This window comes from Gymnogyps californianus, chromosome 21 (genome assembly GCF_018139145.2).
Source record: "Gymnogyps californianus isolate 813 chromosome 21, ASM1813914v2, whole genome shotgun sequence".
Taxonomy (NCBI): Eukaryota; Metazoa; Chordata; class Aves; order Accipitriformes; family Cathartidae; genus Gymnogyps; species Gymnogyps californianus.
The window spans coordinates 6,714,178-6,858,356 of NC_059491.1; the positions used below are offsets into that span (position 1 = coordinate 6,714,178).

The following is a 144,179-nucleotide window of genomic DNA, read 5'->3' on the forward strand; positions in this document are numbered from 1 at the left end:
AAGATTCGAGACATGCTGAAAGTTAGTATATGGGAATATTTATTTTACTGTTTTTCTAAAGACAATAAGCCAATATTGCCTGTTGTTTCTTTGCATTAGCATTGACTGTTTTCATCCGACTCTCCTAGTGATCTTCAATACACAGAACACAATTATAGCACCATAATTTTTATCCATAGCTAACAAATTCCTTTGGCACCTATCACTTTCAAAAGTAAAGAAAAGCCCTGTGGAAGGTGTTGCATTTCCCATCCACAACCCTCTTTACATCACTGTATCACTGCTTACATTTAGACTTGCTTTGCTCCTTTACAGCGCAAAGTGTTGTGGGGTCTTAATGACAGCTCTGACTCACATTCACTGAGCAAAACAACCTAGCCATATTTTAGGGTTTTCTTTTTTGTTTGTTTTTCATCTTTAAAACAGATAAAACCTCTCGCACAAGTCTGCCCCACTCTTCTGCAGAGGTTACCTCCTCCACAACTGTCAGCAGAAAGGAAACAAATTTATGCTTCTGCTGCTGTGCTTCAGAGTCTGATGTCCTAGCACTGCAGGACTTCAAGTTACAGAAACTGAGGGAGAAAGTCACGTACTTCCTCCACTTGGCTCTGTGGCACACTAGTATAGTTAGTTCACATGTGAGCACTGATTAAAACACACCACACTCCTAAAGAGATGTAAGTCAGTAGATTATTACTTGCCCAAGACAAGGGAAGACTCAGAAAAGGATTAATATAAATCATTGCTCCCCAAGTCCTGCTCCAGTCCCAGTTCCTGTCTAACAACCGTTATTGGTGAGAAAAACGATCTGTTACAGATGTTAGTAGAGTGTTAATCTAGTCTTGCATAAATGCCATGCAATGCTGATGCACAGAAACACATACAAGAAAAACTAGTCTTGTACAGACCATTGTACAGCTATACTATTAATAGTTACATATGAACAGGAAAAATCCTCTGTCTCTGTAGGGCGATATTAGCACACTGAGGCCAGCAAGCCTGTGGGGAGAGATAAGTGCTAGAGTACAGCTAGGATGTCACTTGAGGACACAAGCTGAGAGAGACTTAGACATGCAGGAAAATTCAGACAGTATTTACTGCAGAATTAAATAACCTGTCCTAAAACTATTTCAGTATCCCTAAATGAACATTCACTACCACACTTGCTCAGATAAACATGGGGGCTCACTTTGAAATGAAAAAACCATCAGTTCACTGCTGGAAATAACAGGAAAAATGTCCTTAGTGTTGTTCCTTAAATATTTTTTAAGGACAGTTTGCAGAAGGGAGGGAACTCCCTGAACACCTCGCTCTGCCTAAATACCCTTTCCCTCTTTGCTAAATAAAAGTCTTCTGAAAGCCACAACAGCTCCTGTAACTTTAAACCTGGGCTGAGATCATAATTTTAGTACTGACCAAACAGAGTGCAGAGGGCGGGCCTGGCTCTTCTTTGAGGACCACCTTAGGCATGCTCCCACCCCTTGGCTAAAGAAAATAATGCCGACTCCACTCAGTTTTCTTTAGCTGTATAGTTATCATCTGGGAAAACCTTCCCCCTTTAGACTACAGTAAAGGAATATTTGGAATACCAAAGTATTTTTTCCAGCGATTTCTTTTTGCGATCTCAATTTTCCCCTGCCTCTAAAAAAAAAATCAACCAGAATTTGAATCCATCTGGTCTCAGGATTGGAAAGCTATTCTCTAAGCAGATCAAAGATGTTTATCAAAGTTCAATTCTTCATCTTCATTCTAGGGAGCGTGCCTTTCATAGCACTTGCTGAAGAAGGTAAGAAGAAACTTTGGTTAAAATTATTTCCAGTCATTTCCTGTAATTTAACAGTGTGTGTGCTTACTCATAGGCAATATAGTCGCTCTGTCCTGTTTATAAAACTTCTTTTGAATTCTTAAGCTACTACTGGGCATCTGCTATGGCTGTAATCAGGAAAGACAGACATCAAAAGTTTTCAGATGGGCTCAGTTTTGCTCTATTAGAAAAGAATTTTCTGTGTGTGTCTGTGTAAAGAACAGTACAAGCAGTCAGGGAAGGCATTACATCAACAGCCCTCGGAAATGTCTTCAGTTTCTCTGTAATATATGCAAAGGAGACTGCAAGCAATAATTTAGTTGTAACTGACATTTAGGTGGTGAAACTCTCTATGAAAGTAACTTACAAATCTTTGCATTCAAGAGTTTAGCTTGTGTACTCAGAGGCATTATAACACCTTAGAATTTGGGCCTTACGCAGGGTTTTGCTAATACTAGCTTAGCCATAAGCAATATATACAAGTGAGGGAAGCTAAACCAGGAAGAATTATTACCTAAGACAGATTTGAAATGTGTTACATATCTACTCAGAAAAGTTTATTTGGCAAACTATTTCTTTTGAATTTTATAAGAAAAATACAATATACACTTCTGGGTAAAACAGATGTTTAAGTCTTTGTACAGCTAGAGGAGAAGAGCGGTATTTATTAACAGTAAATCAGAATTACCCTGAGCAGTACTCGATTCCAGGAACATCACATTCAAATTCAGTCTTTCTGTGTAGTATTTGACTCATTATGAATGAATTGGCCATCAGGCAATGTGCCTGATGTGTGATGTATGCACAAACAGAAAGTATGCCTGTAGCAGTGAAATACAGCTACTGTTGCTGCGGAACATGTTCCAAGTACTAGTGCTCTGAAAACAATAACCTGAAACTCAACTCAGTCATCTTCCAAAGCGTAAGTCTACTTGTCTGACTGGGATTTGGGGACCCTAACTGAAACATATGACCTGATTTTGGCCTGGTGATGATCAATATCATTCTACTGGAAGTAATAGAGCTATATCAATATACAGTATGTGTGCATGTTGGCTTGAAACTTCTAATGGGAATTCCTGGTGTTCTGTATGTCAGAATATGAGGCTGAAAGTTTGGAGTTATCCTTCAAAGTTTCACAGAAAATCTAAAATCAACAGATACTAGGCAAGACACAAATACTGCCTTCTAGGCTCACACAGCTGGCTTATACTTAAAAAGCATCAATATTAAATGTACCAAAGTTTAAAGCCATTAGAAATGAGGCAAACACACCACCATGTTATAGAATTACCTTAAGCAGTTTCTAGGATATCAGAATTAAAGGGAAAAAGGTCTTTCATCTTCAGGCTTTTGGGGAATTTTTAAACATATTTTCTCTCAACTCAGAGAAGAAGTCCAGCAACAATCAGGTTGAAACCCTACTAGCCAGAAAAACATTAAAATATTTCCTGCTTGCAAGATTCTACCTCTGTTTTATTACCAATATAGTTTGCATTGAACTCCACAGTTGGATCTAGAACATGATTTACAGTATTTAAGGCTTTCTGTGTCTGTTTAGGCTTTATGACTTTTTCTTCACATGGAGCCAGTCATTTAGGACATCTTCCAAAGGATACACTAGACTCCAGATATAAAACAAGCAAGTCCCAAATATTTAGCATGTGTATCACTGCTGTTTACTGATAACCATCAGCAGTTACAAGTTAGAACAGACTTAAAGTGACAATACCACCTTCGGCAATCTGTGCCTGCACTGATAGTGAAGATAGGAGAATTTTTTTGGCTTGTATAGTACTAGGTGGAGTGGGTATATTCCGATACCTGAACCTCTGGGGTAGACAATTTGGCCTGAGGGTTTTAGAGGGGAAAAAAGTCTCCTCATCAGATTCTGATACCTCTTAACCCTGATCAGGCCATAAATAAATCTGCAGCTACCCTTTTGTTGTATTTGGGCACTCCATTTTATGGATTGAGACTGAATCAAAAAAAGCAGGTTTGTTTTGATCAGGAAGCGTATTTCCAAAAGAATTATTATTGGTTCCAAATTCCTCCTTGAATTGCCAAATAAATTGAATTCAGCTGTTGATCCTAGTTTTAGACATAGCATTTTTCCCCTTCCAGGTAGTGATCCACAATTTGAGTAGTTTCATTAGTATCTGCTGTCTTTGAGTTGCTGCAACTTTACAAAAAAGCCAGAAGCACAGAAACCATTTCAGGACAACTGTGAACCGGAAACGTGACTGAAAAATAGCAGTTACCACTGACCCAATAACAGGACTACCAGCCAACCTATGAACAACACTTCAGTGAAAACCTATGAATCCTAAGGGAGAAGTCAGAAATGCTTAAACATTCTTTGTTCACAGAGAACATGCCAATTACATCTAACATCAGTAAGTTAAAAATGAATGAAGTTTTCTGTTAAAGTTTCCTGGGTTTGTGCTACTCTTAAGAAGTATATTTGGTCCCAAAGTCAGCAACGTGGTTTCCAAAAGAAAGGATAAAGGCTCCTTTAATTGGGTCACATAAAGCAAGACATAACCAAGCTGTAAAAGCATAAAATACTATACTGATGTGGAGGAGGAGGAGAAGAGAATTAACTTATAATTCACTTCACTCTTCATATGTGAGCTTCCAAATAAAATTAATGGCAGAAATCAGAAGGAAAACCTAGTAACAAATCTTACATCACTGTCTACTTAAAACACATTCACACATGCTCTGTCTGTGTTACCCGTTCGTGGTTTAAATCCTGATGGGAACAGCCAAGTATTTTGTCTTTCTTGCAACCAAGGACGGCCCTGAGCACTCTATGCAAACTGATGAATTTTCAGGCTAAAGAATTTCCTATCGAATGGTTAGCAGATACATTCTTGTCCTTCTGTGATCCTGATCAGCATATAAAAACCTCAGGCAAATCTTTGCACACAGGATCAGACCAAATGAGTTGAAATGGAAGTTGGCCTAATTTTTTTCTGGGCACAGCATTAATCAAACAATTAAAAGCACAAGCGTTCAAATGAGTGCTTTACAGAGGCACCACATTTCCTAATTTGAAACCTTTCCCATGGTGCAAGTATCATTGCAGAGAAGAAGATTACTCTATTGGCTGTCACATAACATGAACAAAAATTAACATGGTTGGTTAACAAGTTACCACACGTCACTTGAGCTGTATCAACTGTCCACGTGCCTGATCTTACCTAGAGGCAAATACTAGATTATACCTCCTTACGCAAGTCTCAAAATTAAACAGGTTTATACTCAGTCATGTTACTTTACATTTGTTTTGGACTAAAAGCAAGCACATGGAGAGGATAATTCAGATGAAAAGTGTTTATACAGTAAGAAAGGAAATTGAAGTTTAGTCAACCATGAAAGACTAAAAAGTTTCCTATGTTTTTCAAAATCATAAAAAACAGAATTGACAAAAATCACAAGAAAGGATATTTTCAAAAGCATCTTGATTTACCCAAACTCTGTTGCCAGTTCAGTGGCAAAACTAAACAATAAAGTCAGGCTACTCTAAACTCTTCTGAAAATCAAATTCTGTAACTGCTGGTAGTAAATAAAATGTACAACCAAAATGTTGAGTCACATGACTGTTAAGGGAGCCAGTTTTCTACTAAATAAGCATGACAAAACCTTTCACCTTGCATCTGGCTGCATCATGAGTGATGAGTGCACTTGCGCATGTGTCCCCGTATATGCCTCTTGTAAATTACATTAGCATGATATGAATCTAGCTCTACATGTCCAATACCAAAAACTGAATTATCACAAAAAAAGAAAAACATCTTACTGGATCTCTGTTAGCAGGTCTGCAAATTAGTGAGTCTGTATTTTGCAGTGTCTTGGTAACAAGACCAGCAGAGAACAGATAAAATTTCCTTTCTCCTCTTCATTGGGAAAGCAGAGAGGCTTGCTCGTCTGTATCTCAAAAGTTAGTTTTTGAATCTGTGTAACTTTACAAGCAAAGAAGACAGTCATATTTAAAAGCTTACAAGTGGACCTTTCATTAACTCAGGCTGCACAGTGAAAACTGGAAACAGAGAGGCTAGATTCTCAGCTCCTGTAATTCAACAGTTTCTACTCAACCCATGCATTTACCCCGGATCCAGTACTTGTAAATCACCTGCAAAAATAAGCAGCTGAGAACCCAGAGAGCTTTTTAATAGATAACAAAAAACCAGTAAAGGAAGGATAGCCCACAGCATGCAGGCTGTTGGGCTCTGACAGAAGCATGCAGTGTTTCCTCCTTGTGTCATTTGAGGCAAGCCATACATACATGCTTACCACAGAAATGACTACTGTTGGCCCAGCTCTAACATATGGTCTGTCTCAGTTGCACGTTTGTTTTGTTGGTTTGTTTGCTTTTTGTCTGGATGCGGTCAGGGACTACAGGATGGAACCCAAATGCTGCCAGGTCCTACTATTCAGTGCATCCCAGATCATGCTGCAGACAGGCAGCCTCTAAAAGGGCCTCCTCCAATTTGTGTGTGCACGTACCATACCCTCAGTTTGAATTAATGCTGCAGCAAAGCTCACATAGCTGTGTGGTGCACAACTCGCTACACAGCATTTCAGAAAAAGATGTAGGATTGGGAGTATAGGTATGCTGGGATGTTCTAAAGAGAAACAAATGAGAAAAATAAGAGACAAATTTACTATTGATTTCCAACTCACTGTCTCAGAAGCTTGGCCAAAGACTCTCAAAGGAAAGAGAAACTGATGCTGAGCACATTCTCATGTTGCTTTATGACTTCCTCATGTTTTTCCATCTTTGTATTTGTTGATTACAAACACTACAACATGCAGCATAAATTGCATCAGAATAATCCTTTGTAAGGGCGCAATTCCATTGTGTACACCATTTCAGGTGAACACATACTCTCTTAGGAGGACTTGAGTAGTATATGAGATGCTGCTAAATCTGTAAAGGGGACAGACTTAATGCCAAATGCATATTAAAATGTTTTTATGACTATGAAACCCATCCAAATATTAGCTAATATGTTATTTAGTTAGTATGAAAGTCAGACTAAACATATTTGAATGGATTTTGCTTACTGTGTGGCAATAAAAAGCAGCTAGCCAAAAATCATTGTGGGAACAAAATTAAAGCCTAACCAGTTTCCAGTTATAGTGTTTAGCATGCGTATTTCAAACAAATGAGTTAAGAAATGATCATGCAAACAGTTCTGCTGGCAGATACAAGGGGTTATTAACCTTCATCAAGGCAGCTGTGAAAGGGCATATGGCTACAGCCTCAGAGTTTTGGGAAGGAAGTGATTCAGGGAAACAATTAGTTTATTACTGTATTAGAGGTCATTTCTTAATTCCTTTCATCTTCATTTACATATCCCAATATTTGTACACAGATTGTCTGCTTTCTGCCGCACACCCCATAAAATTTGCTGATCCATTACACGAAATTTTGTACTTTTCTCTTTGTCTTAGCTCCAACGCTCATTCCTTGTCAGCCATGCAGTGGCTGTAATGCTGCAGTTTTAGGTGCCGCTTACAGAACGATGCAAAAGAGACTTACACCTTGATCACAACTCCAGTCTTGTTGCCCCAATCAAACCTTTACTGCTCAGAGAAAACAGAAATTTCTAGTAAGACTGCAAGCAGTTGCCACAGGGTCATGGGGCAGCAAATATCAATACGAATGTGGTTTTATCCCACATTCATGGGACAGCAACTCTGAGGTCAGTGTACTTACTAGACAAGAAATCAGAGATTGACACAGCAACGTTATTAAAAGCATAAACCTTTAGAAGACTCATCTCTAGTTCTGCAAGGAATATTTTAAAGGAATATCCCATAATGGAGTTAAGTAGTCTCTTCCTTCTTAAAGCCCACAGCTCTGTGGCTGGTTTTATCATGCATAAGAGAAAGCTTAGTAAGTTACCACCTTTTCCTCTTGTGGCTTTGTTTCATAACTTTGGTTGTGGGTCATATGCATATAGCAAGCACTTGAAGAGCAGTTATTTTTCTCTCTATCTGCCCAGTTAAAATGTATTTTGTTTTGCTTTTCTGTGGGTATCCTATATATGGGCAATGTAAAATATTGTAACATTCAGAACACATGTGATTTACTTCAGAAGCAGCCCAGTGGTTCTTTGCCACTTGGCACTGTAGATTTAAACTCTGGCTTTGTTCCTTTGGCTAAGCCAGCAGCAGCAATAGAAACCATCTGTAGTAGGGTGTGGTGACCAAAGGAAATGTTTCTGACAATTCAGCAAAACATTGTCATCATGAGCTACATGGAATACCTGAACAAAGTCAGTCATACTCTAAATGAGTCTGAGCTAAATCCTTCCTTGTGCATCATGACCATTTTTTCAACTGGCAGATACTTTCCAAAGTTCACTGTATTTTGTCATCTAGCTTCCTTCATTATATGAAACAAAGCTGTCAGTCTTTGTATAATGAAATGGCAGTAAGCCCTTCAGGATTTAGACAGACAGCACATACTGTCTTCTGAACCACGAAAAGTCTAGACACTTAAACATATGCCAGGGCATTTCTTTATCATGGCATGATATATTACTCCCACTTCCAGAAAGAATTAACAGAAAAAGAAAGTGCCAATGCTGTGGCCCCAAACAGGCTAAGGATACTGCAAGTGGCATGAATTTTGCAGGAGCCACAGGTACAAATGAGAATTTCATTTCTCATTAAGAAACTTCCTTGCCTTTCTAAAGTCTGAAAATTTTAACTGTCCAAAGGCTCAAAATCCAGAAGGCAAAACCCAGAATCCACTGTATTATATTCTTCAAAACCTCAAATTTTCAAAGCCCCAAAAATTTTGTAGCCTGGATTTGGCAGTGTTGAACCATTTCACACACACAAAAAAGGACACCTATATGCTTTTTTTAAAATACCCAAAAAAGCTTAAGCAATTATAGAAAAATAATGGAAAACTACTTTCCGAGAAAAATAAGCTGATGAGGTAGGTTTTGGACCTGACTGTGGAATACATTTAAATTGAGGATGAAGCCAAATAACAGACAAAATTGTATTTGAAAACTACAGAGCTGCTGAGACATCACGTATTCGAAAGGCAGATACCTTATCAAATCATACATTTTTGTTAAACTTCCACCACCATGAATAAAAGTTTCCACTGAACTACAACTGAACAAGATTCCAATAATGAGCTACTGACTTGAAGACTCACTTTGCGCACAATCAAATTAAGGTCTGTGAGTGAAGAATGCTTCCTCAGAAAGAGAATTCCTGTATCAGGACATAAATGCTGAGTAAAATATGGCCAAAACTGGATGGCTAACACACATGTACATACACAGTCCTTCAAAACACCACTTGGTCTGTAACCATTCAGGAAGCACATACTGAAAAAAAAATAAAAAAAAAAAAAATCAGTCAACTCTAGATAGGTAGCTCAGTAATATCTCAAACAGAAGCGTAGTATCTCCCAAGTGACCAGTCCCACTGAATTCTGTGCCTTGCTTTTCTAGAGAAGCATTCCACTAAGCACCTATCTAGCACAGCTGGATAGGATAAAATATGATATTGATAAGATACAGATAAAAATAAACTTGAATTTTAAGAACAAAGCTTTCGACAGTTAACCTGCTAGTTAATTTTTTTAGCTGTTATAAATACCTGAAGCTGCTTTTCTTTTTTTTTTTTTTTAAATAGGAGCAGAGGGGCAATAACCAATAAAGATTATTTCAGCTCTTGCTAGAGGGAATCCTTTAGGGTTAGCAATTTTTACCTACTGGTCTCTTATCGCAGAGATGGAAACTCATTCTGTTTTGAGGTCTTCCTATTTCAAGGACTAAGCTAAAATACAGGCTTACAACTGCCTTTGCCCACTAGTGTCTGGGTTTATTCAAACTGCTGGGAAAGAAACAAGATCCTACAACATTTTTCATCTTCAAAAGTATCTTTGTTGGTTTTGGAGATACCTGAAAGAAATGCTAATGAACAACAGTTTTACAACTCACTCTCCTTTCCAACACAACCACTGTGCTTTGAAAACACCCCTAAGAGGTTTTTCTAGTAAAGTGTCACTCCGTGCATAACAATGAGTAGTGAGCTCATCTTCCCCTAAGTGGGTCATGGGATGCTTAACCATGGGATGTTTTCAAAGCATTATTAAACTTTTAAAGACATCACATTTTCTCCTGGTGTGAGAAGTTGCAGCCCAATAGCAGCTGGGGACTTTGAACTGAAATGCACCCAGCTGGAACTCTGGCAGAAAGAGATGCAATGATTAATTCACATCTGCAGCAATGTATAGCTGCAAACAGAAGACGCCATAGTGCTAGTCGGAGACAATCATAGCACTGTGAGGCACTGTTTTTATTTACAGCCTCCTCTAAGATATATTAAGGACATATGCAGAAGCACTACTTAACTCTATGGCTCTTGCTACATTTGGCCCACGTCAGATGGAACCAACAAATGACTAAAGCACATATACCCTTACATCCCATTTACATTCTCTTTGATGTCAGCGGTATATACACCTTGTACTGGGTACAGGGAAAGAAGTTTCAAGTCCAATAGTTTCTCTCAATTTCATTTAAATTTTTACTTTATTATGACTTTCTCTGACAGAGTTGTCTAGTATCAAATATTCCTTCTTACAAATGCAGTACACTGATGACAAGTTACCTCCCAGTCTTTCTTTTGGTAATAGTTCAGTAGTGTCTGCTTAACTACCACCTAGACCACCTCCACTGTCTGCCCAGAAAAACAAACCTGGAAATATAGTCCAGGGACTATTCTCCAGCAAATACAGGACTTCAGCTTGAGCACAGTATTATGCAGATTGGATAGGGCTGGGACAAGACCTTCACATTGATAGAAATCAGTTTGATCTGTGAGCTTTAGGAAGTTAATAGGAGAGCCATATTATTCTAGTTTCCCTTTACAGTTAAGGAAAGGCAGCACTATCAAGGATGACCCAGATCTCAGGTAAACTGAATTTCTAGAAGTATTTATCTTTCCCTACAGACTATAAAAGAAGATAAGGGCAAGCAGACACCTTATTTAGGCACCTTTATTAAGAACCTAAAATTAGGCAAGATTAATCTGGGCCACCTCCTTTTGTCAATCACTGTACGCAGAGGGCAAATGCACTGAAATAGATTCTCTACATGTCACTCATTGCCAAGAATCTGCAATAACTTTATCACACATGGAATAATTATTTCATGTTTCTTTGTGACATTCACTAATTCTCTCCACCTTTGTTCTGTGACACTGTTTCCTTTCCTGCCTTCACTATCAGGTAATTCTTCAGGGCTGAAAGCTACTGCCACACCAAAAGTATAAGCAACTTCTCCAAATAAGCTGCTTGTTGTTAACATACAAAACTTATTCCACTTTCTGCTTGGGGTTTGTCCTCTGGTAATTGGTCTTCTCCATCTGTGCTTATTTTGCAACTAGTGAATAAAGGATGTTTTTTCAGTTCCCACTGGGATTACAAGATAAACTGATCCATACACAATTCATGTTGTTGAGCTCTATTGCCATTTCTTTCTTTACGCTTAACATTTACATAGCATAATCCCAATATTGTACTTTAAAGACATTACTTTATAAGCAAAAAGTAAGTATTATAAAGTAGTGCCATATCTTAAAATGCCCTGATATTTAGAAGGTGGCTAAATCAACACACCTAAAAGTCAAGCCCCCTTTATGCTATCTCAAGAGAAAATTTTCAAGGCTGCTCACCTGGGCTATTTCAATCAAAAATGACCAAAACATTATTTTTACCATCTAACTTAGAAATATGATTTACCCTGGCCTATTCTAGTCTTTCCATGGATTATAAGGTGATTTTTGGGAGACTGGCTGGCTTCATTAGCCACTATATTAGGCCTCGTGTTGGCATAATATGAATATACTTTCTTCATCTGTTAGTGCCTAAAGTACTAGTTGCACACCCTTTTGGCTCTTAAATAGAAAGTGTATCTGTATTCAGGCTTATAAAAGTATAAAAATATAAAAATCTATTTACTTGAGTAAACATGGAATTAGAAATCTAAGTTTAGATCAGTGTTTAGTCTCTTGGCGATGGGACAAAGCTCTCAGTCTTACATTGCTAGAGATGGATGAAAAATTTTTAGTTTGGTTCAAAAATGAGTTTTGAAAGCAAGGAAAAATATTTGCAAGTTTCCAGTAGAATTCAGATGAGAGTTTCAAGCAAAAACAGATTTTTTTTTTTCCCCAGTGTCAAATCATTCATCCTCTCTATGAAAAATTTCTTTTAAAGTGCCAGTGCATTTTTTTTTACTCATTTCAAAATTAAATATTTGCTTTTTCATTTGAAATAACATTTTTATTTTAAAAGAGGCAGTTAAGAAATGAACAAAAGTTAAATGTAACTCACAACTAAAGAAAAATAATTTCCAAGTGATATATGCGCAGCTGATCCAAAGTGATTCTATCCTTTTTTCAGTTTTGACTGATAGCAAGCAAAATGCCCATTCTTTCTAATTTCAGTCACGGAACAAAAGTTCTGTTTACTTGCCTGTATATCGTACACAACACAAGTAGGGTGCATTTAGGAGTAAAGTCTTCATAAGAAATAGTCTTACTATGTGGAACTAGTCTAACAATTCAGAGATAGTCTGACTTCAAACACAGAGGAGATGCGAATGTTTTTAGGTCACTAAAAAACAGGTGAAATTAGTAGAAACAGTGCTAAGACTTAACAAAACAAACAGGTCATGAATATTTCTCTTACATAAAATATTCAAGTGGTACAGTAAACCCCTGTTTTTACATAACTCATGTGAATAGCTGCCTCCTCCCTGAAGAGATCACTACACAGCACTACCAATCCACCACTTACTATTTACCAAATTACAGAGGTATCAAACTATCCTGCAAAGGAAAAAAGGATTAGGTATTCTTTGTGCATAATTAACCTATTGGCAGCTAACAATTGTTAGCTTACATACATCATAGGCAAATGATGTGTGAGCATCCAGGATCTTCTCCAACCCCCCTAAAAATTCTCTGCTTTTTGAAGAGAATGAACATGGCTCTCATTCACATAACCTTCAGCTATCATTGCAACGTTTCGTAGCAATAACTCAGTATTATGCTGAAAAAGTATAAACTGGATTTGAAAGTGTTTGGACAAACTTTTGCTCTGAATGCTGAAATAAATAGAAGTTAGATGCAAAATTTGAATCCAGGAAAGAACTTTTCAGAAGTTTCAGGTTCTTTTGCCTGAAGTTTTTGCTCAGGACAATGTCTATTATTAGCTCTTTGCTTAAATTTAAACACTGGTATCTGGAGTTAGCAGAACTCTTACGCCCCAAGCAACATTAACATGATACTGTGGGTGCTCATAGTTTTATGAATCAGCAAGAAACTTAATCAAATTATACTTATGTTTTCAACATTTTCTTGATACCGCCAGTTATCTTCACATATCCATATCTTTTGTGTTCTACCTTGTTCCATCTCATTTTTCCTACTGATGAAGTCTGGCTGTATTTGTAAAGAGCATTGTGTGGGCCAAAATTTAAATGTCCATTATACCAAAGAGCACAGATGACATATATAGGTCTAGAATAAAAAGGGAGACCTTACATTGTTACCTAAAAAATTCAAATTATGGCAAGTAGGGTTTGCAACTTTAGAAAAATCTCTGAATAGATTTGTGTAGGAATATTTTCTAAACTATAGCTATACCCATAAACATTAATGGCAGTTCTAAAAATAAAGGCTGCAGCTGGGACTGAGCTGAACAATGGGAGAAAGCTCTTACTGTTTTAGAAAATGAAAGATGCTTGAAGTAATTTATCCAAATACATAAGCTAATGCTTAACTTGAAATCTGGAGTAGTCGCATCCACCCAGGGGAGGGGAGGAGGGAATCTTTTCTTAAAAAAGAAATCTTTTCTTGGACAAAGTGTTAAATAACCAGTACATTTCAAGGTTGTGCCAGGGTTAAGTGATGTGTACACCAGCTCTTTGTCCTACAGCTTTGAACAAGAGTATAGCAGAATTCAAAGTTAATCCAAATATTTTTGCAAATCTAAGTGGGCAGGGAGATGGAACACTACATAGATCTCATGTTTAACAAAATTTACATGTCAAAGCAGCCAGAACATGTGACTACCAAGTAAAATCCTAACTCATTTTCTAAAATTTTATTCAGCAAGCTCAGTTCTAGAAGGAGAAGAAAGTGCAACAATTGATTTCAGAGACAGAAATGACACAGAATTTGAAGAATTACCAACCCTGGTGAGTATCATTCTAAATAAAGGTTCCTTTAGGTTACCCTGATTTCATATTCCTGGTATTGTCTTGTGGCTTAGATTTTGAATAATCATGATAAATTATAAAGAATAACCTTGAGTTCTAACATAAAAAAAGATCTAACACCAATGCTTTTGCTTTGCAAGCAATCAGGTTGAAGGTGACAGTTGAAAACATTTTTGGCAGTTCTGTGCTGCAAAAAGCATTCATAACCTGCTTATTCACTGCCATTTGCCTCTTCTAATTCAGTATCTCTCCATTAGCTTCAGAGAAACCAAACTGACAGACTACTGTAAAAAAACCCAAACAACAAAAAAAGGCAGATCTGCAATATTCTGCAGTCCTCTCCTACACCTTTTGTAGTCCTGCTGAGAGGTCACCCAATCTAGAAAGCCTCTAGGTGGGAAAACAAATCAGCATACTTCGGGTTTTTGGGGGTTTTTTTGGTCACTGTACACAAGTCCAAGATGACAGGTGAAAGCTAAAAAAGCATCCACAGGGCACCTTACAGACCAAGAAATTTAAATGCTTTTCATACACATAGACTGAATGTAATGAGGTTTTTCTTTTCCCTCTTTTCCCCCCCCCCAATTCTTGTAGTTGCCCACAAGACTACACAATATAACAAATCTCTTGCAGTTTGGACAACTAATGACCACAGAAAGTGCATTTGCCCCAGCTGAAGACAGTGGTAATTCTACCAGTTATGAAGTTAACACAGAAAACATTGATGGTAAAAAATCTTTCATTTCTATTTTATCATATTAAAATTCTACTGCCATCTACTAAACAATATCTGGAAAATTCAAATACCAAGTTTAAGGTGCTCTCAAAGGTAGCATTGCTGATTTTTGAAAGGGAAAAGAATTCCGAAATTACTCCGTAATAATCACTCCACATCCTAACTTCGTAACAGATGTGCACTGACAAAAGGAATGAGTAGCTATAGCATTTTGTTCACCAGTGCACTGCCAGTTCTACCCCAAGGCAGGCAATAACTCTCTGAAGCCTTCACTTTCTTTTCAGATGATTAGTATGAAAATGAAACAGCTCTCCAGAAAAGGTTTTTTTTTTTTTTTTAATTATTTTGGACCAACTCAAAGATCCTCAGATGCAGAAAACATAACTGTTACAACCTGGCTGCCCTCTCGATTTTTGCCAAGTTGTCTGCCTTAGCTTCCCTGGAGGGACACAAATTACTGTCATGCACATACCAAGCAAATTGCACCCATGTCCATACAGTAGTCAATGAGCAACAGATTGGTGCAAAAGGTTGATAAAGTGCATTCTGACCTGTTTATGTTACGCCTGCTTAGCTGTCTTCCAGACAGCTTGCTGAGTACCTATGCTTTCGTGCCCGATTGTGTACAGAAGAATGTATGGGCACAAATAAATGGGCACATGCTCTATATGGCTTTTGGACCAGGATTGCTCTCAGCGGTTCACTCTTGTTCATACCAGTAAGAAGTAAGAGAACACAAGCTTTATCACATACTTTCTGCTCTGATATTCCAGTCCTGCAACAGTATCAATGACTGGTTGTAAGTTTAATGAATCTCACTTTAAAGTGGTCAGATGAGCCGTTATGAGAAGAGATGTCTCTGTTTCCAGACCAACTTTGATAACTAAATGCAAATTTAGCACAGTGTCTAGCTAAATGAAGAATGGTTTCTCTGATTTATGGGAATAGTAGTAGCTGTTGTCAACAGATGCTCAGAGTGCGCTTTACCTCAAGTACAAACTCAAAACTCAGATCAGATATTGGAAGTCTGTGAGGCTCACAAGTATGTCAGATTCACCTACCAGAATACATTAGTGATAACCTTAATTCACATGAATGGCAGTCTGTCAATCACATTTCAAGTCAGTTTGTTTTTAGCATATAGGCTTTGCTTTGAAACAGATAGTCAAATCAAATCTGGTGGTAGTTGTATTTCTACGAAGTCCTGTAGTATGTATATTTTTTCCTACTTCTCCCCTAAGTAGCCTAAGCCAATTACACCTCTGGTCAACAGCTATGAGCAAACACTTTTCTTTCTTTGGTTAGCTTCTTTTTGAAGCTTCCATGTTCTGCAGCAGTTTCATATCCCTCAATAAATCAGACACATTTGTTTAAAAATTGTACATGCTTTTACCTCCTTTCTCAGCCTGCTTGTCTCTGCTAAGAGTGTAAACCTCTTGTCTTGGCTTACCATTAAATAGAAGCAGTGTTTAGCTGATTTGAATTTTAGATAGAATTCTCAGACTTTTCCTAAAGGATATGCTAAAGATTTGGGATGGCATATTTCTAGTGAATTAAAAGTAGCATTTGTGTTTCATCTGTTTCTGATGGGGACGCTGCTACAAATTCAATTCCAGAATTAGAAGTGTACTAAACAGATTTTGCACAATCTTCCACACACAAAAAAACTACTTGAGGAACTTTTAAATTGACAAAAAGCCGTAATAAATAGACAAAGAATAGTTCAGCAAATGCACTGAGAGCAAGGCAAAATTTTATAAGCACAAGTCAGTCTCAGACAACTAAAATCTGATTTCTGTCTTATTATAATTATTTTATACCAAGTATATCCTTATTGATCTTAACATGATCACACTTAAGTTTCACTAGTATGTATTAGATCACAACCAGTCCCTTAGATTTTAATTTCTTCCTGTTACTTCAGAGAGCTCTTTGCACTCATTCTCTCAAGCTTTTCATTTGCTTAGTCCTTGTCAAAAGAACAACCTATTACACAGCCCTCAAACCACTGTGCTACAGTTGATAAAAGTTTTCCTTGAATATGGCATTATAAATTGGGATGCAAAACTCCGTACAAAGCAGAGTGAGTAATTAAGTAATTATTCTCTTTCTGGCTTTACAGGTGGACTGAGTGGGGAACCAGAGAAAACTGAAAAAGGTATTAAACAGAAGAATTGCTTATAAAGGCAAGGGAGAACTTAACTGCCAGGCAATACCCTTCTAGAAGCCACTAGCTATGCCCATGCTATTCTTAAATAGAAGTTTCAGGAGTCATGACCTGCTCCCTGGTCTGCCTCTTCTGGTTCACCTGATTACTGTCTCCATAGCCATATCTATATGGAGCCCTCCAGCCCAAAGGGACATTTGCAGGCCTGCAGGCTACAAATAAGCCTGCTGAACTCACCAAACCTACTTCAGAGTTCACAAGATACAAGGAAATTTTCCCCAAGGAGTGGGATGCAGCAGAACAGTGTCAGTTCTATCAGCAGCCTCTTATCAATGATCTCCATGAGAAACATGCTAACATTCCCAATTTCCTCTTCTAGGTGGTCTGGAAACAATTGCACTGGTTGGAATAATTATTGGAATCATAGTTGCAGTTGGAATCCTTGCAGGAATAATAATCGCTGTTGTAAGGAAGATGTCAGGCAGGTACTCGTAAGTAAATTGCTAATCAGGCTTTTCAGACAAGCATCATCCTCTGAGCAACATCACAGGAACTGCTTTGGAAAATTCTAATGCTTCTATTTTGACAAAATAACCTATTTTCATGCTATACAGTGCCTATTGATTCAGCAAGAGCTGCCAATGTGATGTGGGCAATCTAAACCCCCTCATGTGCTTCAGAAAAATTTGCCAGATGTAACAGCATGCATGCTGTTATAATATTCATCAGGTGCATGGGTTTTGGATTACTCTACCGCACAGAGGTAAAATTCACTACAAAGTATTACAGGACCAACTTCTAGAAGTGCTGGATAACACGTGAACATTGACAAGTCATCTTATCTTATTCCTCTGGACATTTGTGGAAGCTGCTTTAGTACCAACGAGATTCATTGGTGCCATGCAAATCTAAAGTGCTTTACAAACTCCAAAGTAGTAAGAAAACCACACTACATTTAACAAATACTATTCACCCAGCATTAGGAGAAAGCAAAATATGAACTGGGAAGAGAAATAACGTGACAGGAAAGACAAGGAGAGGGAAGAAAAAAGATCACATAACTTACATTTGGGTGACTACGAACAACAATAAAACGTCTGTGTTTTTTGTTTTACAGGCCCTGAAAATAGTTGAAACAAGCAACCATGCCATTCTACGCCAGAAAATACAAGTGCTTCTTATTTTATAAGAATTAAAGACTATTCCTGTATTGGTGTGAGAAGATGATCCATGGAAAATATGGTCAAAGAATTCCAGATCTATGGGGATCCCACACAACTCTAAGAACTCCCCCGCCTGCCCTTCCCCTCCCCTCCCCCATACTACAGAGTATGGAACATTTCATAGGATTTTTACTAACCAGGCATTTACTAGAAGAAAGAAAAAGATTATGCAGTAAGAAAAAAAACCCAGCAGCAATGAGATTTACATCTGAAATGTGATTTGCAGGTAATATACGCTAGCTTGATTTTTAAATGCTACCAAAGATTATTTCACATTACATTTTATGCATTTCTTGAAAAAACATATCCAGACTCTTTTAAGTGGTTTTGGCTGGTTGAGTGCTTGTGGCATGTTTATCCACCAAATGATGTATCAAAAGGAGGAATTAGCTTCAGAGAGAACCAATTATTTGCAAATTTAGAAAACACTAGATATTGGAAGCTAAAAATCTTTCCACTATTGATACAGATTTTCTGCTCTTGATACTTATGTTATTATGTGGCAAAATATGGTAGGCCCAGCTGGAACTGACCTACCAACTGAAAGCTTGCTCATCTGACTGTTGCACCAGGACTTTCCTGTCTTCTCTTGTTGCAGAGACATGCAGGGATTGAAATACACATCCTAAATTAAAGGGTGCTTGGAAAATACCCAATTTTGATGGGTCACTTTAACCAGTTACTCAGCACGTTTTAGAGCCAACATGTAGAAGCTTTTGAATTAGTGTATACCTTTTCTTTTCTTTATAACTGTCTCACTTTCTAACTGTATATTTGGCTTGTTTGGTAACACGTGTACAACACTAGATCAGAATACGTTAATGAGGTATAATGCATCTTTGGAGCCTACAGCTTTTCTGCAGCGTTTTTAGTGCAGCAGTACCTGAATGCACAGAGTTCAGAACAAAGGCTTTGTATGTCAAGTGGCTGCAATGCATCATGTTTTCTAAATTTTAAGGCACTTAAGTGTTTGGTGTAAAAATCAGGATAATCCATATGGTCAATAATTGCTAAACATGTCAACTTATCTATATTTGCTTTTCTGTTCCTTTCATGTGCCATGAACTATCATATCAATCCAGCTTTGGAAATAAAAATTATAATGTAAATTGTCTTATTTTACAATAATTGCTCTTTATTTTCTTTAAAAAAACTTGTTTTAAACTTCCCTCATTTTTCCTAAATTATTTTGCTACTTGTCTTGTCAGTGCAGTGTCTACAACCAACTCATTTGACACTGATAAATGAAATTATCATCAAAACTAAACATGTGAGAAAAAAAATAATTTAGTAAGTCTTTTTGGTGCAGTTCTTAAGCTCATGTAATGGGGCACTCAGTCTGTGATGACCGATGAGTAGTAAGCTCATCTTCAGACTGGTCTATGCTGAGATGAACTGCAGACTAGATCCAAAGGCTGTGATTTCTAGATACGGGTGCTTTTTTTGTCCCATCTATAAAAAGAAACTAGTTTTCTGAAGTCTAAATTTAGACTTCTTGTCAGTCTCAGAAGGAAAGCATATTTGGATACAAGGTTTTGGTTTGTAGCTCGCTGTCAGTAAATACAGTTGTCTCCAAATTGCTTAGCTTATACTCCTAGTAATACTTTACCTGGAACAGTCATTCTCTTCCTTACCAAAGGAAGATTCTAAACTACAGTTTTCCCACAGGAATGACTTTCCCCTTGAATAACTGTTCCCATCACATTACAAGCCGTATCCACAGGTAGGCAATTTATAATGAAATTGAAATATATCTTAACTTGTATGCCTTGTTTTGAGAGTCTGCTCTGATAAAACACAATCAAGGTTGTTATATGTAGAGTGAAATTATTGAGTATGTATGCACCCACACAAGGATGCAACTAACATTAAGGAATTTGCCATGTGTTTGGATTTAAGTACTAATCCCATGCAGTGCAACTTCAGATACCAGAGCATATGCATCCCAGAATTTGTCCACAGTAGTACAATACCATGGAATAATACATTCACATCGCCTCCAGCATAATCTCATTTGGTTTACTTCTGCTTACACTCAAAAGCTGCATAAAACTAAAGTAAGGGAAAAATGAAGATACCACTGTACAAAGTCATGTATGCACTAAATGAAAAGCTATAACAAGTTTAAGCCTAGTGTGTATCTTAATTCAGTTCTTTACTAATGCTAAGTTGGTATTGGGCATTTTTAAAGTACAAAATCCAAGGCCCAAAAGTGGGCTTGAAGTAGGCTGCAAAGTTTTCGCTACCCTTTTCTAAAGCCATGGGACCTCAATTTAACTTATTTTTTTAAAGGCCTCTTAAGTTAAGTGTCAGCAAATTTTTTTACCTATGACTCATTGCATTCTGCAGCATGTCTCATGTAACAAAGTCATGCAGTTAGGGTAAACTTTCATTTCTGAAAGTTCTGGTATATTAAATCAGTTATCTCTCAAGAAAGCAAGTCTGCAGTCTCTTATAGATGAGCACATGAGGTCCCATCCCTGACATACAATTCACACAAACCTTAATACACTTTCCAGTTCCTGTGACTCAGTTCCATTGAAGACATTTGTCTTGGCTAGAAAGAGTTTAACTTTTTACACCAGCATCCTTTGCCCCTGTACCTTTAGGTTACAATACTTAAAGGGGGCCAGATTACTTCAGGTAGTTTGTTTCCAAGTGTCCATACATCCCACTGGTTTTTGAAAGAATTATGACCCAGGTTCATGCATGACTGTTCTATTTGCTTGTGTGACTTGTACAAATTAGCTAAAAATGCATGTAAACTCATTTGAAAGCAGGAAGACTACAGCTTTTTCTTATTGTGGCAACGTAAAAGAATAGTAATTTCTGTTACTCTAGATTTAAAAATTTCTTGTCTGTACTGGAAACTACCCTGTAAGATGCACTTGATGTCTGACCAAATGCATGCCATATGGAATTATGAATTATTCCACCATTGTAGGGAATAGCACAGATGTCACCAGTTTCTTCTGCACCAGCTCAGTTGCTGCTAACTTGCAAATACCACAAAATGAGAAAACCATTCCTATGCCTGTTCTGAATATTGGTTAAGCCAGAAGTAACAAGACCCTGTTTGAAAAATGCATAGCATTAGAGCAGACAACCTTTTAGGGAAGTTCTGAGTTTTCCTGGATTGTGTACAGAACACCAGTTGAACAGCCTGCGTTCTGCTCAAGTAAATTGTGCTTTGTTCCTACTCCAGAATCTCTCACTAAGAGCCATTTTAACTTCATATACCAACTATCTAAGTTTTCTGGTCTTAACTATGTCTTTATATTCTGCCCTCTAGTTTAAAGAAAGTTTTATCAATCTTAGGTGAAATCAACCCCTAACCAAGTGGCCCATGCTTCACTGAAACATAATTTGAGGGGCTTCAGCACTGGAGACTCAGTATTTAATATTGTGCTGTACTAAATCTGAACCTGCAAAATGTGAAGACATTAATTTCCTTCTGATTATCAGCTGGAGTACAGGATACTCAGTATATGGCTAAAGACCTCCATTATTCTGTCAACATGAGGAAACAGCAACTGCTGCTACACTGATACATTTAATATTCTGAGGATTCAAACTGCCTTGCTGCCTAGAAATCTCAAGTGTAGAACCTTCCATTCAGCTTCAAGCAAACCTCAAGAAACAACAGCTTCTTCATGAAAATCTTTGTCGTATTTGCTATGTATTTATATGCTACTGAAGAATTCTTAATTTAATTCCCTTTTGTAACTTCACGATACAAACATTCTAGAAATACAGACTAAAAATCCATGCAGAGGTCTATCTTTCATATGCAAACTACTGCAGTGTTCTGTGACTGAGCTTTCATTGACTTGTATTATCTAGCTTCCCATTACTAGTTCAGGACTTCCAAAGGTAGGTTGAACACAAGCTACGTGTTTTTTGGTACAATTTATGTGGAAGATGGGATCTTTTCTGCTTTGCAAGAAGTCAAACAGCACATGGTCCTAGGGCAAATACTTCTGTAAGCTGAAATGAATGATCAGTATACATGCTTGCAGAATCAAGGCCCAAGGTCAGGAGACTTCCTACGCATGAGAACACATCAGGAAACAACAGCTCCATACTTTCACCAGCTGGCCAGGTTTGATTTTTATTCACCGGGAACAACATTCAATATATCAACACTTGCTTTTAACTTAAAGTCCTTACTCCTGATCACATTCATTCCTTTACAGTTAGTAACAGTTACATTCCCTTTTGCAGCTTGGCTTTGAGTCATGAATGTGGCTCTCCCTAACAGACAAGCAGGCACCAGGCTTCCTGTGAGAACGCCAGATGTCACTAAAAAAATATCATAAACATAGTTGTCCCCCTTGTGTTTGTGTCTGTGGGGAAGATATACAGCAGCAGTATACTATGAAAGCAATGACTTGATGCATCAATATTTATAGTGCTTCTAGGCATCAGTACAGCAATTCTTACAAGAGTTCATCTAGGGCATGCTTTTACTATAAGAACAGAAAATGTCAGAAGAATGAATTCAATAAAACTAGCAATAATTAAGTGTGAACTAGAAGAATTATGGAGATCTCCAGTTACTCCTATAAATTTAAGTGTTCATTTATAGTTAAATACCAATTAAAACATGCAACAATTGCTTTTAAATGTAAATACTCACTATTTTAAGAGCACCTGCAGTATGCTATTGCAAGTATCTTAGCCACATATTATTTCATTAAAAAGTACGTACAACCTGCACATTAACACTTTCCATAAAGTTCTCAAACTCAAAAGCACTGATGTATCATTCACATGAGGATGGCAAGTACTACCTCCAGTTCAGGAGAATATGATACACAGATTAAGTGACTTGCCAAGGGTTGTAACCACAGGTAAGCCAAAAGCCACCAACCCATGAATCTTTAAACATTAGTCCTGTCACAGCTTCCTATTAGTTCAAATGAAGTGATGTTGCATTATTTTTTATGGTAACATGATCCTTTATGTTCTTTAATATAAGATGGCAACAAAGGACACAGGGAAAAAAAGCAACTTACTGAATCTACCAAGAACCCTCAGGTCAGAAGTATGCTCTGATAGTTTTTGATGAAAAACCATTCCATCTAAAAATAATTTCTCCTCCACCATCTGAAGTTTTGCAGTGTAGATGCTACTGAACTACTGCAATTTAAAGCTTAAGTCATAACTGGCCTACACCATGCCTGAAGACATTGTTATGGCTATTTATACTCATCTGCTTAACTAGATGAAGTATCAGATTAACCATACCCATCCTTTTCCAGACAGCTTTTTTAACCTGCAGTATTAATCATACTGAAGTTCTCAGCATCTAGTTTTGTTAGACAACTACTGATAGATACAGAAGGTAATAGTGGATATGCAACTTGACACTAGGTGCCATAATGAGAAGTTTGAATTAGTGCTTTGTACATTTTTCACAGCTGCAGCACGGAGGCTTTTACGTATAAATAAACCCAGCATCACACTAGCCATGTGTCTTTGTCCAGGCCTTGTGGATTTAGGCATCGGACCAAACCCACAGCTCCCCCTGCTCTGCAACAAACAGACTGCAACACAAAGATCCCCATTCAATCATGTAGCTTGTTAGGCTCTTCCAGGCTGGAGAAGTCAGATTTTCAGACTCTGGTAAATGCTAAGTTGGCAAGTGTCTTAGCAGGCAAGGAGCGCTGCACATTTCATGCATTTTTAAGGTTGTATTCTGTTTCCAGAAAGCAGTTGACAAGGATGACTGATTTTGAGAGCTCAAAACCAAACAGCACCATCCACAAAAAAGTGGAAAATGGAAGAAGCAGGGAAAGCAGAGAATGGCAAAACATTGTCTTCGCTAAAATTTAATTTTCATTCACATTTCCAGATCAAGCTAAAATGAAACAATGGACTTGCCCACCTGTGGGGGCTATTTCAGATGTTAAGTCTCATCAGTATTCAGATAAACTTGCATCAGGGGAAAAAAATTCTTACAAATGTTTTGTTCTGACAGATTAGAAACAAAAAACATTTGTCCAGGCTCAGGCATGAAGGGGCTGCTCTAGGTCACCAATCTGACCTTTTCCTGGTCTACGCTTCAGGTTTAGAATCATAGTTCTAAAGTGTTCTCTGGGATCTCACAGCACAAGTACAAGGATAAGGAACCACTCAATTCATCCTGGGCTGCTCTTGCAGTATTAGAGTGTTCTACTGCATAGAAATAGAACATCCTTATTTTTATGTGCAATCAGGACCCCAGGAATCACCAAGCATTAAGCCCTGAAGTTCACTTAAATGCATTTGGATATAGATGAACTGTTCTTTTCCACAATTGCTCTTAAAACCTTCTGAAATAGGTTCTTCAAAGGATAAAGGCGGCACTCCCTTACATTAAACCACTACAAGTTTTATCCAAGTTGAAATTAAGAAACAAGTTTTACTGATAAAGGAATACTGACTGGGACAGAAGGGTAGAAAAGAGTTGCTCTTCAAAGTACTCAAAGTCAGATCCTCCCTCTACAGCAAGTCTGCTGAATCAATAAGTGTACGCATACAGATTCTCCCCAAAAGAATCATTTGATTTTAAGCTTACTTTTTCCTTAACAGTCTAGAAATTCAAGACTTACTTCAAATCAAGCTCATTAATTTGGTTTAATGAGAACGTAGCTTTCAAAAAAAAATAGGCTTTTGAAAGATTTCTACAGTCCACCACACCTTCTAGCAAACTGTACCAATACTTAACTATATTGTCAGAAAGGTTCGACTTCTCCAAATATGAGTTACTGAGCCACGTGCTGGTTCTCTTAGAGTTGTATTCATTAGCAAACTTCCCTCAATATAGTAACTATAGTCCATTAGGAAGTCAGGTGGCTTTGATGATTTCTGCTGAGTATTTTCTGGATTTTGACACGAAGTGCAGACCACAATCAAATGTATTCTTCCTGTAATATGCCTCATGATGCAAATCAGTAACAGCTTTTTGTGCTTAATTATATAAAATCCCAGGATGCACCGCTCCACAAATGAAAACCTGCTTTTTCGTCAATAAAGACCAAGTTCACAGCAAATATTTTTGCACCTCTCCCCTCCCCGTTGCTAAATCTACCTTAGCAAAATTAAAAGGGAAAGAAGGATTTTTTCATGGCTCATCTTTCTGAAAGCATCACTAATTATAATGCAGTTCTATCAAGTAAACGTGAATCTTTTGTGCTCTGCATCTAATTTAGAACTTGACTATTTTTCTTCTGAAATGGTACAGCAACACTGGTATAAACCAGGTTTAGTCTTCCTAACAGAAGGTAATCTAGCAAGAGGCTGCAGTAGCAGAAAGTAATTGCAACCTTATCTTCCAATAGGAAAGAGAGCACAGTAAGAGTGATACTGATGCAATGCAGCAACAATTCCAATAAAACCTGGGCAAAAACAGAAGCTCCCTCTGGTTTTTGAGGGGAAAAATGGTAGAAAGAATCTGTGCTATTCTTCAGAGAACCCCTCATTCTTCTTTCTCTTATGCAGAACAGGAAGCAACCGATGTTTTAAGAAGATTGCTTTCTCTATACTACATAAGCCCTTTAACTAATTTTTCCTACAATAAGACTGCCATCTGGTAACAACTTAAAGGCAATACTGACCAGCAACTGAGTTAAATCATTGACTAGAAGTGGATGAACCCAAATCCTTATTAAAACACTTCCTCCTTCCCTCTGGAAGGACTAAACATTTTCTAACAAGGCACTTGTAAATGTACTGATGTTTGTCTTAGGAAATTAGTACTGTATGTCTCATTTGAGGTAGGAAGCAACTCCATTTCCTGCTTTTATCAACCATGTTATCCTCAAATAACACATTCCTTTAAAGTCCTGTGGACGTTTTGCCTCATGACATTTTTGATTCATCCTATGCAGGAAACAGGGAAGGAATTAGCAGGTTCAGCAGGTGTACTCAAGGGAAAAGAGATGGGAATGTCAGCTCTTCCTCATTTCCTGTCTACCATTTTGCAAAAACACACAGGAGTTGAATAAGCAGTAATAACTGAGCATAGCATAACACATACTAGCTTCCTTCTTGAGGGAATGTCCTCTCCTGTGCACTTAACACTGATGCTATTAGCTGAGAAATAAGGGATAGCCATTCGCAGAACTGTCCGTGTTTTCCTGCCTACACCCATACAAACTGTTTATACCAAGAGAATTAAGAAAAGTCCACTTCTCACAACTTAGACATAGCTTTAGAAATTGGTGGTACAAGAGGTTTTGACCCAAACCCCAGCCCATAAAGGTAAGTTCTATAATAAAATACAGCTTACTTTAACAGGCAGCCTTTGCTTTATTAGTAAAGTAGTGAAAGAATTTACATAGTATAAGTTGCTGCATCAAGTTACCTCTGTGAACCAGAGCGGGACTTAGTCTGAGGAAACTACTTCTGGCACTAAGATCTGTCTCTTTCTAAGAGACAAAATATTAATGAGATTATGAAACCATACATTGCTATTAACCACAACTCACAGGGAGGCAAACCCTGCCACCTGTTCATTTAAACCTAGAAGTGCTGAACTTAAGAAATCTTTAACTCAATTATGAAGTTACTTCTTGAAAACAGTCTTCCTGATGGATTTTTCTAGCTCATTTTGTCATGATTAATAATTAGCTTACTCCCACAATAAGCACGCTTGATTGACTGAGTGGAAAGTTATAGCAGTATCTGAGAAGGTAAAGCATGCTTGCATTTCATGCAGAAAACTGAGCAAAAACCACAAGAATGACTTAAGGTTTGATACACCTGACAAGAAGCAATGTATAAAGAAATACACAAGCAGAATACTAAAATGAAAGACTCCTCACTGCAGGCTAATGCAGATGCACCATGACGGCACACTCAGTAAACTGTATCCTAGCACCAGCTAGTGGTAAGAATTACTGAAGGCATTTTTACAAGAAAAATCAACATGTTCATAATAGAAAAGCTTCAGATTATTATATATTGCCTCCTAGCCATCAAGCCTGATTTTATTTTTAAAATACTTCCAACAAAACCAAAGTTACATATCGGTTTCACAGAGTATGTCTACACCATCTATACAGCACTTCCAAGTGTTTTTCATTAATCCAGTTGCTAGAAGGTGGAAGAAGCAGTAGTACAGACAACAACCAGATGCTTTCTCCATACTCAGTGCTATTTCATCCTCAGAGCCAGCTTGTCACTACACAAGTAGTAGGTAGCCAAAAGAAGAGTTAAACACTACTCTTACCATGCTTTCCCTTCCACAGAGTATTGTCAACATCTTCTCTCAACATATTTCTTGTGTTTAAGTGAGTGTAAGTGATTAATTCAGCTAAGAAACTTGTGGTCATCCATTTTCTGGACCCAATCCTGTAGTGTGTGAACCAGTTTACAGAGGCAGTCCTAAAACATCTGTTCTAGTTTGCAATGGATACCACCCAATCTCAGCTGATAAATTTAAATTTATCTAAATTTAAATGGACCTTATCTTTATCTCTGTGTGTCAGTTGGTGTAATTGACACAGATGAATTTTAGCCAGTTAGTAGGAGTAATACTCAGGCAACGGCTAGTAAGTCCTATGTAACTTACCTGATGGACTAAATACCTCAGCAGCTGTCAAGTTCTGGAGAGGGCAATGTTCAAGTGAAGCATGTCTGTTCAAACTTGGACAGAAGTCATCCGTTCTGTAAAATGGAGAAAATAAAGTCTTGGGTTCCACAGCCTGTGATCAAGAGGTAGTGAACTGACTTCACTAACTTGACACCATTACCCTGCCCCATCAGATATCCTGGCTACCTTTTTGCTAAAGTCAGTCATATGGGAATTGTGGGAAGGCCACTGGAGCATGCATATGGAAGCCAAATATCTAAGACTAACTAGGTATGACTCCATCCTCAATTCCATGAAGTGGTCCTAAAAAGGAACCTTTCCATAGCTAGACAAGAATGGCAAGCAAACCATGAGACATTTCCAAGTAGTGTAAAAATTGGTAAGCTTGGATACTGCTTTCAGTTGTGAAAAATTAGATTTTTATAACAAAACCTGCTACTGGTGCAAAGATGACTCAGGCTGTAGAAAGCAGCAATGAAAATAAGGACTGTGAAGGACCTTGAGGCTAAGTTAGAAAGGATCACCTAAACCAAAAGGAAGTGAAAGAAGCAGGAATACTTAAGTGACTGAGTTTTAAGAGTCTCATTCCCAGGACATTTAAAGTACAAGTTACCTAAATATCTTAGTAGTTCAGCCAATTCTTTATCTGTCAAAAATGCTCTTTTAGAAAAAAACAGTAATATTACTTAAATTCAGAGCTATTAAGTAACCAGTAACCCTAGCCATTCAACTCTATCAGTCTTTCCCAGAGAAATTATTAGTTTAAGCCATAACATGCAGCACATTGTCTCCTATGTTTATAAAGACAAACTAGAATAGCACAGAAAGTTTTGATAATAAAGACCTTGTTCCAATTAACAACAGAAGAATTGGCCATATTGGTATCACTTGGGTCTAGCTAGTTTCAAGGCTACTTCAGACCCTCCGATAAGAAAAAATCTTTTCTAGAAATATTTGTTCCTGCCATGGCTCACTAAGACTTCTACACACAAGAAGTTCCCTGTCTCTAACCACGCAAGAGCCACCTTTTCAGTCACCCTGTGAATATATTCAGTCAGACATCCAGATTTACAAAAATGTTTTTGCTAGTATTTGTCTCTACTGCATGCTGATATTATGTACCTGTGTGTGCTTAAGCACACCCAGGTAACCTGAAACATCAGTTCATGATTTTAGAGAGCACAATAGCAGCAATATTGATATTTTCAGAATATAAAAAAATTTAAGTGTTCAGAACTTGAATCAACTAAAGATTTGTAGGCTTCTCTGACCACTAGAAATAGTGTAAACTAAGTGCAAGTCCACTGGAACACCACCAGGTGGTATATATTCTCAACGCAAATGCAGGGAAAATAAAGATGACTTGTACACACATAGCCAGATCTACCTAAATTTCAAGCACAAAAAAGTGACTACACGACATAGCCAACAAAAGCAAAAACTTCCAGGGAAAGAAAATTGAGAAGTATATCTGGCAATAAACAGTGGCAAGAGAGGAACAAAGACCAGTGCAGACTATGCCAAAACTAGACAGCTTGTTCCTGTCCAGTGTGATTGAACAATAGGTTCTGGAAAAACAGTATTAACAGTCACAGATGCACCCCAATACAAGAGAAGAATACTACAAGGAAGTGACTGAGTTCTAGAACAAGAGCATTTGAGACGAGGTTGATATTGGAAGTTGTATTTTTATTGTAAGAACAGATGTTTCCATCATGTTCCCTTCACAATTAGCCAAAACATGTCACCTGCCTTTTCAATGCTGCCAGTCTGTTGCCTCACTGGTTCTGGATGCCTCTGAAAACAAGGAGTGATTGGCCTGCTATAGCATTTCTCACTCTGAGAAGGTAGCACATTGCAGTAAGCTTCGTAGAGACATTTATAATTTAAATGAGCAGCTTGAGAGCCCTAGGATTCATACATGGAAGACTTCTACATCAAGAGTGACATGCTAAAATATTTACAAGTAATGTGAGTTTCTAGTACTTAATGACTCCAAACTAGCAATATTAATCCCAGACCAGAGATAAAACAGTATTTTGCTCCTCTACATCCTTTTTCACCTTTTGCAAATAAGCATACAATGACACTCATAAACTAGAAAGCCCTTTAACCACATAAGAAACTCCATTTGTGTCAGTACTTTGGTTATCACAGTTGAGATAAACACTAATTATTTCCAGAAAGAAATGTAGCTTTGAATTTTGACAAAGATTCTGTCCTGTTGGAGCCTACCATACCTTTAAAAACATACTGTCCATACTACACAGATATAGTAAGGCCTTAGAGCAAAATAGGAGTGAGTCTCACCCAAGTTTTCCCTTTGGTGGTGTTTTGTTTCAAGTAAAGTATTGAAATAGCACCTAACATTCTATCTGTGAAAAGCAGCAGTTATTAATGAAAGAAATCAATACATTTTTAATCAGAAGGACACGTGTCAGACTCAACTACCTCACAGAGCTCTTGCATTTCTTTAAAAGAAAGGGCATTCAATACCAGCATCTTTCTGGTCCACCTTTCACTTGTAAAAGCTATATATTAACTGAATCACAGCAGCACAGGAAAGTGTAAATTATTTGGAACTTGGATAATCAACAAGAAAACAGGGAAAGACATACTTGATTACAGGATTATGGGTCTCACTACATTAGAAGTGTATGGAAAAAATTGTACTGAAGGTACAGAGGTGTTTTACTCACACTCAAAGAATGCAGACTAAATATATAGAACCTGGTTAAGTGACAGCTAGTTGGAAAACAATAGCGTCTATTAACACTTGAGCAAAGCACATCTACTTAGAGTAAGAGTGATGGGATAAATAAAAAATACACAGGCTGGGAAACTACCAGCGAGGCTCCTAAGGTAGAATAATTGGAATCCCTGTAGTTCAATATATGTAATACTGAGCTGAGAAATCATGCCTTACGCCTCAAGTTTCTCCAAATCTTTAAGTCTACTTTCACAGATAAAGGGAAAGTTTGTGTTTGTGGATATCACATTGCTCCCTATTCTTGTGTCTCAAAAAGGCAGCAGAAGTTTGTGAAGATGATCATAGAATATAATCCATTACAAGTCACTGCATGAACAATACAAGGATTCTACAAAGCAATTTTACTGCCTCTTGCCTACCGTCTTTTGGTTTAATGCGTCCCAGTGACACCTAAAGAGATCAGTATTACTACTAGACAGCTTCACAACAACACTCAAGTTATTTCAAGCAATTCCAAAAGCAAAGTGTGTATTTTCGAAGTGATTTATTATCACACAAAACTAACACATTATTTTTCAAGGATACCCTTATAACAGATTCACCAAGCATTTGACATAGATACTGTTATATTTGCAGTGTGGATTCTTTGCATCCCTTGTGTGTTCATCTGTTCTATTCTGTACAGCAGAAGTTCCTGTACTAACTTGGTCAGGTTAGTACTTACTATTACACCCACAAGCTAGTATTCATCATAGGCATTCTCATCTTTACCCTAAGGAGATCTAGAGCATAGATAATTGGCTTGTTGTCATATATATTTTTATCATTAATTCATGATTGTGATGCAGAGGCTGAGTTGCGGGCAGACAGACTCAGTGCAGTATTTTGCAAGCTTTTGATAAGATTTCTAGCATGCAGAAGTACACTACCTCTTTCCTCTCACTTTTCTTTCAAGCTTTATCTTTTCTTCATATTACTTCTGTCATCCTGAATTTTGGAAAGAAAAAGAACCTGCTGTAAGACACATAGAAATGCTATACTATGCAATACTAAATGAGAACCTTTTACTATATACATAGTAGTGATGCTTACAGTTTAGACGGAAGATTTTTGGTCAGAAGTGATTTCTTTAATGCACTGAGTATCCTTTTATTCTTTGAAAGGTCTTGGGGGATGTTTCAAACTAAAAATTACAAATATCAAACCTAGAAGAGACTGTGCACCCATTTGTATAAGAATGGAAATAAACAGGATACAGGTACAACAGCATATTTACTACTAAATAGCTGACACAGTTGAGCAAATGGCTTAGGAATACCTATGGGAAGACCAGGACTACATACAGGTCATTCTGATAATAATACTACAACTGTTAGTTACCAAAACTACTGATAAACTGACAGCACCAGACAAGGTTTTTTTCTACTTTTTGCAGTCATACACATAATATGCTTACGACAGCTACATTTCATACAGATACTGAAAGAATATTACCGTTTTCTACTCTGAGGATTTTGACTGAAAAAAATGAACTAATACTTCTTTAAAACACCTACAAGCGTGAGTTCCTTAGTTTGCAGATAAAATAACAAATGCAAATCAATCTAAAAGCTTATCCTGTCTTAGAGAGTGATTAGCAAACTCCTCTATGTTTAGATTCTTTGGTTTTACCTACTCTCTTATAGTTAGTCTTATTAACTAACAGACTTAAAAATAAAAATTAGAGTAACATAGTTTGTCTCAGCATTCAAAATTCTTCCAACATTTATAACATGAACCTTCCAAGAAACTATGAACTTTAACAAGAACATTTTAAAGTATTAGCTTTTGTTATCATAAAACTATAACCTTGTATTAGTAGCGGTTACATACACAAAAGCAAACAGTTGAAATGAGCTACCTGAGAAAAGACTGTTTCTACTTAGTTCAGAGCTCCAGCTTTTCAAGAGTCCCTTCTCCACCTACAATATAATAGAGTACAACAAAAAAATAGTTAGTAGAATAAGTAGTAAGTGTTAAAAGCAACAGTTAGGTAGTCTTCATAAATGATTATACAGCTATAAATAGTTTCATATTGGCTTAGCATTATATTTCTACACAATAAGAAATAATGTTTTTGAACAAGTTGAAACAATTTAAGGTTTAAAAACTATCCATTAAAAAGCTGTTCAAGAATAAGCATTTAATACTAAAACATATCAAAAAATCTTTTTAAAATCTTCAATTAAGCCAAGTATAAACCAAGCAAATAATCTCAGCTATACAACATTCCTACTCTATCACTACAAAAAACAAAGCAAAATCTAGAAGAAAATAAAAAATACAGGAAACAAAAGACAACAAGCCTCACTGAAAATAAACTCACCTTTACGCTCTAGCCCTCAGCCTAAAATTATTGTGGTCTTCCATGACTTTTAAAGTGACATCCACCAATCAGTAGCAGGGTGAGTCTTCAAATTAAGCCTCTGAAGAGCTAGTGCAGCCTTGACCAGGAAGGAACAAAGAAGTAGTATCAGTATTTGATCAAAAGCCTTTACTCCTTTCAATCTTAAACAACTGAGTAGACATTACTATTATAGTAATGAAGCTATAAAAACAAACTAAAATGAATAAACTCAAAGTAAGTGTTAAAAATATCAATGTTTTGTAGTTAGTGCTACAAGTTTGTGGGTTAGCTTGTTGATACCTATCCTGTCTGGCTTACAATCTCAATAACAATACCTCTAGAATACAGGAAAAAAAGTTAAAGTAATAAGATGGCAATAGGCTAATTTATTTTTTAAAAGGGGTGTGTTTTGAGCTTTTTTGAACTTCTTCTAGAGCTGTATGTTGAGGAAAGTCATAATTTGTATTATTTGTGATACTTTTGGGAAACCTTATACTTAATAACCTTGAAGGTAGAAAGGTTCGTACTCTAGCTGATATGGTATGTATTTTATTCTATGTTTTTGTTTTCTCTGTTATAGTTATAAGGCTCTAACGTGTCAAATGGGAGCCTTGGTTTTTCTTAAAATAATCCCAAAACTTACACAGATGTAATTAGTCTAGCTTACTTATAAAATTAAATGTTAATACAGCTAAATTAGAATTAAATTAATTTAGCCTAATAAGTTCAAGTAGTTTAAACATATTTATATGAGGATTTGTTACTACTGCAATCAGAGGTTTCAAAACTGATTTTGGTATTTTTGGGTGACTTGCTTGGCTACTAGCTAAGGAAACCTTCCAGCTTCATGGAATGGGACTCCTCTATCCTGGTACTGTATGAGTACTTTGTGTGTCCAGGCTTATTGACAGTTTTAATGTTACTCCTTGATGTACATGCACAATGAATGTGAAAACAAAACAATCAAAGAAGTGTAAAACATTTCTGAACTTTAGACCTCCAATCTGTAACTGTATTAATGCCTCCCACCTTTAAGTCAGGGGGTTTTCCTCTGGAAAAATGGCAAATTCTTCATATTTCCATGTAAAAAATAGTCCTAGCCCAGGAGGATTATATCTCTTTGACAGTATTATGAATACAAAACTCAAGTGAGAGAAAAATTATTTTGCTTTTGAAATTAAAGAAAGGGAGACACAGTTACACCCTGCAATACAAATACAAACATCTCCCAGGAGGTGCCTACGGGCTGCTTTTCCTCTCAGGTACTTGCTCAGAAATTACAGTGAAAAAAAGGGGATTTACACGGGGCAGCACAATAGATGTGCAGCAAAAATGGGTCTCACCCTGTCAGAGAAGAAACCGCCCGCGCCTCCTCAGGGGGTGAGGATCTTTCCATACATCACCTCCAGTTACTCAAATAATTTCCCCTCAGCCGCTTTTTTTTTTTCCTTTTCAGTCAGAAGCGAGAAAACCACCTCCCTGCGGAGCTGCATTACTACAAAAAGAAGAAAAACGGACCAAAAAAAAAAAAAAAGAAATAGGGAAAGAGAACCTGCTCTTCTCCACAGCTCATTGTCTGGGATGAGGGTGGTGGCTGGAGGCCGCGGTGCGGAGGCCGACTCCAGCAGGTGGGATGAGCTGAGGCGGTCTCGGGGAAATGCTGGGGGGGGGGGAAACACTGGGGGTAAAACGGGTGTGGGGAGGTGGGGGGCGGCCGCGGGGCGGCCCCGCTCCGGAGGGGGTCCCGCGGCGGGGGGACCTGCCCGCTGGCCTCCCCCCAACGTCACTTCCGAGGCTGGAGACAAAATGGCGCCCGGATGGTGCCGGAGCTGAGGCCGCTCCGCGCCGCTCCGAGCCGGGCCGCAGGCGGCGGCAGCGGCGCAGGTGAGAGGGAGGCGGCGGGGCCCGTCGTGCTGCCCGCGGGCGCCGCCGCGCCGGAGGGCGGGACGGGGCGTGGGGGCGGTGGGCAGAGCCAGCGGCGCAGCGCCGGGGGCGCGGCTGGGAGGGGGCCCGGCGCCGGAGGAGGGGACCGCGGCGGCGGCGGCCCGGCCCGCGGAGGAGCCTCCTTCGGGGGGGTGGAGCCGCCCTGGGGGGGGCCCGGAGGATGGTGGCAGCCGTGGCCGCAGGGTGGGCGTGCGGGCAGCGGCTGCAGGTGCGAGGAGCGAATGTGGAACTTGTGCCCTGCGGGAGAGCCTTAGGGAGAGAGGGGGTCCAGGCAGTGAAAGGAAGGGCGAGGGAGGAGGATGGCGGCAGAGGCCGTTTGGCACAAGGTACCTCATCCCCTGGCCTGCTTTTTCAGGTTTTTTTTTTTTTTTTCCTTGAAAATGCTGCCTCGGAGGTGTCAGCTGGCGAAGCAGAGCTCTATAACTGCTGCCAGTGTGACGTTGCGAGACAACTGTTGTCTTCCAAATAGTTTGTAATACACAGTCTTCAAAAGTTTTTGGCAATTCACACGCCTTAAAGCTCGCTGCAGATCAAGTGTCTGCCAAGCTGGCTGAGCAGGGGCTTGGAGAAATTAATTTCAGAATTGGTTTCCTCACTGGAAATGTCCTTCCTAGGACATGTCACATAAGTCAGAGATTTCTCCATGATGGTGCAGTGGTACTGTGGGGAGGAATGTTTGGAGCGAGAGAGAAAATTCGCATGTGAGGCATTTAGGACAGATCAAGAGTAGTATCTTCAAGTACATTTTGTATTTGAAGCCAGAGCAGCATGCGGAGCCTTGCTGATAACTATCTCATGAGCAGGTAGCGGAAGTCTTCAGTAAAGCTTCTAGTGGTTTCAAATTCATATGAAGCTGCAAAGTTTCCATTTTGAAATAATAAAGAAAACTTTAAATTGTTTTCAACTGTTGAAGAAGGAAGGGAAGGTGATGTGGTTGCACCTGCTGTCTAATCATTCAGTGGCAAGAGAAATATTTTTCATATTTTACATTTGAGTAATCAACAGTGGACAGCTCTTGAAAACAACAGGACTGCTTGCATTTCTGATGCGACTCCAGTTTGCTGTTCCCAGTCTATGCTCTTGACTTTGGGCATGTTGTTTGGATGCAAAGTCTTTTTCAGTTTATTTACACATACTGAGTAGATCAGGAGAACTGGAGTTGTACAGCAGTGTGGTATGTAATTGTTATGTTGTTATCTCTTGACACTTGCCACATTTTAATAAAAATGATGTGCATGTTAAGAATGCAGGTATGCTTTCAGGTATAGATGTGAATTCAGGTATAGACAGAGAGACCTCCAGCTCTTCCAACTGTTGAAATGCGTGATGGTGAATCAGTGACAGCATTGGCACTCTTCAGATAGAGAACTGCATCATTGATAGATGAGGAGAGTGACTTTTAAGAAACAAAAGAACTATTGGATTTCTAGAGACAGCAACGAGAACCATGTCAGTACCTGTTGGTTTTCAAGCATATAGCTCCCAGGATTTGCTAGGGACACTTTGCTAGAAGTGTCTCAACAGCCTGTGTGCCCATGGCATAGATCATAAAAATGAGGCCATGTTTCACTTATAGTGAAACCCTAGTTATGTTAAATAGAAGGCAAATCATCACTTTGGATAAAATATCTTGGGTAGAAATGCCATGATGAGTATGGTGTTTGGAGATTCCTGAATTGATGCCTGTTTAGTTGTAAGTATGGGGATCTGAAGAACAGCCTTCTTCCAGAGTAGCATGGAGGATGCGGGAAGGATGTTGAAGTACTTATGTACATTTGTATAACCCATACTTATTTTTCTACATGAATATTTGCTTGAAAATGGAAGGGAAGTAAAGCAGAAAGTCAAAGCAAACTACTATTTTTCTGTAAAAACTAAAATGGCTCTTGAAGTCCATCCTCTAGTGCAGTGATGTCCCCATTTCACTGTTTTACATAAGAGCCTTGATCTTTAGTGGTAAACAAGTAATAGTATATAAAAAGGACATATGAATAATGTTGCTTACTAGGTGGCTGTCTGTTGAAAACAGAAGTTCAGAGAGATTTAGAGATGACCAGTGTGGTAATGTATTTCTGTATCAGTGGTATCCAGTTGGTAGTTTATTTGCAGTGTGCCTGCAAGACCTTCGAATGAGGATCTCAAACCGGGGGGGGAATTAGTCTATGGCTTATAGCAGTAGCACAGTACCTTGGTCATCATGAGTCATTTGCTTACTGGTGGAGATTGGAGACTGCTACTTGTATGTTTTTTATCAGGGATTTATAAACAGCTGGAGTTCATAAACTCATGTGTGTTGAATATCTGCATTGGCATACCTTTTTAAAGTATTGCTATATATTTGCTGTTGGACTTGTTAGCATGTGAAAGGGCAGATATGATCCTGATACTTAATGACTCCCACCCAGTGAAGTAATTTCTTTTAGCAATGTGTTTTTTCTCTGATTGTATTCTTAGCTGAAAAATGTTTCCTCTCTGCCTCTGTATAAAACATGCCTGTAGACAAAAGTGGGAGGCTGAGTCTTGTATTGTAAAAAGAAATGACTGAAACGGGCTTCTTCACGTAGTAGTAAATGAGCAATGTACTTGTCTGAGAAAATTTTCATTTGAATTTACTGTCTTTGCAAGAGCAGTTAAAAGTGTACTTATGTCTGAAGATTGGAATGGTATTTCTGTATATTTGCAGTTGTTAGAGACGTTATTTTCTGTTGACTTCTCTTGACTAGTTGCTGTTTAATTAATAAACTCAGGTTTTATTTTTTTTCTCAGTGATTTCTTGGCTTATTTTCTTGGTTATCTGAATAAACCTTTCTAAGGTATAACAGTTTATTTGGTTACATGGCAGTAAGCAAAGCCTTTTTTCTTAATGGGCAATAGGTAATAGATTTTAGTCTTCAGAAAATCATTGTTTGCCCTTTTTTTTCTCTGTTCTTATTCTGGCAGTCTTGAATAACTGAAAATGTCTTTGCAATTAAGTGCCCATAGATAGTGCTTCTTGTTTCTATCAAATACATATTTTAATCTTTCAGAGTTAACATGAACTTAAATATTTTTTTTGCAAGCTTTCATCTTATACATTGAAAATCTGTGGATTAGAGTGTTTCAGTGTTCAATTCAAAAAATGTACATGTCCTAATGTTAAAAAAAAAAAAAAAAATCATGTGCTGCAGCTAAAAACTAAAACAAAGAAAAAGAGCCCTGCAGTATCCCAGCCTGAACCCCTGGTCATTAGGAAAGCAGACTGTTGAGACTTTCAAGTTTTGTTCCTGGTTCTGTAATGAACATGTTTTTACCAGAGCAGTGACGTAATGCATGTCCCTTTTTCAGCTTCCAAAATAGGATTGATACTCTTATGTCTGGTTTTTCCTTTCTCTGAATTGGAAGCAACATTCTCTTTCAAAGTGCTTTTTGATTCTGGGATTTTTAAAAAAACCCCCATGTACAGAAATGATAAATATGGCTTATAAAATCAGAAGATAGACTATTTAGTAAAACCTAAGAATGCTTACTTAGAAGTACCATCTGATTTAGTTTGAAAAAGATGATCTGTAATGTTGGTTTTGTATAAAATGACTTGCTCTTGTTTGCAAACTTTATTCCCAGCAAGTTATTTTTTTTGTAAGGGAATATTTAAAATCCTTAAGCGTAGAATTCAGAAATAAGGTCAAAATATTTTTTGTTTCAAGTGTTTTGTTTGAGTGACCACAGTGTTTCCTTAAGTACAATGCCTTGTATATTCTTATCTAAATATAATTTGTTGCCTAACAATGAGCCTTTCTAAATACACTTTTCTGAAACTCTGAGATTATATGATGCAGTAGATCTTCTTTCTCTTGTGTTTGTTTCCCAGATGCTTTAATGTCTTGAGAAAGTACATAGTATTTTTGTACTCATGAGATACAGTAGTAGGTGGTGGTTTGAAATAAATATGACTTGGCAATGTTTTCTGGAAATTAATTTAAAAAATTCAGGTTACTGTACTGGTAAGCATGCTTCATTTTTGGCATAGAACCTTTACCTTTTCTTAGGGACTTCAGTGAATCTTCAAAGTTGACTGTGGTAGATGTTATTAACAGTATTCAGGTCTTTGACTGATAGATGCAGGTATATGTTGCTGTTGAGTTTGGAGGAAAGGCTGAATCAAAATAGTTGTTACCTCTATTTGTTGGAGCTGCTGACATGACTTTTTCAAAGTACTAACATGGTTGTAGACTATTGCTGACTTTAAAACTGATTTAATGTGGTCATCATCACTTCTTTGAACTTAATAGATCACAATTCCCCTGATAACAAATCAGAGCAGTATCATTTTCTTTGGGGCTTTCCTGGAAAATCTTTCATTGGACTTGACTGTTTGTGTAGCTAAAAAGTCGTTAGCATATGAAGTGAAAGCTTGTTTCTGCTTGCAGTGGCAAGAGTAAATACGTTGTTGGTAGTCATTGATCATACGGGGAACTAATATTTGTGCAGCAGTTGTAGAATTTGTTTCATATTTTCTTGTTTTTGTTGAACTTTGTGTACTAGAAGTTAAAACCCAAATTTAGTGTTACAGATACTTTCTCTTCTGTTCTTATGTCATGTTTCACTTTAGGTAGAAGGAAAACTAGTGACTGTACATAAGTCTGTATGTAGTCTTTTTTTTTTTTCCAGTGCAATTAATCTTGCTTTCCACATAGTTGAGTTCATTGTTAACAAAATAGGTAACATGGAGGAAGGAAAAAGTGGCGAAATATTTTCAGGCATTTTCTCAGTTAGAGAGCTCATACATGTAACTTGTCAGAACTGCAGGTATGAAATTTTAAGATGAAGTGTGTGTTTTAAATTAATAGCTTTATAAATACTTGTTGAAGCTTTTGGTTTACTGTAGCTTAATTTCTCATCTAATTGTATTTCATGGTCAACTGGTTCCTCTGGTAACTTGTAGCTGAAATGGTATAGAGTAGCTCAGTCTGTTAGGAATCTACCTAAACTGTGTTATGTGGATGTTTAAATACATCAGTATGTGAAGATTTGTCGTCTTCTCCTGAGAAATACCATTGAGACGTTTGGATATAACCAGTTCTATAAAAGCTGAATAAAGCATTTATAAAATCTGTAAAAATACCAGGCTTATTTTTTGTTTTGAAAACTCTTTGAAAACAATATCAATTTTAAGCAAAATAATGTTGAATTAGTATATGAAATACAAGAAAAGTGTATTCTTACTGCTCAAATGAAACAAAGTAAAAAAAAAAAGCTTTTGTTTTTCAAATTTTTGACTAATTTATTTAACAACTCGGGTAAGAAGGCTCAGCTTAGAGGAAATTTTCAGCTTGACAAGAATTTCCTTTAGCATTGAGCCCTTCAACCCATCACTTAATTGGTATTTACTTGTCTCTCAAATTCTTTATGTTTAGCGGCTCAGTAGTGATGGTGTTGAATGTTTGCTTCTGTAAGACAGTGCTTTAAATCCTTATTGTCTTTACATATCTAGAGTTCTGGGTTAAATGCCTTCCTCTTTTATTCAGTGTTGAAAGTGACGTATATACTTCATATGACTGTCACTCACCACAGTGTAACATATGTGCACTTCTTACAGTAGATTTTCTAAATCACTTTCCAGAACCATGATAGAAAACGGTTATGTGAACAGTTAAGCCCTTGTCATTGAGGGACTGATAATCTTTAGTGAGAGGGAGGAGAAAAGGTAGAAATAGGCAGCTGGAGACAATAACCACTTAAACTCGTATGCTACAGCCAGAGTAGCTCACCAGGCTGTGCTCTAAAATCATGTCAATAAAAGGTTCTTGCTTTTGTTGTCTTTTCGTGAGTAATCGTTTTTTGTTTTGTAGCCAAGTGTAGAAAAACAAGACATTTGTTACTAAAAGTAAGTTGTTTTTCACACTAGGAAATGTTTTGATGCCTCTCTTGCTATCCAGAATATTTCATTTATAAATTGACATTGTGTGGGTATTGTCCCAATGAACAATGAATAGGAGCACTGGATTTTTCTCTGTTATTCAGGCTTCATCTCAAGTACAGAAGTTTATACTGAGTCCAGTTTTTGCTTTTTCTTTAATCAGCATTTCCATGTGCTAAGGTGACTTTCAGCAGGTGACAGGCAGTCTATGGATCAAATTTCAGAAACCATTTGCCTAAAGCATTTGTGTAAAAATGTCTGAAATAGAAATCATATTTGTCAGGAGGGAAAACGAGTTAAGATATCAAGGCTGAGGGAAGTAAAGGGTATGTGGAAGATGTGTGAGAAACAACGGTGTGCTAATGCATGAGAAACTTAGAGCTGAAGGGACGTTATTGTCATGGCAAGATTTAACAATCTCAGGAGTGACCGTAACTAGTAATGAAACCTGTGGAGCATTCCCTACTTGTTCGGTAGTTTCTTGGTGTTGGCTATGTTCTTCGTCAGTGTTAGAGAAAATTTTAGAAAATCAAATGCTTGGGATCTATCATTTGTAGGAATTGATTTGTAATTGACAGATATACTGAAATAAGTTAGAAGGTTGTAATAGTACATTCCAAAAGGAATGCTTTTCTTCCGATTTTTAAAAGCTGTTCAGATGGAGCTCCTTATCCCGTAACTGGTCTTATGCTGGCAAACTGTAAATCCCACAGAACCAGTTGCAAAACTGGAACCGAAATACAGATGTTTCAGCTCTTTGTCTAAATGCTCATGTAGTATGGAAATATCAGGACAAAAGGAGTTATTCCTGGAAGAGCTGTATACAACAGAAATACCCTTTTCAAGGAAGTTTTTCCTTTTCTTATGAATCTCTTCAGCAATGCAACATTTGTATGACGCTTGGCAGTATTTTCACTGTTATGCAGCATTAAGAATTCTTACCAAGAATTCTGTGCAAAGATGTGAAGGAATATATGAAATTTGTTTGGAGTGTATTTTGCTTGAATGTATTTTAAATTAAATGTTGGTATTTATACAAAGTACTTAGTAAAAAATCAGTTAATCATTATTATAATAAGAAAACTAAAGACAGGGAAGAAATAGCAGTACTTGAGTAAAGTGCTTTAAGGGATTAGGTACCAGTTAACCTCCAAAAAAGGGTGTTGTTCATTTATTGAAAATTCTGTATGACACCAGGAAGGATAGTGTTTCCGGCGTAACTTGCAATAATGCTTTTTTGTATGTATTAAAAAAAAAAAAGAAAGGAAGTGAATTGATGTAGTAGAGTCTTAGATACAGCATCGTTCTGATTAGTTTTGTCTTAAGTCATGAGTTTGCACATTTGATGTCTACTTGAACTAGTAATTTTTGTTGGAAACCTTTTGAAATCTCAAGCTTCTGTTAAACAAGAATGCCAAATGCATTAGTGTAATAAAATACCTTAATAAAAGGCTCCATTTTAACGAAGAATTTCCTGTTTCTAATGTGGGAGAGTGGAGACTCAAATGCATGCATTTTGTTATTTGAAAACCACTTAAGGTCTTTCATAATGCTTTGATATTAAATTCTAAAGAGATCTGACTCCTAAAGTTCTTAAAAGTACTCAATCTTGAACAAGCTAACTTGTTTTTAAAAACAAATGAAACAATCCTGCTTGAGCACATTTCTGTTGCATCATCATTTAAAACTGGGAGAAAGATTAATGATAGATAGCCATCTTGAGATTATTCATATATGTTTGAGCTATAATAACACAACTATAGCTTGGAGCAGATTTTTATATAAAGCAATATGCTCCTTTGTGACAAATGCTTTAGGAAGAGAAGCTACATGTCTGTGTGTACTTTCAATTCAATGTAAATTGGTAGGTAGGTACGTGTTACAATTGTCTGTTTTTCTTTTTAGGGCTCATGTAATCAAAGGAGTTTCTTTGTTGTGTGTATCTTTTCAGAACACAACAGGAATTCAAAATGAATCAGGTGAGTGTAAATGTAAGACTTTATCAAAATACTTAGATGTTAAAACAGTTAATTATTAGTAAGAAAAGTAAATAATCCACTGAAAAATAAATGTCCTTTAAAATCTTCAGTGTCATTACATTTCATAATCCTCCTTTCCACAATGTGTATCCTTGTGAGATTTATTTTATTTCATGGATTTAAATTCTGTGTGTGAATTCCCTTTAGCAGCATGTAAGTTATTGCTGCTGGCACCTCTTATAAGAACACCTCTCCAGAAAAATCTATTTCATCCCGAGGCTTTTGGTAATAATTCAGCTCCTTATAAAAGTGGCTTGAAAACTGAAGGTTTCCATTTTTTTTAACCTTTTTTAACCACTTTACCATTTCAAATGTGCAGTGAACAATTTGTCACAGAAATTGATTGATCAGGAAGTTTCACACTTTTCTGGAACCCTAAGCATTTCCCCTAGAATCAAGTGAAAAGACTGGGAAAGCACGTTTCGTTTGTGGTGCAGTACTCTACTATATAGATGCAAGAAGATCCTGACTGGAGGGTGTTGTTTTAATCAGTGCCAAGTGTACATGATTTTATTTTGCATTTGTCTATCCAAATAGGGATTACACATCTGTCTATCACGCACAATTGTATTACTTAAAGATACTTCTAGAAAAAGTACACGATGCCTTAAATTTTTCTCATAAGTACTTCTCTCTTTGGATGATCTTACGAAGTTCCTTTGGCATGGGAATGTGAGCATAGGATATTACACTGAAGGAATGCTGGTTTTAATTTGCTAAAAAAGTTGGCTTTGACCAGAAGCTTCCTTAGCCAGAAACAACCACAGTACACAGTCATGTAAAATGCTTTGTATACTTTTTTTATTGATGCCTGTATCTAATGCGTGCTTTTATTGCCCTTTATGCCTTTATTTGATCAGCAGCAGCATTGAATACAGTTAGCACTTTGCTGAAGTATGTTCTCACTGAAGTTATAGAAGTATATACATAATACAAGTAATTACAGTGTGAAATGGATTGGTGGGATGTTTCTGGTTGCTTTTTTCCTCTGATTTAAAGTAAACAATCTTCAATATGTATGTGCGTATTTAAACAGTAAAAGGCAAAATATAATCTCTATCAGAGCCTTGAAATAGGTATTGTAAAAATACATATTTGTATTATGTGTATACACAAATATAAATTGTCACATATATAATACAAATAACATTGGCATTAGCACACTTCTAAGCATCAGTAGTCTAGTTTGGGGTAGCTAGGTTAACTATTGCTTCACCATTTCTTTCTATTGAGATTTGAAATTTTTTCACCTGCAAGGTTTGTTTTGAGTGCACTCAGTGGCCTGAAGCGAACAGCCTATTGCTCTGTCTGCTGGAGTAATAATCCAGCTTTATTAGTTGTTCTGATAAGCTTTGGATTCTGCTAAAATTCTGAAAGCTGTAGATCCTAATCTTTAATTGTTACCATTGGCTGTTTCCTTCCCATTTGTGTGTCTGTGTCCCCTTGTGTCCTGTCTGTCGTTGTGTCACCCCACCCCCGAGCTGTTTCTAGAATTAAGTAAGATTTCTGTGCTGTATCAAAACAAAGTCTTCATCTTTCTTATTGGGACTGCTGATATTGTTTATGCAGTGCTGTGATGTATGTCATCTTACAGTTAAATAATGAGATGACCCTGCTTCTGGGAATATTTACAAGAGCTTAGAGTCCTTCTTGGTGTTTCTGGCTTTCACATTTAGTTTCCTAAGTGTACAGAGCTCATATGGCTTTTTATTGTTCAATTACCATTCATATTAAGTGTGTATTTAGCATCAACCCTGTGGTGTTTTTTCTTGCAGTGCCCTTGTCATTTCATTCACTGTTGACAAGTTGTAGTGCCAGGTCTGTATAAGAAATGTTTTTGCCTGATGCCAAACATCTTTCAAGTGTTCTGTTCTCATATTTCTTTCATTCTGCTTATCTCTGCTTTTGGTGTGACTTTAGCGACCCTGAAACTAATTGGGCTATTGTTAATTTGGTTTATATGAAAAGACGGCTAGTTTTGTTGTTTATCCCATAGAAATCTTGAAGTAGTGAAGGAAAACCTTCTCATAAATACTTTGATATGGCCTCCTTGTATTGAGGAGAAGAAGGATTAAAAAAACAGCCGTTGTTGGAAATAATATTTTTGGGTTTCTTGGAAGATTGCTGTCTCAGGATAGACCGTATGCATTCTCTATCTGTTTTAAAAAGAGATCTTCCTTTAATAGGTAAACTACTTCTTCAGAATATGCTGAATAATTTATTAAAAAAAAAAAACCAAGCAGACATGGGGTTTTGATTGGTAGCATTTACTGCATCTCAGACTGCATTAAGATAGGGTAGGAAGAAGGTTGCGTGCTACCTGGAAGACTGCAGGGGCAGTTATTTAAAAAATGGTGAAAGCATACATTGACAAATTACGCCTGCACTTGTACTAAAACTCCTTCCTCTCATTCCCTCTGAAATTTTCAATTATTATTTCAAATATTTCTGATATACCTTAAATTTTCAAGCACACACAGTGAAATTGTTGCAATGAGGGGTAGCCAGATAAGGTTCTTGGGCAAGCAGAGATCTGTCTGCTTCTGACTTACCTTTCTTGTGCTAGCTGGTTGTTTGCGTCAGCAATCTTGCTTAGTCACTTCATCTCCTTTTCACAGCTACCTCTTCTAACTTCTCTGCCGTGTCCCCCTCTCTTCAATGGCATCCTTTCATTTGTCTTTTCATTTATCTTAATCCTATTTCCACCAAAACATGACACTAACTGAATGTTTGTCATTCATCACATTATTCAGGATGATTTTTTTCCTTTTCACTCTAATCTCTTCTAATCATCTGTAAGCATCTTGTTGCAGGTACTGTTTCTACTCTGCTTAAATACTGCTCGTAACATTATAGTCTAATTTGTGGTTGGTCCATAGGTACAACTATATTGAAAATGGTGTGAAAAATTGCTTAATGTGTTGAAAGGTACTGTTAAAGTGATTGGACTCTGAATTCGATGCAAACAGGAACATTATTTTTAGTTAAGGCACCCCTTCAGCCCTCAGATGATTGTTTTGCATTGTTCTTAAGTCACTTCACCCCTGCTAATTTGAATGCTAGCAATGTAGTATTTCTGATGAACTTCAGAGTAAGAAGCTTAAAAGTGAAATAAGCTTCAGGTGCTTTTGTATTCAAAATTGCAGTCTTGGAGTGAGTGAAAAATACCGTATTAGGACTTCAGGTAAATGCAAAGGTTGGCTTAGGACATGCACCAGTACCCTATCCTTATCAAGAGGTGAGTTTTTTAACTAGAAAAATCAATTTAAATGTGATTGTTAAGTGTTGGTGGAAAAGCGATTGAAATATAGTATTTCTTCATTTGGTAGACAGACATTCCTTGGGGACAAGTTGTGATCTGGAAAATGTTTTAAGTAGCTACATTTAAATTGCAAATAAAATGAGATTGCACTGATTTGACTGAACTAAATTGTTGTTTATTTTACTGTATAGTATTTGGTTGCTTATTACCATTCGTTTGAGGTGTGAAATGTATTGTTATGTACTAGGCCATATCCAATTTTCTGGTACTTGTGAAATCCATTAATATGACAGGTGTTGAATGATGAGTGCCATGTTCTCTGAATGTAGCTGCTAATCTTTGATTTATGTAGGTAGAAGCAAAATAAAGTTCTGATTGTATATTACTCCATGCAAATAAACTTCTTAAATGATAGAACAGTTTTGGGATATTTATGGCTAAAAGGAGGTGTGACTGTTAACGAATATGTCAGACACATCAGAGGATATGACACAGTGCTGTGCACTTCTGTCTAAATCAGATGAGTCTGATTTTTAAAGTTTTGGTAGGTTAAAATTTATTTGCAGGCTTGAGATTTTTAACTGCTCATCTAGCCATGGTTGTGAAAAAAAACCCACAAAACCAAACCAAAAAGCCCCAAACAAACCAAACCCCAGAATGAAACCCAACCAAAAAACCACCTTGCGTTTTTTAGTGTGAAACTTGAAGTGCATTGTTCTGATAGCTGTCTTGTTCATTCTCTGTAGTCCCCCCATCTATGGCTGTATATAATTTGTTAGAAACCACTGTGAAAAATAGGCTTGGTTCTCCCCTAATGAAATCATGGGGTAATGTACTGGAAAGATATTTAGGTTTCTTTGTTTGATATGCTGAGAAGAGCGTGTTTCTTTTTCATCTGATGAGACGTGGCTTCTTGTGTATCTGTTCAAGGCTAACAGATGTCTGAAAATCAGACTACTTTCATTGCTGTTTTTCCTTTTGGATTGTTGGAAGAGCAAAATAAAACTCTGCTCTGCTTTGAATAGACTTCAGCTATTATAACTAAATAATAAGGATTCCCCCCCACCCCTTGGTCTCTTCACTCTCTTCGATGGGAAGGGATTTCTGGCATTCTATTCCTTCCATGGTTTCCAATTTGGGGGTCTTTCTGCCCTACAAATAGCTCTCTAGGATGTGTCTGTGCAGCTGTTAGGGCTTACCAAGGCAGCAGTAGAATAACCCTGCTATGACTCCTGTTTTATCATTTTTCTCGTTGTTGCTGTTGAAGCTGACAGAAGACATGTTCTTGTAACTTAACTCGGCAAGTCACATTCATAAATATAGAGAATAATTGCCATACGCAGCACTCTCACAAAGAGTGGGTGCTAAGTAGAAAAGGTTGAGAAGCTTTATCTGTTTTGCTTTAGAGATAAAAACCTTAAATTTGATAGCATATAGAGATACATTTTAAAATATATTTCTACTAAACTTTCAGCATAATGTATTTCATAACTGCTCTATGGAAAATGCTCTGAGTATTACTCAGTATATGAAAACTGCTGTCATATCTCTGCTTTATGGTTATATGTAAAACCAAGAATCCTTTCCAGAAAGTCGGAATTTACTTGGACAACGGTAGTGTTGCCCAAGTTGTTATTTCTCAGTTTTAACACCTCCTAAAGCTTGTTCAGAGCCTACGTATAACATCTTTCACATTAGAGTAGTTACTGCTATCACCACCAGTATTTGTTTCTGACCAGAATGATCAAAGTTCGATGTCAGAGGGCGGGTACTTTTTTTAGGGCTGTTGCACGTCATTCAACATATGCCCAGTTCTCACCAAGCACAATTCTTTCATAATGTGGGCAGATTTCATGGGAAACTGTGCGTGCTTGTAACTTTGAAATTGTGGTCATTTTTATCAGGAATAGTGTTTTGTTGATTATAATTAGGTAATAAAGAGCTAGTTGTTTATTGACAAGTGTGAGTAGTGTTTACTGTTGTTACACAAATAATAGCATGAATAATACTATAAGCAGCCTATTGAACCTTGTAGGCTCTTTAAAATGGAACTATTCACTTACTAGACATTCATAAATTATTTATTAGCTTTCTATTGCCTTTCAAACTTTAATATAAAAATACCTTAAAACCTTTTGTGTTAATTATAACCTGCTGGCTAAGGATTCTGAGCTGTTGATTTATTTAGGAATTATGTTTAACACTTAGGATACTGAAATAATAACTTTTATGACATTATTTAAAACCCTTTATTCTCTCTAAAAGCTGCTTTTAGCTTATTCTATTTGTTGCAGACCAGTAAACTTGACATGCAGATACTTTAACATCAGACTTCGGAGTGAAATGGCATGTTTGTAGGTTGTAAATAGAGCAGTAGAAAGACAACAGTAGGCCCAGTAGTAGCTCTGTGAAGTACATTAAAATACAAGCTTCATCATGTCAGCTACTCTACCATAAGGGTATTATGCACATTACTAGTCTCCAGTATGTCTGTCCACCTAACATTCAGTACTGGGTAGTACAGGATATATCCATGTTTATGGCAGAGTAGATGGTGTATCCCAAGTGCATGTTCTAATATATACATTGGAGTAGTTAGTTTACTGCAACATCCTCAATTCAATAGGTAAATAACTTTTCATTTTTGTGAACTGTATGTGTTTCTCAGAACTTTGAGTATAGTTTTCTCCTGAAGTTTCTGTTTAGTCTTTCTCACAAGTGATACGTTTTCATGTAAGGCAATACCAGAAACTATTTTAGATTGTTTTTTGGGGACTGATTAGATTGAGTATGCCTCGAAGTCGTCATTTGAAAAGGGGAAATAAAGAATTGCTAATATATGTGAAATTATCCTCAGTGTGGTGGGTAGCTGATGTTCTGGCTTTGCGCTGTATTTCCAAAGTCATCACTTGTGTGTTTCTAGGCAAGTTATTCCTGTTACCGAAGCTTTACATTATGCTTTCCTTTATGTATAGAGGCATACACAGTTGTTTCATTTGGAACTTTTGTGTGTGTGTTTAGGAAATGATTGACAAAATTAAAATGGAAGGCTGCATGAGCAGGTCTGGACCCTCAGACCATAAGTGCTCTGGAGCTGGAATTGCCCTTTGTTTCAAAACTTTGAGTTGTCCTTATACTCGAAGCTGAAATAACAGTTAGCTTTCATTATGAACACAAATAGTACGAAACTAGGGTATACTCAGGAAAATTGCAGTATATCTCAGTTTTCACTTAAAAGAATTGAAGGATTCTTTAAAAAATACATAGAAAGTGGCAAATGCTTAGAATTGTGTGTTGAGTAAAAATAGAGATTTTTAGAACTTAAGAACTTCTAGCATTTAATTTCCTACTTCTCTATTAATAGACATGCCTTTAATAGTTAAGTATTTTTTTTTCTTGCTATTGGTCACCATTACTTTTTATGGACAGATATTTATGTTAAGTCAAACAGAAAATGAAATGGATGGTTGATAAAACATAAATGTTTTTCCAGTCATCCTTTTCATTAATGCTGTCAATTATAATAAAGATAAGCTACATGCCACACCTCTGAAGCGGATCCAATCAAGCCTACCTGATTTTACTAACCTTTACTGAAATTTACTTGCTGAGGGTCATAATGGAGAAACTGCTTTGCTGGCTCAAGCAGGTTTATTTGATCCACATTTGTTCTACATTTTGAAACAGAATTTGCAGAAGATGAGTGTCTGGAGTTAAGATAATGGAACGCAGTTGCTGATGCTTTAGTGCAGAATCAGCTTGCATTATACTTCTGTTTTAGGGACTTTTACCATTTAAGTCTTTGTAGGAAACGCAGGATTTTAAAAAGCTGTCAATAGGGTGATTATGAAATAAAATGAAAAAAAACTCCTATTCTTCCTGTGTTCTGGCTGTTTTGCTGCATACTGTTTTAATCAAATAAGTGTATTTTAGCATGGCAGTTCACTTGCCTCTTGTTACTTAAATTGCCAGTAACATGTTTCAACAGCATAATTTGGGCAAATGATGTATGTGTCCTGAAACACTTCTGACAACTTCTCTCGTCTTCTGACTGTTTGGTATTCAAAAAGTATGCAGCTAACAAAGATTTCTACTAAAAGCATTGTGTGTTGCTCTTAAATATACTAGTCTTTCAGAAGCAGTCAGAAGCATTTTCTAGCAGAAGAGATTGTATGTAAGATCTAGTGTACAGCTGAAACTTGAAATGATGAAAACTTTTTGTGGCTTATTTTCAGAAAAGATTAGGTCTGAATGTTAGATTAGGTGTGTTGTAGCTGTCTGTAATTTAAAGGGAAAGTTAATCTACCTCGTTTACTTTTTAAATTGAGCTAGACTTTCCAGACAGGTTATGTAAGAACTACTATGTTTTCCTGCTACATACTTTTTTGAAAAATTTGAGGAGTTGTCGAATTTAAAAATAGAATTAAACATATTCTTTACAAATATGTTGTATAATCATAGTAATTCTGATGCTTCACTAGAATGTTTAAGGAACTGGAGATTTTTATAGCGATAACTCATAGGTACTAAAACTCTAGGGCTGTTTCTATGAACGCTTATGTGATACTGTTTTAAAGAAGTCTCAGCATAATACACTAGGCAGGTAGATCAACTTTACAATGTATTTTAACTGAAATTTGGAAGAACTTTAATCAGAAATGGCACAAAGGAATGTTGTCTCAACATAATGTAGCATGTAACAGTGCTATTACTGACCTAATTACTTGTTAAATGTAGTTTCTCATGGCATAACTGATCAGTAAAAATAATGCAACTGAAAACTGTTCCATGGATGAGTTTTAGATTACCATATTAATGAGCGGTTTCAAAGACTTAGCACTAAGCCTGAACTCATATGAAACTATATTCTGAAAAATACAGATATTTTCCAAGGTATAGAACCACAGTACTTTTCTGTTCATTCATCTTTAGGTATAATATAGGAGTGCTGTCAGGTAAGTCGTATTCAGACAGGAAAAATAAAAATACCTTTATCTCTATTCTCCAGGTAACTCAAGGGAGAATTTTGAATTTGTTTTTAAGGAGAGGCCAAGGAAAATGAATAAAATGGCAAATGGCCTAAGAGATACGTGAAAACCCTTTCAGATTTACTCACTGTATGCTGCTTGTAATCAAAACACATCCATTAACTAAAGCGAAAGAATCTTTACAGCAACCTCAGTTATCAGTGTTTTACATATATCTCTAATGTGGTCTTAGAACTCTGCATTAAAGCATAAACAAGTGTAATGAAAATAATAGTGAAAACTTGAATGTTCTGATAAAAAGATATTTTGCATTAGCATGTTGATGGAAAGGACCCTAGTTAAATGGCAATTTGGAAATTTTACTTCAAGTCAAGAGTTTTTGTAGCTCGTATGGGTTGATCGTCTGTTGTGCTATTATTTTTATCTGTTAATGGTCGTGGCCCTTCTGGCTTTTTGACTTGTAGAACACAACTGAATCTACTGTCGCTGTGGAGACCTTAGATGATGTACCTGAGCATGTGCTTAGGGGGCTTCCTGAGGATGTGAGGCTCTTCCCATCTGCTGTTGACAAGACACGGCTTGGTGAGTGCTACAACTGTGAAAAGAGAATGAAGATTTTTACACTAGCTCACATAAATTGCAGTTGCTGTGAAAGTTTGGTGCCCTCCTGTGCTGGGTAGAGACGATGTCTGGTGCATTTATCTGAAATAATTTCTGTTGGAAAGAGTGGACAGCTTCTAAGTTTCTCCAACATCCCAAGATGATGTTCCTAGAACATCAGAATTGGGGTCAAAGGTGGACCAAGATGCAGATAGATTAGGTTATGAAAGTACTGATATGTTGTTTCACTGGTGTGTTTTCACTTATATCACTTTCGCTTTTAGCAGCTTTGTGTTTTGCAACTATCTCACTGTTGTCTCTCTTTAGAATGCTGCATCTCACTGTCCAATCAATATAAAAAGTTTATAAGAACAGATTTAGTGCAGACTTGAAAGCTGCTTTATAGAGTTGTTTCTGTAATATGTCCAAAATGCTTGGCGTCTTTTTTAACAGAGTTTAACGTGGGAGAACTTTGATGGAAGTCAGAATTGCAGACTGGATACTTGATGTTGAAAGCTGGTAGTTTGAGGAATAAGCCTGACAATAGATGCATTACTGTTAGTAACAGGTTATAAGCTCCTTGGAACAAGGTTAATCTATTCTAGTACGAACCTGATCTAGCATGGTCTGAATGAGAATGTTATGTTTAATTAGCAATTACTTGTCAATCTGTTCTTAGTTTTCGTGCTGTAAAATGTGAAATGCAGCTGTCCGTTTTCAGTTCGGTTAAATCTTGTCAATAAATTTGTGGGCAGATGCACATATTTTAACCAGTCCTAAATGTTTTTTCCTTCAAAATGTACTGTTAATTAGTTTCACAACTTTCGTGAGGGCTTCATTTGCCTGGCATTGTTTCAGAGAAAGCAAATAGGATTTTTGTTTTAATAACATGTTTACTCAGCAAAACAGCTGAAATCTGGGACTTTACAATGTAAAACCTGTAATGCTTTTATGGTATTTTGAATATTACCTGAAGTACAAGAAAAATCAAGGTCGTTTTTTGTCTTCAGAGCTACAGTAGCCTGTGAGCAAAGAATGAAACCAGGTAAATGCTTAAACCTGTCATATTTTTGGGGAGAGGATTGTTTGAATTCATTTTAGTAAACTTCCATTTCCTTATTGTGATCTTAATACTGTAGAATGCTCCCCAGTCTGAGACAGACGCATATAATGATCTTAAGAAATATGAATTGTGAGTAGAGGATTTGCTTGAGATAAGTTAGATTAGTTTTAACTACTGATATGTGTCTCTTCAGGTGTCTGGGCAACAAAATCAATTTTAAAAGGCAAGAAGTTTGGACCCTTTGTTGGTGACAAGAAAAAAAGATCTCAAGTTAAGAGCAATGTATACATGTGGGAGGTAAGAAACAGCTTGTAAATGGAGAAAGATATGTCACTAGGTCAATATTTTGTATTTAGCCTTTAATTTTTCCAGAGATTTTAGCAATAGACATGATGTGAAATAATTGCCATCGATCTGTGTCTACCATTACAAACAGTTATTTATAGACACTTGAATTGAGCAACCATTCTGCATTACAAAGCTTTAAACTATTGGCATTGTTTGAAATTGCTGTATTAATTTTCTTATATACTGTCTCTGGATCACACCTCCCCTTAAGAGTCTATTGCCGATAAAGCTTTGCTTTGTTGGCTTGAACCCTGAGTGATATCCCTTCTGCAACTGAGTACTGTCAACTGCTTATGAAATTAGGGAAATTATGAGGATATGGAATCTCTTAAGGAAGCTACAGCACTCCTCCTCATTTAGCTCTTTGAAAACCAGCTTTGTTATGGGAATTGGTTTTGCTTTTGGAGTTTTTATGAAAGTTCTCAACTGCTGCAGTATTTCTTGTGCTGCCTGTGTTTGGGCTTGCCTTAAAGTAAATACTGTCTGGACAGCTGAATAGCTCTTTAAGCTCCACTGATAGTCATAAGACCTTGGATATTATGTAGATTTCAAAATGTAGGTGTCTTCATCTGGAGTAGAATCCTATCTGCAGTGTCTTTAAGGCAGTTCATAACTACTTCCAAAGACTTCTTCAGTCTTTCTGAAGACACATACAGCAAATGGCTTTAGCAAAGTGAATGGTCAAGGAGGGGAGGGATGGAGGAACTGTGGCATAGCATGTTCTGGAACAGAACTTGCTAGTTTACAGATTTTTAGGCTAAAGGTATTGATAGTAGTGATCCTTCTGGCCCCTGGCCTGCAAAAATTGAACTGCATAAAACACTGGATACACAGACAAAACTTAATGTTAAGCCCTATCAGAGGAATTGATCTAGAACAATTTCCCATAAATGCAAATTCATGTTCAGAAAGTAATAAAGTGTTCAAGTATAGTGTTTGTTGCATTGAGCTAATGTTATCACAAACTCTGCTGTATAAGGTATCTCCAGTTTTGATCTGGTACAAGAACGCTTGGTGAGATTGAATCAGTCAAGTAAATTATCGACCTTGCAATTGTTTTTCTCAGTGCTGGATTTTGAATGTTCTCAGTGGATATGTCTTAATATTTTTTAAATTTGTGTTGAGAAATGATAGTTGCAAACAAGCCGTTACAAAGTTTCATAGTTTGCAATGCAGGTGATAATGGGAACCCTTGCTGGATTTCAAAGTAATTGTGTGTTGCTTTAATACTGATTTTGGAATTAGAAAAAAGCAGCTAAAAGGAGACCACAACAGTTGGCCTCATATGCTGATACCAGAAACCACTCCAGAATCTTAATTGTTAGAAAATATGGTTTGTAAAAGGGTGGTGATGTGTGGGAGTAGTTAGGTATATGGACCTCCAGCTGGGAGAACAACCTTTTCCACAAGAATCCCATTTGTTTCTTTAGTGAAGTTAATCTGAAGAAAAAGTAAGGCTTCTAAATGCTGGCATCCTCGGTCAATTTTAATAATTTTGAATTGTCATGCTAGAGGATCATCCTGGAAAAAGATGAGTTTTGTGTGTCAGTGTATGCGTGCCATGTCTGAGGAGAGAAATAGAGACTTGAACATATTTTCATTTTCTGTTGGAGAAAAGCCACAGATAGGAAAATGACAGCAAGTGACTGAAAACTGAGGGAAATGCCGTCTGCCGATTCAGAATGACTGGCACAACTGTGCTGAATGATCTTCATGGTTTACAGGAGTCACTTAAAGTTGCAATGTTATATAGAGGAGTTGGAGCTATTTTCTTTCTCACAGTGCACAATGCCTTTAAAGAATACTCTGTAAATTAGAAGTTTTAACTGAAAAGTAATAAAGTATTTTGTTTTGTGCAAAAACCATAAAGTAATATAAAAACGTAATAATGTAATATAAAAAAAAGTAATAAAGTATTATGTTTTGCCATATATTTCATACCTGCTAACTCTTCCACAGCCTTGTTCGGCTCTTTTCTTCCATTTTAACCAAAAGGATTGCTTTTACAGTCTTGGTCTGTGAAGCTGTTTATGCTTTCATATTACAAGGGCTGGGTGTGCTGATGAACATTCTTTCAAAAGTCAGCTGATGAGATCCGTGCTGCAATAGTTTAAGGGAGATGTTTTCTGTTTGCTTGGAAAGAAACTAAGATGATTTTGGTATATTTATTGAAACTTTATTGGTAAAATTCTATTTTACTAAACCAACAGTATATCAACACAAAAGAAATCAAATTTATTAAATGTTTCTTGTTTTAAGCTGTTGTAGAAGTGGACTTGAAATTGAAAATGTAAAACACTTTGAAAAGACTTAGAATTACTTGTAAAGTAAGTATCAGAAACAATAAAAAGCTACGATGTTGTGTAACAGAATGGGAAAGTTACAGTGAAATTGGAATTTTAATTTATTCCTTATCTGCAGTGGTGCTAAGTGAATGTTGCAGGAGGTAATGAGCTAGGGAGGCTGGGTTTTGAAAAGAGCTCTTCCGGGCTGAGGTTGATATTTATAGACTTGACCAAAAGGAGAAAAGCAAATAAGATGTAAGATATAATCAAATTGCACGTGTTTTTCCTTTTTTGTTTTTTCTAAAAATCTGTGAGCTGCCAAATACTTCTGAGACATTGTGTACCTGTTAGTATGCCTGTGTTCTGAGACAAAGTAGTGGAAGAATGATAGTTCCAGTTGCTGAACAGTGGTGTGTTCCTCGGTTTGGAAAAAAAAATGTATAGCATCCACTGATAGCTCTTCTTATAGGCATCTAACTTGGATTATAATAAGAAGAGTGGGAGATGCATAACATGTCTTGAAAGAGAAGCAGAGTTGCCTGTCATCAGAAAGTACTGAAGATGTCAGTAACCTTGCTTTATTGCAAGCTGTCTTGAAATGTAAAACAGGAGTAGGTGTTAAAAATTTTTCTCCAAGAATGGAAGCCAAAGAATTTACACAGCATCTTGGAACACGCAGAAGTTTAATGACATGGTCAATTTTTTAAGGCGATCACAAGATTTCTGAAAGGTTAAGATTTTCTTTAATACCCTGAAAAAGGATTAAATATAAATTATGCTTTCCCTTATCTTTCCAAATAAAGCAAATGCTTCAAAGTTCTATATAGTTACTTTTCCCAATTCATCAGATAGTAAAAATAAAGCTCTGTTGCCTTTATATCTTAAAATCATTTTACTAAATGCAAAATCTAGAGAATCATTTCAGGCTTGCCAACCTGAAAAGGAAGCATAAAATTTTTTAAGTATTTTGGCTTTTGAGCCCAAAACCTTCAGAGAAGGGCTTGCAGGCCAAAAGTTATTTTTTTCCAGTTGTACCAGTTCCACTAAAAAGATTGCAGAAGACCAGTGACGCTCCCCCCAGTGCAATCTCTACCTCTGCTCATATCCTTTGTGTTATCTCTGTCCTTAGATGATAACTACTACTTTGTAGAGCTTTAAAATGTGTAGTGTTTTAGTGCATGTACACTTCAGTGTTAACAGTTGTCCATTTGTGTAATGCCATTTTTGTCTCATAGGTGTATTACCCAAACTTGGGATGGATGTGTGTTGATGCAACTGATCCAGAGAAAGGGAACTGGCTACGGTATATAAACTGGGCACGTTCAGGAAAGGAGCAAAATCTGTTTCCTCTGGAGATCAACAGGACCATATACTACAAAAGTTTAAAGGTATCAGTGTTTGAAGAATCAGTTACTGCTCTGTTACCTTTTATTATTAATACTTTTTGTTCCCCTTTATTCAAATCCTATTTTTTTACTATTTGTATTAAACAGATTTTGAAATATTTTATGAAATGTAATTAAAATATTGCAAATGCTACATTTCATTGGTCTAAATTCTTCTGTGCCAATACAGTTGACATTAAGATCTACTGTTAAAATATAGGATATGTAGGAACAGTAAGTCTGTCTTGTTGGTTAATGATTTGGTGTAGCACCAAATTCGATACAAACTAGAATGAAAAACTACAGCAGATTACATAAAATAGATGTTTTTTTCTATTTCTGTAGATAGTGAGACACTTTTTACTGAGGATTTTTGGCAGAAATCAGTTATTTTTATGGTTTTTGCATCGTATGACAAAGATTGGTTGTCAAGACACCTTTATAGGTAGCTGCATGAAACAAATTTTCCTGGTTTTATACCATTCCAGTTTTATTCAGGGAGTGGGGGGCAGGAAAACGAGTGTAATTCCTGGGGCATTGTATCTCCCAAACCAAGAAAAAAAAATCGTTTAACTATAAGTAGTGGTAGAGTATGTTAGTGTTAGAATATTGTGGCTATAAAGTATTATTTGAATCTGTCTGATCAAGAACCTACTAGCAGTGAGTATATATAGCTTGACTTTGTTTTTATTTAAAATGCTTTTGTGGTTTTTGGGTATATGCAGCCTTGCTGTTACGCTATTGCTGTTTCTTACATTTCCTTGTAAGGCCAACAACATCTGTAAGTAACTGATCTTCACTTAATAAAAGAATGAGTTGATACCATGCAGTTTTGAAGTTTATAGGGCAGTATAGCAATATGTAAAACTGTTATATTTTAGGTCACTCAAACTAGATTGAAAAAAACCCAAACTTGTAAACATTTTGAGATAGTATTCAAGTAGAGGTTTGCTATTGCCAGCCAGACTTTTTAACTTCTCTTCAGTATTTATTCACTGAGGGCAGGCTCCCAATGTGAATCTGTAGCCAGTTTAGTTTTCTCTAGACACCTTATCTTGGGTTGCCTCTGCCTTTGCCCATAGTCACACTAGTTCATTAATGTAAGTGTGCTTTTGGAGTCACTCTGACATTTTAAATTTCTCTCTCATTGAATCTTTTCTGCAAAGGTTTTAGTCCTGAGAAAGACAGGCATTCACATATTTCAAATTTGTTTTCTGATGGATAATATTGCACTTTGGAAATAATTGTACCGCTAAAAGAGGCTGAGCACTGCTGACGGAATAACAAATACCTTGCCTTAGCATCTGAAATATCCTTTTGTTCCTTTGACTGTCTTCTCTTGCGACCTGATGAATTTTATCCTAGTAGGTCTTGCCAACAAGATCATGTTGCCAAGCAGCTCCTTCTGAAGACTGTTAGAGCAGCCTATAAGGATCGGTTTTGTTGGTTTCAAAATCTGTCTGGGATTTGTTGCAGTGTGAGATTCTGAGTTTAGGATGCGAAGGGGTTCTTCAAAGAGCTGTCTTCAGCAGGCTTTATTTGCCCCTGCAGCAACTTAGGTATGTGTGTGCTGTGCCTTTCCCTCTGTGCTGTGGGATTGTATATTAGCTTCAGTTCAGTGTTGGCAATGCCAGTCCCAGTTAAGCTTCTGGAAATTCACGTTGGTGTCTGCACTGTATGCTAGTTGGAGGGAGTGTTATCAGCAATGGCACTACCCCCAGGCTGCCTCTGCGCAAAGGCTTGCTGCTCTGCCTCTTAGAGGCCAGCGTAGAAGCACCAGCTCTGAGTAGTTTTGGACTTGGGTGTCGCACAAAGCGGGGCGCTGGGGCCTGAGTTGGTATAGAACCACTGAGTTGTTTCTGCCCTGTAGACTTAGTTCCAGGAACGCAGTGCAGACGTGCTTGAACTAGTTCTGCACGAGCCAGGTTGGGCTGGCTTGTATTAGTAATCCCAGCTTCATGCTGCTCGAAAGTAACCAAACTGTTTCCAGGACCAAGTTAGTCCAAGAAGCATTGCAACCGTGGTTCAGCGGTGCGCTCCGGCTGTGCCTTGATTGTCACTACATCTATGACACAGGTAACTTGACAGGTAATTTAAGAGGTGGCTGTAGAAATGTCTGACTTGCTTCACTATGCAAAACTAGGTTATAATGTAAAGTTTAACTTTGGTCCATATTGGGGAAAAAAGCTCACAAATCTGAATAATGAATGTTTGTTAAAAGCGCATACTGATATTCCAATTATTTTTTGAACCATCTATTTCAATACATTTTATTCTCTTCTCCCACCTTTTAGAGAAGTGATATGTAGGGAAAATTCTGATCTTGCTAATCTGTGATGATTTTTGAAGTGAAAGCTTGACATGAAATTGGACAGTTTTCGCTACCATTAAACATTCAGCACTCAGTCAGCATACTGATAAATCAGGTCAAGATTTAGAAAGTCACATTTTGTTTTTTAATTGCACAAGTGGACTCTTCGTGTAGTTTAACAGGAGTATTTTAAATCCAATATTCTGTTTAATTTCTTGTCCATTCCGAGAATATGAAAACCAAAGGAAGGCATTAAGAAAGCTTGTTTTGTCTAGTGTTTTGTAAACTTGTTTTTCATTGTTTAAAGTGACAAATTTATAGTAACCAGGCTTTTTAAATAAAATTAGTGTGAAGAAATGGGAAGTTAAGCTGCAAGTGACTGACAGCATAGGAGAAGTATAATGTAGAGGAGAAGATTTTGAATGTGTGGTCTCAAGGGCAATTTACTACATTAAAGCATTTAAATATTGTCTGTTGTATCAGTTTTTACTATCCTATACCTTAGAAACTGCAGGGAAAATTCATACCTTGGGGAAAAAAATTGTGCTGTTTTCTGCTTTCTTTACAGAATACGGTTGCTTATATGTCTGCTTTTTATTTAAAGGTTTGATTTTGTCTCACCTTCTGTATCAGAGATGATGTTGTTCTTGTAGAGTCCATATCAGTCTTAGATTCACATCACACCTTACTGATAACTGAGACAAAAGAAAGCATGTAATAAATAACATCTTAAACGTCCTTCTCTTTCTGCATATAATGTGTTATGGTGTATACACTGCCATTTCAAAACTGTTGTAAATTTGCCAGCCCGGGTATGTACACATGGTTCCTTCCTGATTCTTATCATAATTCATAAATTTAGGGGAATTCCATTTGGTGATAAATAAACAGCACAGTTTTTATTTACCCCCAAAGGAGAATTAGAGTGGCTTGTATGTCATTTTGTTCTGCTTTACCTCAAAGCATTTAAAATGTTGTCATGGCTATTTATTTTTTTCCCAAGGTTTTCTTCAGCTTTTTGTGGGTTTCTAATTTGTAAGTTAAGCAGGCTGATTTCCAAACTTCATTGCTAAGATAAGCAAAGTCCAAATTTGCTTGGTGTAAAAGAACCTCGAAACTGCACAGAGCTTTAACTTCCCTGTTCTCTGCTGTAAATGAATAGTAATAGGCTAGAACTTTTAAGTGAGCACAAGCAAATGTTTTTTCTCTTCCATCTTCTCTTCATCTTTACTGAAGGACTGAGGATATTTGTAGGCTGCTTTGCATATGCGTTCTCCAGGATGCATGAGAGTTGTGATATTTCGATGAAACAGCTTAAACTCATTACGGGGTTTCAGAAGTTCTTTCTGCCTCTCCTAATGAAATGAGCTAGTTGAATAGTGTTATTCTGCACATAGTACAGGACTTTGTAATTCTTGAAGAAGTAAAATTGCAGTGAAAACTCAGTTTCAAAAAGTCTTCTAAATAAGTTTGGCTGTGAAACTGTCCTTGATTAAGGTGAAATTAATTTGTTTATGGAAGAATGTTTTGTCAAACAGGTTTGTAATAACTCAAGAACCTCCCTGTTACATACAGTGTGAAAAATGCACACAAGTACTAATGCCACAAAGTGTCCACTTAGGTTACATTTGGGGAGATAAGGCCATATCCAGGTGCAAAAGCACAATATTGCAGTAAAACGCAGTATCTGTGGTGAAAAATACATACTCGAATAAGGTCAGACAGGCAAATGTCTATGTCAGTCTGTACAAGGCACATTGCAGTGCTTGTACGTGTGCAATGAATTGAATTTTAGACAATCTGTGCTAGAACTTCTTAGGATATAACTTGTTAGGGTACTACTCTTGAAAACAACAAATTCAGAAATTACTTTAAACCTTTTGAACAGAAAATATTCAGATCAAGGAATGCTAAATGTTGCAGTTAAAACATAGAGCACCAGAAGGCATGTGGAAGTTGTTAACCTAATGAGCCTTTCCAAAATTCATACCTTTTTTAACCAAGCTATCCCAGCCTGACACTGCTACACAAACAGTCTGTAGGTAATAGTTTGGAGGAGGTTGGGTTTTGGAGTTGTTATTAGAGGGTGTCATCAGTAGGAGATAGCCGTGTGTTCTTTAGTGTCAGAGCAGCGATAGAAGTGGCACTTGGTCAGTGTAGTCCTTTTTTTGCTCGTGTTGCTTGTGAGGGAGCAGTTTTAATTGTCTGGTTTTGAAGCTGCTGCTGCATGTCATTTTAGAAGTACGAGGTTAGAGGGCTTAATTTAGATTCTAGAGTAGTTACACCAAAACTAAATTCATCAAGTTGAATGTTAGTTCCAGCCATGCAGCTAACAAATTACATGCTCGTTATCATCCTGTGTTTGCATTGCCTAAAATTTTTGCCAGCTCTTTTCTCTGAGTTTGTATATTGTTTAGATGATAAGTTGTTTGCATCAGACAACTCTTCTTCATTCCTTGCTGCAAAATGGGACCATGCAAATAGGTTTACCACTATTTATCCTATCAGGCCTCCAGAACTGTTAAGGAAGCCAAACCGTAGGCTTTGCTTATAATAGAACTTAAACACTTAACATAGTTGTTGGGATCTTGCATCTCTTGTTGTTCCAGTGTCTGAGGGTATAATGATAACTATCACCTTTATCAAGTGCTTCTAAAAAAAAAGTGCTTTAGAAGAAACAACTGTTACTTGTTATTACAATATTATTGTTCTTGATACAAAATTTCCCTTTGGCTTCAGACTTGAAATAATGGTGTAAGGATACTCTTTGCTCTAATGTAATGACGCTAAAAGTAGTATCTTATCTCCACAAGCCCAATCTTCATTAAGCCCTGGAAAAAGGGGATTGTAGTTAAGGTAAAGGAAGGCATTTAAGCTGATTTTTCTTGGTTTTGGATAGAATGCTTCAGGAAATCGAGAGATAATTATGAAGATTTAAAAAATAGGTACAAATACATCTTTAGTGTGCAAACTTGGGGACTTACTGGTTTGAGTCTGATAGTGTTTTAAGGAGCATGTGAAATAACCAGAGAAACTACTATTGATCAGTTTGGTGATAGCGCTGGGAATATGAGTAGTAATTGCAGTGATACCTACTTGACTGATTTGGTCTTTCCTGTGCATTTTTTAACTGGGTAAAAAAAAAAATCAGAAATAATAAATTCGGAATGGCAAACAAATCTTTCATTATTGTGATGAAGCGGATCTCTCTAACTTGTAATAGTTATCTCTGTTCCTCTGTATTCCCTTTACTCACGGCGACAGTCTTTTCCTGTATCTTTAGATTTTGTTCCAAATTCCAACTTTAGTGGATGACTGAACAGTTTTACTTGTTATTTAATGCTCTGTGTAAGGTAGGTGTGTTTAACTCGAGTAATGCTGGGAGCTCCCTGAAAAGAATTAAACTGTAAATAGCAATAGTAATAAACACCGGGGATTTCATTGCTGCGAGTTCAGTCTGCGTGGATTTAAATCACTGTCACGATTTGAGACAAACGGAAATTCGGGGTGTTCCAGCTTGAAGTTCCAGGTCGATTTAATAATTGCGTATTATTGTGTAATTAATTAACAGTACTGGTGGAGAAGCCCGGTTTCTCGGTGGCAAGGCATCCTCATGACAGTCGGAAAGAGCTCGGGGGTTGCTCGGGTGCTGCCTGTCCGCCGGAACCGGCCCCCTTTCTGCGCGGTTTTCCTCTGGTCCCGCAGCCGGGGCGGGAGGGGGGAGCTCGGCGCTGCCCACGCCGCGCGCCCTCCGGCCGGCAGGGGGCGCGGGCGGCGGCACCCTTCGCGCGCGGGGCGCCGCGGGCTGCGCGGGGCACCGCCGTCGGCGCCGCCGCGGCCGCTCCCCCGCCCCGCGGCCCGCCGCCAACAAGCCGCCGCCTGATTGGCGCCGCGCCTCTCTCTTCTCTCCCGGCAGCCAATCGCGCCCGGCGAGGAGCTGTTGGTGTGGTACAATGGGGAGGACGACCCGGAGATAGCCGCCGCTATTGAGGAAGAGCGAGCCAGCGCCCGGAGCCGGCGGCACTCCCCGAAAGCCAAGAAAGGTAGGGCCCTCCCCGCCCGCCGCGCCGCGGCCCCCGGCCCTCCCTGCCGCGCCGCGCCCGCACCCCGCGGCGGCCGGCCATGGCGGCGGAGGAGGAGGGGGGCGACCCGCAAACTTTTGCCGGGTGGGCGGCGGCGGCGGCGGCCGCCGTGACCTTCCCCCGCCGCCGCCTCCCGAGCCGGAGGGAGGGAGGGAGGGAGGGACGAGCGGGGGGGGGCCGCGAGGCGAAACATGGAAGTTGTGGTGTCTCCCGGCCCGGCTGGAAAAGTTGGCCGGGGCGGCGGGAGAGGCGCCGGTCTGCTTTCGACAACCGGGCGCTACGCGGGGAGGGAAAATGTCTCCGTCCCGAGCTGGGCAGCGCCGCGGCGTTTGGGGGGCTCTGCGGGGCTTGCCGTGAGTATGGGAATGCCCTTTGCGCAACAGCACGCAAGGTTGTGTCAGCCTTCTTAAAACTATAAACTTTTTGTGTGGGTGGGGTTGCTGCTAAAATTATTTGCAGGCAGAGTTAACAAGTGAAGTGTCGCCGAGGAATGGGTTTCTGTTACGCGCAAGGATTATTTTTTTTTTTTTTTACTTCAGGCGAGCGCTGGTGCAAATGAAAAAGTAAGGCTTTGTTATTTTCCATGGATTTTAATTTCTTGTTATTTTTAGGGTACTGGTGATCTTGTTGGTCGTGAAATTTTGCAGGCAGCGTGAATGACTACTTCTGGCTGACTTTGGCAGAGGAGGAAGGATGGGAGAAGAATTTCGGGGGGATAGACACATTAGTCTTTATGTGCATATGTATCTCAAACCCGACATCCATTATTTTTTCCATGATTAATTCGGTAGCAGCATTTTTTAGGGTGCATGTGCCTCCATGCATGGCCTTATATAACTGACATTTTGACTACCGTTTTAGGCCAGAATCGCAATAGGAGCTATCACTTACAGGGAGTAAATATAAAAAGGAATTATTTACAGTGGTAGCACAAGGGTATTGATTGCTCTTGTAAGTGAATATGTGTATTTTGGAATTCTCTGAAGGCTACAAACGAACCAAAGAAGGAAAGGAGATAATATTTTAAATGGCAGCATTGTAAATTTTGTTTAACTTAAAATTTAGGGCCTGATCTTACTTGTAGTGCAGTTGACTGTGGAACTCACATTGGGAACAAGCTGAAACATTTAGGAGAACAGTTGTTATATAAGTTTTTTTTTTTTATTTTAGAGATTGAGGAGGGAGCTGGGAGAAAGAAATGGTGCAACACAATTGGTTATTCTTTTGAACAGTAATTCATAGGTTAAGCTAATACAACTGAAATTCAAGCACTGATTTTTATTTTGCTGCCTGTAATGAAAAGCATATTTAGCACGTATATAAGCAACGCTTCGTAAATTAGAGGCTGTATTATGCTTTTTTCTAAATGTGCATTATCTTAGCAAATAGAATTTGTGTGCCTGTGATTTACCTGAAAGGCTAGAAAAACAACTTGAAAGAATTTGATTATATTATAAATCAGAAAAGCCAGACAGAATAATTTCTAAGGTAATTTTTCATGGCATAAAAGTTATATTTTGCATTAGTGAAGTTAGATAAAAATATCAGTAGTGGTTCCTGGGTTTTGATTTTGTGCTATTTTGTAGGTTTAAAGTTTTAACTGTTATGGGTTTTACAGATTTCAGACTGTCATAATTAGAAACAATAGATCTCTTCCCCCATTTTATAAACATAAGCTCCTTACTAAGGCTCACAAATATTAAAAAAAAACCAACGACAACAAAAACCAACCCCAAACACCAAATAGATGAAGCATTTGAGAATAACCAAGAATAATTTATCTATGGAATTATACTCTTGTATCATGAAGCAGAAGGACCAAATTCTTAGTATTTAGTTGCTTTGAATTGTTTTGATTAAAGTTTCAGCATCCATGCTGTAAAAGATAAGGCAATTCATAGTATGTGCTTTATTCTTTTCTAATACGTGCATATTTTGAAATTGTATAGTTCTATTTTTAATAGGTTCCATTGGAATTATTTTTAATCCTCTACATTCACTCTCAGTTATTTTAGTATTTGTAGTAACATCTGCTAATATTTGCAATTCACAGCAATTTTTTTACAAGAAAAATAATATTTTTCTGCTGATTTAATAGCAGTAGCTGCAGTTAGGATTCCAAAATGGTTTCTACTGATATACCTTCTTTTGCAGATTCAGCTATATGTCTTAGATATGGAAGTTTTTTTAGCCCTGGGGTTGAGGTTTTATGGGAAAAGAAAGGAAATTGTCATGAGCAGGACTAAAAAGTAGTTTTATTTATTTATTTATTTAGAAAATAATTCTAGCTATATGATGAAAGGGGGGTGGGAGGAGAAAGATGTTGTGACTTTATGCATGTGAAAAATTGGGAGTCAGTACAAGGTAATCTTTTAGATTAAATGCCAATTTAAGAAACTTGCTAGAGAGTAGCTCCTCCAGAAGGCTGTGAAATTTGAATTTATTAGCTACCTAAACAGTTCATTAATTCTTTTTTTATAAACTTATTTTGGCCTGTGTTGCAGGTTGTCGTCTTACACATTGAGGAGAAAATAGAACTAAGTAAGAACTGCCAAGTTTAAACAACTGGGAATGAGTGTGTGCTTTAGAAATACATTTTCCAGAAAAGTAAACTGACAGTGTAATAGCTTAGAAATGACTAGACAAGACATTATTTGAGAAGTATATTATAATTTAGTTATTCAAAACATGCAGTTATTAAATAGCTCATAATTATTCTGTATTCAGTAAAACAAATATCCTTTTGAATTTTTAATGTGTCTTAGGCCTTGTCCTTGGACAGTTAAGGTATCTGTCATTTGACAAATAGTCCTGTTTCTGCAATTTATTTAATGAACTCTGATTATATCAGAAAAGGTGACCATTTCACAGGTATTAAAAATGTGATGTGTTTTGCCCAATTAATCAAGGCTTTCGTTATTGTAAAACTTTTCATATTGCAGTAGGAATACTCTTTATTTCTGAGTAAATCTTCACATGCTGTCAATTCAGACTGTCTTACCATAAGAGGTAGGCCTTCCTAAATTTGTAAAGTTGAGATGGCATTTAAGAATCTGCAGCTGACAGAGTCTAGGGTAGACACAAAGTACAGATTGAACTGTTTTCCTTGACCTTGATCTCACCTCTGTTTGCAAGTGATTACTGACACAAGGTTCATAATCTCCTTTAGAGCGTATTTAGGATGGCACCTGGCATTCTCCTCTATGTACCGGTCTTCTCTAACATGTTTGCAGAAGGTGGGATCTTGGTTATGCCTCAGTCACGTTTCTCAAAACTCGCCTGGTCTTTACTTGCACAACTTCTTCAGCAGTTCAATGTCTTGCGTATTTTTGTTCTTGTAGTCTGCGTTCAAAATACTTTACATCTCCCAGGTGTTAATGTTCAATAGTTACTGCCTGGCATGGTCGTAGGTTTTCATAGCTGGAGTAAATCCTTCACATCTTTCTTCTACCTTGCACAACAGCTTAGGAGTCCTTGAGGAAAAGAGGCAGTTCTTACTAATTTATTTTTATGCGTTGAAACATTGCATGTTGTTGCTAAGGTGATGAGTGCATTTGAGATTTAGAAAGAAATTTGGTAGGATAAAAGAGTATCGGGGGGGAATACAACCCAAAAAAAAGAAAACAACTTGGTGAACTTGGATAGCATCAAAGATTTTTGTCAGAGCCAGCCCCTGTTATCTTTGACATGATTACTACGTGGTTAAGAGCCAGCAGCCGCCAGTGCATGGTCAACAACTAGCAGAAAAATGATCTAATACATTTTTTGTTGCTTTTGCATTTTCTGAAATTTCATTTATTTGTTAAGCCTTTATCATCTGCTTCTCCAAAGTTGTAGTTAATATGCTTCTGTCCTACCTGCCAAGCTTGTAGGAAAATTTTTTCAAATGAAATGCTTTAGCACAATATTTTTTCATTAATTCCCTTTTTAAGGAAAGAAAGAGAACAGCTTGGCTTTTACTTTACAGTTGAATTCATGTGTCCATTAGAGGAGTAGCATGGACATTTTTTTTCTCTCATCAGGGTGTTTATTCCTTTATGTATGACAGTAGTAATATGTAGTAGTAGGAAGCAGTAATATTGAAGATGAGTGTTTCCTTCAAGAAGAACACTTTTGGAGTCTCTGGCTTCAGACTCAGTCTTCCTTTCAAAAGTAACTTTTCACTAACTAAATAAAAGTATTTAAAAAAAGGATGGTCATACATAAAAATATACAGTGGTTTTGTCAGGTTATAATCTGCTTTAAGGTGCTAAGTAGGCTCCAAGGTGTAATCAAACAATGCTAAAATAATCTAGATAGTTTCTGTTATGGATTATGTGGCAGATCAAAAGTCTGTTCTCAGAGGAAGAAAGGTACTGAATGTTACACAGGATAAAAGTTTGCTCTGCTACATGGTTGTGAATAATACCTTTTAAAAAAAAACCCTTTTTTTGAGGGTAGAAGAGGGCAATGTTTTACTTCTCCTGTGCTTGCTTATATCTCTGTGGTAGTGGTCTGTGCTGTGCTGCTCAGCTGTATTTGTGTCTTAGCTGTGTTCCACTTAGCACTTTATCTAGGCAACAAACCCCAGTGGCATAATTTGTACTGTTGTCTGGAATGAATACTGCATGTGCCTCTTTCATATCTTCTCTCTGTACAAAGTCAGGCTGTCAAGGCAGGGGGGAAAAGTCTGTAATTTCATTTTCCCAAAAGCACATGCTGCGTAAGGCAACTTGAGTGGGAGTCTGTCATGAAACCAAATGACCTCTTAAAAAACCCAATTGTGTCACCTCTTAAAATAGAGTCCTCTATTGTAGTGCAGGCAAAACACCTGAATTGGGTTCACATATATCTTGGACAGTCCCTGGTGATTATTTACTGTAGTACAGTTTTAAAGTCTCAAACCGTTGCTAATAAATCTTTTAAAACTTTACTACCTTAAATGGCTCTACCGCTATCGTAATGTTGCTATTTCCCATAGTTGTTATCAGATTTCAGGGAGAACATGAACTATGGGGTAACTCTTAGTAAATAATACTGTCCCAGAGATAGCGTGAGATTAACGTGGGTGAATTATGAATCAATTATCGTCTGTTATAAATAATTATTATGCCTTGTTTTATATCAGTCTGAATGCAAAGTGCAACTTTAGGCTTCTGCTTCACAGGTTCTAAATAAATGCTGTCATAATAAAAGTTGCACTGCATTTTCTTTTGTGTATAAGCGTGACTTGCTGAAACAGTGTCGAATTGCTCCTGCGGAGAAGGGAAATGTAAAGATGAAATAAGCAGGTTAAATTTTGTGATAGTAGAAATCCTTGCAGTTTTTTTGTTAATACTTTCATAGGCATTCTCACTTAGTTCCAAATAGCTGTACTTGAGAGTCACGTAAATATGTATCCTGTTTACAAAAGGTAGGCCTTGGATTGCCATCTGGATGTCATCACAAATGGAAATCATGGCCAAATGATGCCCTGATTGTCTGGTTTTTAAGTTTCATGAATTTATTAGTTAGGCTTGTACTTGGAATAACTTTAAAAGTTTATTTCCAAACAGAAAAGAGCTTGTGAGAGAAATGATTGTGTATTAATTGGAATGTAGCTTATAGAAGGATGTTGAAGTTCTGTAAGTTGTACATTAGTAGCAAGGATAATGTGAAATGGTATTCTTATCTAAGCTCTATTTCCAATAGATTTAATGAAAAACTTAGGTAGGAACTCAAGGCTTCAAAATTTCCTAGCCAATGACTAGGAAGAGACAAGGGAGGAAGGAGAAGGTCAACAAGATCATCTGGAACAAACCCTTAAAATGAAATTTACTTTGATTTCCCAAAATCACACTGATTTACGAGAAGAATTATATAACTCCAGTTAAAAAGCTGCATTTGGGATGTCCAGGGAACTGTATCTCTGTGGCAGCTTCTGTCTGGTGAATATCTAATATATTTGAGATCTTGTAACCGGCAGAAATATTCTTCTGTCCCTCATAAATGGGGCCCTTTGAATAGGAGACTCGTATTACTTTAAATTCCCATCTTCACTTCTACAGCAACGCCCCCAGTTCCTATGATAGTTGCTGCTCTGAGCTTTCCCGAACAGCGGAGTGAAATTGGTATGATTCATTCCAGCCTTGCTCCTGCCTACGGGTTTAAGAATAGGAGAAGATAAGCCTTCATTTCAGAGGTAAAAAAAAAAAAAAAAAAAAAATTATTTGTATTTAAAAAAAAAAAAATTCAGCACTAAATTGCCTATATTGACCCCTTAAACAGCGATTTTCTAACTATAAACTTTTGGAAATATGAGGCCTTAGCACATTCATATATTTCCTAAGTTAGTAAGAAAATCAGTTTTTTTGCCTTAGTCAGGTTGTATCGTATTTATGTGAACATTGGGAAACTTGTTTACTTATGTGCTGTAATTATAAGGCTAGCGAAGGCTGTAAGGTTTGTTTCTTCTTCAGAAGCCTCAGATGTACTATTGTGTACACACTCCCTTTAAAAGTTTCCACGTGTGCAGCTGGTAATGGAAACCCACAGGTGCTATCAGCGTGCTCTCTTGGCAGTGTGGGACTGTCACTGTTATCAGGGTATCATGGGACGTATTTGTACTAGAAGTGGGATCGGACATCCTGGTGTTTGTAGTACGGGGGCCCGCAGCTTTGTCCACGCAAGCATCTGACTGGTGGTGCCACTAAGAAAGCAGAACTTCTTATAAGAAGAATTTAGCAAAGGGCTTGAAGGTGGTCAGGAATGCAGTGTAAGGACTCAGTGCTGATTATCAGATCTTTGTTAAAACAAGTACTACAAGCACCTTGCATACTCTCTCTGTTACTTTATCTCTGTGTATCTTGTCCTTAAAATAACAATACGGCCTTCATGATTGTAACAAGTTGGCATGTTTCTAGCTACTAACTGATTTCTGGTTAGGGTAAATGTATATATTTATCTAACATAATAAAGATATTTTTCTTGGGTTATTTGGTTATTCAAATTCTAAAGGGTTCCATATTTTTCTTTATACTTTGGCTTTTTCAGCCACACTTCCTTATACTATTTTTTCTAAGTTGAAAAATAAAATACATCTAGACCACAGTTGCAGCATTTCCTAGCAAATTTGCTAATGCTGTCTTCAGTTACATAACCTACAGTGGGAAGTGAAATAAGGCACCAGACAGCTTTCTAGTATTAATCCATTTTTTTCTATTGATCAGGGCTAGCTTTGAAACAATGAGTGACCTGGAAGAAAAGAAGCTTGGTATTCCACTGCTAATTTTTTTTTAATTAAGCCAGTGTGTTTTGAAATTATTTTCCTCCTTTCTTAGGAAAATACTTTTTTAATTTTCCTGAAAATAAGTTAGAAGTTACTAAGTTCCTATTGAAATACTACTTTCCTTGCAGAAATATTTTATTGTATTAGGATTTTCCAAAACTTTCTTAGAACGTTCTCTTTTGAATCACAAAACTGTTTCTGCGTAGAAGATGCGGAGAAAATATGATGATTGCTGTTTTAGGGAAGAGCTTTGAGATAAATAGATTTGGAGGTTATGTTCCAAAATAGGAAGGGGATGAACTCCTGCAGAGTAGGAGAATAGACACTCTTTTCCAGAGTGAAACAAGTGCTTTTCTTTTTTATTCCCTTAAGTGACATATTTTGTGATTTAGAATTGTCCTGTTGCTTATAGCATACAAGAGAGCAAACTCGATGAGTTACTGACTGCCTTACCTATATTAAAGTGTTTGAGTTTGCTGTCTCGCTTAAATCTGGATGACTTTTATTCACATGAATAATCCTTTCTCAAATTCTTTGTGTTACCTCATGTTAAGTCAAGGGTTTACCAGACACCGTTGCTCTTTCTATGGTTTCCTTACCCTCCTGTGCAATCTCCTACTTCATTTTTTGTTTTTTAATTGGAGACTCTGGCTTTTATGGTGGATACAAGGTAAAGTCAATGATTGACTTTCAGTGTATTCTTATTTTATTTACCTCTAGCTTGAATCATGTCTTAATTTAGTGAAGGCTCCAAGTTCTCCTTGTAATGAGAATCTTCCATACCTCGTACTTATTTTTACTGCCTTTCTCTAGGTGTTTTCTTTCTATACCTCATCTTTTCGAAACCATTTGAACAATATTATTCATATTGATTCTGTATCATTAACGGTACGAAACGTTTTTGATCTTGTTTTTATTACACTTTACCATAATTTTGCATTGACCATTTATTTTACTTGACTTGTTTACAGGGAACGTCTTACACTGAGGGCCTATCTACAGATGCCCCGTGTAATTTATTATGCAGTGATAAACAAGCACGTTTAACTTAACTTCAGGTGTGTGAATACAAAGTTTTGATAGCTGGTTTATTTATGGGAAGAGATGCAGGCTCCATTTGTGTGTGTGTGACTGAGAGCTGTTTTCTTTAATTGTGAGATCTCCTTTGTAAGGTAATTTGTGTTTGTAAAGACTCTCTGAAGATTCTCATGTTACTGGATTACGAAACTGCAAAATATCGAAGTATCTTTATATTCCACTTATTAACTATTTAGTACATTTTCCAAATGAACAAAAGGGAAAAACAGTTGTAAGACCAGAGTGTATTGATTTTTTTTAATCTGTCAAACCTTCAAATTTATTTTGTTATTCCTGCCAAGAGCCTTACACAGATTGACAGGAATGACTTTGTTCTGAAGAATTCTCACTGGCCTACACTTGCTGTGTCAAGTTCCTCAAGGAAATGTTATAGCAGTCTAAGTTTTTGCTTGGGTTTAACAGTTATTGAAATAAGACTCACTGTATTTCAACATTAGTAGCTAAGAAATTAGATAATGTCTGACCATCAGATATTCACTAGCAAATATTTACTTACCTTTTATACACTTTTTCCCCTGGACTAAGCAAGCACAATATTGATTTGAATCACCAGTGCATATAAGTTATTTAGGATGAAACTTTCAGAAGCACTTACGAGCTTACCAGGGTTGCTGCTAAGAGTTAATTTTGTTGTCACAGTTTCTATCAGACGTCTGCAAGAGCATTTGATAAAGTATGATTAATGCTTTAGAACTTCAAAGAGGCAGTATTATTAATGCGATGATTGACATAAAGTTACTCTAGTGAGAGTATTATAATAGCTGAAAATCTATCATCTTGATTATTATTACTGCAAAATGCCATGGAAATGGCTAGTCAGCTATACATCTATTCTAATTTGCATTGAGAGCCAGATGCCTCACTGGAGTCTTGTCAAATATGAATCTTGTTTTATTTGGCAATCCATAAGAAACAATTTGATTGTTGAATGGGAAAGACCTGGTGTTTCTGAAAGTGACTTGATTCATATAAATTTTGGTAAATTTTCTCATGCATCACTGTTATTGAGAGCCAAGTCCAATGCAAACTTGCTTATGGTGCTGCCAGTAAAATCAGAAACTAAGTGTCTAGATAGTAAGCTCTGGTGTAAATCACCTCAACTGCAATAATAGCTGACCTCTCTGTAGCAGATGTTAAAATACACACCTTTGCCATAGAGTCACACTCTTAAAAGGAAATGTGTGTGATATTGCTGCCAAATATTAGAGTTGTCTTGGGCTTTTACCAAGGAGTAGGTCATAGTAAGTTTCAATGAGTTGAGTAAAAAATTGACTTTCCTGCAAAGTGTTCTATTTCAAGTTGCAGGTAAAGAGCAGAGTGCAGTGTTTCAGGTCTTACGGACCCTTGTTAGGGATTGCAAAAGCAAAGTGGACTTTGTGCTGAAACTTCACTCGTAGCTACCGAATCCTTAACTGTTAAGTGTCAGCCTCCAGTCTCTCCACTCTCGTATACCAGAGCTATGTTTTTTTCTGGTTCCTTGCCTGCAAATGAAAATGTTCAAGTTAATTTTCAGTGACATTTTATTTTTGTATTGTTTTAGTTGACATTTTATGCTATGAAAAGATGCGTGCAAAAAACTTCTACAACTTTAAAGTCTAATTTGATCTAAACGGGTTAATCTTGAATGCAACAGTTAACTGAGCAGAAGACAAATACATTTGTGCTCTGACTGGGATTTGTTTTCACTTTATTTGAAAAATGGAGGAAGTTGCCATTCACTGTAGTGACTTGGAGCCTATTGACCTTTCTTGATTTCATAAGTTAAGCAGATACCAGTTTGCTGTCATCTGGTTTGGGGCAAACTATAAATTTAGTAACTTCTGTTGTCGGTTCTGCTAACATGAGTGCCAACTGTTACTGTTGTCCTGTAGTACTCTCTTCTAAGTCTTGAGAAATGCACTGATTGGGCAATTGGAGCATTACAGTTAGAGTTCCTTTGGAAGTATAATTCAGTATATCTTCTGTTATCAGAGAAGACTGAAAAGCATTTCTCTAAGAAAATATCAATGGGCTGCAGCTGAGATGAATGAAGCACTTGGTTTCATGGAGAAAGCTAAGCAAATTTCTTTCACAATTTCTCAGCAGATAAAAATGATTCGGGGACTATATTGTGCATTAAAATAATGAGTTTACATAATGTCTACCCCCTCCTTTATCTACTTTTATATATTAGAAAGGACCTGCAGTGATATTCTGCCATATGACCTTGGATTGTCACTCTGAAGTTGGAAGGAGATGAGTCTTTCCAAATTTAACAGATGCAGAGAAGCAAAGTTTTCATGCCTGCAAATGTGTCGTGACAGTAGCTACTTATTAACAGTTAAAGATGTTCCTTGTTAGGTTGGAGACCCAGTTCATACAATGCTATGATATTTTTAATGGGGACTAATGGAAACACACTACATATTTGCTATAGTAGGTAGTTGGTAATTCCATTTTTGTCATCTCTACTTAAGTTGTTAATCATGTTGTTTTCCTTGCCTTGTACAAACATGAGTGCATGTCATTTGTCATATATTGTTTTTACATCTCTGTTCTTAGTGTCTGAGCAAAAAGCTCAGGGAAATTAATAATGCTATGCTTGCAGTAAATAATAGCCTTTAAAACTGTACAGAAAAAAGAAACACTGTTTAAGGCAAGCTTGCATTGCATACTAAAACTGATACCTTGGCACTTTGGAGCGCGCTGGTAAAAGGAGGGCAATAAGGGAGTGTGTGCTATGGGAAATACTACTGAATGTTTTCCAAAGTAGTTTTCCCTTTTTGAAATGCAAGATATGAATCTATTGCAAATCTATTGGATTGCTACTGATAAGATTAAAAAAAGATTTTCATCAACAAAAATGTGTCCCATATGTGATTTTCCTTATTGAATCCCCCCAAAGTAAAGATCACCTCTGCAAGTTGTGCTGAAGAAAAATAAGAAAGCAAGAAGGTTAAAGGAAAGAAAACTGGAAATGTATGCTAAGGAGGGGGATGAAATACATTGTAAAACAAAAGGGGGTGGTTTTACTGAGAATACTGTTTTGTTGGTGAAAAATTTCTGACAAATGACATGTAAGTATGGTAAACAAAAGAATTCAGTTGGGTAAAAATGAATAACAGAGGACAAATTTGAGTGAATGTAAATAAAAAATGTTGAGTGTGACCTTGTGGCAATTCTGAGGGGTTTAATTTTATACATGGGAGATTTAATCTAGTGGTAGCAGCACTGTCTGGGTCCTACATCTGTGAGAGGCTTTGCTCTTGTTTCCTCAGTGTTAGAGACTCCTGTTACAGTAATCCCAGTGCTCCGGGATACAAAGGCAGTCCTGTTTCCTGGGAATTGTAGCCCTTGTACAGCTGCATTCTCCAAGTAAAGCCATAGCCCATGTCTGGACAAACGTTTGGATAAACTGCATTTTTGGTCTTCCATGCAATTGCAGCTTTTCTCTAACCTTTTGAGAGTTCTGTTTGGCATGGTGGAGGAAAATTGCTCTTGATAGCAGAACACCACCTTTATCAGCAGTGTATGAAGGGCACTAGCTTTTGGGTCTGCATGTGGACTCAGCAGTCCTTTCCCCCCCCCCCCCTTTTTATAAATGTCACTTATTGGTATGACCACTACTGAATTTGAACATAGCCATTTTGTCAAACAGCAGAATAAAATGCAGGTGAAGTCCAAAGTAGTTACATTTAAAGATAACTTAGCTAAAAAACCCAGATATTTTTGATCTAACCCTCTCAAATGTTTAGTGATCCAAATAGGGCCATGACAAGTATTTGGGTTATTTCTTACAGATAAAGGCAGACTGATCTAACAGTGATCATTTTAAACTTTGTGGTAGAAGTAGTTGTGTGAGGTCTTTCATTTGCATTATCTTGCAAATGATGCTGTCAAAATGCATGTTATTTCTTAATTATCTGAGTGTAGCTTCATTTCAGGGTCAGAAAAACATTTCAGGGAGAGCTATAGTGAATGTAGAAGCAACATTTTCTGGATTCAAGTAAAAGCTCATATTCATTAAAGCGGAGATTTAAATTTTGACTGACTCACTGTATTTAAATACGAAATTTGCATGCTCTATTTTTAACTGAATTGTACATAAAAACTGGCTAAATATAGAGAACATCAGCTATTTCTGGAAAATCTGTATGCCAGCTGTCATTTCTTTTGCTGCTTCTTTTGTTTTAATACGTACCAAAATAAAAGCTAATGGAGTATAACTACAGAGAAGAATGTTTATCATATTTTCTGTAATGGAGTGGCTGTGTCAATGGTAGCTGTGGTTAGCTATCGAGTAACTTGCTAGGAATTTGTAGTGAATGGTGGGATGTTGTGTTATTAGGGAGGGTAGGAGGTAGAAATACACAACTACATTGAGTGATTGAGAAATTCTAAAGCAAGTCTGATTGCATATTTGTGTACTCTGTATCTGCTATTTTAGTTTTAGAAATATTGGCATAGGGGCAGAAATAACATTTTTAAATCTTGCTAAGATAAAAGCTCTATGTTTAATTATTTACACTTAATTGTTTCATCACAGCTCGTGTGGGTTAAAATTGCATAGAATTAAACCCTGTGGATGTTTGTTTGCCATACTTGCAGTTGTTAGGTGACATTCTGTACTACTTAAGTCATTATGGATGAGTAAGTCTTCTAGTCTATAAACTTAAGACTTCCTATGATTTATACTCAGGTTAGTCAGAAGGCATAACGTATTAAGGATTTGAATGAGATGCTGCAAATGTGGATGGCATACTATTGCAAACAGATAATATAAACTACTTTTTGCCCCTCTTTCTGTTGCAGAGGGCGGTGTACATAATTTGATTTACAAAACATGAAGTATATGAGGAAGACTGGAGACAATTCCTATTTTAATTTTTGTGGACTGGTGTAATACCACACATTTAAGATAGGCTTCCCGCTCATAGGCTTTTTCAGCCCAAATGTTTTTGCTTTTTCATCTGTTTATCTGAATCTTGTGAATAGCTTCAGCTAAGCTTTTCTGGGCTCATGAAGAACTCCATATAATGGCAATATATTCCCTTTTGCTTTTTGCAAACTGTTGCATCATTTCTTTATGTTGGCATGGCATACCTTATGATGCCATGCTAACATTTCTTGTACTGATTATTACATAATTAAAGAAGTTGGTGGTGAGATATAGTAACATGATCTTCAGTGCTATCATTAAAGTGGAGACTTGGCCAAACATTTGCAGAAATTGGTGTTTTAAATAGCCCAGCTCAGAATTTTCTTGCACTTTCCATGGCAACAAGTTCATCTGTTATGCAAATGTCACGTTAACAGTCTCTGTCAATGCATTGCTCTATTTCTTTTCTGCAAAATGGATATTTAGTGCTTGGTGTACAAAGCATATTTTAGTACACGTATACAGTTAGGTGTATGTGCATCTGTCTTCAGGTGTCTAGAAATATCTTCCCAAGGTGAGACTTTATTGCAACATTTATAATCTGGTTGGAAAATACAGTGATTAAAATGCTACTATTTGTATGTGAAGTGATGGTTAATGTGTAGCAATATGTTTGTACAACAGGCAGTTTGATATTAATAGCATTACTGTGAAGTTTGTCTTCCATGCTTATTCTGTTCCTCTTTCTTCTGCTTCTACTGTGTAAGCTTGAAAGTGTCTTTTTAAGGAAGAGGAGATGCAAATTCTGCTGGAAGAAATTACAGAAGAACCTTTGCTTGCTGCATTCGCTTTTATTCTTGACGTCGAGCAGCCGTTTATCTCTGCTGCTGCTGTTTGTGGTCTTCAAACAGCAGCAGTAGTACTGGTCATTGAGTTTCGAATTGTAGCGAGGGAAAATACATTAAACAATGGGGCATGCAGTTTCTCTTCAGAGACCTTGCTTCTATAACTTTTGCTTTTGAAAGATCCCTCCTGGAGACCTTTAGTGTCACTTGACACATGTGACCCTGTTGCAGGACAGACTGTGTGCGTGCGCTACTTTTGCCTCTCCTACCAGCCTGTAATGAAAGGGTGTGGAGAGCTGAACTAAGACAAGGGTGGTCAGCCCCTGGCATTTCGATTACACGGGATTGGGATCACAAGGGGTTCAAGTGCAGTGCCCTGCCGAGTCTTTGTCGTAAGAACAGTGGTGGGGTTGTGCTAAGCAGAAGGCCTGACAGATAATATGATCCTCCAGCTGTGGGAGGAAGCAATCCAGCAGAGAATGGTGAAGCCAACATAGGCTGAATGTCCAGTTTTGTAGTACAGGAATGGGACTCTGGCTATAGATAATTTCCAAGATTTTTTCCAATTTTTTCCAAAGTATATAGCTATATGTATTATCCCTCTCCACCTTTAAAATTATTTGATATATTAGGTTTGGGCAGATTGACAATACAGAACTAAGATCTTCTGTAGCTCTAAATTATTCTCATGATTCTCAGGAGTCAGAAGTTAAAATTATGTTGTGATAATTTTTGTACACTGTGAAACAGCTCATGTCAATTTTAGTGTTTCATTTGCTTAACAGTACCTAAAATTATGCCTACATAAACTAGTTGTATCTGATAACTTTATAATGGCATTGCAAGAAAAATGCCCCACCAATTATTTATAATAATGATGGATTCAGGAAAACAGGGTAATAAAGGCATTTAAATGTTGTCTTTTTCTGCACATTGTCACACATACTTGACAGCATTGTTGAAATAGGCCTCTTAATGATACTGTGTATGCAGACATTCAGATTTAATTGACATCCCCTTTAATTAGATGTTTGTTTCAAAAATTGAGCTATGCTTTGTATGGCTTGAATTTCACCCTTAGAATTGCTGGAATATGAATAAAAATGTGTTGCTTTTGCATCCTTTTTACATGGTTTTTTAATGTTCAGTTTTAGAAAGCTTTAGTCTTGAAAATGGAAAAGTTGGTTAATGTTGTCATACTCAGTTTGTATTTTTGAATCAGAGAGATAGGTACCTTCCTACCTAGGGGAGGAATTTTATCGGAGGCTGTTAGAAACGGTTTTATGGGTGCGTGCACACTAACAAGCGGGATGCATCTCTATAGCCAAACTGGAAAATGCTCCTAGTATAGCATATCTTACACTAACAAAATAAAAAGAAAAGCCTTTTCTGGCTTGACTTGTGCCTTTTCAGTCTGTGAAAAAAAATTTACCACCAAAGCTGTTCTATGGCAGCACTTGAATATCTGAGCCTTGGGATCTTGGGAGGCATCCTATTTGGTTCTGTAGTAATTTTTCTTGCCAGTACAAGAGCATTTTTCCCCAAAGCATTTGGTAGGCAGTGGTTTCATGTTTTGTTTTAAGTCGGAAGCTTTTTAGTTCAAAAGACATTTTTCCCCCCAGGTAATAATGTACGTGTGTGTTCAGAAGTACACGTCAGAGTTTTTCTGCTAAGCTTGCTCTAATCAAGTTTCAAAGCAATATTTAAATGCAAGTAGTTAAAAGGAACTTTGGTATATTGTTGTATTAACAGTAATATTATGTAAGAAATATTGGAAGTTGATGTCATAATATTTAAGTAACGTTGTTTTAATAGAGCAGAATTGTTGAGGTTTTTTCTTTCAAGGTTGTAATCTGTTCTGTTCCTAGCCTAATATTTACTAGCTTTGTGACTTATCCCTAATATTTTTACTCTTACTTCCTCTTTCTCCAGTAATTTGCAGTGTGACATTTTGAACAATGTAGTAGAATAACCTCACCTATCCTAGATCACTTAAAACTTTGGACAGCAATTTACGAATGAGTTAATTACCATAGGCTATGAGATGGTGGATGCTGTGAGTCAAATATTCTTTGACGCAGTAATACGATGGAGGTGTAAGTCTGCAGTGCTTAACATGCAGCCCCTCTTAAAAAAAATGAATGAATAACTATGCAATGAACCTGTAGTATATACTTTGAAATGTGGCTGTTGGCTTAGATCTTTAAATAAAATATTTGCAGAACTTTGTGGGTTTGAGGTCATGTTTTCAGCAAATTTCTGTAATCCCCATGATTGTACGAATAATCCTCATAAGCATATATTTATATATATGAGGCATGTCATACCTACCAGCTTTCCCTAAATGTTAAGAGTTCTTAGCTGTTTTCAGTGACTGTAAGCAGCTCTTAACATGCGGGTATGTTGCCATTTATTTAGCCAAGTGGTTTATGATTTGGCTTTGCTGTCTGAGCGGGTGCTGGTAGATAATAATGAAAGGTTTTGTAAACAAGATTTCACTATGTAATGAACCGTGGCTAATGGTAGAATAAAAAAAAAAAGCAAAAAGCAAAATGAAGACACTTAAATGCTAACAAAGGAAAATGTGTTAAAAGAACAGCCTTAGTATTCACATCTTCATAATGGGCATTTTGAATTCAATATTTTTTTTTGGTGCTTAGTTACTTTACTGTTTAATCAATTCCATTTATTAAATATGTAAGGTCTTTAACAGTTGTATGCTGTGACATTCACAATTGGACAAGATTCTAAGAAGTCACTGCAACATGTTTCTGCTTTTTTTCATGCTCCTCCAGCCAACACGACTTGGATTTAATTTTTTGGAGCAATTTATGCTCTTATTTTGGGTATGGCGCTTTTATGTGTAGAAGGCATTTGTTTTTTCTAGCCTGTCTTCCAGAACAAACAAGTAGTCAGATTTTTACAGATGCCTGAAGGTTTAAGGAATTTACTTTGAAAAGCGTGACATCCACTAGTATTCTGGATACAGGAACAGAGGAGTTCTGGTGCACAGCAAACTGTTTCTCAAATTAAAAATCAAGTTGCATCAGTATTTTAGAATTCATTAATCAGAATAATGTGGAAATAGTCATGCAGTTGTCTTCTGCTGAATTTTCTGTAAGGATTTTTTTAGCTTGTATATACACTTAATCTTTATTTCATTCTCTCCAATGCCAAAATACTGATTTTTTTCAATAGGAGAAAAAAAAAAATCAGAAGCTGATGTATAGAATAGTAGCAACTACTGCATGGGACTGATGCAAACTTTCACTAATCTGAACCAGTCCCAAAGGAGCTTGACTAGCAAGTTTATATTATTACACTGTAATTTGCATCATGAAACTGTGTGGTGATCACTCTTTCATAGAATGATAGAATGGTTTGGGTTGGAAGGGACCTTAAAGATCATCTACTTCCAACCCCCCTGCCATGGGCAGGGACACCTTCCACTAGATCAGGTTGCTCAGAGCCCCGTCCAACCTGGCCTTGAACGCTTCCAGGGAGGGGGCATCTACAACTTCTCTGAGCAACCTGTTCCAGCATCTCACCACCCTCACAGTAAAGAATTTCTTCCTAATAGCTGATCTAAATCTACCCTCTTTCAGTTTAAAGCTGTTACCCCTTGTCCTATCACTGCACTCCCTGATAGAGTCCCTCCCCATCTTTCCTGTAGGCCCCCTTTAAGTACTGGAAGGCTGCTATAAGGTCTCCCCGGACCCTTCTCTTCTCCAGGCTGAACAACCTCAACTCTCTCAGCCTGTCCTCATAGGGGAGGTGCTCCAGCCCCCTGATCATCTTCGTGGCCTCCTCTGGACCCGCTCGAGCAGATCCGTGTCTTTCTTACGCAGAAGGCCCCAGAGCTGAATGCAGTACTCCAGGTGGGGTCTCCCCAGAGCTGAATAGAGGGGGAGAATCATCTCCCTCGACCTGCTGGCCACACTTCTTTTCATGCAGCCCAGGATGCAATTGACTTTCTGGGCTACAAGCGCACATTGCTGGCTCATATTCAGTTTTTCATCCACTGATACCCCCAAGCCCTTCTCTGCAGGGCTGCTCTCAATCCACTCATCGCCCAGCCTGTATTTGGGCTTGGGATTGCCCCCACCCATGTGCAGGACCTTGCACTTAGCCTTGTTGAACTTCATGAGGCTTGCACAGGCCCACCTCTCAAGCCTGTCAGGGTCCCTCTGGATGGCATCCCTTCCCTCCAGTGTGTCAACCACAGCACACAGCTTGGTGTCGTCGGCAAACTTGCTGAGGGTACGCTCGATCCCACTGTCCATGTTGCCGACAAAGATGTTAAACAGCGCCGGTCCCAGTATCGACCCCTGAGGAATGCTGCTCGTCACCTGTCAGAATATAACATGCAAATTAGTCCTTTTCCCTTTAGCCATACCCTTTCAAGGTGGCTGCACTTGTCTATGCTCTAAGAATACTTTTCAAGGGGTCTGTGAGGTAGCTTCTCCACTGTTTTCCAGGAGACTTGGGATTTGGGCAGGTATCTGTGGTACTTTTAAGCACCAGCACGGATGGGGTATGGGGTAGATATGTTACTGGGCTGCAGTTAGTTGTTGACTACAGATTTCAAAGGAGTACCGGAAACTCATACCAGTAATTCTTTTCCCTTATTAACCCAAGATTTTTGGGGAGGCAAACGTCTGTCTTTCATATTTCTTATAAGTTATCAAAACAGTGTTTGAGATCAGATGTGAGTGTCCTTCTTAATGATCTTGACTGTGAACATGTTTGGTGCTGCACTTAAAAGTTATTAAAGATAATAGCATCTCGTACAGTTTAGCAATATTTAATTATAGAATTCAGCTCCAAGTGTATGGAAAGACTGTGTTTAATTTCTTCCCTCCTGGCATCTGAGTATGCTTATCCCATCCCACCAGAAATAACTCAGTGGATTTTACAGTTCCATTAGTATTTTGGTTAACAGCAAAAATAGGAGCACAGATAACTGTAGGTTGTTTTGAGATGTCTTGGTTTGATCAATAAAATGAAGTATGGGCAAATAAAGATTATTTCTCTCTTTTAAATTCTTACTCTGTTGTCATCTGAACTCTGAAATAAGTGGGACTATAGCATAAGTATCAGCTGATTATCTGGACATTCGCGGTAGCATGAGATCTCCTGTGCCTGTTGCAATGTTTGTGCTAAATGTTATGCAGGTATTGTAAAGGTGTAAAAGCAGGTAATGCTCGTGCTGACCTATCTACAACATAAGTGAAGGAAAGGGGAGAAAAAGGAACCATATTTAAAAATTAAGTTTCAAGACAATTCATGCATTCCTCTTTTGATCTTTGTCACTATAGACAAGTAGCTACTTTCCATCTGTTTCTTTCATTCATTTTCCTTTGCATCTTTCTTTTGCAATTCTTTTAATGCACATACACATATATTAAGTTCTGCCCTTCATTTATTCTTTTGTCATTGTTTCCATTTCACTTTCCCTGTGTTTCATTCCTGTATCTTTCTTGTTTAGACCAAGTGGTGGATCCAGCTGGCAGTAGCAGCCATGTAGGACCCTTCAGGAACCTGATGGTAAGTGCACGTGTGTACTTATACTCAGGCTTCCACCAGGTTCTGTATTCTGAGGCATTGTCCCCCTCCTGCAGGCTTCTGTTAGTTCTTGACATCTTAACCTGTAAGAAAATGAAGGAACAGGCCTTGGGCTACTCATTGATATCCTTTATATCAGAATAGTAGGTTGCGTTTTTCATTGAAAATCTGCAGGAAGAAAATGATGCAAATCTTTCAGGTTTACGTGGATTTAAAAAGCACTTTGAGAACTCATGGAGGAAAGTCTATCAAAAGCTATTAAACATCTTCAAAAGTTCCTCAACTCTAGATATGTGGAAGCTGGGAGAGCATACCAATGAAGTATCACTTTACTATTACTCCATTCTTAAATTCTCTTCCTGAGCATCTGCTATTGAACATTCAGGGCCATGAAATGGATGCATCTGGGACAGTCATTGCCATGCTTGAGTATAGTGGATTCTTTTAACCTTTACAAAGAAAGCTGCAACCTAGAAAATGAACAAACTAAAGCTGGTAAAAGGAAAACATGAAAAATCAGTTGGTGTCTCCAGTTGATATGTGTCAGAAATTGATCTGACGCATCTAAAATTATGTAGGTACGCAAGCAATTCTGCTCGCTCTTCTGAGTAAGGGCACGTAGGTGCTAGATGAATCTTCTCTTCAAATGCGTTTATACTTAAAGGGCAAGAACTTGAAACATTTCCAGGTGTATCAGTGAGCAGGTTGAATCTTTTTTTTTTAAATTTTTTTTTTTAGGAGTGTGGCAGGAGAACTTGCAAATGATCTTCTTTCCATCAATAGCATAAAGAAGTGTGTGACTTAAGTAACTCAATTCTGCATACAAATCCTGCTATTCTAGTGATTTCCCAGATTATAATTGGATTTGAGGTACTATAAATTTTATATTTTATAAATGGATGACGCTTTGGAAAACCTGTGCACGCTTTAGCACTTACGAGTGATTTTTTGTTGTTGCTTTCACATACTTTACCTCACACTTTAAAGAGCACAATGTATTTCTAATCTTGTTATAAGAAAGAATTAATTGGGTCTTGGTTTGAAGGCTTTTACAGTAACATGTCATTATGCTGAAATTCAGTGCTGCTGTGGAATTAGATGTAGAATTGCCCAGTGGCTTCATCTGCAATACTATCATATGCTGCACCATCTAGTAAAATACTGTCTCTAACCATGGCCAAGTTTGGCATAGATGAGAGGGGCCTGTGGACCAATCTTTTCCTTCTTGTTTCCAGTCTCACCTGTAGAGATGAGAGATTCATCTAGAATTTTGTCATTTAAGTCAAGACACTGACATTTGTCTTCAGATGATAAGCGGTCTGCAAAAAAGTTGATAGCTCTTAAAGGGTTCTAGCAACTAAATACGTTTTGTTATGTTGCTCCTAAGGTGTATTGTGATGCGTGTTTGATTCCCTAGGGATGTATTGAAATTTTACATTTAGACTTTTTACCTAGAAATGGAACTGTTTGTTGATTGTGTTACTGTACATTTCAAGAGTTATTTCAGGTGACTTGGGAGATATTTCGGAAACTTATTTGAAATCCTTCATACTCAAATCTTGGTACTACCGGTTGTAATTACAAACATTAGAGGTGCTGATAATAAAAAATTATGTTCAAGTTGGACATTCAGTAGCCTGTCAGGTAAAGATGCGCTTAAACTCCTTATGCCTGTGTGAAAACTAAAATATACACTAAATCTTCTGACAGCTTGCAAGTATTTGGTATAAAATACAATTGAATATTGTATTGTCAGATAAACCAATGTTGGTTCATTATGGCAGGTTTAGACGCAGGGATTGTTACAATATTTGAGGATATTATGAGATAATTGCCAGTTCACTTTAGGAAGGGTGCCTGTGTATTTTTCAAAGTGACAAAAATTCATTCTGAGGGATTATTGTCAGTTTCTCAGACTAAAAACTGTTAAATTGGAGTAAGAAAATAAAAAAAGGTTAATTACATACATGAAACTGAAACACGCTGGAATTTGGGGAGAGCCTGTGAAATTTGAGCTCCTCAAGAGGAAATACAGATAATTATTTAGATAGAATAGAATGTTCAAATAAAAAGAAGCATTTCCTTTTGAAGCTGACCTGTCTCTGATCTGTTCTGTTGGAGGGGATGCATACTTGGAAATTTTCAGTTTGAATAGAGGAACATTTTTTAAAAATGTTTAAAAATTTCAGTTTCTTGGCTCAAGATGTGAAAAATATTTTTGAGGAAAAAAAGGAGGAACTTTTGCTGACAGGATTGTGAGTTGGAAGAATGCGCTTCTAAATAACAAAGGGATTTAGGGCTATGATGCACACTTCTGATTAGAGGGAGGGGTCAATGCGTTAAAAAGTAGCATTTTGTGTGTTAGAGGGAGCAAAGGAGGAATTCAGATTGCTGCATTCAGACAATTCTTGTTCTGAAGAGGTGGTGCGTAGAAGTGTGAAGTTTCAGAGGAGACTGGTGTCTCAACCACAGTGTTCTATGTAAAATAACCGTTCTGTGTGGAGAATACGGTCTTTGCAATGAATTGAATTGGAAGACCTTAAAGTTTCATTTGTTATCGCACAGTCCTTATCATAATATTATAGGACTGAATCTTTAAGGTTAATGGAAAAAATTAGCAGTATAACTTTGTAGTGCATTGGTAAATGAAGTTTTCAATGTCTTTACATCTTGCGTCACTGATTAGGTCTTCGCATAATGCCATTTTGCCCTAATCTCCATTGTGTTCATCATCCTGCGCAACTAATACATGCTTCTTAATTTTGCTAACAGAAAGCGTTAGCAAACTTGTTTGTGTCAGTGGACACGATGCAATACCTTTATGTTTTACTGTTACCCAGTTCCATCTAATTTGGTTTTACTGTCTTTGCCTTGTTGGTTAAGAACATGCTGCTTTTAGTCTATTTGCAATGTTATTGCTTCATTGCTTTTATTATAACTCTCTTCAAGTCATTTTTCAGAATGTTCATACAAGTCGAGAAGCCTCTACGCGTTTCTACTTTATAAGGTCTTCCAATTAACATTAAGGATTAATAGTATATGAAGGAATTTCCTATTTTCCATGTACTTGTATGAGATACAGTCATTTAATAGCCATATGAAGGTATTGGGTAACTGTATGATGTGAGGTGGTTAACTCTGGACAATACATTTCTGTTATAGTCTATTCTTGCTTTGAAAGTGAGTATAGTATTTTGGAGTCTTAGGTTTTTAGAAACTCATTGTTATCTTTACTTTCAATTTCTTCTGGCCTCTAGAGACTTACTGCTTTATCTGAATGCTGTCCTTTTTACTGATCTGTCATTTGTATTCCTCAGGGAAATAGGGTTTCTACAGAAGTGTGTTATATTCCAAAGCTGGGTGTTTTAATTCTACCACTCAAATATGAAAAATAAAAATTGTTGAACAGGAATAATAAATGTTGGGTTTTTCTCCCCAGGAAAGAAAAAGACTCAGGAAGGTAAAAACAAGGGAAAGAAGGCAGCGGATACAAAACAGAAAAAGGCTGATTTGGATTCTACTTCTGCAGATATGAGGGATTCTAAAGAGGGTGAGTTCTCAAGTATCTTATTTTTTTTCTTCTAACTATCTTTTTGAATCAAAGGACACTTTTTGTCATGTTTAGTATGTTAGCATGTTATGTTAGTGTAGCAAAGTGAATGTCTTTATGTTGTTTGCCCAAACTTTTTTATTAGTAAGGAACTTGAATATTAGAAGTATGTCATTAAACATGCAACTCTGACAACAGGAAAAACTAACGTACTGTAAAATTTAGACATAAATCCAAACTCCTTAGAACAGAAGAGCAGAGAAAAGTCCTTATTCTAAAGTAATGTCTTTGGAGCTTAGTTGTACAGTCATTATTTATTGCTATTTAACAGAAGTCAGTGTCAAGGGGAAAAAAAATACAGTCTTAATGCACCGACTCACTAAGCATGCTGTTTGTCCTAAAGATTATCCGCAAAGGTTGTTTATAAATTGGCTTGGCTTTTTTCACATAGTATGCATGTAAAAATGCCTGAAAGAGATTTTAAATATATAGTTTTTTGTCTGTTTTACAAGAATGTAAAACTTGCCACTGCTGTGTAACCGATAACGTTTAAAGCTCTGTATAGGTACTGTTTTCTTTCAAACTTCTTGTCTTGAACTTCTTTTGACCCGTTACTCTTCTATTCCTTCACTCTGTTGTCCCTTCTGCTTGCACAACACGTGCACCAGTGTTCCAGGCGTCTTATGCCCCAGCTAGGGAATAGAGAGGAACTTCTTGCTCTATACATGTAACCACTTACGCAACGTTGTGTGAATTGGCAGCAAAGTTATTTTCTTCAGCAATGGATATATCTGACAGCAGATAGGTAAGACTAGCATGCAGAGGTGTGAATAAAGAATCCGTCCACACCAGTGAAATGCATGCAGGCTCTGATTCAGAAGTGTAGGAAATAGCCATTCAGGCAATGGCTAATAGAAAATCTGATATAAAGAATGGAAAGTACTATGCCAGATAGAAGGTACACCTTGCTATGCACTACAGTACAAATCCAGATTGTTTTATTGTTAATAATTTGGGTGAAAAATGGTCAAAATCCAAAATCGGCTTGACAGGCTTCCTATATACTTTACCTATATGTATTGCAGTACTTTCCTGACACTTATTTGCTGTAAGAAAAGTCAGTGAAAGTTTTGGGGGGTTTTTTGTTTGTTTGTTTGGGGGTTTTTTTGGTTTGGTGTTTTTTTGGGGTTTGTTTTTTTTTTTTTTTTGGAAGGTTCTTGAAATGTTTGAAATGTTTTGAAGTCTACCTTGAAACGTTCTGATACTCTTCGGGCTGTTTTGGGTTTCTTGGCCACAATGTTCAATCCAAAGATTCTCTCTTAAGTATAAGCAGTTGCCTACATTTTGCTGAAGTTCCAGAAGGGAAATTCCTGAATACAGTTTTACTTTCAGTACTGAATCACAACAGCGAGAAGTAGTGGTATTGTGTTGGGTCATAAATGTTGGATATGTTGTGTTAGACAAAAAGGTAGAAGAAAGGTGTAGCATACTTTGAAGTGTTTGGTAAAAATGTCTCATGGTTTTCTTTTCATACTTTGTGTATCAGGTCATAAAGAGGAAGATGAAACGCCTTCTGTTTCTGCTGTACTGTCCCTGGAACAAACAGCTGTGATTCAGGAAATGGTAAATCAAGATGTACTTCCAAAGCTGATGATCCCCAGTCCTACCAGTGAACCACAAATGGTAACTGAGGACAAACAAGGAGAAGCAGTAAACTGTACATCGGATGATTTAGATGATGATGAAGAGGAGGATGATGAAGAAGAGGAAGATGAAGAGGAGATAGAAGATACCAATATGCCTAAAGAAAATGCTGAAATGCCTTTGATATGTGAAGAAAAGTTAGACTCTATGGAAGAGCAAAAGAGTACATCAGAAGAATCTCCAGAAAACTCTCCAAAGAAAAAACTTGTTGTGAAAATTCCAAAAGTGAGAGGTGAATCAAATGGTGATGTTCAGGAAACGTTCATGTTTCCCTGTCAGCATTGTGAGAGGAAGTTTACAACAAAGCAAGGACTTGAACGCCACATGCACATCCATATATCTACTGTTAACCATGCTTTCAAGTGTCGATATTGTGGGAAAGCCTTTGGTACTCAAATTAACAGGCGAAGACATGAGCGACGCCATGAAGCAGGGCCAAAAAGGAAACCGTTCGTAACACTAACGTCATCACAACACTTGGATAACGTTGCTGATAACCAAGTAATTGTGGATGATGGTCTCAAAGATGATCTAAACGTTTCCAGTCTTGTGCAAGACTCTGTTGTCTTGGATTCTGAGAAAGTTTCCCAAGAAATGTCAAACTCTGCTTTTGCTGAGGAAAATAAGGAGCCCAAAGAATTGCATCCATGCAAATACTGCAAAAAGGTTTTTGGAACTCACACCAACATGCGGAGGCATCAGCGTAGGGTTCATGAGCGTCATCTTATTCCCAAAGGTGTCAGAAGAAAAGGATTCTTTACTGAAGAGCCACCGCTTCAGACAGAGCAGACCCCACCAGTCCAGAGTGTATATATAGCAAGTACAGAAATGGAAGAGGAAGGTGAAGTAGATGATGTCTATATTATGGATATTTCCAGCAATATCTCTGAAAATTTAAATTATTACATCGATGGTAAAATTCAGTCCAACAGCAGCACTAGCAATTGTGATGTGATTCAGATGGAGTCCAACTCTGCAGACTTATATGGACTAAATTGTATAATCAGTCCAGTCACAGTGGAAATTTCCCCAAATTTAAAGGTTTCTCAAACACACGTGAATGAACCTCCTAAGGAGCCCTCTAGTAGTGGGAGCAATGAATCCAAAAAGAGGAGAACTGCCAGCCCTCCTCTTGTACCAAAAATAAAAACTGAAATAGACCCAGAACCTATAACTCCTACGAGTTCTTTAAATCTTCCTCTTAGCGTTTCAACAGAAAGCTTACCTTTTCATAAAGAAAAAGGTGTTTATTTGTCATCAAAATTAAAACAGCTTCTTCAGACACAGGACAGTAAGAAGATAACTCCGTCAAGTGAAATCCCTAAACTAGGACCTTCTGTTACATCATCGCCTATTTTGCCTCCAGTATCCAGTAGGTTTAAAAGAAGGACCAGCTCTCCTCCCAGTTCTCCACAGCACAGTCCAGTACTTCGAGACTTTGTCAAATCAGGTGAGGGAAAAACTGTGTGGAATGATAATATTCGGAGTTCAAAAATGCCAAAGTTGGAAAGCCACGGCAACTCACCTGCTTGGAGCTTGACTGGAAGGGAGGAAAAAGAGACTTTGAGCCCTCTTTGCTTTGAAGACTATAAAATATCAAAAGACTGGACAGCAGCTCCGACTTTTGGCAATGTGTGCAACCAGCAGCCACTGGATTTATCTAGTGGTGTGAAACAAAGGTCTGATGTCAAAAATAAGAATCAGGTTCCCTGGGAATCTGTTTTAGATTTAAGTGTGCATAAGAAGCCTTGCAGCGATGCTGAAATTAGGGAATATAAAGAAAATTCCATACAGCCAACCTGTAGTGGTGTTAAAAAGAAGAAACCAACCACTTGCATGTTACAGAAGGTTCTGCTGAATGAGTATAATGGAACGGATGCAGCCACAGACAGCACACTCAGTGTAAACAGGAGTGCAAGCCCAAGCAAATCCCTGGAGCCTCAGGCAGAACCTGACATGGATCCCAGTCTGTCTGCATCGTCTTCTGTTGACACTCAGCCCCTTAGTTCCTCTGTTTCCCCTGTGCCACAGGCATCTGCTGTACCTTCCATGTGCCAGCTGCCTCCTTTGTTAACACCAACCAATCCTCCTTCCCCACCACCCTGCCTGCCTGTGTTAACAGTTGCTACATCACCTCCTCCCCTTCTTCCAACAATGCCGTTATCAATGCCAGATGTCTCTGCCAGTGCCACTAACACTTCTTCTTGTCCATCGCCGCTTTCTAACACTACTACCCAGTCCCCGCTACCAGTTCTTTCACCTACAGTTTCTCCTTCTCCGTCTCCTGTTCCTTCTGTTGAACCTCTTATTTCTGCTGCTTCACCTGGTCCTCCTACACTCTCTTCCTCCTCTTCCTCCTCCTCTTCCTCCTCTTTCTCCTCTTCTTCATCCTCATCATCTCCATCTCCACCTCCTCTTTCTGTAGTTTCTTCTGTTGTTTCCTCTGCTGATAATCTTGAAAATACTCTCCCAATAATAAAGCAGGAAGAAACTGAAAGTGAACAACAGAAAGCAAGAGAAGATCCTCATACTTCAAGTGAATCAGGAGCAGTGCAGGAAACATTCAATAAAAGCTTTGTGTGCAATGTCTGTGAATCACCTTTTCTTTCCATTAAAGACCTAACGAAGCATTTATCCATTCATGCTGAAGAATGGCCCTTCAAATGTGAATTCTGTGTACAGCTTTTTAGGGATAAAACAGACTTGTCAGAACATCGCTTTCTGCTTCATGGAGTAGGAAATATCTTTGTTTGCTCGGTTTGTAAAAAGGAATTTGCTTTTTTGTGCAATTTGCAACAGCATCAGCGGGATCTCCATCCAGACAAAGAGTGCACACATCATGAGTTTGAAAGTGGGACTTTGAGACCCCAGAATTTTACTGACCCCAGTAAGGCGAACGTGGAACACATGCAGAGCCTGCCAGAAGATTCTTTGGAACCTTCTAAAGAGGAGGAAGATGAAGATCTAAATGATTCCTCTGAAGAGCTTTATACTACTATAAAAATAATGGCTTCTGGAGTAAAATCTAAAGATCCAGATGTTCGTATGGGCCTCAATCAACACTACCCAAGCTTTAAACCACCTCCATTTCAGTATCACCATCGTAATCCTATGGGTATTGGAGTTACTGCAACAAACTTCACTACCCACAATATTCCACAGACTTTTACTACTGCCATTCGATGCACAAAATGTGGGAAGAGTGTTGATAACATGCCTGAGTTACACAAACACATATTGGCCTGTGCATCTGCCAGTGATAAGAAGAGATACACACCTAAAAAAAATCCAGTACCACTGAAACAGACAGTGCAGCCTAAGAATGGCATGGTTGTTATAGCTGGCCCTGGAAAGAATGCCTTCAGACGAATGGGTCAGCCTAAAAGACTTAATTTCAATGTTGAGATTAGCAAAATGTCCTCGAATAAACTAAAAATAAGTGCATTGAAAAAGAAAAACCAGCTTGTCCAGAAAGCTATCTTGCAAAAAAAGAAATCTGCCCAGCAGAAGGCAGAATTGAAAAATAATCCATCCGAGTCAGACTCTCACATCTGCCCCTACTGTAATAGAGAGTTTACTTATATTGGAAGTTTGAACAAACATGCATCATATAGCTGTCCCAAAAAACCCATCTCTCCCTCCTCTAAAAAGAATTCTTCAAAAAAAAGTGCAAGTTCTTCTTCACCTGCAAGCAGTGAAAAAGGCAACAACCAGCGTAGGCGAACAGCAGATGCGGAAATCAAAATGCAAAGCATGCAGCCTCACTTGGGCAAGACAAGAGCACGAACCTCAGGACCTGCACAGCTCCAACTTCCCTCTGCATCCTTCAAATCGAAACAAAATGTTAAATTTGTACCTCCCATTCGATCTAAAAAGCCAAATTCATCTTTGTCATTGAGGAACTCTAGTCCTGTAAGAGTGTCCAAAATGTCCCATGTTGATGGGAAAAAAACTAAGGTGGTCGCTAAGAACAGTTCCTCTGGAATCTCAAGCAAAGCGTCCCGGAAATTGCACGTCAGAATACAAAGGAATAATAAAGCTGTTTTGCCAAGTAAGTCTGCTGTGGCAAGTAAGAAAAAGGCAGACAGATTCACTGTAAAATCTAGAGAGAGGATTGGAGGACCTATTACACGAAGCCTACAGCAGGCAGCAAATGCAGAGGCAGCAGAAAACAAAAGAGATGAAAGCAGTACAAAGCAAGAACTAAAAGATTTCAGGTAAGCATTTAATTTGAAGTTGAAACAACACAGGAACACGTTGCTTGCTGTTTTGCCAATTTTCTTGGTCTTTTTTTGAGTTTCTCATACTTAAATAAAAAAAAAGGTTGCATTTCCTAAAACATGGTTAAGTAGCTCAGTCATGCTGAGGTATGATGTACATACTTGATGCATTTTGTCATGTTGTCATGAAATCATACTGAGTTTGTATAGAGAATGTCTTTAATTATAAACTGAATTGAAAACTCTGGAAAAAAATGTCAGTACCTGAGTGCAAATAATCTTAACGTCTTTAAACTTAATGTTATTGGAGACACTGACCTTGTATTTGATATCTAACATATATGGTGGCCCAGAATCATTCTAGATTTAGTTTATGTCAGTTCGCTAAGCTAAAAATCATGACTGCATTTTTTACTGACTAAAATAACTTGCATTGTTGGTTTTTAATAAAAAGCATTCTCTACATATCAAAAAAAAAAACCCAAACCCCATGACCAAATACTTCAAAAATGTATGTGCATACTAATTGAGTCAGATCATTAAATACTTAATATAAGGGAAATAGACGTGTAAGAAAAGTTACGTGAACATGTAAATTTGTTAGAAGTATCATGCTCTTATGTTTCAGTATAAACAAATTTTATAATTAAAGTTTTATTTCTTTTTGAGAAGAAGCATTTTAATCACACGAAAGGGTAATACTTCAATAAATAAATAAAATCTTAATCTATGTGCCTGAGTCCCGACTTACGTCTTCATGTAGTGTCTCAAATCAATAGCATATTTTGCAAAGTGTTTATAACTTTTATTAGCATGCTCCTGCCCTGTTATTGTTGGAAACAAGTATCTGACTTGCCGAGTAACTTTCGCAAAGCTCATTGGTAACTAAGAGTTCTTTTGGTTTTGGTAATTGCAGTGCATGGCTGTGATTAACACCAGATTTATGGCTGAAGGTAGTATTTTTTTATCAAACTAATTGATAGTGGAGGAGGGGGAGGAACTGGCAGCCTCCTTCAGAACAAGCGTCCCCAGCAGAATTTGTCAAGAAGTGTCAAAATCCAAACTGTTTGCAGCTTGTGTGTCTTACGGTGAAGACCTCCTAGGTGAAAATATTGTGGAAATATTTTGTAAATTAAAGGTTCAATATAACAGAATTATTTCAAAGTGCTAGAGGGGAGTTTGACTTAAAATAGTCAATACCCAAATTAGGGCATGTTGAAGGGGAAAAATGTTACTGGAATCTGGAGACTAATGGTGTAAAAAATGCCTTTAAGGAACAAGAAATGTTTACCAGGCCTGTTCTCTTGGGACATAAACATCTTCATGTTACTTAATTCTCATCAGCTGCTCTCTTAGTGTTATGTGTGAAACTGCATTTTACATGATGCCAGAACAGATCAGTAGAATTTGAAGCCAGAATGACACATCTTTCCATCCAAATTAATCATTTGACCTTAAGCAAAATAACCGAGTACTTGGAAAACTGTGCATATGGAAATTGTTTAATAGTATTTGGGGTAAATAACAGTTTACCTAGGGGTAAGATTTCCTTGATGGTCTCAAAGACTGTTAGTTTAGTTTGGCAGCTTGTGGTTTTTACTGGTTTAGTGAATAGTTATGCTAGAAGAATTCTTGCTTTTTGTTTCTGAAATAATGTTCATAAATCTAGATTATCTAGTCAACTTTTTTATATCAAGTATTCAGTATGAAGAATTTTTTTGCCTTCATACACTAATGTCAGCACAGGCTAACTGCAATTCTACTCTATGTAGGCACTGTTGTTGGTTGCCCCCCCCCCCCCGAAATCTTAATATTTTTTCAAGACTTGCTTCATGTAATATTTGTCTCCAAATTTGTTTTTCACCTTTCAGTTTTTCTGTGTAAACATACTCCGTTCACAAATAGTTTGTTTTGTCATTTATCTTCAGTTTTTGTTTTTTATTTTCTAGGAATCTCCTGTAAAAACAAAACAAACAAAAAAATCCCTTAATGACATGGTAGAGCTGTTGCATGCTCAACTTAGGATAAGCACTACGACAATGGATGTGAAATCCACCAAGCTTGCGAAACCAGCTGAAGCTGACTCACAATCATAAAATTGCCTGCAGGCTTCTTGCTAATATTCAGTGTCAGGCATAGATTTTCTTATTTCGTGCCTGACACACATGCTGGGCTACAGGATGATTCAGATAAGAGAGAAGGGTACTCTTAAAAACAAAACAAAACCCACATGAAACCATCAAAAGAAATAGTGGGATTAACTAAACCAAATCTTTTGCTCTTTTGTTTGCTTAGATCCTGGTTTTGTCCATACCTTTGTGAATGGCATACAGTATACTTGGCAAAGCAGGTTCCTTAATTTTGTCAATAATTCAGTGTAGATTCAGGGACAACAAATGTTGCTGCACTCAAAGTATTTTTGTCATGTATTAAGTCTCTTAAAGCCTTTTGTCTAAATGAATCAGTAGAGGCCAACCTAGCACGACAGAATTTCCTTTTCTTCCCACCTTCTCCTCACTTTCTGAGTCTTTTAGATGTCCAGCGTACAACGGGAAAAAGCCTGATTTGGATATTTTATGGATTTTTCCAAATTCCTATTTATACATGCAAATGAAACTTTATATAGCAATGAAATACCGATATCAATTTCTAAATACCATATATATAATGAATGCAGTGTATCTTTTTATCAATAAGAAGGCTAGACCAGGACTACATACCTGTATATTTTGCAAGTTAAATATATAATTACTCTAAAAGGTCGTTCACCTCTGTCTAATAACTTAAGACAACAAATTGGTCTGTTCATAACAGCTTTTTATGGAAATACCGTTTGTCATGTGTTCATATAGCTTTCAAGATTAATGACACAATTGATGGAAAGTGACTAGTTTCTTTATACAGCCACCCCTTTTATTTTTTTGTTCTTGACTTAAAAAGTAATCTACCTCTTAAAATTTGTAGTTTAATACTTGTTTGGTGAATTTGTGCCACTTTAACTTTCACTTTCACTATCATTCCCATTTTGTTACATTTCTGTTATGGGGACTTTATGTTGAAATATTGTATAAAGCATTTGTAGCAAGTTTAAAAAATAAAATATTTAAAATTATTTAAATTGTTTTGGACACTTCAATTGTACTATATGTGATTTACATTTTACATTAATTTCATTTTGTTTTCATTTTGGGTTGTTAATCTTGGAGCATGTTCCTGTATTAAAGTTTGCTGTTAGTTATATTGTTTCTTCTATTGGAGAGTGATATAAAGACTATTCTAATGAAAACATTAAAAATTACAATTTGACATAAAAGCGGGGTTGTCATTGCTTTTGAACATTGTAGCCTTGCTGAAGATACTGTAAATGCAGGTAAGCAACTGAAGGGGGATTTTTCTCCTCCAGCATGCAGTACATCATGTAAGTTGCGGATGTATCAAAGAGTCTCTGTGGTGTTGCAAGCACTTAATGACCAACTAGATGGAACTATCATGACACATTTTATATAACTGTAACCAATAAAGTAAACTTTTTAAAAACTTGTGGGAAACTTGCCTTTTGTATGGAAACCAGATGTACCAGGAAAAATGAGACAATGTACATCTAGAAGGAATTAAGTGTGCTTGCATTCTTCAGTTGTCTACACCCAGTTCACTGAAACAAATTTATACTGGTTTGACACTTCTGAGTTAGTCTTAGATTTTTGCTTTTTAATTGTGGACACAGTTAATAAATTTAAACTATTTTAATTAAAATTACACACACTATTTCAACATTTTGTGGTATTATGATGTTCTATTTTTATATGCTTTAAACTTGTGAAATAGTTTAATTTAAAAAATACATGTAAAGAGTTTTGGCTCTTGAGAGTTTTGGAATGTTGTAGTCCACCACCAAGATCTACATTCTGCCTCCTGCAGTGGAGCTGGAAGCATCTGTGTCCGTATTAGTGTGGCAGTTGGATGGAATAATGTAACATCGTTAAGACTAACAGTATTACAGTAGCCAATTTCTTAGCGTATTCACTACTAATCCAGTAGTAAGTTAATATTTTATGTAGTTGTCTATGCAAATTAATACTTCTGTTTGAGTAAGATTCTTTGGCAAAAACTCCCTGTTTATTTTCTCATGTGATATGTCATTCCTTCGACATGTTATCTTCTCCATAATAAAGTTTTCCCTGAATTTTAACTGATAAGGAAGATCTGGTACAATGATGCAGAATTTCTAAGATTGTTCACTGAGTGTTTTTGCAGGCACATCTGCATTGTGATGATATACACTGCAGTTTGATAGTTGCACCACGATTAGAGGTGAATTTTTAGTCTAGCTTACAGCAGCAGTTATATCAGGTGGTAGGACAGCCACAGTGAAGGTTTTTAGTATTGATTAGGTTTTACTATATTTGCCTAAGTGGAAACATTTTGTTTTGCATACCCATAGTTGTATTTGGATATTTTATAAGAATCAGGACACATGAAAAAAAGGTAAAAACTCTCCTGTAGTTTTGAAGTTACTGAGGGTGGGACATAAACTTAACCTTAAGTAGTCATTTCACATCTTTCTTCTGTTACTGACAAATGAAATACCAGTTGGTGTTTGGTCTTACTGCAGTCTCGGTATTTTGATCACCTTGTAAGGATTTCTTAGAGATGTCTGTCAGTGAACTGATCATAAATAAACCAGCTTCCTTCCCTCATTTCTTAATATTATGGCAGAAATCCTGTTGCCATTGTTTTTAATGTTTCTCTGCTGTGATATTAAATCCTGTTGTGTCCCAAGGATGCTGCCACACTGAGATGTTCACACACGTTCGTACAGACCAGTTCTCAAGTGAAGTGCTATATGATGGAGACTGTATTCAAAAGTGAGAGCTAATCATCAAGGAAGAAGTTTCATTCCTAAATAGGCGACTCATCACAGATAGGAAATGTACAACTTTTATAGTTGCTATTACTAGTGCATCTCATCTGCATAATTGAATTTCTGTGGCTTTTATAACTGCCTCTTCATGATCTGAATGCAACAATAAAACTGTAACGACGCCCACAAAGTGCTGACGTTTCTTGAAATGCATCCAAGCAGGCAATGAAAACAATTAAACTTGTCCTGTTTACAGAGACTAACTGACATGCTGGTCAAGATCAAATGCAGTGTCAGTTTAATAAAAACAGTAATGCTGAAGTGTGTAGGGAGATGGGAGATCTAACATGTTGTGTTTACCTTTTTTTTTCCCCATTATCCAGTTTGCTAGAAGGAGTTAAAACCAGCTTGTATCAGAGAATGCCTTGAATGTATTCAATCCTAGGCATTACAAGACAGTCCAGATGATGCAGCCAGGCCCCCTGCATATAGTGTTTCCTGCCTTGCTCTGTAAGCTCCTGACCCTTTGTGTAAGCTACCTGTAGTTGATTTAGGCTAGTGTATTTCTAGTACTATGTTTCGTTGGTATTTTGTATTGTAAGCCGTTATTTAAAATTCTGGTTTAGTTGCTGATGATTTTCTTTAGGGAGATGTCATAGAAAACTAGATCCTGGCAATCTGATGTGTAAATTTTCAATTTCAAATGTAGAAATGAATAGCACTTCCTTCACTTACTGACGTTTGTGACTTCGTTTCCAAAATTATGGGGCCAGTTCCAGCTTTTACTGGAGTCAAGTTCAGCTAAGAAGCTGAGTTGCAGGTGATAACCAGTGACAGACAAAATAGCTTGTGAATGACCTTAAAAAGAGAACTTAGAAGACCGTACATACTAATTCTAGCTTTTATTTACTGAATGTGTGATCTGCATGAGTCACATGATATTCTGCTTCTGTTCGTGATGAAAATGAGCTAAAGGATAGATTCTGAACAACAAATGCATGCTGTTTTGGATCTGAGCTTTTGTGGTAAGTGAATTATGAAAAAGAGGTAAACTTCTACATCTTCTGTTTAATTAAACTGGTAAAGAATTAGAAAGAAACTCTTCAGACTAGCATGAAATTTCATAATACTAACTGAAGATACTTTGATACCAATATAGAGCAAAGCTGATTTTGGGTCACCCCTGTAAAATATTTAAAAATAGAATATCAATACTTGTTGTAGAATTAATACCGTATTGTGTTTGCTGTTTTTAAGCCATAGCTGGAGTTTTGAAAAGTGCTCAACAGTTAGATGCACAAATGTTACAGAAGTTTAATGGGAACTCTGTAAAGCTTCACCTATACAGCCACAATAATCTGAATTACTTTTTGAAGTGGATTGCTTCATCTAAACTTTGTGGACGGACAGTTATCCAATATCTAGTGAACTGAGAGCTAAAGACTACTCAAAAGAGATGTCTTAGAAAACACTTGGGAATAAAGTACAAATTCAAATGCTAAAGAGATTTAAAAAAAGCTTATATTCAGATTGCAGTAAAAATCCATAGTTTCCTTCTTATGTATGCCATGTGATGCATTTTAATTACATAGTTGCATACTGTATTTTTTTGGTAGAAACCATGTCGCTTAATTCATAGGGTGGAGCTGCTCTAAAAGTGAATAGCAGCTCTCTAATGGAAGAGGGTATGTGTAGGACCTTCCAGTATTTTTTGGAAGAGTGGGAAGGTGAGGAAGATAATTCTATTTCAGAGCAAGATGCAAATAAAACTATACGAAAGGCATGATGTATTAAGTGTACAGTTAATGATCCATTTTACACACCAAATGAGACAATGAAAAATGCTGATGTTATTAAAGATGGGTCTTTATTCCATATGTATGAATGACTCGATGTCATTTCCTAAGCTTTCTTTGGGGTCTTGGCTTTGCAATTTAAGTAATGTCTTCCAGGTATTTTTTGAGTGAAATTAATACCAAGGTAACACTCAGACTGTAGCTGCAGTTGGTGCTGCTTTGTGCTCATCACTTAGTCAGGCAAGGGTCCCCACCCAAATGTTTAAAATGCAAATAGATTATTAGACCAAGAGTGGGAAAGGAAGCTGTTGGTGTAAAGCATCCAGTGTCTAATACGAGATCCCTGGCAGAACTCAGAAAGGAACAGGAGATATTAAAGAGTCCTATTCTATCTCTGGACCACAGTCTCTCAGCCGCTAACTACTTTTAAACCTCTTCCTTAGTTAAGAGGAAGCCTTGTTGCTATTGAGTCACCTCTGACTACTGCTTCCCATGCATACTTCATCGCTTTTCATTCTCATTTTGCTGATCCTGCTCGTTTATTTCTCTTAGTAAGTCTTTAAAAATGCTTTTGGTAGAGTGTACTTTTGAAAGCATACATTTGAAAAAGAGCGTTGAAATACTGCTTTTTTTTTTTCCAGATACCAGACAGTAAAACACTGAAACTCAAAGGGAAGCTTGAGCAGGCATCAAGTTGGAGGGAGGCTTTTTCTTAAGAGATAGGTAGCTGCTTAATTTTTCTAATTTATTCGAAGCTCAAGTGGTTTGTGGAACAGTATAGTAATCAGCAACATGCACTTTGTTTGTATATCTCTCTCTGCTTCTTTTTTGTAAGACTTTTATGTTTCACAAGCCGAACAGGGTGTCTGAGTCATGTTTTGGATGACAGTACTCCCAGAAACTGCCAAAGGGGTGTGAGAAACAGCTTTGATTATGCAGCGGATGATCCATTTTTCAGAAATACAGGCTCAGCATTGAGTCTGTATGGTGCAAGGTGGTATTACACACTGGAGGTGTGCTGCTGCCTTTCAGATGAACAGCAAAATTGAGACTTGCACTACTCATAATGCCCTGTGTCAGTCAAAAAAGAATAATAATCTCATATCTGGGCCTGTTTCAGCAGAGCCTGCCTCAATTCCTTCTGCAGTTTAGGCAATGCTACTCAGCAAAGTTTGCCTAGGGTAAAGTAAACGCGAGGACTTTTTTTCAGGGAAGTGATTTTGTCAAGAACACAGAGGATGTGCTACCTGCTAAGGGCATTTGAAGGCCTGGCAGCAAGTGGCAACAGAAGAGAGCTCAGTCTGTTATCCTTGCTGCAGTTCGGTGTTGAACCGTGAGCACTGATGCTGCTCCAGTGCTGCTCTTGGAGGGAGTTTGCTTTGGAGGCGCTCAGGCAGACTGAGCAAACTCACTGTCTTGTGCAGATCATGTGTGCGTAGCAGTTAGTCACGTTCCAACTGTGACTTGATGGTAGAATTTATTTAGCGTTTCATTTAGGTACTGTGATTTCTGCTAAACAGTGCAGTGTGGAAGGAGGTAGGAAGATGAGAAAGAATGAATTCTTCCGTCACTGAGCTGCTTTGAAGAGTTGCACACTCAAAACTCCACTGTTACTGGAGTATGACTGAAGTTGTATTTCCCATTCATTATGGCAAATGCTTTCACTCATCTGTCTTTTTAAATCAAAAGCACATTTTGTTCTGTGGTTTCTTTTTTATATAATGAGATGTGCAGGACTGAGGTGTCATACTAGCTCTGCTAGCCTTCAGTAATCATTTTGAGCTCATTTGGAATAACCATTTCTGTATAAAGCTAAATAAAAATCAACCATAGTCTTCCCTATGTGTGATAAAGTTTTCTCATTCGTTTCCTCTGTCATGAATGTGATTCAGTAGATACAAACTTTTTATCAAATTATCAGATTAGATTACTTGACAGTGTAGAAGATGTATTTGAGTAGTGCTATTTTTAATCCAACATTCTTCACCTTTTGGCTCGTACAATGCTCTGTGCTTCTTTAAAAGGGCAGGAAGACAAATTGCTGACGTGATAGTGTTCATTTAAATTTATAGGCCTAGACCAAGATTTCTTAAAGTGACTAATAATTTCTTAGAGCTCAATTTGAAGTACCAGCAAGGAGACTGATTTCCTGAAAGAGCTCAGCAGCCATCCTCAGCGCTGAATCCCTTTAAAGCGGCTACTTTAGATCACTAGTTGCTTTTGAAAATCTAGTTATGTTTAAGTAAAATGGTATCAATACATTAATTTTAGGTAGTCCCCCAGGTGAGTTGTAGGTGTGAGATTTTTTTCAACAGTTCTCAATGTTGGTTTGGTGTTCATCGCTGATGCTAGTAGTGGTCTGAAACAGGATTTCACTGGGAGTGGAACTGAGTCAACAATGAAGAAACTTGAACTCTAGAGCACATGCGTGAAACAAAACAATTCTTGAGTTATTGTGGGGGAGCAATGCTACTTTAAAGGTATTAAGTTCTTTGAACCACTGTGGTTAGAGAGTGCTGCTAGGTATCTTCTTGAAAGTTGAGAATGCAAAAGATCTCAATAACAGGTTTTTCCAGTTTAGATTCATGAAAGACGTGACCATAAAATCATCATATTCATGTTATGTCCTTTAGCGTCGCGTGATTGCAAGATAAAATCCTGACGTGTTCCAGCTTTTTCACCCCTTTCATAAATAAAGGCACGTAAGTCTCGAAATAGCTGCAGTACAGCACATTAAGATCCGTTTTGCTTTCTGCTGCTCCCCCATTTTTTGTACACAGAGGCAGGACTCTTGCGCAGAAAAGAGAGACATCCCCCTCACCAAAATTCTATCCACAAACCTTTTTGTCCTGCAAAATATTTTGTTTCACTTTAAAAAAAAAAAAAAAAAAATTGTTCATATAATTAGTGGTTGATGTTTTTCCAAGTCCTTGTTTTGTGTATTTACTTTCCCATTAAGCAATATGCTAGTGCAAGAGAGTACATGCCAGTTAGGTTAGCAACACAATGTTTTAGTTCTCACTGAGTGCGGAAAGCCCAGAAACCTCATTTATCTGCACCCCGAACCCCCCTTGCTTGCTTTCTGGCCTGTAAAATTGCCTAGCCTAATTCTGCAAAGCCAAGAATTTAGGCTTAAACATCCACACCTCTTTATCTTTTTTTTTTCCCAGGCAGTCAATTATTTTAGAAGGTGGTCTGTGTCAGCTTAGACGTTGTTTTATTTAAGAGTAGGAAACACTTTTGATAGAATATGTCCCTGATGTGTCTATTGTTAGGAGATAGGTTGGAATGTGTGTGTGTCTGAAATTGCAGACTGTATGCATGGATTTTTTTAGATTAGGAGCATAGAAGTATAAGCCCTGCAAGAAAAACACACTTTAATTGAGGTAAAAATGTGAACCTAAATTACCTGAATGTTTTATCACGTACTGCGATGACTTTACTCTGTTCACTGAATTTCACTGGTGTGACCAGCAACCATATCAGATCACTCCAGCCTTCATTCCCACAAGTAACGTGGCTTATTTTTCTGGGACATTTCTAGTGAACTAAACTAGCAACTTGGAAGAATGTGTGGTAGAAGACAAGGTAATTTGCGTTAAAATACCAAATGTATTTTGAAAATGTCTGAGGGAAGGGTGTCTGCCAGGATCTGGCATTTTTACTAGCTGCCTAGTTCGCGTGTACTGCTCGTTTCAAGGCTCAGTGGCCTAGGAAGGTATATGGAAGTAGGAATTTGGTTTAGACAAATAAGGTGAAACTTCGTAAGTATTCAGGAGACAATTTAACTTGGGGAATAGCAATGCAGTGTGATAGGGGAACCTTTGCCTTTGTTCCTGCCTCTGCTTTAAGACTGCAGATTTTCTGGGCGACCTTGGCAAATCGCTTTCCTTCTGACTCAGTTCTGCATCTGAGAAATGGGGATTATGGTACTGACTCATACGGCAAAACACTTTCAGATCCAAGGATGGGAGACTGTAAGACCTGGGATTTAGTGGATTTTTATTGTAGCAAGTCTCACCAAATTCAGTGATTTGTCTCTCTCTTTAGTTAGGGTGTGCTTTCAGTTGAGAGAGAGAGTTTTAAGCCCTGTCTACATGTAAAAAAACAGCTTCATTTAACTTTTGGTTTAGCTTTAATGTATGGTATAGCTAGTACCTTTACTAAAACTGTTTATCCTGATTTAGAAGTCCTAGTTGACATAGAAAACTCAGTGTAGACAAATCTTTCCTGCTGCCTGACATTTGGTTTCTGTGCCCTTTTTCTTGCAAGCCTAGTATGTTTTCTGATGCTATTCCTTTTTTTGTTTTCTCCTCCTTTTTTTTTGCTTTCCCCCCCATTTTCCGGCTAGGACTGTTCCTAAACAGCAGACTCGACAGAGCTGGATGTAGCATGGGGTGTGCTGTCTGCCCGCAGTTGTTTGGTCCAGGACGTGGACTGTGCGCAGCGGTGCGATGGGGCTGGGGTACAGCCCCCTTGCCCCTTCCCGAGAAAGTCCTTATTGCTCGGCTGCATCGGCACAGGGCTTCTAAGAATTCCTTTTCTTCTGCCTGTCTCCAGTTACCCCAGCATGGGTGATGGTGAAAGCAGGTGCAAAGTGACAGTGCTAAAAATAGCAATCTCAATATCTGTTCCTACATGCGATGGGGGTATTTCAGCTCCCTTCCCCCTCTGCGATTAGCTTGCCTTGCAAACCCAGGGAGTTACTCCTAAAACATCCAGACATCACTGTGTTTCTTTAAACAGGCTCTTTAAAAACAGAGTTGTCAATCCACTTCAGTTTAATATCGGTACAGAGGAGGGCACCCATTTCCTGACTGCTTTGGTAGAGCAAACATGACTGCTCTGCCGCTGTCAGTGCTTTGCCGTATTGTTTCACAGCTAATTGAGAGCAGAATGGAAAGGCAACAGTAAGAACTCCATTAAGAACTCAATTTCAATTTCTGTCTAGAAAAACAGTCCCTTTTTATCTTGTTCCTCTAATCCTCAACTTCTGAATAATAAGCCAATGATCTATTAGCTTTAAAGCTAGATGAAATTAGGGGGCGACAGATCCCTTTAGCGGATTGGTTTTGGGGGAAGATGAGTGGTGTGCATTTGAAAATGCAGGTCAGATTTTCTCAGATACTTTGTCTCTTTGGATTTGAGGCTTTTTTTTTTTTTTTTTTAGGTTTCCCACAGGATCTAGGCATTGGTTCATTGCATGCAATAACACACAGATGTTATTGATTATAGAACTTTTACAAGTCATAATTCATTTTTTGACATAAAGCATTACTTAAATGGAAATGTTCTAAATAAAAAACCTAAAATTTCTCTCTTCTAGTTATAGTAAAGAACTGAAGCCAAACAAACTAAACTTATTTTGGATATTCTGCTGGTTCCCTTGGTAACAGTCCTTATATGGGACGACAAAATCTGGCTTTTGTTGACTTCCTCATTAGCACTTTCTGATTCTTACACACTAGTTGAATGCTTCAGTATTAAATTCACAAAGGCTGGAGAGTGTAATTTACATATAACAATAACAAAACTTTGGCAGACTATTTTAACCACAAATTTTAATTTGGAAATAATTGAATTGCTTGCTTTTCAAAATTTCTGTGGTTTTGTTTTTCTGTTGTAATGGAAAATTTTGCACTTCTTTATGTCTAACTTGCAGTTACACTGCAGTACAAAATCTGTATGTAAGGACAAACAATAACTGAAATCTCCTTTAAAGGGTGGATATTGAACTCTAAAAATAACCTGGAGAAAAACGTAACTTTAAACTTTTCTTAGACATGTTGTTATGTAATAAAATTATATTTCAAAAGATGTTCTCTTGGAAGAACATAAGTAGTTGGTTTTGGTTAGACTTTTGAAGAATTTGCGTATACAAGGTAGGTATGTAATTACCGCAAGTGTAGGGGGTGCATAGGTGCGAGGGGGAGCAGGCATGCATCTGCATGCACCCAGGAGGTACAAGTCTGTGCAAGATAGCAAAAGATGCTGAATTTAAAAACAAATTGGGGGATTTTTTTTTATCTTTTAGTGTAAGGAAGTTTGGCTTGGGTATATATTGGAACTGAGATTGTACGTTTAGAATAGGGCATAAGCCTTTCTACTTCCCTTGCTTTGACTCGTGTTTTCAGGCTTTCTTCTTGAAATCACAATCGACGGTGATGTAATACTGTCAATTAAAATCTCTGATTTTCAATTTCACTTTGGGATTCTTGGAGTTAGTTTAAACTTTGAAGTGAAATAACGTATCCTCTACAATGAAGGCAGGGTAGCAGTGCTCACTGTAGCGACCTGTATGTGTCATTGTCAAGTCTGCCAGTGCTATAGTGGCAAAAGTGTACTGCAGACTCTGACCTTGGGAAAAACTACCAGATGTGGTATTATGCTTCTGTAAAGTAGAATTCCTTTTCCATAAATACCTATTTTAAACCCCGATATGGACTGTCCTGAGAACACAGACCTTGACTCAGATTCTAACTGTTCTTTACATAACTCTGGATTTGTCTGTCTGTCCCAGTTGGAGGGTCTGGGACATTGGGTGGGAGGCTGGACGCTGCTTCTAGTTGACATTGTCTGTTTCCTACTTAAATAAACTAACAGGGTAAGTTCAGAACAAGGCAAAAAACCCCTCTTGCCTTCAGAAGTGGCTCTCAGTACTTGCAGTGTGGGTGGAGTCTAGGGTTTTTTTCTCATAGCTTACTAAAGCCCCTGTAGGGCCCTAAAGCATGTCTCTGCTCCCCCCCCCCCCCCCATACCCTAATGCATGTGTATGAGTTTCTTCTGCCTCTTTGTACAGTTACAGACTCCGCATGGCCTCTAGATGTCCCTCCTCCTCTTCGCATAACACCAGCACCAGGCAATGCAAGAAATCCAACTGCACCGCATCCCACTTCTTCAAGGAATAGACTCTTCTGCATGTCCAACCAAACCAGGTACAGCAATGCAGCCAGGCGCTGCCACGGGAGGACGCGCAGAGCTTACCTATCCTGTGTTTCTGGGGGCAAGGAGTGCAAAGCGTTTCACAGATATTATCCGAGCCTCAGAAAACCCACAGTGTCGTTGCATTTGTTTTAACTGGTCACTGATAAGAAAGCAGGCGTGAAGGGGGAGAGCTATGTCAGAAATAGGGCCTCTCGGTTAAATCAAGCATGAGGGACAAGGTCTTCTCTAGTGATGTGTACTTATATACTCTGGATCAAAATGATCTGTTAGGGCAGAGTCCGCTCTTGAGCCTCATGGAAGATGTAAGGAGAGTTTTCTTTTGTTTATGAGCTTTTAAGACCTGAGGTGTTGCTCCTCTGGATCCTGTGGGGAGCTTGAAGATGGTGGTAATTTTTGTAAGGATGGGGTTTGTCCCCATCTTGGAAGCAGTGGTATTTGTATCTGATCGTAGTAGTGGGCCAAGTGCTTTGAGATCTTTTAGGCTGAATGGGTAAACGCTGAACAAATATTAACTCTGACCAAAAAAAAATATGCCTGGGAATGTGTCTTATGGCTGGCTGCTTTGGTTGAATGCCAGAAGCTCAAAGACCAGTATTACAATGCAAATTGCAGTGCCATGATAACATACAAAAACATGAGTTGGGGTTGCGGTGAGATAAACTGGTGTAATGAAGCTATATGGGCTTGGACAAATTAATGACCTGGTCCGATGTTATTGATGAAGCTGAATTGATTTCCTGTTGGTTGACTTTAAACAAGGTACTGTCTTCTGCTCCTTCATTTCCCCACCTGTAACATGCAGATAATCACCTCCTTTAGACTGATGTAATAGCTAAGGAACATTATACTTACATGTGTAAAGCTAAAGGTGAGAATGAGTGCCAGTAAAATCAAGATGCTGCAGCCTGAAATTTATTCTTTGTTAAATATGTTCAAAAAAAAAAACATTTGGGGAAAAAGTTAGTAAAATTCTTAAGTTTACTACCTCCCAAATGATGGGAGTGGTTGCTAATGAACTGTTAACATCCCTAACTGCGGCATAGACCATTTAGTTGTGGGAAACCCAAGCAAAAGTTAAATCACGGGCATCTCTTTCCTGCACAGCACTCACGGAATGACTTGTCCTGCTTCCAGCTCAGTGTAACGGGGCACTTACTCTGACTACTTAATCTTAAAGCTGACTCTGATTAAATGCAACTCTCTGTGTATTTTCAGGTACTAGGAACTTTTGACTGGAAAAGGTGAGGTGAAGTAATCCTCAAGCATTATCCTCTCCTGCTTTTTCTCAGATGAGGTGAGACCGGTTCCTCAGTAGATAACAGGGACAGCGGTGTCTGCTGGAAGCAATGGCGTGCTTCTGTCATATTGTCCTTCCTTCCAGAGGGAGAGGGAGAGAGCGCAGAGCAGGGCTCCTGCCTTCTCCAGAGAGTGATGAACTGTGGATGCTGGTGAGAGGGTGATCTCAGGGTCCCCTGCTGCGTGGAGTCCATACATCAACAGCCAGTGGAATAGCATGGAGAAATGCTTAGACATTTGCAGGCAGATTAAGTGTGTTCAGAGGGTTGATGGGTCTGGATGAGTCTCCTCTTTCTGGTAGAACACAGAGGGGTTTAACATACTATGCAATTAAATTCTGAAAAGACTGTTACATCATTTTAGTTTCTACTTTACATCCTAACGGGTAAAGAACTGGGCATCCCACAAAAATCCACGGAAGGGAGTGGTGGGTTTCGCTGAGGTTTCCACATCTGAAGTCTGTGAGTACCCCAGTCTCTTGACTTTGTACCATTAGCTTTAATGGGCGTGATGCCATTGCTTTCGAAGTGCGTCAGGACCCACATTTTTTTTGGAAGACCACCTGTTAAGTGATCTCTGTGAAATGCACTGATAGCCCAGTTTCATAAAGGGACAAGCATCCATTTCTCAAAAGCTGCCATTACATTTGTTGCCAGTCCGGTACTCTTGTTATAGTCAGGATTTATTTATTTACTGAGAGTGTAAAACACGCGTGTTGCTGTGGAGTATCAAGCAACACTTTTCCTTAAATAAGATGCTTGTGTTTGTGACCCTCAGTACTAGCATGTTTAGTTTTAATGGTCCTGTAGAGAGGGCATCCATGAAGGTAGCTGGCAGCCAGTAAAGACAAGTTGCAGAAATACACAGGTCAGTTGGTAAAGTGCAGTGCAAAAAGGTCTCTTAGCTCTTGCTCCACAATGGTGACAATCACACACAGGTGCATTGTCTGGCAGGGGGGCTTCTCCGGGCCCCTGCAGATTTCACCCCCGAGATGAAGGGTTCCTTCTGTCAAGACAAGTTTTTGCAGGATCCCTGCTAACGTAGCGTCCGGGTTTGGGATTTTTCAAGGAGGCCAAGGGGGTTGATTGCCCTATTTCCCCCTTATTTCAGTCAATTTATTCCTCTCCTTGTCTTTGCACTCCACACAGATAAGCACACATCTACGTATGCACACGTTAGTTAAGAAAAAAACAAGTGCCCGGTTGATACTCCTTCCCACCACCCTGAAAAAGTCAAAAAAAGGATCAATTTTATATATATCTTCATATATATATATGACATATAGTAATATATATATGTATGAAATTGCTGAAAACAGTTAATTTTTTATAGTTTTGATGAAAATCAAATTGTTCAAAATGAATACAAAAGCTTTAAACAAGAAACATTGGTTTTGTTCACCGTAAAAATGTTTTAGCTACATGTTGTTTGAGTTGGAAAGAAAAGGTCTTCAGGATCTTGTATTATCTAGCTACAGATTTTTTGGATGTACCCCTATTGGAGGCGTTCTAAGTGCAATTGTGGTTTGGGGGAAGGCTGAGATGCTGAGAACTAGATGAGCCATAAAAAGCTACATCCCCTCCCATGTTGGAAGTGATGCTTCCAGTTCAAGACTGTGAGACCATTGAGATGCAGGCTTTGTGGGGAGAGCTTGTGCCATTGCTGGCTGCTCTGTCTCTTTCTGAGAGTGGAGAGTCTCTAGGATTTGTCCCCTCTTGAGCTTTTTGCTAGCAATAATTTCCTCTTGAAATACGTGATGTACTAATTCCAAACAAAGGCTGAAATTTTTCGCAGCAGCCTTGGAAGATTGAGATTCTCATTATTCATTCAAACTAGTCGGAAGTGAGTATCCAAATCTGCTAGGCAGCTTGGTAAATCTTGGTCAAATAGCACAGAAATTAAGTTTCCTGGCCTTATGTGTATCTCAAAGAAGCTGGCGTGCACATACAGCTCTCTCATCGGTTTGGCTCACGTTAGTTTTGCACGTTATCTTTCTTTTTATTTTCTTTCCACATTTTCTCCTTCCTCTCATCATCTGGTATTAGTATGGTAAACCCTGTTCTTTCAAACAGGAATTATCTTCCTGTGTGTCTGGACAGCATCTCGATCATTTGAAAAATGAATATACAGTGCTAATAAAACCCAGCTCCAATATACTCTGTCTTAAAGCACCAATATGATATACCCTTGATTTTCCCGGTGCAGCTTTGTTAGGCATTTTGTGGAAGATCACACTTACTGTATAAATTTTCACTGGTCACTTGAGGATTGTTGCTGAGGAAGAGCTTTCTTGCCATGCAGCCCAAATCCTGCTTTAAACTATCGGTTCTTCTGAGACCCGCTCAACTTCCAGCAACAGTAAGTTAAATTAAGTACAGAGTTTGTGGCACAGATGTGCTGAGTTTAGTGCCTTTAAGGCATACCAATGAGGTTATTAGAGGTCACTTTTGTGCAATTTATTTTTGCTGCTTTTTTTAGAGTGGTATTAACTATAATAACTGACGAACTCAAGGAGAGAAGTGTGTAAATTGTTGTGATATATGAACATTTTTCCCAGAGAAACTCTGGTTTATCACACAAGCCTGTAAATATGTATTTACAATTTTAAAAGCACGTCTTTATGTCCCTGGTTGTAAATGCTCCGTTTTTAAAGTTTTATAACATGTGTTACTCAACCAAGAAACCACAGCACACAGCTTTATATTGTACTGGTCTATTTGAAGGATCCATTACGGTCTAAGCTGTGGCAGAAAAATATCCACACCACTGACAAGAAATAACCCATGGTTGCACCAGACTTTTCATCATTTTCCCTCAGATAACAAATGCAGTTTTTTTGGGAGAGTGGGGGAGTTGATTTTTCTTGCAGAAAAAAGAATCAGTTCAAAATGGTGTCATTTCTCTAGAACGATGAGGATATTTTATTCACCGTTGATTCAGGAAAGTATGCCATTTTTTTTTTTTTCCAAGGCAGAATTTCACAGTTTTGCAGCAAATTTTTAACCTCCCCCGTGCCTGCTGATGAAACGTGAAATTTTGTCCTTGACTAATATCACAAGTTCTTGTGAAAATTCAAGGAGAGGGTGGGGAAAAAAGCTCAGGTTTTGCATGTAGGAATTTGCGAGGCTGACACCGGTAGCTCTGCAGTGCTCTCATGACAATGCTGATACTGAGAAGTTTATTAAAAATAAACTGTGTGGAGATGTGGTATTACCTGGTTGATACTTGGGTTCTGAACATTGCTCTGGAAGACTGAAAGCTCTGTTGTCTGTCCGCCATGTAAAGAAAAAAAACAACAATAAATTAATGTGACAAACCGCATCATGGAAATGTTTATTATTATTTCAGCAAAGGAAGTCTTCAAAACGGAGATCGAATGTATTCTCGCTCTGAAATGGCTGAATGGTTTGGGGTTTTTCTGGTGGGTGGCAGGAGAGGAGGAAGGAGATAGAAATGTCACCTTGGTCTATCAAGCTCCGTGCATGCGAACAGTAATTACTGCAGACCAAGCTCTCCTGACAGCTTCAGACTCTGGGTCTACACGCTTGGCTAAGCAGCACGCAAGCCCTTTGTAGTTTGGACTCTCCATTCAAAGCCAAACCTCTTGTTGAAGCGTTGCAGTGTTATGGAAGCAACACAATACAATGAACTTCAAGGGTTGCTGTCCTCTGTTGGAAGGTGAAAGTTTCAGCAGGGCATGAAGTGGGAGGGTGTTTTCCTTCCTAGAAATGGTCCCTGTTTCATTCAGCTCTGTTAAAGAATATGCTCCATCACAACACCTTGAAGGGGAATTTTATACCTTGTCCAGGGCCGTGGGACTTGGCCCTTTTGTAAGGGGATCGCTGAGGGTCGGCGGGCAGCCATTCCTCACTGGTGCATTAATTCAGCCACATTCTTTAAAAACGATAGCAGATACAACAAACAGGTTTGGGAACAGCTGAAGTATAGGTATTAATATTAATTCCACATAGGCTAAAAATGGCTCTTTCGCCCCAGAAAATCTGAAGATTCCTTATGCATTATAAATCTGACCTGTTAGTAAAAAAATCACTGTTGTCACCATTGCATGTCGTTGCCTTGCCTGCAGCAGTCTAACAGTCAGTGAACCTCCTCTTGCAGTGTTGCAGCCTACCTGATTTTTATTAAGTGGCCTTCAGTTTCAGTTAAGTTTTGAGTGATCAAATTTTGCTGAACTGTCGTTCTCTCCCTGCATGAGAATCTTCTGAAATATGCTTTAACTAAATAGCTACATGCTTTCATTCATCTGTCTGAGCTGTCACATGAAGCAGCCCTAATTACTCCTTTTTATAAGAGCTGTGGCTTTTTTGGGAGAAGACTACCTTCAAAAACAGGTAAGGAGAAAAACTTTCTCATAACGAAGCTACTGCCTTAATACTGTGTACTGTACCACTGTACGTATCAGACTGCTTGCAGCTGCCAGGAGGCAGAAGGGTGCAGACAACACGATGCTGCCGGTGGCAGAATCCCCTCACAAAACCTCGGGAAAACTGGTTAGGCTGTTCCAGTCTTCGGTACCAGTGCCAATTGTAAATAGTCCTTCAAGGCTACAGGACATAGAGAGTATTGTGTATGCTCAAGAAAAAAAACCCTTAGTGGATAAGGAGGACACAAGTACACCACACCTGAAATGCCCGACAGCTTGTCATCTCATATGTGAGATGGGTCAGCTGCGGAAGAACAGGAGAAATAGAAATGTGCGTCAAGCACTGCTGAGTAACATTTTCCTGCATTATGAGCAATGGAGCCTTTCACCTCGCTCGTTGGCTTGCATCAAGCCAAGGTCATTGCTCAGAAATCGTTGCGGCTGGTGACTGGCAGCCTGGGTGAAACAAAGAGCGGATGCTCCCAGCCCGGTCCCACAAGGGCACCAGAGGGCATACAGAAACAGCGCTGTGCCTTTTGATGCAAGAGACATTTCTCTCGGTTTAGGGATGAGCTAGCCTGGGAAGTTGACAGAGAAGCACGTTCTGGCCTACTGATCATGAACAATCGTCGTCTATTCTCCAGTGAAGAAGAGGAGGGGGACAGACAGGTGCTTGGGGGTAGGAGAGAATTTCAAGCTGTGCTGCATTTGTTTTATGACTGACTTTGCAGCTGCCTTGGAAGAAGAACAGGCAGTTGTTAAAGATTAGACTGCTCTGGAAATATTATCTTAGATATGAGATGCTAATGCAAATAGCCTCCCCTCCCCCCTTTTACTGTCCTGCTAAGGTTTGGGTCACTTTGGCTTTAGCAGGGCTTCACAGGGTTGGTCTTCTATTAATTTTTTTTTTTTTCCCCCCTTGCTTTGCCACTGTCAAGGGCTGTGCAAAGAACTAGGTGAGAGGGTGTTATCTCCAGGCTCATCTCTTCCTCACCCCTCCAGCTGAAGCTCCGTGGAATAGACTGTTTGGGGACCAGCATTACATCAGAAAATTTGTACTATAAAACATATTGCTCATTATTATACTCGCATTCTGTCATCTACACAATATATTTACTCTCTTATACATTGAATCTTCCTACAGCCGGAATGCTTAACTGACAGACTCCCTGAACTTCGTTCTTTGGTTTCTCTATGAAGTGCAGTGATTAAGGCTTACCTAGGGTGTATTGATTTAGGAATGCATCTTAATTTAACCTTGAGAAGTGAAATATCCAGACTATTTCCTATAGTACTTTGTCCTAGTAGATAATGTCTGTATCTGAGTTCAGCTTCTCTTTGTGCCTAGCACCGACTGATTAGAGTCCTTTCATAGTTGGTATTTCTTTTCTACAAGGATGTTTATACATTAATTAAGCCATACTTCAGTCTTACTTTTGATAAACTACCTAAAGAATTCTCTAAGTCTTTTAGAGTAGGACTTCTTCTGTCTGCACCACTTACATAATTTTCTTCTGTGGCATTCAAACTTTTATTTTTTGGAAAGAATAAAACCCAACCAAACAAAATGCTCTTTCATCCAAGAATTGATGGAGATGTAATCTGAAGGAAGGGAGAAATACGTTTAATTGCTGTCTCTGATGCCAAACCTTAAGTGCATTGCTTCAAATTCATTGTGAGTTCTACAAAATACTCAATTTTCCTTGCGTGACACAGGCACCAGAATTGCATAAACGTTCCAGAACTGCTCTCAGTAGTGTTGTCTGCGGAGAAATAATTGCATCCATACTTCCCCATACATCCAGCCAACGATTTTGCCAGCCCTCCTTGTGACAGTGCTGTGCTGGAAGCAAATGCAAAAATCCTGATCTGTTTTTTGTTTCCAGAGTCTCTGTAACAGTGAAACACTGACTTCTGACACACAAGAAATGAGTTCTCACTTGTTACCGTTCGTTGCTGATGACATCTCACTAAGGACAATATCTAAATTTTTCTATGTTCTTTCCTGAGTCCTCCTCCATTCCAGAATCCTTTGCTACTAAGAACATTGTTGTGAATAACCCCCATTTCTTGCACAGGGTATTTCTAGAGATGTTAAATATCACTGTAATGAAACGCCTATTCTATTGCTGTAATGAGTTTAACCAAGTTTCTTTCCCTTTCGTACGTATTCATGTGGCACATTGTTGTCTTTTCAGTGAGATAATTAGATGTGGAAGAGAAGCAGATATCCATTAAGCTGGCATTTACCAAGGCTCTTCTGTCCTGATGTGAACTGCTTCTGTGCTGCTGTCACTGTGGACTGGGTGCTGGAGGTGCACAAAGCCACTCCCTTTGCATTTCAGGACTTCGGAACTCCCTGTCAGATCAATTGACCATCAGTGTGGAGAAAATGAGTTGCTATACCCTCATAAAATGACATGGGGAGACTTGTCAGCAAAGACGTTAGTTGTTCCAGACTGCGTGCTAATAAAGGTGCGTTGGATGGAGTTTTCATTGCACTTGGTGATTTGATGGTAACTCAGCTGTGGTGTTATTAGGCTGCTTGTGTTAGTGCATCAGGGGAAATTTCCTGATAAACAAATCTGTTTGTCTTCACCAGTGAACTCCTCTGCTAAGCAGCAATGTTATAACCGTATTGTCTCTGACCGGGAAGGTGACATCAACCTGGGGTAGAATAAGGCTCTTCAAAGAAGGGATGTCACACAGCCATCTGGTAGATCTGAGATGAAGGGAGTAGACCACTTAAAGTCTCCTGCAGTGTTATTTGCCTGAATTTTTCCTTTGAAAAGGAAGCAAGCACCCAGCTGAGATCACATCTCTCCTCTTCTTGGTAATCGACAGGCACACAAGACCAAATCTGCCCCTTAGGTGGCTAAGGCTTTATCTGTGACAAAGCTCACAGGAAGCAAATGCAGATAAAGAGAGTGACTTTTCATTTCTAGAGATGGCTGTCAGAAACATAGGCTTTCAGAGCCAGTGATCATCTGAAAGCCTTAATGACTGCACAGCACTCCCACGGAGAAAGTGAAGGTCCATCAGAGCTGAAGTGCCCGTGAGAGCTCAGTCCGAGGCGGTCACAGTCACTGAACATCTTTTGTGTTCCCTTTTGATGGCCTCGGGGGAGCTATCCGAGCCCTGTACCGATAGATGCTCTTTGCCGCGTACAGGATTTCCCATTAACCAGGCTGCCAGACAGATGACTCGGGTCTGGCAAACCCTGCAGGCACTGGCAGAGTGTAACGTAAGGAAACGCTTGGTGTTTTGACAAGGGCTGGCAGAGGTAATGAAGTTACCTGGTTGGTTTTTTTGCCAACGGAAGTCTTTTCATACATATTTGAGAATGCTGCCATTGTTTTTATGTCTCATTTAGCTTAAAGGAAGCTGAAACTTCCCGGTTTAGCACACAGCTTGTGTTAGGAAGCAGAAGAGCAGAGTAAGCTCCCACTTACTAATGGGTAGGGACTGACCCTCTCCCTTTCACCTTCCTCCTGCACTGCCAGTGTAGCACATGCCCAGGTTTCATTCACTGCGTGCGAGCGCAGCACCTCTTAAATTGAGCTCCAGTGTCTTAACAAGGGTCGCATTATTCCTAACCCTAATATTTTTCCTTTTCACCTAAAAAGACAAGCTTTGAGTCAGGTTATCCATCTGTTTTATTAGTAGTTATTTTCTATGCGGGGTCAATTGCTGCAGCTGGTGGAGTTAACAGTGACACCTGCGGAATGGGGAGGACCTTAAGGAACCTTGTACATGTTACATAGGCCTCAGATGGTTGTGGTAAGCACGGAAGCCCAGGGGAGGAAATCTGGCATTGGATCCTGCATGGGACCGGGCACAGCAATGCAGTTTTCAGCTGCGTTGAGTAAAATTCAGGTGAGCTGCAGTGAAGTAAGTGGGAAATGTCATAGGAAAATTTCCGTACCTCATAGAGGGTCATTTCTTAGGGGCAAAACGTACTGATCTAAACTGGAGCATCCCCTGGTCTGCTGTTCAGAGTAAAGATTAGGCACCGGTGTGCTCCTGCGCTGTTGATCTGCTCCCAGCGTCTCGCTGGGCGAGAAGGTAATCGATGCTGAGCAGGTACACAACTCCCGAACCAGCCCAAACAAGAGGGCTTGTTTTCTTGCTTTCTGGTTTTTAGGGACACGTACTGACTTGATCTAACGGCTGCAAGCTGTGAACAATGGTGTTAAACGAAGCGTGGCTGCTCAGCGTGTTGCGTAACCACTGCGGCGCGCTGTGCTGTACACAGTGCCCCATATAGAACCGTCAAACCCTGGAGAGAGCAGGAGGTGGTGGCGAGCCTGCCGTCTCCCCAGCACTGTAGCTACAAGGCATGCACCAGAAATCAAATAACAAACCGGCTTTAACACTTTCCCACTTTCTCTATTCCTTCTGTGGGAAGCTTTCTTTTACCCGGGGTACCCATCCTACCAGTGACAGAGTCCTTAGCACCCACAGAATACAGATTTTCTAAGACTTCTGGGTGGGTTTTTTTTGCTTTTCAAGAACCATCAATGCACTCTCCTAATGCAAAATGGAATTGGGGAGAAGGAAAAATATATCTGTGAGTTGCTCTGCAGCACTAAAACCCCTAAAATCTTGAAGAGCCGGAGAAGTTTTGTTAAGGAAATAGAGGAAAGGGACTTTCAGGTAGCCTCTTGCATAATTTTTTTTTCTTTTAATTATGCTTTAATATTTCAGAGCTAGATGCAGCTATGTGATGGATTTTGCAGAGAAGTTGCCAAACAGCTCTGGGAGGGTTTCCTGATACATGATCAAGAGTGCATGTTGCACAAGGTGATGCTGCAGGTAGAAATGACTCTAGTCCCTGTGCTCTTCACTTACCCCTTCCCACCCAACTAAATGCCACCCGTTTATATCAGCTTTTTCTGACATTTTGCATAGTTTCAGAGTGTGCTCTTGTGGGCTTCAAATATCAACAGGCTTTGCCCAAATGACAGTTTGCTCTGGGCAGCCGGGCATGATCAGAGAGAGCAACAGGCAACAGAGTCAGGAAGGAAGAGAACAGCCACAGGAATAAATACCTGAATGTTGAAGACATGTGGACCAAATGGCCCAATTTTTGCTTTCCTCCATGTAACAGACAAGAAGGTCAGGTTAAATCTCTGTCTTCTTGTGAGGACACAGATTGTTCCTGTGTCTTTAGCAAAATAAACATACAAAGATGTCTCTATTTTGTTTGTTTGGACTGTACTTTGCCATAGCTGATCTGAGCCTAAACCCATTTAAATCATAGAATCACAGAATAGTTTGGGTTGGAAGGGACCTTTAGAGGTCATCTAGTCCAACCCCCCTGCAATGAGCAGGGACATCTTCAACCAGATCAGGTTGCTCAGAGCCCCGTCCAACCTGACCTTGAATGTTTCCAGGGATGGGGCATCTACCACCTCTCTGGGCAACCTGTGCCCGTGTTTCACCACCCTCATTGTAAAACATTTCTTCCTTACATCTGGTCTCAATCTGCCTTCTTTCAGTTTAAAACCATCACCCCTTGTCCTATCGCAACAGGCCCTGCTAAAAAGTTTGTCCCCTTCTTTCTTACAAGCCCCCGTGAAGTACTGAAAGGCCGCAATAAGGTCTCCCCGGAGCCTTCTCTCCTCCAGGCTGAGCAACCCCAACTCTCTCAGCCTTTCTTCATAGGAGAGGTGTTCCATCCCTCGGATTGTTTTTGTGGCCTCCTCCGGACCCGCTCCAGCAGGTCCGTGCCTTTCCTGTACTGAGGGCCCCAGAGCTGGACGCAGTACTGCAGGGGGGTCTCACCGGAGCGGAGCAGAGGGGCAGAATCCCCTCCCTCGGCCTGCTGCCCACGCTTCTTGTGATGCAGCCCAGGACAGGGTTGGCTTTCTGGGCTGCAAGCACACATTGCTGGTTCACGTCCAGCTTTTCACCCACCAGTAGCCCCAAGTCCTTCTGGGCAGGGCTGCTCTCCATCCCTTCATCCCCCAGCCTGTATTGATACCGGGGGTTGCCCTGACCCGGGTGCAGGACCTTGCACTTGGCCTTGTCGAACCTCATGAGGTTCACGTGGCCCTGCTTCTCGAGCTTGTCCAGGTCCCTCTGGATGGCATCCCGTCCCTCAGGCATGTCAACCGCACCACTCAGCTTGGTGTTCTCTGCAAACTTGCTGAGAGTGCACTTGATCCCACTGTCTATGTCCTTGATGAAAATATTCATTATAGGAATCATTATAGGAGGGAGCAATCTCATGGGAGGCGATAGCTTTCACAGTACAGAGCCAGTTTAGCAGCTGTTAAAGCGCTAAATGTACCAGTCTCTTTGAACTAGCAGGGAGAGGGAGTAGATACAATAAAATGATAAAGCTGGGATTTTCTGGGCAACACTGGTTCCCGGCTGAGTGTCCACCCTGTGCAGTGATATTGCCGGACGAGCTGTGCTGCCTGCAGCACAGACCAGGAGATGTGACTTCAGTTCCCCGCTGCTAAAATTTCTCTTTCTGGGCAAGACACTTTGCCTCTCTCTGCCTCAGCTGGCTGCAGAAAGGGGCTAAGAACACCACCCTGCTTCACCCAGGTTGTGAGCTACCTGCAGGTGACTCACATGCTCTACCCTGGGCTTTCTGTCGCTGTAATCTGGCAGTTTTGTACTTCCACCTAGGTGTGCCTTTTCCTAGCTGTGTGGTAGCCTTTCTTCCCGGCAGGCTTCCCAAAGAAAGCACTGATGACTCACAGAGGACAAAATTATGCAGAGCTCCTGGAGTCAGCATCCTTTGCATTGGCAGAGGGAGTTTTTAAGATGAAGATGAATCAGCTGTGTCAGACTTTCCTGGGAGTTAACTCTTGGCCCCTCTTCCACGCAAACAGCCCTGGCTGGTGTTTACACTGAAAGAGTTACAGCAACGCGGCGACCGCAGCCCCGTGGGAGGCAAAGCGATGGGCATCCCGTGGGCAGGTTTGGGTCCCAGCCCTCGCCCTCTTTCCCCCTTTCCCTTGAGCATCTCGGCAAGCAGGCGTGAGGGGGTTAAGGCAAGCGGCTCGCTGCTGCCTGGCTGAGTTAGCACTTCGTGTGCCTCCAGAAGAGCTCCCGGGAACAGCCGCCGCATCAGGGCAGGGGGAGAGGGAGGGACACTGCAGCAGGGCAGAGGAAATGTTATTTCACGGTGGCTCCAGTCTCCTCCTCCTCGCCTGTTTTGCTGGGGGAAGGGGAGAGAGGGCTGTAAGGAAGGAATAAACCACGGGGGGGGGGGGGGGGGCTAACGCCGAGAGCTGGCAGAGGCCCCGGGAGCGGAGGCTGCCTGCTGCAGGCTGCTGCCGGCGTTTGCCAGGGGAGGCAGGGAGCCGCGCAGCCCCCGGAGCAGCAGGTACCATCTTGGGCACCGGGCGGCAGGTACGGGGGCTCCTCTGCCATCGGCTTCATCGGCTGGAAGCCTCCTGTAACCTCCTAACGTGAGGCTTGGGCTCAAAACCCCAGAGAAAGGCAGAGATCTTTCTGGTATTCCAGCATCTTCGAGTGTCCTCGGCAGCCGTCGGCAGAGGGACGGCAGCCGGTGAGCGGGCTGGAAGGACGGAGGTTCAGCATCCCGGCGGTGCCCGGTACCTTGCACGGGGGAAAAATCCTTGTGTTTCCTCCAGAGGAGATGTGCCCAAGCTCATGGACAAGGTAGCTGCTGGGTTTAGACATCTCGGCTCCACGAGGAGGAGAAAAGGACTCATACCTTTGCTGTAACTATGGCAGATGCTATGGCAGAAGGGGTCAATCCTCATTGCCTAATGCTAATTTGTGCCTGAGGCCACCAGACCTGCCTAGGACGCACTGCAAAACTCCTGGAAGAGGCAGAGGCAGGTCTCAATGAAAATACTGACAACACCCAACTGAAAACATGCATGCTGTTACTCTCCCTTGAAAAGAGAGAAAGGAGCATCCTCTGGGCTTGGGAAGAGGCACCGTTGCTCAGTGGGGCTCTCCTCCTGCCCGCTGAGGATCTGTGGGGTACAGGAGGCTTCTCACAGCTGCTGGGCTCTGCCCCATGACTAACACAAAGGACCCGAAGAGAGCTATGGACTCCTCTCCGGTGACCTCCAGCTCTGCGGCAGGCCCCGTTACCTTCTCACAAGTCTTCGGGCAGCAGTGCCAGCTGATGGAAGCAGGTAAGAGATGAACGTGCGCGGGTACAACCTTATCATCCTACATCTCACCTCCTGGTTTGCGGTGTCCTTAATCTCTTCCCTCCCCTGTCCTGTTTCCCAAGTTCTTCCCAAAACCTGGTGTTTTCCAAAGGGAAAGTTGGAGTGACCCCTGAGGCAGGTGCGCAAATGCAACAGCTTCTCCCAAAACCACTTAAAAGCTTTGTGTCTAAAGAGTTACAAATTTGAGGCAAGGGTTGGGATGATTGTGTGTTTGGGGTTAACCTGGACCGGAAGAAGCTGCTCTTCACCTGATAGTGGAAGTTACCATTGCGTTTAGATGTGTACACAACATGTATAGCAACTTTTCTAATTTCGAAACTGGAGTTTGATTTGCTGTTTTGGAGGGTGACTGTTGCAGTACAGAGCATCTCTAGGTGTGTGGCTCTCTGCTTTGGTATTCAATTCTACGAAGGACGAAGTGTTTGGTTTTTTCCTTTGCTTTTTCTGGCTGTTTGTGTTACTGTAGTACCTAGAAGGTCTATTCCTTTTCCCAGTTGTTTTCATACGTTTGTAACGTCTCTACAGATGGGCCTGATTATCTGTTGTCTGTGCCTTTTGGATATTAAGGAGGGAGCGTGTAACATGACTAATCCCAAATTTTCCATTTTTGCCTCTTGCTTTTCTTACTTGCTCCGCGCAGGTGCTCTGAAGCACTGCTCCATTAAGTGCCCCAGAGCTTTGCACCAGCATCCTCCTTCATACCTGAGTTCCCAAGGCTAATAGATTGGCATAATGAATTTTACAAGACTTGCTCTCTTTTTCCTGCCTACAGATAGCTCTGAGAATGGATGTATTTATTTACAGCTGTGGAGAAAGCCTGGGTTTTTGCAATGGTGCCATAACAACACTTGCTCTGAATTTCTAGGGCTTGTTTTACTCGAACCTACTGGTACTTTCTTATTACTGTTTGCGATGGTGCATATATCTTAGCAAATGTGTCCTCCAAAGTGTCCCATCCCCTCTTTCTCTCTCCTCTTTTCTCTCTCTTCTCCCCAACCAATTCTGTAACTAATGAAGTTGGGACTGTAGTGTTTCTATTTACGTGGTGAGATCCAAAATATTATGTGTTAGGGTTTCCTGCAGATCTCTGTGTGACTTCTGTTGTGCCTCTCGTAGTACTTTCACAGGTTGAGCTAGGAGGACGACTCATTAGCTGACAACTACTCAGTTAACCAAGCCTGTGATGATGCCGATGGCTCCAAGGAAATGTCAGGCAGTTTTTCAAGAGGGTTTGGTATTAATCTTTCATATTATATGGCCTGGGATCAGTCCAAAGGCTGTGGATCCACTATGTCAGATGTTACACAAAGAAGAGATGTGTGAGAAAGCCTCAGTCCTGGGTGAGCCTTTTGTTTTCCAAATTAGTAAGACCAACTAGGTGGGAAAACACAGGTTGTAACTTTAGGTTTTTTGCTTTTCCTTTCCCTTTCTTACAGGGAAATGCCAGAGAGGAAACCTGTGAATCTAGGACTTTTGAATCCCACCTCAGTAACTCAACCATAAGATTTTCCTCCTTCTGGTGGATCATTTTGGTAGGATTTTCTGGCTGTTTTCTCAGGCACGTGCAGCCTTTGGGTATGAGGCGCAGTGCAGCGTAAGGATGGCTGCCATGAATGTCACTGGCATTCAAAGCAAATGAGTAGATTATGTGTGTGGGTGACTTACAGCTATGTGAGCTTTCTATTCTTATGGCAATAACAATATGTACTCAGCATACCTGAGAGCAGAACTTCAGTTGATGTGTTTGTGGGTATGTGCGTGTTCATAGGGCCCTGCAAAACTTGGCTGCCCAAGCTGTCACCCTACTCTGGGGATTTAATGTGGGCAGGAAGGATGCCCTAAGGAAACGGGAGTGGATGCAGGTTTGGGACACTAAGCTCCAGTTACTTAGTTGTGTCCTATGCCACTGAACAAATGACATTTGGGATAGAGCCATAAAAGGGCTCTACGTTGTGCAGGGCTGTGCAAGTGCCTTACAAGCCATAAAACCAGATCTTGCCCTCTGTTATTCTTTTGCAACAACAATTTCTGAGGAGCTATGTGGAGTCAAGTTCTGACCTGTACAGTCCAAATTTCAAGAGCAAGACTTGTAGACACCCAGTACCACATCACTGTCATTGGTGACATTTGGGCTTTTTTAATAACACTGCGATGTGCTTGAATGATGAAGGTCCTGGCCTTAATTAAATGTCAGACTATGTGCCTGGAGAAATGCAGAACACTAAATAAATCACAGACTTGACAGCACAACTTTCATGTACCACCTGGAAAGATCTCATGCTTTCTATAGCTTCTGCCTTTGTTATAAGGACTCTTTTCCTCCAAAGCACCTGCAAGAAGAGCTGGGGTCTGCTTGCAGAATATGCCTTAGGTTTTGTGTAGCCGTATCGCTCCTTGGGGGAGAGAGCGGAGGGTGCGTGAGACACCATTGCAAATGTGTGTCCCCTCTCGCCTAATGCTGCTCTTCAGAAATTTGCTCTGAAAAACAAATACTGAATGTCTTGAAAGTTAACTTTTCTCCTGCCAGCTGCACATCTTCCTGTTTGATGGAAGACTTGAAAAGTTTTTTGTGCAGCTGATTCTGCATAATTGGCTGATTATTCATGCATAGTTTTTGTAGATTTGCATAATACCCTAGGATGTACTATGATAATCACATTATTAGTCTAAAGAGTATGTTGTCATATGGGAGCCCTGCTCCAAAGCTGTTTTGCCCTTTGCACAAGTACTTGATCTTTATTTAACCTCTGAAGCATTGTTTACTTGTACGTTACATAGGATGCTCTTCTGAAAATTTGTTTTCTATCTTCCTATTCTACCCTACTGTACTGTTGCCACTTACCTTGCCAAATTTACTATGCCTCAATAAATCTGTTTGCTGGGATGTGTTCCTTGCAGTTACCTGGGGTTTTTTTATTTGCACTGAGCACAGGCAATAGTGCAGATCAGAAGACTGCAGCTGGCTTAAGTCCCTGGTTTGGGAGCTCACTGAGAAAGCTCCGGTTTCCCAAGGCAGTAAATCCTTGCTGTTGCAGGCATTAAATTTGCCTGATGCCCAAAAGATCTGTCAGTGTCGCCTGGGGACACGGTCACCTTTCAAGACAGTGTAATTTCAAAAGAGGGACTGTAATTCCTATCTGGGATCGCTCGGGGAATAAGGTTTTCATTCTGTGGGTAAGCCATACAGGTTGATTGGTTTTTCACCTCGTCCAGCTTAACTACAAGGCTGGTGATTTCAAAAAGGAGTAATTGAGAAAGAGCCTGTCTTCATAACCCAGTCCTAAATCTTCCCGATCTCAGCTGAAAGTCCTGTCCACCAGGCAACGCTGGAGGATCTTTCTTGTTTGAAGCATGAATTTGAATCTGGCACAGATTCACGCTATAAATTTTGCTAATACCAAAATGAAAGGCTATAGGGTTTTTTCCATTTGACAGTTTCTGAATTAAAGAAAAAAAAATTGTCTGAAAGATTTATGATTGGCACTACCAGACTTAAAAATGAGTGAGAGTAAGAATTGGAAGGGTATTTCCCCTCTGCCCTCCCATGAAGTGTTGAATATATGGAGCGAGACCTGATCTCAAGGAGAGATGAGGGCTCTCTTGAAGAATTAGGCTTAGCAGAGAAACCACTTACTTCATATGCAGGCAAAATCCAAGCAACTTGTTCGGCATAATGCACTTTTCTGGACTTTACTTCTCTGACTCACTGCTCCATTAGATTAATTGTCATTTTCCATTAATTCTTTGGCTCACAGATTTTTTTGTATATCTTGCCAGTTAACTTTCCATTGGTTATGAAATAAGGAACTCTGTTCAAGGTGTGACCAGAATGAACAAGAAAGCTTAAGTAATTTGAAAATCAGCCAGACTTTAAGAGGTTGCACTGAAACTTTTACATATTATCTTTCAATTACATGTATATTATCCCGTACGTGTATTTTGTATCCCATTCTGATGGTTGCTCCACAAATGGATGTGAGTTTGGTTTGGCTACCAAGCAGAAAATTAAGGACATGATGCAAAGTTCTTAGGAGTTCTTCTGTGGTAATTAATGTAATGTAGCTCAAAGCTTTTGCCTTTCCCCCCTAGATTTGTAGTTTAGCCCTTGATCCAGTTCCTCTCAAGAGGAATGCAAGGTAAGAGAGATGTGGCATTACCTGTGCAATGTATTTGTCCTGCAGCATGAAATCCCTGGAATCTCATCTAGTCTAGCATCTTATTGCAAACAAAACGTTGAATATGCAACATAGGATTCCTTCGTCTGGTGCCTGAATATGTTTTTTAAACAAACAAAATAGCATTTAAAAAAAAATCTGCTCTGTACCCTCTGATTTGGGTGAAGTTTTCCTTGGGAGCTGGGCTCCTTGAAGCAGGGTCCAAATCTGATGCCTGTTGAATCTGAATAAAAATGTGCCTTGAACTGTGAACCAAAGCTAGAGCTCTGATGAATTATAGGTTGCGTTTGTGTATCTGTTTGTACAGAGATATCCTGTCACTCTAAGGTTTTCTTTTTTTCTGTGAAGCACAATTTGAGCAAAACTTTATCTTAAGACTTCAAAATACAGTGGTGTTTCCTTTAGCACCTTCTCTGCAACAGCGAAGTTCTTCCCTGAGTAGGTAAATGGGAAAGGAAAGAAGTGCACTTGACACTGAACAGTACTCGGACACAATTTACGGCTGTGAATCGAAGCAGCGGCTCTCTCATGGCAGAACATGCTGGGCAACACGTCTCCCACCTCAAGCCGTGATGAGCATAAGGAGCAAACAGCCTCCGGTGGGCCCGAACCTTGCTCCTCTCCCGAGCTGTTTCCAAGTTTTCCTTTCCTTGCAAATGCAACGTTTTCACCTCCCCTTGGGGGACCCCCTCCCACCCCCCTTGCTGCTTTGCACCAGGAAAATGCCGGTAGCAAAAGACGTTTTCAGCAGTGTCAGCAATGAGTGGGGAAATGGGGAGCAGCGTCCAGAGTCGGAAGTGAAGCACCTCGGAGGGTAGCGAAGGTACTGCTCTTCCTGTTGATGTTCCAGCCAAGGAGTAATTTGGCCCTTGATGCTGTTAGTGTTCTCTTTTTTTTCTTTCTTTTTTTTTTTTTTTTAACTGGGGAAGGCAGCAAACTGTCCTTGAACAAATTTGAACATTGACCATTTCCTTGAACATTTCCTGAAGGAAATGCCTCTATTTGTTGCGTCGGACACTAGAGGTGCACTGACTTGCTTTTAAGTGATTATAAGGCGTTGAGTTGACAGCAATGCACTGCCTGATGAGCAAGGAAGCAGAGAGTCACAGAGCAGACAAATTTGCTAGTGCACAAGTCAGGTCTGAGGGAAAACCGGCACTGACAGCTTAATAAAGGAGCAGAGTCGCAGCAGAGCAGGGAGGGTTTCTTAAAAATAAAACCACAGATCAACGGTAACTTACTGCACTTCCATGTGGGACATTTCTCTGCCTAATAACTCCTTTATAGCCAAGTCCTTTGTTAAGAAAACTTTACTAATATCATTGCTGATTTAAAGCATGCATCAGGCAATTGGGGAAGAATTTACGGGAAAAATCTCAGCCCCTCGTAAGATGTTGAAGGCAATCTCTGACCTTACAAAATGAGGCTGAGGAGATGAATATTTACCATCTGTACTCTCATATTTTTTTGTCCTTTAGTCCCTTGTGCATTTTTCCATGATTTAATTAAACACCAGCCAAACAGGATCTGATTTCAAACCTTTTACCTGGAGCTGAAACGGAGCACAGGCGATACGGTTTCACCTTCTTCCCAAAGGCTGAGCTTAGCGGGGCCCATCAGGCACTTAGGGAGCCGCGTCCCTCTCTTATTTTCTGCCACGTATGTATGGTGAAAGATGATTTAATGGGTTCACATCGAAGCTGCAATCCTTTCTGGTCCTGGATTTCCTTAAGTACAACACTTCAGTGAGCTCAGGCTCCAGCTACGAAAGCATTTGAGCAAACCTTTTGTGACAGCTCTTCTTTCCTCCCATGGACAACAAGAGAAAACAGTCAGCATAAAATCTGCTTGGATCGGGTGGTTTGAGACCACACGGAATCAGGGCTGGAAACGTGTTCCTTGGTACTTAGCGCATTAGGTTTCCTACGTGCATTAGTCAGTAATAAATTTTTCATGGTAACAAGTTGTTTCATTTGCTCTCCCAAGAGAAGAGATGTGCGTGTGTGTATAGCAAAGAGACTTTGTTTTCAAAGATGATTGCAACAGTCTTGTATAATTAGCGTGCTGCGAGTTAGGTCTGTGCACGAGCGCATTTCCTAGTTTTGGGGAAATAAGAAGCAGGAGCAGGTATCAGGTGAGTGAGGTGAGATGAATTCAGTGATCCCTAAGAGTCTGATCCTCCTGGGCGATAGACTTGTGATGCTCCATGCAGGTACCAGAAGCTGTTAGACTGCTGGCCAGCCGGGCAGGCACCTGGAATGGAAAACGATTTACTGCAGCGTTACAAAATTAGGGCCTGACTGTTATTTCATAGACATTCAATGGCGAGGGTGGGAATGTTGCTTTTTGCCTTTTACTAAGTCTGTCTGCTCTTGAAGATTTCTGTTCCCTCGGGGTGGAGCTATCATCCGGGTTTACGTCCTGGTATTATGGCAGGCTTCAGCAGCTTGAAAGCAACCGGCATAAATCTCTGTGCTTATTGCTATGGTGCTGGAGAACGTGTAGACAAGATCCCTGCCAACTTGCCATGCATGATATTGTCATGCTAAATAACCTTGTGTGCGTTGGTGTAGAAAGAGGTGTCATTTTTATTGAAATGAAAACCCTATTTTTCTGAGATGACAAGAAATGTTTCAGAAACAAACTACTCCAAAAGCCCTTCGAGTTTTGTGTTTTAGAGGAGAACAGGATAATCTGATTCTCTCCGGGGCCAGCTCCAGCACTAGGAGGAAAAGTCATTTACCTCTCCCCAGCAAAGCAATAAGTAAAAATCCTCTTTGACAGATGATGTGCTCCTGCCTGAGCTGAATAGATTAAGGGGCCACAGAAATGAAATGGGAAGATCACTAATATTTTTCTTTTCCACCCAGTGGAATGAGCTGCTACTTGGGATTAAAAAAAAGGTGACATTTATCTCTCCTTTCACTTTGTTGGGTCGCGCTGTGCTCCCCAGGAGGAAACCAGTGATCAGCGCCTTGTGGATGGAGTTCACTTGCTGTTTATACCTTTTATTGCTTTACAATGTTCTCCTTTTAATCACACAAATATTGTGCCATTGCTACTTGCTCGGGAAGCCGCAGGTGACCCAGGGGTGCTGCACAGGGCTCTGAAGGGCAGGGGGACAAAAGACAATGACTAGCTGATATTCTAGAAATATTAATGTGAAGTGCATGAGAAATCAATGCAGACCGCATTTCAGTGAGCAAAATGGGGTATAACAGATTAGAGGGTTTGTTATCTGTAAGTGGTTCTGCTGGTTTGGTTTTTTCAGACTTGAAAAGCTCATGGGGATTGCGGTGCGTGGCTGAGATGATGGGTCAGGGGTCTCTTACAGCAGAGCTTAGCTGTTTCTAATGGCCACATAGTAGATTGTGTCCTGAGAGCGATGGATTGTACCTGCTTGGAAGAGGGGAGAAAAACAGTATTTTCCAAAAACGGGAACGTAGGGTGTCTGGGTATGAAAGAAGTGGGGAAAGCTGGACTTTGACTGCAGCTAAATCCACATTTCCAATGACGGATCTGGTGCCATGCTCCCCATAGTAGTACCCTGGACTTCTGGGATGTGATTAAACAGGTAGCAGCAGCTGGGAGCTGAGCAAGAGGCCCAGCGCTGTGGGTCTGCTTCCCACCCTCACCATGGCCGGGTGACTCCTCGGTCCCTTCTGCCCCGTGGGAGAGTCCCTTGTGCTGGGTGAATCCATGCAGACGTGGTTAATCTGCTTAAAAGCAGACCAGTACAGAGTAGCCATTGGAGGGAGGAGGGGGCAGTGACTGTGGGCATACTAATAAGTATGAAATTATGTAAACATACTCACATCCATATATATAATACACAGCAGGAGGGGTTTATTCTTCAAACTGCAAGGAAAAGCTTTTCCAAAACGTTAGGACTGCCGTATGCCATTAAGTATCTGACAAAAAAACCTACCAACCCAACAACAGAAAACAGAGAGAAAATATTGAAAATATTTCTCTTTGCATAAATTAAACATAAATTGTTCCCTGTCATCTCAATGGAGAGACTCAATTATTACAGCATCTGTATACTAACCGCTTGCCAGCTGATTTACTCCTGATTAAATTACGGGTAGTGTTCATCTGCACTCCTGACGGACAACTTTGGTTTTGTCAATGAATGTTCATGAATAGCAAAGTATAAGGGTATAATAATTCCTTCAAATTGAAAGCAACCATCATATTTTTATGACACCAAAATAATGAACTGAAAACACAGGGATGATTAGATTTGCAGCTACAAACATGAATTAGTTATCCTGTCTTTCTTCGGAGGTCTTTGAGGCAATTTTAATGGCCATGCATTGTTAAAAGGAAAGTGGAATGAAAGACATTAAGCAAGGTATTTGCCTTTACTATGGCTTTATCCTATGGTATGGTAGGTGGGGATTTTTGAGGATTGGGTAAATGGATGTTTTGCCTAAATTCTGATATGAAATAATGAACGTATTTTACTATCCAGTCCATCAACATTTTAATTGGGAAATCAGCTGAACAAGGCTGAGGTATTGCCGTTGTACTTTATCATCCTGGCTATTGCAATGGCTGCAATGATGAAATTAAAAATGTTTGAGCCTTTCCAAAACAAAACATTCCTGCAGAGCCAAAATACAATACTCTTGAAATATCTATACATGATCCTGGCTTTGAATGAAATAAAATGTATGAAGTCGCATGAGATGGGGAAACTATGTTTGATTTCCATTAGTTTGGGGAATGAAGGTGTAGTGTCATCAAACCTCTGTGTAAAGAGAAAACAGATTAGGATAGAGAACTGATGGGTTTTCTGCAGAAGAGAAAGAAAATATTGCCGTGTCCCAAGGGTCGTGGCAGAGGGGCTGCAAATGAGGAATATCGCATTTTTGCAGTATCATTCTGTAAGACTTGATCCAAAAAGCACTTTTTAACAGCTCCCAGTAAAGCAGCTAGAGATGGTGACCTTGGAGCAAATTGCCGACAGCCTGGTTAATTATACAGTTCATTCATCTCGGTACAAGCTCTGCATTAGTGTCGCTCTGCCAATTGGGCTTCGCTGCCTGTTGTGTTGAGAGTAAGTTCCAGGTAATTAAACGTATTTGTATTTCTACTATTCCTTTTTTCCTGATCGCCCAATTACTTGAGCAATTATGCTACGTGATCTCCTGCACGTGTGCATAACATTCGCCAGCGGCTTTCGGTGCCGTGATCCACTGCTGGATCCGGGTTACAGGGACCAAGCGCCCTTGTTCCTGCTGTCGGCAGCACAATATGTTATATTCTGCGTGCACGGTACCAACTGCCATTTGCCGAGGAGGCTGAAACAGCTGCCCTCAACTAAATGGTTAAAAAAATAAATAAGTTAAATTTCAGGAAATTCAGAGTGTGTCTGTAAAGGCTTGGCAAAAAAAAAAAAAGGCATCTGAACCTCTGAGTGTACACAGAGCTTGCAGCAAAATGCAACTTCATTCTGCCTGCAGCGTCTTTCTGCATGGATAAAAATACTTTCTGCCCCTCATTTGAGCTGTTCAGTACCTTACAGAGGTATTTATTATTAGCTTGATTTTGCAGACGCCGAAACAGAGGTACAGCATGCTTCAGTGGCTGCAAAATTAAACAGCTCAGCCTCAGGTTTGCCAGAAATAGCCCTGAGGATTGCTGACTGATGGTGCCGTGACTCTGCGGCACCTCCGGGAAAGGTGAAGCAGCGAGAGCGGGCAACGTAAAAGCTTGCAAAGCATCAGGCCGTCCCAGCGCTTCCCGGAGCCATGGGGTATTCTGTTCTGTGCAGCCAGGGAGGGGAGAGGAAAAAGGGTCAGCTCTGCCCTTCCTCCGAGCCTGAGCCTGCCTGGAGTTTGTGCACAGCAAGGAGAGTAAGCCTGCAGAACTCATAGGAATTATTCTCTGTTCATACACCGTTCTCCATCTGTTCCACGCCTCCAGTGGATGTAATTCTTTTTTGCATGCTGCCACACCGGAACCCAGTTACGTGGTATTTTCTGTAGTGCTTGATCCAAACACAGCTCTCTCTGGAGGGGTTGGGAATTACAGATAACAGCTCTCTGTTCCAGCTGCAGTTTGCCTGAGCAGAGGAAGGCAGGATAAATCCTGCGTACCCCTCCAACCCTGCTTAAATCTTCCAAATACGTGGGGGATCCCTTGGTTTTATTAGTCTGTGTTTCTCCTTCAGTATTCAAGGCTGCTTTGACAAATGTCTAACACAAAGACCTCGTGTTTTCATGATAAACGGTACTTGTGTGCTTAACTAGGAGTGTACATCTGATTTCTATAGGCTTTAAATAAGGGTTTAATGCTTTCCTGAATGGACTGTAAGCTTTGCGGGGCAGGTGCAGTGTGGTGCAGAGATACTTCAGTTCCCTTAAATGAACTGGAATTATTAAGAGTGACCTGGCTGTGGCATCACAGAGCTCTAGGTAGGTTAATTTACTCTTTTTACCCTTATTTCCCAGCTGCTGCAGATGGAGCTCTGAGCACCCGTGCTAGCTCAGGTATTTACCCTGCCCCTGACATGCAGATTTGCACTCCAAGTGAATTGCAGTCTGTCTGCAAAGTTCCCTCCTGATTTGGAGGTAGCAAAGTCTTTCTGGGCTTTTCCTGGGGATATTCCTTCCAGCAACTGCTAAAAAGGTTTTCAGCTTCACTGAGTATTGCATTAGCAGGTTGCCAAGCGAGTTGTCTTATTTTCCGTGCTGTCTTAAAGATCTCCAGCACAGTGTGCTTGAAGGGCTCTGTTTAGTCTGGGAAGATTCCAGTTAGGTGTCAAACAACAGGTTAAATCAATATGTCATTTTTATGACTGCAAAGGAATTGGGCTTCCTCCTCTTTCTTTCACCTGCGGGCAGGTAGTAATGGCAAAGGGCTTTTAAAAAACATAGCTCGATCCATGACTTTTAAAAAACTTCACTAAATTATCCAGCCCCTCTCTCAGACATGGCTCTCCATCAATCTGTATGTGGCTATGGCCAGTACCCACCACTTGAATAATTCTGTTTTTCTAGAAAAGCTGGTATTTTTTAAATAAATGTCCTTTCTGCTGTGGTGCTGACCCCCGGTGGCTGCTGTGCTGGTGTCTCCTTCTGCTGTGCTGGGGGAAAACTGAGCCGGTGGATGCATCCTGATTTCCTATCAAGCGCCTATTTTTAAGTAAAAGAAGTTTTGGGCAAAAAAATCTGTTTCTTGGAACGTGTTCTGAGACATAGCATAAATATGGTCAAAGAGATAGAAAGCTTGCTTTTTTTCTTTTCTTTTCTTCTTTTTTTTTTTTTTTTTGATATTCAGCTTGGGGAATATATTTCCAGTGGCCTGCTGCAGAACTCAGAGCAGTTTGTTTTCCACAAGCTTATCTTTCACTTTGCTGTGTGTTTGTTAATATGCTGATAACATACTGACTTGAAAACCAATGAGCCGTCGTCACAAATTCTTATGGATTTGAGTCAGGCTACTGGTATGGGCAGCCCCAGCTGGGTTGGTTGCTTAAAGAAAAAAAAGTAGGAAAAAGACTTTCTGGGCTTGGATTTATGTTTCTAAATGTCCTCTGTAAATAAATGCAATTTCTTAACTGAAAGCTGAGATTTTTCTGGCTCCCCCCGGAACCAGGGCTTTAGTAAATAATGTGGTAAGTATAGCAAATACATTAAGAGTTCTAAGTGTCAGCTACATGAATTGATAAGCTAGGATTTGTTTTCTGTAAACAGCGAAATGCTGCTTTTGCAGATACAAAAAAGCTTTTATCTTCAAGGCAAACTCTAAAGGAACTAGAAGGGTAATTTAACATACACAATTGGTTAAATTGGATTAACTCCTGTAAAGATTTGTACACACGTAGGAACACCAGAAAAGGCATTTCAGAAGTGAGATTTTTTCCATGAAGTTCTGCATTTTTATTTAAAATTTGAGATTCCTTAGAATCAGAGGTGGCCGAAATGAGTGCCATCCTTTCATGAGCGTCTTTCTACCATTTAATACCTATTGTTCACAATGTGGAAAAAACCAAAGACAACATCATCTCCAGCTTAGATGGCAAAGGGCACAGAGGGAAGTTTAAAATGCAAATGAGATTCTCAAGATTCTAACTGCACGAATCTAATTGCATCTAATGCTAATTATCCTATTGATCTTGAGCATTTTACTGTATTCCAGATACATCTAGAAGTCTGATACTTCAAATGTTGTCAGCAATTAAGCATACATTTACATTTGTCCACACAAAAATGTAAATGCAGGCTGGGCCTGCTGCTTTGCCTTGTAAGTAGAACAGGTTTTTTTAGTTGTTTTTTCTTTTTTCCCCCTTCCCTTTTAGCTTTTATAACCCAGCCGGCCCCAGTTACCTGGGAACGCCCCAGTGCTGTTTGACTGCACTCCAGGAAAGTTATGGTTTCCCTGTGGAGAGAGGGATTTTGTTATGCTTAACTTTCATTGAGCTTGATAATGTTTCACTTGAGGTTTGCTGCTTTCCTTCTTGTTGATTGAATCAGGGAATCATGGCTTAAGACTGATGCTCCCCCCCCCCCCCCCCCCTTCCCCTGGGGAGTGCATTTTGTAATAAGTTTAAAATGATTAATGAGAGAGTGTGATTGTAATTGTTTCTTTTAAGAAAGGCTGAGTAGAAAATGTTAGGCTTTGATACCCGTGCTTGTGATCTTAAACAGGGATTATTGGTGTTTTGGCTTGTCTGTTATCTTTCCTTTTGTTGAGCATTTGCTACAGCTGCCAGTCCATGGCAGAATCTGTTTTTGCAAGTCTCGGCGCAAGGTCGGTAGGTTAATGATGGAGAGGATTTCCTCAGGGCTCCACTGCTTTCCTCTATAGGCTTTGGGCATCTTACATGGACAAATATCCTCATCTGGCTAATGCTGCTTTCATTTAACTTTGCACCAAAGTTTTGGATTTATACAATGCCTGGGAACAGGCCAGGAGAGGGAGGCAGAGTACTCCGCAAAGCAGAGCTCCCTTCCAGTCGGATTCAAATTTGCCCGTTTATGGACGCAAAAATGTTTGCGCTGCATCGAAACCACAACCCCGCAAGAGGGAGGAGCGCTGGGGCTTTCCTGTGCTCCCCGCGATCTCCTAGCCATCGCTGGCGGCAATACGCGTGCAATACCAGCTGCTTGCTGGTGGTTCTCCAGAATTTACACTATCAATCAAGTGAAGCTGTTCTGTGCTCCAGGTAACCTCTCACCCATTCATTCAGCCTGCGGTGATACCGACTGCACAGCTCTTGCAGTCGAATTCCCCTGTGCTGGTAGCTCGTCACTGTCCCAAAGCTGGGTGCGGGCTCGTTGCGGTGTGCAAATGAGTCTGGCAGATCCTAGGCTGCAATTTAATTCCGTGAGATGATAGGTGTTTCAGGTTAGCTAATCTGTACAGATTTAGGTTCATTTCAGGGTAATTAGGCTAATTTAATGTAATTTGATGATTACAGGCAGCAGCATTTGGTTTATCAAATAGGCCATGTTTGGTGTAAATCAAATGTGTCATGAGAATTTAAGCCCAAGAAGCGTTCAGCTGTACGAATCACGTGGTGCTGATCTCACCTGCAGTAACAAAAATAGAAAAAATAAAAAAGGAAATCAAAATTTGAAAATCGGAGCTTTTGTGTCTATGGCTTTTTCTATTGTGAGAATTTACTTAGTTTCATGTGTTTGAAGCCTCCCAAACTGAATAGTAAAATCCAAAAAGAAAAATTAGTCTATTGCTAAGAGAAACAATAGGACTGCAATCTGCCACTTTGCTGTCAAAAAGGCGTTTCAAGGAAACAAAAAACATTTTGGGAAACTTTAACTCTTACAAGAGTCACATCAAGGGCCTCTCATGCCTCTGGGGATCCGTCCAAATTCATCAGTGAGTTTTTATATAATTGTGCCCTGTGTAAAAGTTTTATTTGAGGTCTCGGGCAATGCTGAAAATTCTTCTGAACTGCATCAATTTGATTTAACTCAGCTTCATATTAGAGTAGATGATCTCAAATTGGCCTGGAGCACATGCACTGCGCTTATTACAGGATTTTGCCTGGTGCATATTTAGGATCGATGCTAGGACGGTGTGACCAAGGAAATGACAGAAGTCTTTGTGTCGTGGGTAAGTGCAAGGAAAATGAAATTATTGCTTGGTGTTGCTTGCAGTGCCCCAAGGAAGCATGGAGTTACCCAGGTCAGAAATAACTCGCCCTAAAATAATTATGTGATTGAAGCTTAGGGCAAGCTGCACATAGAATTTCGTGCCAGAGAAGAGGTTTTAGCTAAATAAAGTTCTGGTGAACAATTACTCTCATAATTCAGTGGTAATCCTGTTGGGGAATTCCTCTCAGTAACTCTTCTATTATTAATTAGCTCAACTAACATGAGGGATTAATAAATATTGCAACACTCTTGATGAAATGTTACTTGTTTATTTCCATTTTACAGACGGCATACCTGAGATATGAAGGTTTTTCCTCATTTTTGGTAGGTACAGAGGTACTGTTTCACTTTTCAGACACAGCCGCCAGCTCTCAGCCTGAGGGTTTTTCACACTGATGGCTCATCTGGAAACTTCTTCTCTTGTCCCTCGTTTGCCAGCACAGAGCATGACATCTCTTGCAGTTTCTCATCCATCACTGTACTCTGACCAGCAACACAGGGGATAGTCAGGCATTTAGCTAGCTGTGATAGCATCTTGAATTTTTTTTTTTGTTTTTAAAGAATTAGGGAAAATATGAATCTTGCGTGTGAGGAAGCCTTGGTGTCTTCTGGGTCTGGACCAGCGAGGAGTGGTATTGAACACCTCGAAAGAAAGGAATCTTCCAACTAGCTGGTGTATTCCTTAAAATCTCAGCAACCTGACTCCAAACCTGAGCATCGGGAGACTCCTGCCGCGCAGGCTGAGGTGTGGGTGTTTGCGCAGCCCACTCCGGGGCTGTTAGAAGTCCTGGGTGGCAACATGAGGGATCGTGGTGGGATCAGGCTGAGAGGGAAGCAAGCTGATCAGCCGGCGCTTCTTTGACCTGCTGATTTTTTTTGTCAGCAAATGCACCTGAGGCTAGGCTAACCTTTCTCCATAAGCAGCCTGAGAATTAGTTATGACATTTCTTGTTAGGAAATAAACTCCGCGTACCATTTTCTGCTTACGTTACCCTTTTTTTTTTCCCCTTTACAAGTCTAAACCATTAGCGCTCTAATGCATCATCTAGATGATGATTTTTTGTGGCTTGATGGTCTACTCAGACCTCTCTAGTCTTGTCACCGAGACGTGACTGTTTTTATGGCTCTCTTGCTAAGAACAGCTCATCAGAGTGCCGAGCAATTGAAAGGTCAATGCGATAAGGAGCGGCGCACAGCCCGCGTTCCCCTTAGGTACCCACGTTCTTCTATCGAAGCCTGCTGTGGGGAGGGAACACGGCACAGTGTGAACCTGACCTAGTGACAGACTACAGCAAAAATGAGGAATGATAGGCGTTTATTGGAAGTCACTCTTGTTACAACCTCAAACCCATAATCTCCTGGACTTTCTTGGGTGCTGGAAGGGGTTGCTAGGCTGATGAATGGCTCCTTTCATTTGTTTTACTACGTGGAAAGAAGTGTGTCTACTGTACGATACTTCCCTTCAGGGTATATTTTTGCATGTGTTGTGAAATGTTTTTCAAGTGTCTGCTGTGGTGCCATTATTTCCTTTAATAAACAGAAAGAAGCATACAATGAGAAAGAAGTTGCTAGGGTTGTTGCATTACAGTAAAGAGCAACGTATTTGAAGAAGAGCGCTTGCTGTATTTTCGAAGGCTGGTGTGGTTAATAAATGGATGCATAATTAAGTAAACTTATACATAATTAACTCTGCAGTCTGTGGGCATATGACCAAATTGGACAGACCTTTTGTCAAGGCATATATATTAGCCCTTGGAAGAAATCTCAAGTCTTTATGGAAGAGCAAGATTCTTTGAGCAAGTATTAGCTGTTTTCCCTGCTGAATTTCCAATTAACTTTACTAGGTTTTCTTTTGTTTGTATTTATTTTACAAATATCCTTTATTGTTTTACAGCTTATGTCTTACCCCTGTGGCTCATCACATATGGCATGATTTCTCTCTTTTTGTACAATGCTTTAAGCTTCACTGTGTTATTGTATACTGTATTATTCCACATAGAAAAACATGTAGAGAGTTGCAAAGCTTCTTGGTGGAATTAAATATGTAAAGCTCACTGTGATTCAGGGGAAATTAAGGGCTACAAACCTTGAGGTCCTCTTAGGTTTTTTTTTTTTAGCCTGAATTTTTTTTTTCTCCAGCTTTGCACCTAAATTTTTTATTTGGCTTTTATAAGCTTATGTTTTCATTCATATAAAAAACCCCCTTAAATAGATATTGGATGAATATAAGAGTTATTGCAGACGTATTTCACTCTCTGCGAGACTGAATTGTTGGGTAAGGATCTGGTCCTTGAAGATCCTGAAAGTGTTTTAGCAGATCTGGTTCCCCTTTGCTGCTTGGGTTGTAAATGAGCAGCGAGCGGAGCGAGTGTCGGTGGAGCCATCTCCTCTGTTGTTATGGGAACACCAACGGTGGGGTGCCAGGGAAGGCAGCAGAGACGTTATTTGTTGAATAACATGTAAAATCAGAGCTCTGGAAGGAACGGCTCTTTCCTCCTTGGAGAAATTTACACTCTTGCTTTTGCAGCAATGCTCTGAAAACACGCTGCCTGGAAATAAAGCAGGCTTTGGAGATGTAATCCATGCCGGTAAAAAATACACTTTACGTCCATGCGGTATTGCTATGCAGCCATCTGCATACTGTTATCTGTGGATGTGCATCTCCATCCTTTGCTATACTATTACAATAACTCCGTCATAGCCGCTCGAGACGTGGGAAATCCACGTTCACAGCTCTCCTGAATGCCTTTTTGCAGTTTATAGCACTATTGTGTGCTTCAGGTCCTGAGGTTCAAAATAGGGTCTGTAGTGCTAAGCCACATCTATTTCACACTGTAGTGACAGGGGCTGTACAAGTGCTTAGTACAAACCAACGTGCATTTTGAGTAGCTTGTCCTCTTTGAAGCATGAATAAAAAAGACGAGGTGAAGTCTTGAGGGATGTTTCAGGGTGAGACAGTGCAGACAAGCCGGCTCCAGTGCAGCTGCGCCTTGCAGCCATAAATATTCAGAGACCGGTGGGTAAAAATGCTCACCCATGGGTGGAGAGGCACTCTCTTCTGGATCTGCATAAACCACAGCACTTCGCTCTTTACCGAACAAATTTAGCCTGGCAGATGCTGTTTGTCCTTTGCCATGGCCGTGCACCCAGTCCACAGGCTGCACAGGAAATATATATGGGAAGAATATATGTGGTTGTAAAGCTTCCTGGCAGTGACCATGCAGCTCTGAGTCTTGTAACTTTTGGAGGCTGCTTTGGGTGGAGGATATGCAAGCTGGATAGTTCAGCAGCTTATTTAAAATGCTTTTTCCTACTTTAAGACAAGGCGAAGCCTTCTACATTTTGGAGCCCATTCAAGCATGAAGTTCTGAGCTGCAGCAAAGTATCTCATTTCATTACTTTTCACTCCATCTTTCTTCCTAAAAATGTCTAAAACACACATAACATTAGAAATGCTTGAACGCGTAACAGTAGAACTGCAGAAACTTTGGCACTGTATCTGATTGGAAATTCAAATGGAGTTTGCTAGTGTGAATCTAAATCCATCTTTCAATGTACTACACACGAAAAAGAAGGTGGGGATGATGTTACTGGAAGTTAGCATTTATGTAATAATTTGCATTCATGATTTGCAGCGTGGAGGTTTCTAAACAGTATTAAACCTCATGTTTTAGAGAACAGAATCAGGAAAATCGAAGATGATTTTTTTTCTCTTCTGAAAAAAATAAATCACATCTAGTTACCATGTTTTATTTTCAGAAGCGCTGAGAATCCTAAACTCTCTCTAATGCTTCTGGAAATTACTTGCTGTGCCTGTAGGCACTCCAGTTGTAGCACCTGGATCTCACTGGCCCATTAAGTCCATGGAACAGTTCACCAGCAGCGCCGTGGCAGGAGCTGGAAAAGGGGTGTGTGCTTTTCGGGGCCCGCAGAGCGCCTCCGTCCCCTGTCCCCCCCAGGTCAAAGAGAGATTATGCTGAGCAAGGGGTTTTATGCTATTGCATACTTCCCCCCAAGACACATGTTTTGCCTTCCAGGTCTTTTTTTTGGCTTAATTCACTAGATCGTTTCACATAACTACAAGAAAAACCAATAAAGCAACTAGCCCTCTCATTTTTTTCTTTCCGTATCATTATTTCATGGTTGCTATTTTTCACTGTTTCGTTCTCCTCTTCCCTGCTCTTACCTAACCAGGGATTAGAAGCTGCTGCTCGTTAATATGAAATTTAGATTTGGTAATACCACAGGGTCTCTAGCATGTTTGAGAAAGACCCATGAATGAAAGAGAAAATCCCACCCCACATTTTCAGTATTTCTAGTTGTTCCAGAAGGAAAAAAGAAATTGAAATGTTGCAAGTAAGAAATGCAAATGTGTATTTTGCCAGCTGAAGAACTACAGATAATTTTGCTAATTTGGAGTTTTCTTCTTGTTTGGTTTTTTTTTTTTTTACCTGACCCAAATGTGGGCTTTTAATTCTCCCCCCCCCCCCCCCAGTTCTATGTATCACCAATAGAAGCATATTGGGCATGATGACAGTAGTAGCCTTGTAACAGACACTAGTTATTAAAGGGAATAAGAAAGATCTGGAATAATTATCTGTGACTTAGTTTCCAATCAAAAATAAACGCTTTTCAATCTAACCTTCTAGTCCTCCTGGAGAGACTGTACAAATGTCCTCGTGCCTTGGTTTTAGAAAGGAACAAATGAGAAGCCAATTAATAAAAATCAGTAATGTAACATTTTAGATAACTCAGTTTCCATCTTTGACACCAAAGGACAAATGCCTGTTACTCTGCTCAAAAGCTTATCAGAAGAAAACCCCTTCATATCAGGGAAAAATTATTCCATGTGGTAATGTAACCACAAAAGAGAAACTTTCTTCTATCCCCCAGAAATCCCAGTAAAAGAATCATTATATAAAAAATACGAGTTTTACGATTCCTCGCTGCAAATCTGATTGACCTTTGTTTCTTTGGGAAGACACAATATTCTCTTTTTTTTCCCCTCTCTGTAAGAGCACTTTATTTTTGGGGGCTGTTTAGTAATTCTGAATTGCAGAGGAGCAGGTGAAAGAAGTCTGAATAACATCTGCGTGACTACGGATGAAAACATCATGACCATTACGGCGTAACAGACAATAATATCTTTTGGTTGATGTGCTAAAACTGTGGGCATGGATCTCCCCGCGTATGTGCCAGTGCATACATTCCCCTTTTTCATTTCGACAGCCGGCCTGAGAGTTGCAGTGCTGTGTGTTGGCCTCTTGAAGCAGAGTTGTAAATCACGAAACAACTACGTCAAAAAGCACCTCCTTATTCAAAAGCACTTCTAACTGTAAGCTTAGATAGAGATCTGATCTGCTTCGTTCACCAACAAAAGCTGCTTTTTTACTGTTGGTGCAACGCAGGCGGTACGGCTGTGGATACGCAAGCTGGGACTCTTGTCTAGTTTATCCATCACATTAGCTAAAAAAAAAAAACAAACCCAAACCCCACCCTTGTCTGAGGAGCTTTGAGCATTAAGACCTTTCTTTCTGATTTGGAAGTCAGAATAAGGTATTTCTGGGATCTGTTATTTTCGCTTGGAAACTTAGCAAGTTTTATGTGAAGGTTGGGGAGAATATATGCAAAAACGGCCATCGTAATTCTGGTTGTATTTCCAAATTTATCTGTACTTCTACTACTGTAGTAGAAGTATCTGTACTACTAGAGGTACTTCTATCTGTTATCAAATCCTTCTACATCCAAGCTAATAGGTTAGCTGCAAAAGGAAAAATATTTCAGAAGAAGATAAAAGGAGTTTTTCTAATATTAATCCTTGAAAAATAACCAAACGTTTCTTTCTGTATTTACCAGGTAATCCTTTAGATCTGGCGCTTGTGAGTAGGAGGCATTTATGTATTTTACGGAGTGCTTTGAGATCAGTGGAAATGAAAAGCAGTATAATTACCCTCTGGCCTTTTATCTTTCTGCGGTATCATCTCTAGAGAATGCAACGATGGGGTAGAGAAGCCTTCGCACAGCGGATGATCATAGCCATTAGAGGAAACAATGCTAACTTAAAATCAACTGCATTTTTCTCAGTAAAACGTTGATATCGGAGTCTGTGTTGATCTATTACTGAAATCATGCAGCCAAGAAACAGCCACGCTCATGGTAGGACCCACATGTAAAACTAATTGCTGAATATTCTAGTAAATTCTTAAAATCTTCAAAGGGTTGGTGTTATAAAATGGGGGGGGGGGCACACAAAGAATATGAACGTCTGCTTTAAGTGCAAAATACAAGTCAGCCTTAATTACAAATTTGCGATCAATGCTGCTGTATTTTAAATGCATTGGTAAATAATTAATGAGCGAGCGCAGCACCAGGGTGAAAACTTCCTTTTAAAACTGTATCTTGAGCAAATGCTAGTGCTGGTGCTTTTTAAAAGAGGGGAAGGAGAGGACCAGATTTATGATACAATTGGAATTTAAAAAGTGAAGTAGCAGTTTTATTTGGCAGTTAAATGCACGTGAAGTGTTTCACCCGCTCCGATGTGTCATTATCGCTGATCCGGGAGCAGCAGCTGAGCGAGCGGGATCTGTAATTGTGTGGGGAATATTCGCGTGTCAATAAGATCTTGACTGAATGTCACATCCACTTAATGGTGTTCAAAGGGGAAAGGAAATCACTCTGCCTTACACCCCTGAGAAAGGTCAGAACATCAATTTATCTGTTTGTCTAAAACCAATTGAAAGTACAATGCAAGTTTGTCACTTAAGGATTTGCTTTTGTTTTTGTTTTATTTTAAAATGGGTTTGTTAGGGGACAAAATGCCGGTAGCTTTAAATTCTTGTGCCATCACTTTATTTTCCAAAAGCCTGTGGGATTAAAATCCAGGTGTGGCCGTGTTCAGTGAGATTTTTAGTGGAGAATTCAATGGGGATGCTTTTTGCATTATCTCTTGGCTATAATTTTGTGGGTAAAACAGGGGGAATTTTTGTCTCTAGAAAACTTAAACATCCTTGTATTAAGTCATATTTAATCAAGCCTACAATACCATCCAAGAACAACAGTCAGTTTCTTTAGTGCAGTTTATTTGCAGGAGTGCTGAGAAATTTGCAGCGACACTTGAGGTTACTTGCGGTTGTGCCCTGGAAATCAGTTAACATTCAGTATGACGCAAAGTCCTTTGAAAATACTGGTCCTGATAGTCTCAGACAAGCGAGATATTTTCCAAATAATTCAGAAAATAATGATTATTTTTTTGTTTTACCTCTGTCTTGAAGCGCCTCACTGTTCTGTAGGCAAAATAGGGATGATTATATCATCCCATCTTACAGATTGGTGATGAAGTTAATGTTTTTGTATTTATGTAATCATCTTGTATATAACTTTGAGACATATAAAAGGAAAGAACAACGTGGCAGTAGCACTATATATCTTATCTGTGATATGTATGGAACCTTTTTGTTGCACAAACATTTTTACTATCGCATCCTCCTCCCCGGTGTGAGAATCTTGAAAATCTGCATTTGCGTTCCCCTCTTTGGAGCCAGCGTGCCTGGAAGGCAGCAGCTACGTACTGTCGTGGCCTGCCTGCAGCCGGCTGATCCGAGCCCAGGATAGCTCTGGGGGTTCTTGTTTGACGGGGTTTTGAGCCTCAACCCGCCGTGAGCTTTGCTGGGTTTGCAGAGGGATTGTGGCGTGGCCTCCCGAGGTTTGCCTTCGGAGGAGCAGTAGGTAACGCAGCAGCTCTGCTCGCTATAAAACCACAGTGTTTGCACCAAGTCAATTTGCTTTCCTCTCCTCTTAATTAACGTTATGCTTCTGTCGCTTGAGAAAGGAGTAAATGCAACAAGTTGTTACTTAAAAAAACCCCTCTCTTTGGCTTGCCCTCAGTGGGAAGACACACTGTGTGTGTTTCACCAGCAGTGCAGGGCTCTTGTGTCAGCAAACCGTCTGGTCACAGAAATGGTGCAAAAAAGCTTGGCTGGATGGTCACTAACTCCTGGTATTTTATTGCAGGGGTAAAAAATAATTCAGTCTCTCTCATCTTGTGGTCAATCCCTTTTTGCCTACTTATTGTGGATAAACGAAAAGAAATCTTTCTCAACAAGATGTCCCGCTCCGCCGCCCAGTGCCATCCTCTGGCCATAGGGTCGACAGCTAAAACCCAGCAACTGCCTGAGAGGTTTTGGGCGACAGTGGTGTGATCCCATGGGCTCTTTGCACGCCTCTGGGCAGGACGTTTTGCTGTTTCACCGGCAACAACTGCCCTTTTCTTGTCTTGACCTCAAGGCAAAACTATTGCCATTTTCTTATAGGATTGAGTGCTATGCAGCTGACCTATAGGTATCTGGAAATAGTTGTTCGCTAGTCAGCAAAGGCAGTGGAATGAACAGTTTAAGGGTTAACAAAAACGTCTTACCACCTTAATTTTATGGCAGAACTGGCTCAGATTTTGGAAGGAATAAATGGTCTCAAACCTGGGTGTAAGGGCTACAAAGGTGCTGTATTTGCCAAGAGAGGAGAGATAGCTGCACAAGAAGAGGCTTGTCCCTGGGTGGAAGTAGCACCTCCCTCTCGAGCCCAATTCATTGCTGTCACTCCAGCTTACTGTTCAGTGTGGCTGACGAAATTTTGTCCAGAATGCATAAAATGCAATATGATTAAATTCCAGTTTAATCTGAGGCAGAAAGCAGCTACCAGTGCATGCACAAATGCTGCTGTGATGAGCGTAATAGGAGAACAAGAATGTGAAGTATTGCATGGTTTTGCAATGAGAGCAGAGGAAGCTTTGGACATAAATACGTGGGCAATGCTCTCTGTGTCGCTTTGGTGCAAAAGAGCATGGGGCGGATATCAACATCGCACCAAATGCCATCCTTAAGCCTTGGTGGTTTGATCACTTGTCTTAATTTTCATCATTCCTAAAATGCATCCTGATAAACTGTTGATAAATCAAGCTGGTACCATCAGGATGATCTGTAATCGAGCATAAGTGAAGCTGTTAAAAAAGAAAACAGGCTCACCCATATTTTTCTAGATTTGCTTTTGAACTGGTTTATGAAAGTGCCAAGACAATAGGATTTTATGTGTTCCGAGATGAAGTGGCCTGAAGATTTAGGAAGAAGTGGGTGAGTGTCTAAATAATAAATGACACCAGGAAAAACATCATAGGAGAGGTTTTAAAACATATGTTAACATTGTAGAATAAGTTATACATGAGATGCATCGTCAAGAAATGCAAATATTATCAGATCTGTGCAATACTCAAAGTGGTGAAGGGCTCCTTTGGTGAGAGCAATGCTGCTACAGCGACACCAATATTGTAGCAATTTACCAAGCGATAAAATGAAAGTAATTTATTATAATTTTACAGTATTTTTTTCATATGGAATGAAAGGCTTGATTGCCTCCAGTTCAGTCTGTTTCACTCTTAATAATATTGATTTTACCATAAATTTTTCTTACGTTTTTAGAGTCATTTTCTGAACTTGACGCAAGATTTAAATTTTAATGCAGTTGACAACATAAAAGCCAAGTTTTAAGAAATCTTATTATGGTAATTACATTTCCCTGCTGGAAGCTAATGTGTATATTACATGGAAAAATACTTTCTGTAGCTGGGGAGCCGGTATAAAGGGACAGTCAAAAAAAAAAAAGTTACGAGCATGCTTCAAGTCTTTGGCGTAAGGTAATTTTAGTATGTTTGAAGGACCTGAGACTAGTACATGACTTCCAGTGCTTTTTTATATTTTCCCCCACTTCTAGTGATGAGAAATTTCTCCTAGAGATGCTTAATTCAGGCCTAACTTTTCTCAGAAAAGTAGTTGAGCTATTGTAGTTCCTAATCCTGGTGTATACTTTATGTATAATGTAAAAAAATCAGAGCAGGCAGAACAAGTGCAATGTTTGAAAAAACTCTGTGGGCTATGAAATTTGGATGCGGCAGCAAGAATCACCCAAGTTAATATTTTTAGAAACCATTTCCTAAGCATCTCCCTAGGGGTGGTGGAGTTCAGGAGAAATACATTCATCAAACAACTTCTACTGTTTTATCTGCACAAAGCATTTAAAATAAGATGACCTGGGGGAAGTCCTGGAGAGGTCCCAGAAGAGAGATAGGCACCTACTGAGGCTGAAGGGTAGGTCGGGGTCACCTCTCTCGAGTGGGTGAAAAAGGGTTATAAAAAGGCAGAGAGTGAGGGAGGTGGGAGGGAGAAGGGGCTTGTTTGGTAGTCCCGGGGGGAGAAATGGGAATGGTTGAAG

The 144,179-nt window shown here is 39.1% G+C and overlaps 2 protein-coding genes and 1 long non-coding RNA gene across 9 annotated transcripts; 2 read left to right on the forward strand and 1 right to left on the reverse strand.

The window, feature by feature from the left end:
- Positions 1-1,571: 1,571 nt before the first annotated feature.
- PDPN (podoplanin) lies at positions 1,572-19,301 on the forward strand. 5 transcript variants are annotated; one of them, XM_050909597.1, is made up of 6 exons: positions 1,572-1,786; positions 13,967-14,052; positions 14,668-14,800; positions 16,932-16,967; positions 17,356-17,467; positions 18,094-19,301. In XM_050909597.1, exons 1-6 carry the CDS (start codon positions 1,717-1,719, stop codon positions 18,098-18,100), a joined length of 444 nt encoding a protein of 147 aa, XP_050765554.1. In that variant the 5' UTR covers positions 1,572-1,716; the 3' UTR covers positions 18,101-19,301. The 5 variants fall into 5 exon arrangements, with proteins under 5 accessions (XP_050765554.1, XP_050765556.1, XP_050765557.1 ...); XM_050909599.1 differs by having other exon boundaries at positions 17,356-17,461; XM_050909600.1 differs by having other exon boundaries at positions 14,707-14,800.
- On the reverse strand, positions 8,720-32,452 carry LOC127024870 (uncharacterized). The gene is made up of 4 exons (XR_007767605.1): positions 32,390-32,452; positions 31,419-31,476; positions 27,759-27,853; positions 8,720-9,168 (listed from the first exon to the last, which is right to left on the reverse strand). It is a non-coding gene; the product is annotated as an uncharacterized LOC127024870 (long non-coding RNA).
- Positions 32,453-42,626: 10,174 nt separating this feature from the next.
- Positions 42,627-105,734, forward strand: PRDM2 (PR/SET domain 2). 3 transcript variants are annotated; one of them, XM_050909271.1, is made up of 8 exons: positions 42,627-42,694; positions 51,469-51,586; positions 52,861-52,964; positions 56,536-56,688; positions 62,913-63,039; positions 86,130-86,240; positions 87,787-92,161; positions 105,621-105,734. In XM_050909271.1, exons 1-8 carry the CDS (start codon positions 42,686-42,688, stop codon positions 105,727-105,729), a joined length of 5,106 nt encoding a protein of 1,701 aa, XP_050765228.1. In that variant the 5' UTR covers positions 42,627-42,685; the 3' UTR covers positions 105,730-105,734. The 3 variants fall into 3 exon arrangements, with proteins under 3 accessions (XP_050765228.1, XP_050765229.1, XP_050765230.1); XM_050909272.1 differs by lacking the exon at positions 105,621-105,734 and adding an exon at positions 94,114-95,674; XM_050909273.1 differs by lacking the exons at positions 42,627-42,694; positions 51,469-51,586; positions 52,861-52,964 and having other exon boundaries at positions 56,513-56,688.
- Positions 105,735-144,179: the final 38,445 nt, after the last annotated feature.

Coding starts and splice junctions, on each gene's coding strand:
- PDPN (XM_050909597.1), top strand. CDS start 1,717: ATGTTTATCAAAGTTCAATTCTTCATCTTCATTCTAGGGAGCGTGCCT. Junction 14,053..14,667: donor TTGAAGAATTACCAACCCTG/GTGAGTATCATT, acceptor CAATTCTTGTAG/TTGCCCACAAGACTACACAA. Junction 14,801..16,931: donor TAACACAGAAAACATTGATG/GTAAAAAATCTT, acceptor CTGGCTTTACAG/GTGGACTGAGTGGGGAACCA.
- PRDM2 (XM_050909271.1), top strand. Junction 56,689..62,912: donor TATACTACAAAAGTTTAAAG/GTATCAGTGTTT, acceptor CTCTCCCGGCAG/CCAATCGCGCCCGGCGAGGA. Junction 63,040..86,129: donor CTCCCCGAAAGCCAAGAAAG/GTAGGGCCCTCC, acceptor TTTTCTCCCCAG/GAAAGAAAAAGACTCAGGAA.